The sequence below is a fragment of the Delphinapterus leucas genome, chromosome 11 (assembly GCF_059928025.1).
Source record: "Delphinapterus leucas isolate spDelLeu-1000000601 "Yukka" chromosome 11, BTC_Dleu_Yukka2, whole genome shotgun sequence".
Classification (NCBI taxonomy): domain Eukaryota; kingdom Metazoa; phylum Chordata; class Mammalia; order Artiodactyla; family Monodontidae; genus Delphinapterus; species Delphinapterus leucas.
The window spans coordinates 6,900,200-7,004,668 of record NC_143139.1 but is presented as its reverse complement, the minus strand read 5'-3'; the positions used below and the strand labels follow the sequence as shown (position 1 = coordinate 7,004,668).

General features: G+C 56.0%; 10 protein-coding genes across 19 annotated transcripts; 2 read left to right on the top strand and 8 right to left on the bottom strand.

Annotated features, from left to right (window-relative positions):
• The first annotated feature begins 2,138 nt into the window (after positions 1–2,138).
• On the top strand, positions 2,139–6,821 carry SPSB2 (splA/ryanodine receptor domain and SOCS box containing 2). 6 transcript variants are annotated; one of them, XM_022577461.3, is made up of 3 exons: positions 3,885–4,216; positions 4,378–5,128; positions 5,570–6,187. In XM_022577461.3, the coding sequence occupies exons 2-3, from the start codon at positions 4,462–4,464 to the stop codon at positions 5,641–5,643; spliced, it is 741 nt and encodes a 246-aa protein (XP_022433169.1). In that variant the 5' UTR covers positions 3,885–4,216; positions 4,378–4,461; the 3' UTR covers positions 5,644–6,187. The 6 variants fall into 6 exon arrangements, 5 of the variants coding, with proteins under 5 accessions (XP_022433165.1, XP_022433166.1, XP_022433169.1 ...); XR_002645120.3 differs by having other exon boundaries at positions 3,950–4,216; positions 4,378–5,954; positions 6,070–6,183; XM_022577460.3 differs by having other exon boundaries at positions 3,993–4,216; positions 6,070–6,821.
• Positions 6,560–10,217, bottom strand: TPI1 (triosephosphate isomerase 1). The gene is made up of 7 exons (XM_022577456.2): positions 9,977–10,217; positions 8,723–8,846; positions 8,535–8,619; positions 8,328–8,460; positions 7,956–8,041; positions 7,290–7,377; positions 6,560–7,159 (listed from the first exon to the last, which is right to left on the bottom strand). The coding sequence occupies exons 1-7, from the start codon at positions 10,200–10,202 to the stop codon at positions 7,041–7,043; spliced, it is 861 nt and encodes a 286-aa protein (XP_022433164.1). The 5' UTR covers positions 10,203–10,217; the 3' UTR covers positions 6,560–7,040.
• Positions 10,218–11,484: 1,267 nt separating this feature from the next.
• USP5 (ubiquitin specific peptidase 5) lies at positions 11,485–24,502 on the bottom strand. 2 transcript variants are annotated; one of them, XM_022577447.3, is made up of 20 exons: positions 24,295–24,502; positions 21,185–21,310; positions 20,878–20,944; positions 20,547–20,680; positions 20,245–20,390; positions 19,816–20,000; positions 19,244–19,338; positions 18,497–18,690; positions 17,695–17,766; positions 17,291–17,378; positions 17,037–17,162; positions 16,409–16,562; positions 15,899–16,073; positions 15,202–15,290; positions 14,192–14,383; positions 13,547–13,690; positions 13,316–13,461; positions 12,943–13,096; positions 12,735–12,819; positions 11,485–12,108 (listed from the first exon to the last, which is right to left on the bottom strand). In XM_022577447.3, the coding sequence occupies exons 1-20, from the start codon at positions 24,403–24,405 to the stop codon at positions 12,015–12,017; spliced, it is 2,577 nt and encodes an 858-aa protein (XP_022433155.1). In that variant the 5' UTR covers positions 24,406–24,502; the 3' UTR covers positions 11,485–12,014. The 2 variants fall into 2 exon arrangements, with proteins under 2 accessions (XP_022433155.1, XP_022433156.1); XM_022577448.3 differs by having other exon boundaries at positions 14,261–14,383; positions 24,295–24,500.
• Positions 24,503–24,640: 138 nt separating this feature from the next.
• On the top strand, positions 24,641–27,576 carry CDCA3 (cell division cycle associated 3). 2 transcript variants are annotated; one of them, XM_022577445.3, is made up of 6 exons: positions 24,641–25,349; positions 25,564–25,738; positions 25,957–26,083; positions 26,638–26,856; positions 26,994–27,097; positions 27,224–27,576. In XM_022577445.3, exons 2-6 carry the CDS (start codon positions 25,619–25,621, stop codon positions 27,377–27,379), a joined length of 726 nt encoding a protein of 241 aa, XP_022433153.1. In that variant the 5' UTR covers positions 24,641–25,349; positions 25,564–25,618; the 3' UTR covers positions 27,380–27,576. The 2 variants fall into 2 exon arrangements, with proteins under 2 accessions (XP_022433153.1, XP_022433152.1); XM_022577444.3 differs by having other exon boundaries at positions 24,642–25,349; positions 26,563–26,856.
• Positions 27,217–34,915, bottom strand: GNB3 (G protein subunit beta 3). The gene is made up of 9 exons (XM_022577450.3): positions 34,798–34,915; positions 34,483–34,521; positions 33,078–33,184; positions 32,926–32,989; positions 32,646–32,808; positions 32,491–32,557; positions 32,193–32,394; positions 30,559–30,775; positions 27,217–29,864 (listed from the first exon to the last, which is right to left on the bottom strand). The coding sequence occupies exons 1-9, from the start codon at positions 34,852–34,854 to the stop codon at positions 29,758–29,760; spliced, it is 1,023 nt and encodes a 340-aa protein (XP_022433158.1). The 5' UTR covers positions 34,855–34,915; the 3' UTR covers positions 27,217–29,757.
• A 101-nt stretch (positions 34,916–35,016) lies between these two features.
• P3H3 (prolyl 3-hydroxylase 3) lies at positions 35,017–46,516 on the bottom strand. 3 transcript variants are annotated; one of them, XM_089920231.1, is made up of 15 exons: positions 45,931–46,516; positions 44,809–44,961; positions 44,256–44,460; positions 44,039–44,170; positions 43,495–43,631; positions 43,000–43,089; positions 41,890–41,942; positions 41,703–41,770; positions 41,466–41,590; positions 38,788–38,889; positions 38,362–38,512; positions 38,021–38,138; positions 37,869–37,944; positions 36,996–37,136; positions 35,017–36,854 (listed from the first exon to the last, which is right to left on the bottom strand). In XM_089920231.1, the coding sequence occupies exons 1-15, from the start codon at positions 46,414–46,416 to the stop codon at positions 36,699–36,701; spliced, it is 2,193 nt and encodes a 730-aa protein (XP_089776357.1). In that variant the 5' UTR covers positions 46,417–46,516; the 3' UTR covers positions 35,017–36,698. The 3 variants fall into 3 exon arrangements, with proteins under 3 accessions (XP_089776357.1, XP_022433143.1, XP_089776358.1); XM_022577435.3 differs by having other exon boundaries at positions 44,256–44,457; XM_089920232.1 differs by lacking the exon at positions 36,996–37,136.
• A 42-nt stretch (positions 46,517–46,558) lies between these two features.
• On the bottom strand, positions 46,559–51,786 carry GPR162 (G protein-coupled receptor 162). Its single transcript, XM_089920234.1, is given in 5 exon segments — positions 46,559–48,077; positions 48,382–48,539; positions 49,114–49,303; positions 49,451–49,454; positions 49,905–51,786. Coding segments are annotated over 5 exon segments (1,875 nt in total). The 5' UTR covers positions 50,882–51,786; the 3' UTR covers positions 46,559–47,531.
• Positions 51,787–53,868: 2,082 nt separating this feature from the next.
• On the bottom strand, positions 53,869–76,001 carry CD4 (CD4 molecule). Its single transcript, XM_022577434.3, has 10 exons — positions 75,876–76,001; positions 68,832–68,937; positions 68,531–68,695; positions 59,892–60,050; positions 59,247–59,480; positions 57,929–58,267; positions 56,981–57,181; positions 56,286–56,407; positions 55,900–55,967; positions 53,869–55,601 (listed from the first exon to the last, which is right to left on the bottom strand). The coding sequence occupies exons 2-10, from the start codon at positions 68,878–68,880 to the stop codon at positions 55,571–55,573; spliced, it is 1,368 nt and encodes a 455-aa protein (XP_022433142.1). The 5' UTR covers positions 68,881–68,937; positions 75,876–76,001; the 3' UTR covers positions 53,869–55,570.
• Positions 76,002–84,676: 8,675 nt separating this feature from the next.
• On the bottom strand, positions 84,677–91,802 carry LAG3 (lymphocyte activating 3). The gene is made up of 8 exons (XM_022577420.3): positions 90,099–91,802; positions 89,647–89,794; positions 88,998–89,257; positions 88,078–88,341; positions 87,405–87,680; positions 85,652–85,894; positions 85,243–85,370; positions 84,677–84,970 (listed from the first exon to the last, which is right to left on the bottom strand). The coding sequence occupies exons 1-8, from the start codon at positions 90,154–90,156 to the stop codon at positions 84,866–84,868; spliced, it is 1,482 nt and encodes a 493-aa protein (XP_022433128.1). The 5' UTR covers positions 90,157–91,802; the 3' UTR covers positions 84,677–84,865.
• An 89-nt stretch (positions 91,803–91,891) lies between these two features.
• On the bottom strand, positions 91,892–98,263 carry PTMS (parathymosin). The gene is made up of 6 exons (XM_022577433.3): positions 98,228–98,263; positions 96,077–96,649; positions 93,060–93,131; positions 92,818–92,893; positions 92,616–92,677; positions 91,892–92,445 (listed from the first exon to the last, which is right to left on the bottom strand). The coding sequence occupies exons 1-6, from the start codon at positions 98,261–98,263 to the stop codon at positions 92,395–92,397; spliced, it is 870 nt and encodes a 289-aa protein (XP_022433141.2). The 3' UTR covers positions 91,892–92,394.
• Between the last annotated feature and the right edge of the window lie 6,206 nt (positions 98,264–104,469).

Below are 104,469 nucleotides of genomic sequence, written 5' to 3'. Positions count from 1 at the left end.
AAGAATGTGTTTAGTATTTTAAGGGTTTTTTTTTTTAATTTTTAAAAATACATTTATTTTTGGCTGCATTGGGTCTTCGTTGCTGCGCGCAGGCTTTCTCTAGTTGCGGTGAGCGGGGCTACTGTTTGTTGTGGTGCGCCGGCTTCTCACTGCGGTGCCTTCTCGTTGCGGAGTACGGGCTCTCGGCGCGCGGGCTTCAGTAGTTGTGGCGCACGGGCTTACTTGTTCCGCGGCATGTGGAGTCTTCCCGCACCAGGGCTCGAACCCGTGTTCCCTGCATTAGCAGGCGGATTCCTAACCACTGGGCCACCAGGGAAGTCCTGTAAGGGTTTTCTATTGACAAAGAAGTGAAACTCACTGTTTGGCCTAACAAGTGGATCATTATGGCTTTGTGGAAGAAATTAAAGAACTTGAGAGCCACAGAGAAACACTAATAAAAAGCTGAGGAGCTGATGAAATCATCCCCAGAAGATAAAGATAGGAAGAACAGGAAGAGAAGAACAGTTCAAATCTTCATAAACTTGTTGAAGTGTTCCACGCTGTAAATACCTGAATGATTTAATTTCTGAATAAAATCCCTTCATGGAGAGAAACCTGAAAATTACATTTGGTTAAATCTATGCATTGTAATTCCCTGTAACCCGGCAATTCTGCACAGTAAGTACGCACCCAACAAAAATGAGTGCCTAGGTCCATCAAAAGAATCTGCAATACTGTACATCTCTATAATAGCTGAAAATGGAAACAACTCACATGTCCATCAACAGTAGAATAGGTAAACTGTGGTATATCCATACAACGGAATACTGTAAAATGATGGAAGTAATGAGCTACCTTTTCATGCAACAACATGGATGTAAAAGTTAAAGTTGCTCGTAGCATTGTGGAACATCTGAGCTATTACCAACAAATGTTTGAGCAGTCCAAGATTCGGTGGCAACAATTGGTGAAGAAACGTTTTAAACCACCAGCAGCTGAGCAGCTGCAACTTCTCAAGCTGAACTGGAGGTGGCCGTGGATTAGGCTTGGTATCTGACCCCCAAGACATGATGTCTTTATTTTTGTTGTCACACTGGCAAGAATATCCAGGTTGGGTGGATGACAAGTGTTCAGGTTCTTTTTTTTTTTTTTTGCCACACCTTGCAGCACGTGGAACCTTAGTTCCTGGATCAGGGATTGAACCCGTGCCCCCTGCAGTGGAAGCGTGGAGTCTTAACCGCTGGACTGCCAGGGAAGTCCCCACATCCTTTTTAATATGCTTTCTTCTTTCTCTTTAACTAAAACAATGTAAAATGTTATTCTGTACATCATCATATGTGTACTGCCATCTATTGTATTTTACCTGAAACTAACGTATGCTGTACCTAATAGATGGGGTAAGTAAGGTATTTGCAAGGGTAATTTTAACTCTGAGACAAATCTGTCACCTTACCTCTGCCGACTCTCTATCCCCTAAAAATGTGAAGCGTGTAGCACAGTGCCTGACACACAGGAGGTGCCAGTTGAGCACCTTCAGCCTGGATACCCACTTGCCACAATCCACACGCACTCTCTCACTAAAATTGCCGATGACCCAAAAAATCATGTAGGTAAGCCAACCTGAATTGTCTGCTGTGCTGTGTCCTCCTCGACCCTCTCCTCACTCTACACATTCTCTCCAGGGCTCCTCTTGTTCTCATAGTTCAGCTCCTGGCTAAAGGCTGATACACCTCCCAAATTTATATCTCCAGTCCAGGCCTCTCACTGCCCGTCCAGCCCTGCCATTTTCTTTTTCTTTTCCAGACCTGCCACTGTCAAGCGTGTTCTGGATGGTTCCATTGGGTTGTTGCTCAGGCACCTCAAGAACACGTCCTAAAGTGAACTCACCATCTCTCTCTCCCACCCTCCTGCCCCTGCCCCCATCGGCTCCTCTTTCTGTCATCTCCGTCTTCTCGTGGCACCACCTTCCAAAAAAGTCTTCCAGTCTAGAAAACGTCCCTTTCTCTCTCTCCTTTCCCTGGCCTCAGCATCTAATCAGTCACCAGGTCTTGCAGTTTCATCAGTGTTTCTTGAATTCTTTTCATCCTTATTTTGACTGCCCTATTCCAGGCTCTCAACACGTCACCTGGGCCGCTCCACTGCTGGCGGGATGCTTTTTCTAAAAGAAGTTTCTAACCATGTTCCTCTCCCTCCTCTCTCCTACGTGGCTCCCCCATTACCCATCTGTCCTACAGGGTAACATTTGCATTCTTAACTTGGCCTGCAAGCCCTCCTGATCTCACACCGACTTCCCTAGGCTTGCGTCTCACGCTGCAGCAACCCTGAAATCTTCCAACTTCCCCAAACCCAGCTATCGCTTCTGTTTTATTTTCATGTTGACCTCTCAGTCTGAATGTCTTATTCGTGCAGCAACTCTAATCCAACCTCCAGTCCTGCAAAACCACCTCTCAGGCAAATTCCTTGTCATTCTTAAAGGTTCAGCCCAGGGATTTCCTAGTGGTCCAGTGGGTAAGACTTCGTGCTCCCAATACAGGGGGCCTAGGTTCGATCCCTGGTGGGGGAACTAGATCCCGCATGCATGCCGCAACTAAGAAGTCCACATGCCGCAACTAAGATCCAGTGTGCCACAACTAAGACCCCAGGCAGCCTAAATAGATAAAAAATAAATACTAAAGAAAAAAAAAAGATTCAGCCCAGTGTCATCTCCTCCAGGACACTTTCCTTTCTGAACTGCTTGATCTCTGGTTAGGAGTCCCATCCTTTTTACTCCTATAGTACTTTCTGGATATCCAGAATTTTATCTACCGCACGATAAACCGTTTCATAAATGTCCTTGTAACTTCCTTGAAGATTCCCTGCTTAATCCTCAGTGCTCAGCACAAATGATTAAATTTGAACCAGAAACTGAGTGCTTTACATGTATATAACCTCACTGAATCCTCACTAGAGCCTATGCAGTAGATACCAATAGTATCTCCATTTTACAGAGGGAGAAACAGGCATGAGGAGGTTAATAAATTTGCCCAAGGACCCCGCATACGGGCCTTCAGGTGTTCACACCCAGTCAGCCTGGCTCCACAGCTGACATCATTTACCACTAATATTAGATTGCCTCTCTATGAAGTGGGCACTTAGTAAATGTTAAGAAACAGGAATAGCTATGCTTAGTGAGTACAAACTATCTAGCAGACTCTGCTAAGTGCTTCCCCTGGATTATCTCAACTCCACAACAACCCTGTGAGGTAAGTACCATCATTATTCCCATTTTACGTAAGAGAAAACAGGTTTAGAGAAGTCTGGCAACCTCTCCAATGTCAGAGAACTAATTAGCGGTATAGCTTCACTCACAGCCAAGGTCTTATCCACACACTCTACCAGATGTGGCTGACAGCTCAGGGATGGATTGACGGGTAGGATGAAGGCTAGAACAGCACGCAGACCCATGACGCCTACCGTTCAGAGCCAGAAACTCAGGAGTTCAGAACCTCAGGCACAGAGCAGGCTGACTCACAACCCGAGTCAGAAAAAGATCAGCCCAGTGACAGTGACCCAGAATCACCAGGACTCGGAAATAGATGTCACCACAATGGAAGCCCTTCCTTGACCTCCTGTCCCATATCCCTAGGGGCTCAGGAGCCGCTGGCCCAGGAAGCTCAAAGTTCTTGACGGTGGAGAACAGACCTCCAAAGCGATGATACCATGAAAGGGTTAACTCCGAGCCTGGGCGGCCAGGGGCGGACTCCATAGAAGCCAGGTAAGATTTAAGCGCCCGGCCCCCCTCCTCGCGGGGGCGGGGCCTCGGGGCGAGGAGCGGCCTGGGACTGTGACCTGAGGTTTACCGCCCGGGAATGGGCTCTACGCGCTACGTGCCCCCAGCGGCCCAGGCCGGAGCCGAGTGTTAACCGCCACCCGAGGGGCCCCGCGGGGGCGCGGTCTCGGGGCGGGGCGCGACCTGAGACGGTGACAAGAGAGTTAACCGCCCGGAGGGGCCGTGGGGGCGGGACCGTGGGGCGGGGCGAGGCCTGGGGGAGGTGCTGGCGGCGGAAGAGGCCGGCGGGCTGCGCCCGGCGCGCTTCGGCCACTTTAGGCTGGGCTGCTCCGGAGGGCCGGCGACCTCCCGGCACGGGAAGCCCTGCGAGGTTCGAGGGCGGTGACAGGGGTGCGGGGCGCGCGAGGGGAAAGGACTCTCGACAGGCCGAAAGGCGGCGAACTCGCGAGTCTCGAGAGACAGGGACAGGTGGGTGAGGGCAAGGTAATGATGGGCCTGGGAGCTTTGGGGGAGCAAAGAGGGAGGAGCGGGGCGGTGAGCAAACCTGGGGAAAGGATGGGGCGCCTGGGTGAGGAGTCCCCTCCAGGATCCCTCGCGTCACACACTCTTCTCTCCCAACTCCTCTCTAGGTCGATCCCGACCGGGAGCTCGACTTTCAGAAGAGAGACGCCCCAGCAAGCCTCTTTAGGGGAGTTCTCCAGCTCCTCACCTCCATGGGCCAGACAGCCTCGGCAGGGGGCGGCGGCAGCAGCACCCACACCCCGCAGGCCCTGTACCCTGACCTGTCTTGTCCCGAGGGCTTGGAGGAGCTGCTCTCGGCTCCCCCTCCTGACCTGGGGGCCCAACGGCGCCACGGCTGGAACCCCAAGGACTGCTCAGAGAACATCGAGGTCACGGAAGGGGGGTTGTGCTTTGAACGGCGGCCCGTGGCCCAGAGCACTGATGGGGCCCGGGGTAAGAGGGGCTACTCGAGGGGCTTGCACGCCTGGGAGATCAGCTGGCCCCGGGAGCAGAGGGGCACCCACGCTGTGGTGGGCGTGGCCACGGCCCTCGCGCCGCTGCAGGCTGACCACTATGCGGCGCTGCTGGGCAGCAACAGCGAGTCGTGGGGCTGGGACCTTGGGCGCGGGAAGCTGTACCATCAGAGCAAGGGGCCCGAGGCCCCCCGGTATCCAGCCGGACCTCAGGGTGAGCAGCTGGAGGTGCCGGAGAGGCTGCTGGTGGTTCTGGATATGGAGGAGGGAACTCTGGGCTACGCTATTGGGGGCACCTACTTGGGGCCGGCCTTCCGCGGACTGAAGGGCAGGACCCTTTATCCAGCAGTAAGCGCTGTCTGGGGCCAGTGCCAGGTCCGCATCAGCTACCTGGGCGAAAGGAGAGGTGAGGCCTGGGGCACGTGTGGGGAGAGTAAGTTCTGTCACTGGGGTCTGTGGTTTTGGGTTGGAAGCTCAACGCCTTACAAGAGCAGAGGGAACTGGCCTTCATCTGACCCGTCTCCTACCTCTATTCAGTGCCAGGAATGGCTAAGAGTCTTCACAGCTGTTACCTAACTCAATCTTTCTAACAGCCATAGAGGTAAAAGTAAGGCTTGGGAAAGCAACTTGCTAGTGAGAGGTGAACCCTCAGAATGAAGTGAAGCACTGTGGGGATTAGGGCTTCACAGGAGAGATCAGCCCCTGGAGCCAGAGGTGCAAAGGGTTAGATTTGTCCTGGGCTAGGTGTACAAGTCCCAGAGGAAGAGGACTGGTGGTGCCAGGCGCCCGGAGTGTGTACCCGGCTCACTGGGCTCTGACTCTGACACATACCTACTTCCTTCCTCAGTCAAACCCCAGGAAGGAGCCGTTGAGGTCCAGGCACCTGGAAGAGCAGTGAAGGAGGCAGGGCCTTGGGGCTGAGCGGACTTAACTGTTCTGCAGTTGCCAAGTCTGCAGCAGAAGGTGGCCGCCCCTCCCCTGTAGCCCATGGGAGCTGTTGTAGAGTGGAGGAGGGCCACCCTTCCTTTCACCTCCTCAGCCCCAGCTCTGGGGCCTCTCTGGATTCAAAGCCTGGGCCAGCTCCACGGTCACAGCCGCCTCGGCCTGTTGCTTAGAGGGCCTTACTTAGAGCTTCACCCCAACTCCGACCGGGGACGTGTGAGATCCATGATGCGTCCACCACAAGAGCAGATGCAGAACTTCAGAGCACCTTAGACCTCCCCTGAACCGAGGTGGGAGCAGACTTGCAGCAGGAAAACGGAAGGGACTCTGGGCAGGACCCCGTGGTTTGATGATGTCTGGCTGGTGGCTGCACCCGTACTTACTTTCCCTCATTCTCTCTCCCAGCTGAGCCACACTCCCTTCTGCACCTGAGCCGCCTGTGTGTGCGCCACGCCCTGGGGGATACGCGGCTAGGCCACGTTTCTGCTCTGCCCTTGCCCCCCGCCATGAAGCGCTACCTGCTCTACCGGTGACCCCTGTGATACCAGATTGCGCTGGGGCCTTGACCCACCCCTCGGGGGGAGGCAGCACTGCTGGCCTAGACCAGCTGCCTGAAGCCGGTGAGGCTGGGTCTCACCCCACCCCAAGCTCTGGGGAGCACCACAGCCCCAGGGCCACCCAGAGGGTGGAAGGGAGGGAGCTGTTACTCAAGGCTGGGGCAGCCTGGTACACAAGACATTTCTGCAAGTAAAAGTTGGAAGAGATGTGCTGCTGTAGAAACCTGTTTGTGGGTTTTTTGTTTGTTTGTTTGTTTTTGCACAAGGGTCCCGTGGCTGCCTCAAAAGGGAAAAAGATGATCTGGACAAGTTCAGTGAAGAAGGACACACCCCAAGGCTTAGTGCCAGGTGTTTATTTCCCCGCACACGCGGGACTGCTCACAGACACAACACACACAGGCATCGGCACCGTGGGAGGGGGCAGCAGCCCGGCCGCAGCAGAGGACAGGACTTTCTCTCAGCCCCTGACCTCATGGCATGAGATGGGACAGGACGGGTTCTTGCTCCTGCCTTCACTGGGGACTGAGGGGACCCATAAGCAAACACCCCTCCCACCTCTCAGCCAAGCTAAAGCCACCTTGGTGACAGGTTGAGTTCCAACTGATACAGTAAGTGGAAGCAGGAGCGGCCTGGTCCCAACCATTACAGGGTAGGGTGTAAACGGCAAAGGAAGAGGTACATTTTGGATTAGGCCACAAGAGGCAGCAGGTGACACCATCAGAAGCACGTGTGAAGGTTGTGGGGGGGCAGTACAGTTACTGGGCTTCTGAGCTACCTAGTCCCTGTCTCAGCAGGAAGGGTAGCAGAGACGGGCAGGGCTTATTGTTTGGCATTGATGATGTCCACGAATTCAGGCTTGAGGGAAGCGCCCCCCACAAGGAAGCCATCCACGTCAGGCTGGCTTGCCAGCTCCTTGCAGGTTGCTCCAGTCACAGAACCTGGGAAGGGAGAAGAGAGGGGGAGAGGTCAGGGATGGGAGGGGGTACTCCAGCCCTACCTCCACGTTGAAGAAGGACTCAATCGGGTTCTCAGCCCACTCCACCTCCGGCTGGAACCAAACCCACTTACCCCCATAAATTATGCGGGTGCTCTGAGCCACTGCATCAGAGATGTTGGACTTAAGCCATCCCCGGAGCTTTTCGTGTACTTCCTGGGCCTAGAACAAGAAGCTAGACTAAGACTTTCACTCAAAGGGGCAAAAAACGTGGGCATCAGTGGAGATAGGCAGTGTGGTTTTGGGACAAGAACCCTGGGATCTGAGATAGAACACCGGGGCTTCGATCCCACCCAGGTCCTGGAATGGATGTCCTTTGACATGTCACTCTCTTTTCTCCTTTTATTTTTATTTATTTATTTATTTTTAACACCTTTATTGGAGTATAATTGCTTTACAATGGTGTGTTGGTTTCTGCTTTATAACAAAATGAATCAGCTATATGTATACATATATCCCCATATCTCTTCCCTCTTGCGTCTCCCTCCCTATCCCACCCCTCCAGGTGGTCACAAAGCATGGAGCTGATCTCCTTGTGCTGTGCAGCTGCTTCCCACTAGCTATCGATTTTACATTTGGTAGTGTATATATGTCCATGCCACTCTCTCACTTCGTCCCAGCTTACCCTTCCCCCTCCCCTCTCCTGTCTTTTAAATGAGGGGTTGGCCCCGGTGGTCTCTGTGACTGTCCAGTTCTACCAAGGCAGGGGAGATGAGGGTAGGGCTCCTGGGCTTGGTTACCTGTTGAGGTGTCGCAGTCTTGCCAGTACCAATGGCCCACACAGGCTCATAGGCCAGGACAACCTTGCCCCAGTCCTTCACATTATCTGTGGGACAGAGATCACAGGTGGAAGGGTGAACAGGAAGGAGATAGCCAGCTGTTTCCCCAGGGAATGAGTGACGGTGGCCTACTGACCCCTGGCGGCCGTTAAAGGAACTCCAAGTGGCATCTATACCATGGGGCAGGAGCAGAAGCGATAAGGATACAAGGGTTCTCACCCTCCCGTTTCCTGCATCAGCGTGGGGATCAAGTCAGGCTGCAGGGCATATGACCCCACCCTCTGTGCCTCCGTAGCCCTGGCTAGGCTCAAAGGTCCCTTTCTCCAGAGATACCTGCGATGACCTTGGTTTGCTCGAAAACGACCTTCTCAGTGATGCCAGCCTCCCTCTCATCTAGCTTCTCCCCAATGCAGGCGATTACTCCAAGTCCCTCTGCCAGGGCGTGAGCCACCTTCTGCCCAATCAGCTGTTGAGGAACAGACTTGGTGAGACATCTGTCTTGGGATAAGCCATCTCTTATCTCCTCTCCTGGTTACTAACCTCATCTGACTCCCCAAAGACGTGCCTTCTCTCCGAGTGCCCCAGGACCACCCACGTGGCTCCACAGTCTTTGATCATGCCAGGGCTAAAGGAAGAGAACAAGCCACGGTTCAGCAGGGAGCCCACCCTGTCGCTTTCCCCTTCATGAGAATAATGAGGGCTGCGTCCACCACCCACCCACATGTCACCTGATCTCCCCCGTAAAGGCCCCGTTAGCCACTTTGTAGCAGTTCTGCGCAGCCACTGCAATCTTGTGATCTAGCTTCTGCCGGGCGAAGTCAATGTAGGCGGTGGGGGGTGCGCAAACCACCTCTGAGGATAAGACGGTGACAGAGGGGATGAGGTCACAGGAAGCCTTCATTCCCCAGACCCCATCCAGTGCTCGGGAGCCCCCTAGCCTTCACCACTTTCTTAGTTCTGCTTTTGCCCTTTTTCACACCAGCACGATAATCTCTGTCCACTCTGCAGCTCAGGCTGGGCCTGGACCCAACTCTTTGAGCCTTCCAGGTACCCCTGAGAGGCGATGGCCCTTGCCCTGCCCTCTGCTCTTTTAACAGCTGTGGCTCCGATTTCCCCAGGCTATTCTGGGCCTGGGCGCCTCCTAGACTCAGCATTCTCTGAGGGCCGACCCCGCCTCCCTTCTAAAATAGCCCATCCCCACCTTCGGAACCGGGCCAGGCAAGGGTTTTTAGCAAAAGCAGAAGCGGCCAACTCCTGGGGTTTGTACTGGCGTCTTTGGGGTTAATAAACCAGAAGGGGATGCCTCTTGATAAGACCCGGGGTTCTGTGCCTTAGGTGCGTGGGAGGGGAAGGGCTGAGGACTGCACTCTGCCGAGGGTGGCAGCGAGTCGACTGGCTCATAGAGGCCTTGCGCTTTCCCGTTTCCAGGCTGGAGAAAGCGGTAGGATCGCTCTTCACTCCCAAATGGCTCAGCCCCTTCCGCGTAAGGCAGGAGTCATGCAGGCCGCCGAGGGGAAAGGGTCAGAGCGGTAGCTCAGGAGGCCAAAGCCACTCGGCCGCCCAGGCAAGGCGCGGGGAGGAGTCTCGGGCTACGTGCGGCAGCGCACGAAGCCCGCGCCTAGGGGGCAGCTTAAGCCCGTACTCAGCCTCCTACCACACACACCGGGCTGCCGCCGGCCTCTCCCGATCGCCCGCAGGGGCTGGGCTCCGCTTCCATCCCCCGCTCTCGGCGGGTGCAGCCCCCGTCCGCGCCCCGGGGCAACCATCCTCCCGACGACCCACAGCCGGAGGGCACCGTGAGATGCGGCCCCGCCTTTCCGCGTCAACACACCCCGGGTCCTGGGGCCGCGGGGCCAAGGCCCGGACCCCGACAGCCCTGGTCCCCAGCCGTGCACGACCACGCGGACACCAGCTAAGAGCACTCTGGAGAGGGCGCCGCCACGCCGGCCCTCCCACCCCGGCCCTCCCTGGCCAAGGCTCACCGGTGTCGGCCGGCACCTTGGCCGCGTTCAGAGTGTTGATGAGCTCCCCCAGATTGTTCTTCCGCCCGTTCATCTTCCAGTTCCCCCCCACGAAGAACTTCCTGGAGGGCGCCATTGCGCTGAATCCGGCACACTGAAGGTCACGAGCAGCGCGCAGCCGCTGCCACTGGCCGCTTATATAGAGCGCGGAGAGGCAGAACTCCGCCCCCACCGCGTCCTCTGCCATGACTGGCCCGGCCCCAGGAAGCCCTGCCCCAGGCCCCGCCCTCCGCCCGCGTAGGCCCTGCCCCCGGCCCCGCCCGCCGCCCGCGTTGCGAGGTTCTGACGTTATCACCGTTCTTGTAGCAACGTTCCTGGGCTGTCGGGGGCTCACAGTCGCTTCAGCCGCAGTTGCCAGACTTTGGGGAGAAGGCGAGAACTGTGCGCCCGGCAGGCACTCACAGGAGCCCCCGCTTCACGGCTGCAGCCCCCCAGAGGGCCAGAGGGATCCCGAGGGGGGAGCTGGCTGCAGGCCCGGCCACTCCACTCCCAGGCTTGGCCTCAGAGCCCTGAGGGGCATCTCTCCCAACTCTGGGAAAATGAACCCCCTTCCCCTATCGGAGCGGCCACATCCCTGACTGCTGAGCAGGCACCTTTGACCTAGCAGGGCGAGCCCAGCCCAACAGAAACTGGGCAAGTAACAGGGTTCAGAGGCGGAGGGACGGCCCACGTTGGGTGGAGACGGTGCAGCTAAGAAAGAGGCAGTTCAGAGGTCTGCCCTGACCTCAGGAGTACCGCACTTTTTAAAAACACTTTATTTTATTATATATTTATTTATTTATGGCTGCGTTGGGTCTTCACTGCTTCGCGCGGGCTTTCTCTAGCTGCGATGAGCGGGGGCTACTCTTCGTTGCGGTGCGTGGTCTTCTCGTTGCAGTGGCTTCTCTTGTTGTGGAGCACGGGGTTCAGTAGTTGTGGCTTGCGTACTCTAGAGCGCAGGCTCAGTAGTAGTTGTGGCACACGGGCTTAGTTGCTCCGCGGCATGTGGGATCTTCCCGGACCAGGGCTCGAACCCGTGTCCCCTGCATTGGCAGATTCTTAACCACTGCACCACCAGGGAAGTCCATGGAGTACCCCACTTTTTACTCCAGCGGGCCAAGGCCTGACAAGAGACTGCAGGGCCTGGGGCCCAGGGCTCCCTAGCCACTGGGGACATTTGGGAGGTACCCATTTGGGCCCCCTCTCCTGTGATGGCTGGAAGGAAGGACTCTTCACCCCATCCGTGCTCTGTCGCCCCACGCCACTTTTCTTCATCTGACAGCCCGCACCCCTCAGCTTTCCTCTACTCCCCCAGTGCTCACCTCACTCACCCCCCAATCTCCCAAGAGCGCTAGAATGGTAAAAAGCACAGAACTGCCTACGAGGGGGCACGAGGGTCAAAGGGCTGGGGCCGGGAGTTTTCAGAAACTGGCCCTCCTGCTAACCCCAGGGGGTTAACAGTTTCCCCCAAGTTATCAAACAGGACACGATTGAACCATTGTACTTTTATTCACATCCTGTATTTTGGCATTTTCCAGAGGACAGGGGAGAGACAGGGTGGGGAAAAGACTGAGGCAGGAGGGCGAGGGGGGGTCCCCATTTCCCTTATGTCCCTCCTTGCCTGACCACACGGGGAGCAAACACAAAGTGGGGAGGGGAGGCACAGAAGCCCCCTCCTGTGGAAGAGGCTGCACAAAGCTACACCCACACCACACACACAAACAAGCCCGCTCCACGCCAGGCCGGCAGGATCACAGAGAAGCAGAGCACTATGGGGTCAAGGGCAGGAAAGCTACAGTCTCCTCACAGACAGGCAGCCGGCCCCTCCTGTCCCCTTCCTGCTCTGTCCCCAAAGTCTCCCGAGCGCCCCCCGCTTTGCTTGGCCATTCTCCCATGGCCACTAGCTTCTTCCCTGCTGCCGGGGACGAAAAGAAAAAGGGTAACAGAGCAGGGGGGCACCCAACCCTCATGCTGGGTGGTCTGTCCCCCGCCCTCAGTGGTAAGGGCTCAGGGCAGGCTCTTAGCTGGCCACTCTCTGGTAGAAGTAGATGTAGCCCAGGTCCTTGGGCGGCTTCTCAGAGGCACACACTTTCTGGTCATTGTAGATCACCCATCTGGGGAAGGGGGTGGGGGAAAAGGATGAACAACCCGGGCATTCTCAACTCAGTCTCTCTGACGTGGCCCCTGGAGTTGACCCTGGTGACTCTGGGGCAAAGGCTCGCCCCAACATTCTCTGCCTCGGTCCCCAAACCTACAGTCCAGCTGCCACCTGTCTCAAGGGAACGTCCTAATCTCACAGGGTCATTCCTACTCTACTCGGTGTCTTCAGACCCTGTGGTATCTTTGCAGCCACCTGCACCCATTCCTTTTAGGTAGGGATCAGCAAGCTTTGTCTGTCAAGGGCCAGACAGGAAATGTTTCAGGTTTTGCAGGCCATCCGGTCTGACACAACTACTCAGCCTGCATGTTGCAGCGTGAAAAGAGCCACAGGCAATACATAAACGAGTAAGTGTGGCCATGCTTGTAAAAACTTTATTTATAAAAGCAAGTGGCGGGATTCAGCCCTTGGGCCCTAGGTTTGCCCATCTCTGCCGTCAGGCTTTCTGCCAATTTCTGGTGAATTTGCGCCACCACCAGGCAATGCCTTATTGTCCCTCACAAATATTCTAGGACTTCCAGGATGCCCCTCCCCATCCCCAGAAACACTGTCCCATTCAAAAGGCACGTGCTGTCCCCTCACCTGCCTTCCTTCTTGACGTGGCATACGTAGTGACCACACATGGTTGAGGTGCCCATGTGACTAATGAAGGCGAAGAGCTGATACTCTAGGGAGGGAGGGGGAGGGGAGGAGACAGTGAGGGCGGATGCATCCAGCAGCTCACACCCAGGACGGGATTTCAGGGAGTGTGGATCAGCCCCCACCCGTCCTGTTTCCCCGGGACACTCACTTCCAGGACCGTCCCGGACTTTAGGTCCCACCGGTATGGACTCGGAGATGGAGTCGGCAGCTGAGCGGCCCTCGGAGATGTCCATGGCGGCTTCCGCGTCCAGGTCGTCTATGTGACTGAAGATCCAGTCCACAGCCCGTTCTAAACTATTACTCTGGGAGAGGAGGGAAGCGTTACTTTTTATTTTTTAGCAAAGTCAGGGTCAAGAAAGCCCCCAGTGAAGGCCTCTGCTCCCTTATCACAGCCACTAAAGGGCAGAGCCCCAGACTGGCCGTACCACACAGGTCATCCTCGGTCTTGCTCACGAGGGATGGAACCTCGCTCCCACCCGCTTCTTCCCACAGGTCCCGCCCTCATCTGGGGGCGCCCATACCGTGGCCCGCAGGGCTTTCAGGGCCTGGTCCCGGGAGAAGCCCATGGAGACGATGGTGGTCACACAGTCCTCTGGCGGGGGGTCAGCTGCTGCGCTTGTGGAGCCGGGCCCACTGGAGCCAGGCAGGATAAGGGGGTTTGCAAAATCTGCGGATGTGAAGGGGTTGAAGTGTTTGCGGGAGGGTGCTGGCCCTGCCTGCTCACCACCCCCCAGCTCCCCAGCTCTGCTTACCTGGATCATCCATGTGCGACATGACCCAGTTCATGGCGGCCTCGGCCCCGCTGTTGCCCGTGTAGTAGACGGCTTTGCGGCAGGCGTCCATCGGGAAGCCCATCTCCACCAGCTGGATGATGACCGATTCATCCAACATGGGCGCTGTTGGCGGAGAAGCGTGGGCACAGGGGCCTGACTCCTCGGGCCACTCCGTGCCCCTCCTCGCTCCCACAGTCCACCCGCAGCCCTCTTCCAGCCACCCGTTCCATGTGTTTTTCCTCCATGGCCTGGCACCTTATTCCAGAACTAAAATGACAAAACGACATCACGTGTGGCCAGCAGTATCCTCAAGGTACAGAACTGAGGCTAGAGGTCCCCCGGGGAGCCCCTTCCTTGCCCATTCTCTCAGAACGGCTGTTTCTGGAGTATGATAACCTGCCCCCGCCCCCTACCCAACTCGAGGTGAACGAGGGCAGAGGCCATTAGCCAGCCACACAGAGGATGTGGCTGGGGGTGCTCTATTGGTCCTCACGTCCATCAAGAGGGCAGAGGAAATTTGAAAAGGAGGACAGGAGAAACACAATGGACAGGGACAAGGGGAGGCAGGCAGAGAAGACCCCCATCAGCAAGGGAAAGAGACAGGCAGGAAGAAGAGTCACTAACATGTCGGAGAGGAGAAGTGAGGGGAGCAGAAGGAGTCTTCGTCTTCGTTGCCATAGAAACCAAGGCTACCTTTGGGCTCATCCGGAGTGACCAGGGGTGGGGCAATGTCGGGCAGCTCCTCCTCTCCAGGCTGCAGCCCTGTGCCCCTCAGCTGGGAGATGTCTAGCTCCTCTGGCATCTCGATGGATACATCTGCAAGTGGAACAACAGGACAGAGGTCCCCTCAGCAGCTCCCCGAGGCCCTCTGGGTATAAGCACTCCGGGGATCTCAAGCCCCTGCCCCCATCCTGCTCTGTAGTAAGATGCTGCTCAGAGCAGGACCCATTGCAGGGTTCTCAGTGTAATAAAAATCATCACGGGCCAGGGTTCAGGAGACCAGGATTCCAGTCCTGGATCTACCACCAACGAGCCGCGAGCCAGGAAGGGGCCTCCAAATGCGCCGCAGAATGATTCTAGACTTCCGTGGGGCTCGACTTATCTAGGAAATGAAGTCAATTCTGCAGTTCGCAAAGTCATCAGGGGCCTGTAAGGCCCGTGAAAAACCGTTTCAAGATTATCAAAATGAAAGCATCTTACCAATTACATAAAACTATGAAGATGACTTTCGCTTTTAGGTCATAACTATAAAATCGAAGAAGTGTTCAGCAACAAGATCCTACCGGGCAGCACAGCAAGCTGTATTCAATATCTTACGATAAACCATAATGGAAAAGAGTCTGAGAACAAAGGCATGTGTGTATGTAACTGAATCACCTCGCTGTACAGCAGTAATTAACACAACGTTGTAAATCCACTACACTTCAACTAAAAACTGTAGGGAAAAAAGCAAAAAATCAAAGAAGTCTTAATATTCTTAGTCAGCGCTTTTCAAACTAGACACATTTTGAAACAGCTAAGGTAATGTTTCCCCTTTCGGAGGGAAGTTGGAGAAGCATTAGTTTACGTGTTAAGGCCCCTTCTTTTTCTAGCACTTTCTGCGTAGCCTCCCTCGCTCGTCCCAGCCACCATACCCAGTTTCTTGGGCACCCAGTCTAAGCCGAAGGTGAACTTCTTGATCTGGATGACCAGGTAGTCAGGGAATGAGGCAAACCGCGTGGTCCTAGGGAAGAGAGAACGTCCTGGTACCCAGAGAACCTCTCCTGAAAGCCCCACCCCGGGTTCAGCCTGTCATGGATAGAAGCCCTAACAGCCCAGAAGACACTCCATATTCTTTTCTTGCCCTGGTCAGGCATGAAGAGCATCTGTAGCCACGGAGAAGCAGAAGCCGGGGAAGTGAGGGGGGGGCGGGGGGCGTCTCACGGGCATGGATTTCATGGCTGAAATCCCGGCAACCAGAGACTCTTTCACATCTCAAGTTCATGCCCAATGATGGGTTAGCAAAGAGTAAGATCATATACTGGAAGTTTCAATTCTGTCCACGACTGTCACTGAGTGCCTGTGCTTTGCCGGGATCGGGGAAGTGAGCGGAGAGAGGCTGCCCTGGAAACTGATTCCATCCCAAGAGAGACGAGGGACTGGTAGGGGCAGGTCAAGGTAGCGTGTCGCAATTATCCGAGTCCCCTCCTGCTGGGGCCTCCTGGACCGGGGCACCAGCCTCAACTGACACAAGTCTGAGATTCTGACCACAGAGGGACTCGAGAATGCAAAAAAAAGGCTGACAGCATCTTTGGGTTTACGCTGACACGGGCCCGGACCCACAGGACTTACTTTACGGCTACTGATTTGGCCTGCAGGGCCGTGCTCCAGAAGTCATCTACCTGCTCGGGGGCCCCATAGGCCTCCAGGCAGGAACTGAAGGGCACCTGGGCCCGAACAAGTTCTGGCAGTGGCAGCTTCTCCTCTTCGGCTTGCCGCTTCTTCTCCTCATACTCCAGGAGCTCCTCTGGTGACAGAATCAGTGGGTGGGTCCTTCAGAGGGGGCTGCCTCTTTCCCCCCTGAGCCTCTCCCTACTGGCGCTGCGTCCACGACAACCTCAGCTCCTCCACCTCTCCAAACCTACCGGACACACGTCCGTCTGTGATCTTGCCTCTTTCTCAACACAGCTCTGCTGACCAGCTGCAGGCAAGGTTAATCCCACCTGCCCCCAACAGCCCCGCCTCGGCCCTCTGGCTGCGGAGCAGGGCGGACCACGGGCTCTGCTTCTGTAAGGCACCCAAGCACTGCTCCCAGGCCTCAGCCTCCGCCTCCAGGCCCCGCTGGGAGAGCAGAGTGCCCACCTTTGTTCAGGGCCGCGTCCATGGGCACAGGCAGCTGCATGATGTAGTCCACTCGCTGGGTGTACTTCACCTTCTCTGTTGCCAGGCACTTGATCTTTTCCTCCACCAGGAAGCGGAACACTTCATTAGGATTTTCAGAGCTCCGGCAATTCCTCTATGGGGAAGAGGCAGGGTGGGGAGGTCTGGGCAGCCAGGCACTGGGATGGGAGCCTAGAAGAGTCACTGGGGGGTCAGGGAGAGAGGGGAGTGGAAGAGAGACGACCACGAAGAGGGGCAGGGATGCCAGAGCAGAGCAGAAGCCTTCCCTAATCAACCCCGCCAGTTCTGGCCCATCCGGGCACGGTGGAACTGCGTGGCGAAGTGTCTGTACTTTCTAAGTGCTAAGCAACCGCCTATCGTTTTCTTTGGGTGCATCCTTCGTTAGGCTGCAAGCCCAGCGACTGTAAGGGTCGCTCCTTTGCTGCGCTCCTCAGGTGCAGCCGCTCCTCGCAGGGAAAGCTCAGGGAGCGAAGGCTGTGGGGTCCCAGGGCTGGGAGTGGGTTAGGGCTGACAGGAAAGAATGGGCAGCAAGGAGAAGGGAGGGACCTGAATCACAGGCAGACAGCAGGTGTGTGAAGAGCGCCCTCACCTCCACCATGTTGATAAGGTGAAGGAAGAATTCTTGGGCATCCTGCTGCCGGTTGGTGGAGAACTCGGGGTGACCCTTGCCAATGAGGGCCTTGAACATCCGAGGGGCGATGCCATCTTGGACGTCCTAGGCAGAGCCAGGGCGGCGATTCAGCTGGGGCCCGAGAGGCCACCAAGTGGCCTTCTTTAGACACCTCCCGGATCTCAGTTTGCCCACAATTCCAGAGCCTGAAAGGGATGGAGGCCCAGACTCACCTTCTGTTCCGGCACCTGCTCCCCGTCGCTCGACTCTGGTGCTGGCTTGGAATACTCTCCCGAGAGAAGGCCATGGCCCAGCTTGGCCCTGCGTTGACATCCAAGAGAACCACTCAGCTTCCATCTGACACCCATCTACATCTCATCCTCCCCAACTCAACCCCTGCTCAAAGCCCCCTTAGACAACTCTCTTAAATGTGAAAAACCTTAGATTCCATGGGAACCCAACTCAAGGCAGACAGCGTGCCCAGCAGGCAGTCATCTGAGAGCCTCTAGCTGGCCGGGGGTTAAACAGCCTCTAGCTGGCCGGGGGCTAAACTGCCTCTAGCTGGCCGGGGGCTGAACTGCTGTCCACTCCAGGGGGTCATGGAGGAGCGAGAAGGCGCACAGGACTGGCTACATACACCTGGGTGCTGAAGTCCTGGGTCGGGTCTGTCGGGGCGTTCTGGAAGATCTTCTCCAGCTTATCCACGTATCTGACAGCAAAGGGAAGGGTCATTGGAGGGGCTTTGGCCCAGCCCCAGAGGAAAAGGGAAGGGACTAATTATCTACCAGCTCAGGGAACAGGTTCCCTCCAGAGCGGGGAGGCACGCAGTTGACCCTTGGGGTCCACTTCTTTCCAGCAACCTGCCCTCCCTCCCATTTCCAACTCAGTCGGCATGCAGGGCACTCCAGCCTCCTCCCTGACAGAGAGTTGGGGGAAGGGAGAAGACAGACCAGGAGAAGGATAAATACGGTTCATATTTTTTGAACAGAACGTGTCAATGTGCTCTAAGTTTTCACGTGTGTACCAGGCCTTCCCAATTAGACAGTAAACTCACTTATGCTGAGAACCTGCCTTTCTTCTATCGTCACGTCCCTAGCCCTCCCCTATCCCCAAATGCTCCATGTATCTGTTAGGTGCTCACCTGATGTCACTGGCCTAAAATAGAGACCACCTGCTCGCCCTTGAGTCAGTCAGGAGGGCTCGGGGGGGCCCTGGGGTTGGGCGTCTGGCCCCACCAGTGGGTTTGTATGTGGCCGGGTTAATGGTGATGCAGCCCTAGAACCTGCTCCCCTCGCAGTGTACCAGGAACTAAGACTGAGCTAGAACAGAGGTCCTGAGAGCAGCCAAAGGAGGGTGCCTGGAGGCCAGCCGTCAGGGGAGGAGCGGGCGTCAGGGGCGCAGAGCCCAGGGGCCGGCCTGGGGGAGAGGGCAGCACTCACTTCCTCTGGAAGTCGGGGATGCTGAAGAGCACCTGGACCACCGAGTTGAGGTAGCAGCTGTTGCCCAAGTTGCGGATGCCTGTGTAGCCGGGCCCGAACAGGGGCTTGAGCGGCACCCCCGACTCCTGGATCAGCTCCCACTCGCCGATGCGCTGGTTCATGTCTATCTCCAACTCCGTCATCGTCTTGTCCGTCTGCACGGGAAGGGGCACCTCAGACAGGCTAAGGAACGCAGCCCTGCGTCTTTTCCGTTCTCTCGCTTGGTCTAGGATGAGAGCCAGCTGGAGCCTGGAATGTGCTGAATTACGGGCTCTGACACGGGAGGCCCATTGGGTATCCTCCAGTGCAAGTTCCGGAAGGCCACAGACAACTGTCCCAGGGGCCCGTTAGGCAGCAGGCCTCTGCCCAAATGAGGGGATGAAACGAACTCAACTCCCCCGAGCTAAAGCGTTCATCCGTGCTGAAGCCACCCCTTCTCACCCTCAGATCACCCAAGCATCACTTCCTCAGGGCCATTTCCTCCATCCCCTGGACGAGGCGGCCCCCTGGAAACTCCTGCACACCCTCCACAGTCTGCAGTTACTCCCGTATCTGCGTGAGCATCTGATCAATGCCTGCCTCTCATCCGGAATATAAGCCTATGAGAGCGAGGACCACCCCGTCTCATGTGCAGTGAGCAGCACAGAGTAGGGGCTCAGGAGTAGTCAGCGAATGATGAAACGATCCTAGAAGCTGAAGGGGCCTCACCTTCTGCATTTTCAGCATGTCGATACCGAAGTGGGACAGGTGCTCGGCCAGGTTGGGGTCCAGGACCATGTCGTCCTCGTCATATGAGTACACGTCTAGCATAGGAGGAAGCAGCAGTGTCAGAGGGGGCGGCTCAGGCCCAGCCTGACCACCAACCCCACCCCCTGCCCTGAGAAGCCTCGGTGGGACAGAAGGACGAGCCGTGAGGGTAACGCTCTTGGCTCCCTCGAGCATCGGTGAGGCCGTAAGCCCTTCTGGGACTGGCTGTCTGGGAAGATGGGGTGACACAGGACAAGGGTTGGAATTCATTGTGCCTCCACCCTACAGGTAAGGTTCTAGAGTGAGATGGGTTTGAAAGAATACTCACTAAGAGACAACGATGGTGACCCCCAGGAAGGGGACTGAGATTTGGGGGTTAACTGAAAATTCAGTTTTACTGCAATATTTTCATCGTTTATCAAGAGAACAAACTGGCATCTTGTTCGTGTCACGTGAGATGAGTTAAGGGTTAAGACCCAGCGATTTCTGCGTGGAGGCGGTCAGCGGTGGGGGTGGGGGTGGGGGGGTAGTACCAGCTCCGTCAGGTGTGATGGTGCCCAGCTTGACGGCTAGCGGGTAGCCCGTCTCCCTGTAGTGCTCCACGGCATGGTTGTTGCCCCCGCTGCCGTCAAAGTAGCGCCGGCCACAGAGGATGGAGCCATCGGTCAGGTTGAGCCACAGGTTCTCCCTCATGTCGCACTTGGAACACTTCCAGCCACTGATCCCGGGAGAAGAAAATTAGCCGAAATATGGGTCAGGGGTTTATGGAAGAGGTGGGTCCCCCGCTGGTCCAAGACCTCTCTCTTCTCCTCTCCTCTGGAGGTGCCCTCACTTAGCTCAGCTCCCCCAGGTCTCCCTCCTTAGCCTGCTCCCGACCCTCTCTCCCAGCAGACCCCCAGGAGGGTGGCCTCTTGGCCCCAGCTCTGGGGGCTGCACCCCGAGGTGGAGGGGCCGGGCCTCACCAGGGAGGGACTCGAGCAGGGCTGTCCAGCTGCTTGACGTCGAAGGCATGCTTAGACACCTGCCGTACTTCCCCATCCCAGGCCTGCACCTCCTGCTTGCGGGAGGCTGAGTCGGCCGACAGTAGGGCCTCCACCGCACTGGTCACCTGGGGGAAGCAGAGGGTGAGAGACAGGACCCAGCCCACAGCCCCACGTGCCCCTCTAGCCCCGTGGTCTTCAGCTTTCTCAGGCCTTGCCCACGACATCACTGCTCTGGCCCCGCCTGCCCTAGAATCTTCGGTAGGGCAGGAAGGTATTCATACCCGATCTCTGACAATGTCAGGCAGTCCCCCCAACCCATCCCGGGCTATCTCCAGGTAATCCGGCAAAATGACGATTTTTACATCCTCATCGTATTCATACTTCTCCTCGTTGAGCTCAAACCCGCCTTCGACACCTGGTAAGACAGGGAAGAAGAGCGGGGGTAGGACCACCACCACAGGTCAACACCCCTTCTCTGAGACAGCACTTCACCTTGTCCCCTCCAGGGCTTCAGGGCCACGGATCAGGCCCATCCTTCGGGGGCTTTCCTAGTACCTCTGAGAGCAGGAATGGCTAGCTCAGGGAGGAGAACAGGACGGCCGTGATGCTCACCAATAGCCAGACGGGTGGGCTTCTTGCGGGGAGGGTCTCCAGTGCCTGCAGTTGTGTCTTCCTCTTTCTGCAACGAGGCAGGAAGGGCAGCGTCAGCCATGAGCACCAAGGAAGGTACAAATGAGGAGGATGGAGTGGGCTAATCTCGGAAGAGAAAGGAACTAAAAAACACACGTGCTGGGTTTTAATGACACCGACAGAAATAGGTGAGGGGGAAACTGAGGCCTGCGGGAGGTCAGGATGGAACAGACAGATTCAATACGGGGGCCCAGTGGGATGTGCCCGAATGTCCTCAGGCCTTGCCTACCGGGCGCCGGGTCCGCCGGAGGTGCAGGTAGACTCGCTGTCCGGTCTTGTTGAAATGTCTCTCCACATACTGTTTCCCAAAACCCAGGAATGTGTTCATGCAGATGTAGAGGCCACCCTCAGACTCCTGCAGGACAAGAGGCAGGGGAGGGAACACAGGCAGGATGAAGCCTGGCCAGGGGAGACCAAGGCCTGGAGTCAGAAACTGCTGGTTTCCGGAAGAAAGATCTGTCCTCAAACACCGTTTGGCTTTTGGCGAGTCACTTAGCCCTTTAGGACCTGGCACCTGGCTAAGAGTCTCCCCATCCTCCTGTAACTTTGATAACGACCCACAAGGACACGGGGGCTGAGCAACACCTATCAGTCACCATTCCTCTTCCTTCTTGCTTCTTCTTGGGAGTCCTCTGGTATACTGCAGAGAACTCCCTTTACCTCTTTCCTGGAGCCCAGAGATCCGCAGAGTGAACGGGGATCAACTACCATAGACTTGGAAAGACCTCCATGTCAGACACTGAACCTAATCTAGGGACACCATGACCAACCCCACCCGACCTCCAAGATTCAGCAAACCTTCCAGACCGGAGAAGCACAGATGCCAGCACCTGAACAAGACACCTAAGCCCGAGCTTGCCAGCAAGGCCAGATCTTTCCCTTCCCTCACTCTACTAGGCAGTCGATTCCTGGTCTACACTGGTCTCCTCCTTCCTTGCCTGCTGAGGTCTGGCTCCAGGGGAACAATGCCTTGCTTGGGGCTCACAGCTGAACTGGGACCCAGTCTGGCAAGGACATGAAGTCCAGCATTCTCCAGTCACCGCCCTGATGCTTCGCCCTTCCCGCCCCCGCCCAATAACCAAATCCCCACTGAAGTCCCATCAACCTCCAACCTCAAAGCCATCCTCTTTCTAGAACCATCTATCAACACCTTCTGAGACAAGAACACATATGACCCAGGAAGAAAACAGGGAAAGACAAGTGTCCACTGTAAATCACAGCTGAGGAGGGAAGATGGGCTTTCCCCAAACTGAGCAAGTCCACCCGTGCCCTTGTGAAGAGAGCGATGGAGAAGGAGGAAACTGGACAAGAGTCTTCCCTCAGATCCAAGCAACAACAGGCATCTTCTTCCTGGAATTAAAGCCTCAGTGGCCTTGAAAAATTCTCTGCTGTGAGTTAAAAATAGGGCACCGGGGGCTTCCCTGGTGGCGCAGTGGTTGAGAGTCCACCTGCCGATGCAGGGGACACGGGTTCGTGCCCCGGTCCGGGAAGATCCCACATGCTGCGGAGCGGCTGGGCCCGTGAGCCGTGGCCGCTGAGCCTGCGCGTCCGGAGCCTGTGCTCCGCAACGGGAGAGGCCACAACAGTGAGAGGCCCGCGTACCGCAAAAAAAAAAAAAAAAAAAAAGGGCACCGCACCGCAGTTCTCAGTCCCATAGATTGCTCTGTACCACTCCCTAGAGCAGTGTGGGTTATAACGTTCATGAACAAATAGAGCATTTCTCATCACGGAGGTCATATAAGCTCTTTCTACCATGAACCCAATTTGAAGATAATCAAATATGCCAGAAGTTGGTTAGCAAAGCCAACCAATGGAGATCTCCTGACTTGGGGTGAGAGAAGGAAAGTGTAATGAGATTACAAAAACCCCTTTTGGATTGTTCAAACCATTACTAAGGAGAGGGGACAGGAGTGTAGCGAAGGAGCCACTGTAGGTAATTGAAAGAAGGGAGACTTCTACCATCTGTTGATAATTAAGGAAAAAACCTTTCCCTCCTGAGAAAGACAGTGCTTCACCAATGCATGCACTTGATAAAACTGGGAGGCCTGTGGGAGCTCTGCAGTGATTAAACTCCTATGTTGCAAAGAGAAGACGCTGACTCCACCAAAGATTGGGAACCCTGGAGCTCTGTTCTGAGCAGCCGTCCTCTTTTAGCTCTGCCAAAGCCAGACTTCAGAGAAGCAGCACATTGTCTGGGGCCCAGATCAAAGCCTAGCAAACCAAGCAACCTACAAATCACAGTGATGATCCTGAACTGGGCCTCAGATCACGCTGCTATCCTCAGCACTGGCGATGCATTAATGAAGCCTTTCCACTCTGACTTGCAGTTCTCCCGGCCATGAGCTGGTCTGGCTGAACACCCTGGGCAGGGCCCAGCAGCGGCTTGAGGGAGGGGTGGTGAGGGGGGCGGATCCCAGCCAGGCTGCTGCCCTCTCAGTTCAGGCTCTGGCCTAGCTGGAGGCTTGTGTCTGCCTGAGGGTGTCACAGGAAGGCAGAACTGCAGGAAGGGAGGGAGGTACCGGGTGGAGCCTGCAAAACGTGAAGCACGGTGTGGGTGGCGGCTTTGCCTAACTAGTCAAGAGTGGGAGCGGGATGGGAAAGGGGCCTCAGTACCCAACACGAAAGAAACCACCTCTCTGGGAATACTTTCAAAAGGGTTCCCTCTGCTCTCTGTGATGGGCGGGAGAAAGAGAGAGGGCTGCGGCCATAATTCACCTCAAAGGAGAAACGACTAGGGCTTTCCTCTCCTCTTTCCTCCTCTCCCTACCACCAATGACCCCACCTCCCCGGCCCCTGTCCATATTAACCATGGGTGGAGGCTCTCTAACTCTGCCTTTTTCAGAACCGGGTTTCTTCAAGGCCACTTCCAGACTACTAGTCGCCTGGGAACTGCAGTCCCCACCCTCCTACCCCAACCCGGGCCCAGAACTGTGTGGGGGGGGTTGCACCATCCCTCCCACACGAGACTACAAAACCCGGAGAGCTATGCGCGATAGGCAAGGCCAACTCCCAGGCTTTCGCAGGGGTCCACATGGGAGATGTAGTCTGGCAACCGGGTTGCGCCTCTGGCTTAAAACGGTAACGAAGGGAGTGAGCGACTACAATCCCCACAGTGCTCCACGAGACCGGGTGCGGGTGAGGCGGGCGCGGTGGCTTCCGGGGGCGGTAGTCACACGACAGCTCCCGAGAATTCGAAGCAACGGCGGGGGTAGCGTGGGAGACTACAAGTCCCATGGTGCACCGCAGGGAGGCGGTGGCCCAAGACTTGCAGGCCCCGGCGGAATGACCAGGGCGATGGAAGGAAGTCGTGCTCGCTGCGGCCGTGGGGAATGGGCTTACCGGTGTGTCGAAGGAGAAGGCGCACTCGTCTTTGTGGACCCGGTCTCCAGCCTTGGGGACCCGGATAGTCGGTAATACTGACAGCAGCGCCTCCTCACTCAGCTCCGCCATGACACCGGCAGCAGCTCCTCGACACACAGCGGCTCCCACCGCTTCTAGTCCCCCACCCCCTGCCCTTTAGTCCAATGAGCGCCACTCGTTAGGCGCACGCGCTGAAGGAAAGACGGGCGAGAATGGCAGTTGGACGGAGCCTGCCCGCTAGTGCTCCGCCCTCTGCCCGGCTCTTGCCTATCGCCAATGAAAAGCGCTTCTAATGCAATCGATGCTCGGAAGAGCCAATCCCACTCCTCCAGGTTAGAGCGCACGTAGAGCAGTGAGACGGGTCCCGGAGTTTTGGCTGCTGGGACTCCGGTACCCTACAATCCATTAGTGTGCTGTCTATTGAAGAGCAGAAACTGACGGTGGCTTAAACCGGTCAATCCCAGAAACTTTCCTGGGGACCTGTCCAATGGGAAAATAGAAGGGCAGTTGTAGTATTGATATTTGAAAAGGGGCTGTCCAGTGAGGCGGGGTTTGAGAGTTAGTGTCGAGTGATTGCTAACTCCGTCGACCAATAAAGATTACGATCTCTTTGGCCTCAGAAAAATCTTCGTAACTCCGTCTCCAGCTGGATATGTACATAATAATTCATGATTCTATTTTTTAATAAAATCATTTGATTTCGAAACTGAAGGTCTCAAAAGCGAAAACTGGCATTCTGCAAAGTCTTACGACAGACAGCTCGCAGCCCTATACTGAACAAAAGTCCCTCTATCGAGGAGGCGTCACCCCTGGCAAGTCAAGCCGTCGTCCATTGGCCCCACGGTCCCCATGATAGACGTCCTCCCAACCCAATGGCTTCCTGCGCTGGAGGCGGGTCTCACATAGCGGACCTATAGGAACCAGGGTCGACTCAGCCAATAGGGTCAAGCCAGGGGCGTGGCGGGAAGTTTGAAACTTAGCTTCGGGAGTTGAGGATCGAGCTGTTTTGCATCCAAAGCTGGAACTGGGGCCCGGTAAGTGATTTGAATAAATTAGTGAATAAGTTAGAGGGCCCCGGAGGCCCAGAAGGAGCTGCCTTGTTGTCTGTATCAGTCATCATCCCCTCTGAGACCTCTGGCCCGGCGGCCAGGCGCTTCCTCAGCGGGGAACTGGGGAAGTTCGGGTGGTCTGGAGGCAGAGGGCGAACGTGGTCGCGGTAAGGACTGAGACCTGAGTCACTTCTCACAGGCATCCCTTCCTCGCCCGGGCCGGGCCCTGCCCCATCCTATTTCTCCTGGTTGAGATGGGCTCAGCCAAGAGCGTCCCAGTCACTCCAGCGCGGCCTCCGCCTCACAACAAGCTTCTGGCCCGAGTGGCGGACCCCCGTTCACCCAGCGCCGGCATCCTGCGCACTCCCATCCAGGTACCCAGGATCGGGGTGGGGGAGGCAGCGAAACTGTCTGAATTTGGGGGCCTCTGCCTAACCTGATTCTGAGAGAGCTCACTCCCCGCCACCACCACCCGCCTTAGGCTGAGTGTCTGAGGGCCTTGGCAATTCTCGTCTGGAGTGTGGACCTGAGGCTAGAGACCTGGCGGGGAAGAGTGAGGGCCCAGACTTGTTCTAGCCTTTGGTCCTGACAGGTAGAGAGCTCTCCTCAGCCAAACCTGCCAGCAGGGGAGCAGCTGGAGGGCCCTAAGCAGTCCCAGGACTCAGATCCCCGCTCTCCTACCCTTGGCATTGCACGGACACCTATGAAGACCAGCGGAGGTAAGTGTTGGGCCCAGGGAATTCTGGTAACGCTGTCACCTGGCATCCTTGGGTGACAGCATTATCAGAAGGGGCCTCCATCCTCCTGCTTTGAACCCATGTCACTTTTTTTTTTTTTTTTTTGCGGTACGCGGGCCTCTCGCTGTCGTGGCCTCTCCGGTTGCGGAGCACAGGCTCCGGACGCGCAGGCTCAGCGGCCATGGCTCACGGGGCCCAGCCGCTCCGCGGCATGTGGGATCCTCCCGGACCGGGGCACGAACCGGTGTCCCCTGCATCGGCAGGCGGACTCTCAACCACTGCGCCACCACGGAAGCCCCCATGTCACTCTTTTCTCAACACTTTGCTCCCTCTCACCAACTTCTCTCTTCCCAGTCCCTCAGCCACCAGGGCGTGACTCCTAAGGCTCATGTATCTTGTCCTCCTTGCTGAATGCTTTGTAACAGAGGGTCACTATCTCACCTCACTTCTCCCCCCCATAGAGCCCCCAAGCCCACTGGTGAAACAGCTGAGTGATGTATTTGAGACCGAAGACCCCACATTAAATCTTCCCCCAGAGCCTGTTCTGCCCCTAGAGACACCTTCATCTTCTCCACTGGACTTGCCTCTGGGCACCCGATTTTCCCTTGAGGATCAGATGTCACCTTGGAGCCAGACTGAGCTCCCCTCCAGGCAGGTGTTTTCCAAGGAGGAAATAGGACATGCCTCAGAAACCGCTATGGCCAGCCAGGACTCAGACAAGCCCTTGAGAGACCCCGAGACCCCTTGGTCTTCAGGTACAGAATCTAAGGGCAAGGTATGGGGTAGAGAAATTGGGAGAACACTCTGGGATAATGTCCATGAATGGATGGAGGAGAAATAAACTGTAAACCCCTAATCTTGGCTCCTTGTTTTAACTCCTTACCGACTCTAGGTTCTAAGTGCAGCAGATGGAAAGCAAATAGCAAGGTGCTAGGGAGATCTCCTCTCACCATCCTGCAGGATGACAACTACCCTGGGACTCTGACACCACGACAGGTAAAGGGAGAAAGGGTGAAAGCTATTACTAGGAAATCCAACGTAAAGATGGGAGCCCTTTTCCCCGATCTTCTCTCCCCTGAACAACCTCCCGCCCTCCCTCACCTTGCCCACTGCCTTTTGCAGGGAAAGCGGCCTTCTCCCCTGAGTGAAAATGTTAGGGAACTAAAGGAAGGGGCCGTTCTGGGAACTGGACGACTTCTGAAAACTGGAGGACAAGCATGGGAGCAAGGCCAGGGCCACGACAAGGAAAATCAGCACTTTCCTTTGGTAGAGAACTAGGGCATGCACGGCCCCAGCACTGGGACTCACCAGGGGCCTAGTGATATTCTGTGTCCTCTCACCCCTCCTTTCCCTGGGAGACTGGAAAGGCTCGTTTTCTTCAACTGCCCCTACACTACCAACTCGGACTGAGAGCTTCCTTGGCTTTCTTTGTGTCTCATGTGTTTCTGTATATTAAAGCAAGTGATTTTAAATGATTTTTTTTAATCGGAGTATAGTTGCTTTACAATGTTGTGTTAGTTTCTACTGTACAGCAAAGTGAATCAGCTGTACGTATACATATATCCCCTCTTTTTTGGATTTCCTTCCCATTTAAGTCACCACAGAGCACTGAGTAGGGTTCCCTGTGCTCTACAGGAGGTTCTCAGTTGTCTATTTTATGCATAGTAGTGTATATATGTCAATCACAATCTCCCAATTCATCCCAGCCCCCGTCTGTGTCCATACATTTGTTCTCTATGTCTGCGTCTCTGTTTCTGCTTTGCAAATAGGTTCATCTGTACCATTTTTCTAGATTCCACATATATGCGTTAATATACGATTTTTGTTTTTCTCTTTCTGACTTACTTCACTCTGTATGACAGTCTCTAGGTCCATCCACGTCTCTACAAATGACCCAGTTTCGTTCCTTTTTATGTCTGAGTAATATTCCACTGTGTATATGTGCCACAGCTTCTCTATCCATTCCTCTGTTGATGGACACTTAGGTTGCTTCCAAGTCCTGGCTATTGTAAATAGTGCTGCACTGAACATTGGGGTGCATGTATCTTTTGGAACTATGGTTTTCTCAGGGTACATGCCCAGGAGTGGGATTGCTGGGTCATATGGTAGTTGTATTTGTAGTTTTTTAAGGAACCTCCATACTGTTCTCCATAGTGGCTGTATCAATTTACATTCCCACTTAAATGATGTTTTTAAGTGTTATACCTAAACCTTGCACTGGGTCTTCTGTATGCAGCCTGGGGCGGGGTGAGGGGTGGGGGGGCTTGTGTTCCACGGCCTGAGTGTCCCGCGCTGACACCTCCAAGCCTCACGCACCTCCCTTAAATCCTGGTGTTCCCCAGGGCACTGTCCGTGGCCCTTTCCTCTTGCTGTCCCTGGGTGTCACTTCTAGGGCTTCATCTGTTACTCACCTGTATTCTGGTGACATCCAGGTCTCTCTACCTAACCCTGATCTTCACCCAGCTGCCCCAGAGGAACTTCAGAGCTTGTCTAAAGTTGAATTTGTGATCTCCCCCCCAAAGTTATTCGTCCTCCCCTATCCTCTCTCCGAGTGAATGGCAGCACCATCCACCCAGTTGCCAAACCCTAACGCTGGCCATTACCTTGAATCCTTCCCTTTGAATAGCCCATAGCCTAGGCGCTGGTCACTTCCTCCTGGAGAGTCTGCATCTTTAATCCCTTCCCCACCCCTTCCCATCCCCCTCTGTCCTGTCGCTCTTGCATTTCTTACCACCTACCTCCTACCTTGTTTCCCTCCATTTCCTCCAGGCTCCCCTTCCTCCATTTCCTCAACCGACATTGCCGCCAGGGCCATCTTCCCGAGGAGCATCGCTGATCACGTTACTACTCCACTCAAAACTCTTCAATCGTCCCGCATTGCCTGTAGGGTAAAGTCTAGACTTTTTAGCTTTTTTAGGCCTCTTACAATCTGATTCCTTCTCAACACAGCCCTCCTGTACAAACACACACATATGCACCAAAGGCAGGCGGTGGGGAACCGTTGTGCACAACCCCCCTCCCAGCCTCCTCCTCCTGCCCCAGCTCAGGCCTTGCCAATGAGGCTTGGGCTCCTGCCTCAACCTTCCTTTCTGCCCACAGCTCTCTGGTACCCAGCCTTTATCATTGCACATGTAATACGTTATTACTTAAGTGGGACCTGCATCTGTTTGGAACAGAAGTGGGGTGGGAGGCAAACATCACAGACATACCAGGGCACTACTTTATTGCCAGTGCTTTAGGAGAGGCAAGAAGGTAGACAAAGGAGGAAGTACGAAGGAAAAGGGGGCCAGGACCCTAGTGGTGCCAGAGCTGAGGGCCCTGCGCCACTCGGGTCTAGACAAAGGTGGTGGCTCTGGGGGCAGGGGAATCCTAGGGCCTGTGGCCTCAGATGGGAAGCCTGCTAGGCCTGCCAAGGGTGGAGAAGCTGTCAGGACCATGGAGAAGGGGAGGCCGTGGGAGGAGATGGGGCAGTTCCCCACCCATGTCCCTGGTGTTGCCTCCCAAAGGCACTCTCCCCGTACTCCCCACGCCCTCAAAGGGGAAAGCTGGGCGGGAAGGGCGGCTGCAGGGTAGAAGAGAAAATCTTAAAGAAATCGGGCAGGGGAGAGGGCAGCCGAGTGTCTTCGTGGCCTTTTACCTCCCCTCCTCCAGCCTCCTCAGTTCCAGATTTTGAGGAAGCTGTCCCAGGAACCAGTGGCCACAGCCATCCCATCAGCTGTGACCCCCAGGCAGCTGACCCTGTTGTCGTGGCCAGAGAGGATGCCTGAAGAAAAGGGAGAGGAGTTAGCCTGGCAGGGAGTGTGTGCACACAGGGCCCCTAGGTTAGCCAGGCGACACAGCTGACTAGAAGAGGAAAGAGGATTAGCCCTAAGGGGCGGGCCTTCTATTGAGGCCAATCTCTCTGTGCAGAACCTGGGGTGGGTGAGGGGAGGGGAGGGACCTGGGAGGGCTGGACATGTCAACGTGCAACGCGCCGGGAGAAAAGCAAGGGCACTAGAAAATGGGGAGGGCTTCCAAATGGAGATTTAGGCCCCGAGAGAAGTGACTTGCCCAAGGCCACTCAGAAAGTAAGCAGTGGAATTAAGATTTGGATCCTGACTCTCTGGCCCAGTGTTATCTTCACTGGGCACCTGGCCTCTCCCAAGAGAAGAAGCCACACTATCTGATTCGGCTTCAGAGCAGGCCGGTCCTAGAGAAGCACCCAGCACTGACTGGACATTCAAGGCCCACAGGTCTGGGGGTGGCCAGGAGGAGCTCTTCCGGTGGGAAGCAGCCGTGGCAGGCGCAGTGGAGAAGGGCCCGTTAGAGCAACTTCGCTTTGAGAGAAGGTTGTCCTAGACTGGGAAGCAAGGGGGGCTGGCTTCTAGGGGTAGAGCTCAGTTACCGAATAATTAGGGAGCAGTGGTAAGAGGGTCCCCACAAGGGGAGCGAGGTGGCCGTGGTGGGCAGGCTCTTACCCACTCGCTCGCACTTCATGGAGTCCCAGACATTGCAGTTGAAGTCGTCGTAGCCCGCAAAGAGCAGGCGGCCGCTGAGGGAGAAGGCCACGGATGTGATGCCGCAGACGATGCTCTCGTGGGAGTAGGTGGTCAGCTCCTGGTCTGCCCGCAGGTCAAACAGGCGGCAGGAGGCGTCGTCCGAGCCCGTGCAGATGGCCTCTCCGTTGGGGAAGAACTGCGGGTACAGGTGACCAGGGGTCAGGACTCAGACCTGGGTAGCCCGCTGCCTTTCCTGCCCTCTCCCTGCTCCTGCCCTGGTGACTCCAGGCCCAGCTGTTTCCCTCAGCCTCTCTGGCCCCCGCCCCCGTCCCTTCCACCGCCAGCACGGTCGCTCTTCACCGCTGACGTTTGTCACATGCCAGCTGCAGCCGGGCTCCCTACCCCCTTCCCTGCTCCACAGTATTTCCACGTTGCAGGGGAGAGCACGGGGCTGAGGGAGGGTGGGCAGCGTGCCCAGGGTCACATGGTCAGAAGGGCGGAGGCTGTCCCAGACGCCAACGACTACAGTCGGCTGGATCAGTGTGTAAGCACAGGGCCAGTACAAATGCATATCCTGAATCTCATCATGAGGAAATGTCACATAACCCGATGGAGGGAAAGTCTACAGAAAACTGGCTTGTACTCTTCAAAAATGTCAATGTCACGAAAGACAGAGAAAGGGCGCAAACGGTTCCAGTTTAAAAGAAACATGTATATGTATAACTGATTCACTTTGTTATAAAGCAGAAACTAACACACCATTGTAAAGCAATTATACTCCAATAAAGATGTTAAAAAAAAAAAAAAAAAGAAACTGAAAAGACAAGGCAAGGGAACACGATACGTGTTCCTGGACAGAAAAAAAATGGCTATTTTTCAGATAATTGGTGAGATTTGAATATAGACTATAGTACTGCGTCAATTTAAATTTCCTTATTTTAAGAATTAGACTGTGACTACGAAAGAGAACGGCCTTGATTTTAGGAAGTAGACACTGAAGTATTTAATGGGTAAAGAGGCATGAGGTCTGCAACTTACTTTCAAAGAACCCAGAGAAAAAGCTAATGACAAAGCGTGTCTATACCTACATCTAGGTGTGTATGTGTCTGTGTCCGTCTGTCCATCTATCCCTCCCTCACTCTACAGAGAGGGAATGATGAAGCAAATGTGGCAGAAAGGTAACAGTGAATATGGGTGAAGGGTAGATGGGAGCTCTTCTTGTTACTCTTGCAACTTTTCTGTGAGGGAAAATTATTTCAAAGTGGCAAGTTGAAAGGGGCAGGGGCTTCCCTGGTGGCGCAGTAGATCAGAATCCGCCTGCCAATGCGGGGGACACGGGTTTGAGCCCTGGTCCGGGAAGATCCCACACGCCGCGGAGCAACTAAGCCCGTGCACCACAGCTACTGCACCTGCGCTCTACAGCCCGCGAGCCACAACTAGAGGAAAGCCTGCACGCAGCAACGAAGACCCAACGCAGCCAAAAATTAATAAATTAAAAAAAAAAGAAAGGGTCAGAGGGCTGCAGGAGGGGATGAAGGCTGTGTGTGTTGGAGGTGGAGAGGTGTTCCCGGGAGTCAAAGAACAGAGGGGGCGGGGGTGAGGGGGCTGCTCACGCAGATAGCATTGATGTCCGACTCGTGGCCCGTGAACGTCTGCCGGCAGGTCCCCTCCCGCACATCCCAGAGCTTGGCGCTGGCATCACAGGCCCCCGAAATGAAGAGTTTGAAGTCAGGGGACACGGCCAGGCTCATGCAGTCCCCCGTGTGTCCCACAAACACAGTCTTCTGCTGCCCGGTCTCGATGTCCCACAGAGCACTGCGGGGTGGGGGGAGGGGAGGGGAGGGGGTCACAGAGAAAGGCCAGCACAGAGGTGCCTCCCAAGCCCCAGCACCCACAGCGCTCTGTCCTCACCACGTGGTGTCCCCGGAGCTGGTCACAATGTTGTTGTCGTCCAGGAAGCGGCAGCAGGAGAGATAACCTGGGGGTAGTTAGGACAGTGCCCTGGCTGCCCGCCGCCCCCCGCAGGGCCGGGGCTTCCTGGGACCCTCAGTCTCTCACTCACTCACCTGTGTGAGCAGAGAGCTCCCGGCTGACCTTGACATTGCCCTCCCGGGATTTGAGGCTGTAGATGGAGCACATGTTGTCCAGCCCCCCACATGCCACGAAGTTCCCCGACGGGGCGTAGGCACAGGTCATGACCCAGGAGGAGCGCAGCGGGATGGCGTGCACCTGCGGGGGGCGGGGCAGCGGGGGCCTGCGCTGAGCTCCCAGGTGGAGAGCAGAGAAGGGGAGCAGGAGGCCCCCAGGAAGGAGGGCGTTAGAGGGGCCGGGAGACAGGGCTGATACCTTGTTGGTGGTGTAGGTGTCCCACACAATCAGCTTCCCGTCTTGCGAGGCACTTACCAGCAGCCTGGGGAGAGAACACTCGTGCCACCCAACTCTCCTTCCTGTGTCCCCCTAACACCCACCCCCGGCCGCCCACGCCTCTTAAGCCTCACTTGGAGTCGGTGGCCCAGTGCATGGCGTAGATCTTGGCCAGGTGTCCCCTTAGCGTCCGCCGCGTCCGCATCTGCACTCGTCCCACGACCTCTAGGCCAGACACCAGCTGCAGGAAAGGGAGCATTAAAAATCAGGGTGAGGACTTCCCTGGCAGTCCAGTGGTTAAGGCTCCATGCTCCCAATACAGGGGGTACGGGTTCGATCCGTGGTGGTCGGGGAACTGAGATCCCACAAAAAAAAAAACAAAACAGGAAATCAGGGGGTGAGCAGGGCGCGTGCCCACGTGTCAGTGTCACAGCCACTGATCTGTACAAGTTTCTGTTACGTGCCAGGCTCAGGGTCAGGGCCCCAGCCTCAGAGTTATCAGGCCCTGCCCCGCAGTGGCTTAGACTGATGCGGGAGACAGACACAGGCACGTTGCTAAGGGTTTAACCACCACCTCTCCTGCGTGGGCTGGGGGAGGGGGGGAAGGGGGAGGGGGATTTCCATCCTATAAATAATACCACCTTGACCAATTCAAGCTGCCAATGTGAGACCACCACACACAGACTTGGGAAGAGATGCACACATCTGGCTGAACCCAGCTGCTAGGAGCCTGCCCTCGCCCACCACTGCTGCACGGCCAGCTCTCACTGGGTACCCAGAGCAGCTGCATGGCCCTGAAACTCCTTTGACCTTCTAGACTTAGGCTGGGGCTCCAGGGTCAAAAGACTTGACTTGCCATTTACTTGCTTTGTTATCTCAGGCCAGTTACTTAACCTCTCTGAGCCTGTTTTCCTCTGAGCCTGTAAAGTGAGGTTTACAGCACCTACCTTATGGGGTTGTCATGAAAACGCGATGAAATTATGTATTTAAGCAACTTAGTCCAGTGCCTGGCTCATGCTCAGTAAATGTTTACTCTTATTATTAACATTTAATCCAATCTAAGATGCCACCGACTCTGAGAAGCACGATTCTCCCATGGATCACTACGAAGGAAAAACTCTGCGAATTATAACTGTAAGGCATCGATTGTTGGATGCATCTCAACTTCCGAGACGTCAAAATGTGAAAACATGCATCTTAGGACTGACGACTTCAGTATTAGACAGCTAGTACCTAGAGTCGCGAAGGACTTCTGACTGACAAAGCCCTACCCCTCTTCATCCTTGCCACCCCGCGAGGGGGGGTAATCACTCTCGTTTTATGGACGAGGACAGGACAGTCTGCCTCCTTAGTCTCCGACTCGGTGCCTGGCCCAGAGCAGACCGACCTCGCAAAATGTTTGTTGAATGAATGAATTCATGTCATTCCTCACTCCAAGGACACGCTGTACTAGAGCTTGGACACCAGGCTGTGGCTGGTCAGGGGGCTCCCCTCCCCACTCCTCCCCTCCGGCCCTGTCAGGCGGACAGGAGCTCTCACCTCTGCCAGAGTAATGTCAGCACAGGCCTTCCTGGCATCCTGGGGGGGAAGCAGACATCAGGGGATGGTAAGGGCAGGGTGTCGGGGGGGGGTGGTGCATGGGCGTCTGATGCGGGTGGGTTTGGGGCTCTAGGGTTTGGGGGCGCCTCTCAAATATGAGATCCAAATTCAGGAGGTCTCTGGCGACTTCCAGGTCAGGGGTCTCTCGGGCGTCACTCAAGGGGGAACCCAGCCCTCTTCCCCCGCAGGCCCCACTCCCGCACGGCCCGGTTCCTTGTTTTCTGGGGTTCCCTGGTGGGAGGGTTCTGGGGTTACTGCAATCTGCTTCTTGAGCTGCTCTGCTTCCTGCCGCAGCTGCTCCATCTCCCCCATGGCGGGCAGCGGGAGGGGTGGCTCGGGCTCCTGCCAGGAACACAGGGTGGGTGTAGGTGGATCCCCATGTCTCTGTCCCTCACACCTCACACCGGACCCCTCACGAAGGCTGGAGCCCACTCCCCAGACAGGGAACTGACTGGGTGGTCTGCACCACTTTCCCCGCCCGCCCCTCCCAGGGTGGAGTCCTGTGCAGCCGGGCCCGGCGCTGGCCCAGCCCTGCCTGCAGCCCCCAGCCCCAGAGGGCACAGCCAGCCCAGCTCCCTCTTACTTGGGCTCTGACTGGACCTCTTTAGGCTTCCAGCTCCGGTTCCCAGGCGTCTCCTCGCTCCCTCAGCTGCGACGCCCGCCTGTCACCTGCCCCGGCTCTGCTGCCAGGGGAGCTGGCCTGGCCTGGCCCCGACTGGGGGCGGGGGGCGGGGGGGCACTGACAGGGAAGGGTAGGGCCAACGACGTCAGGCAAATGAAGTCAGCTGGCCGGGGTGGGGGGAGAGGACAGGGCGGGAGGCGTGTGGCTTCCGAGAGGCTTGGGCCCAGCCCAGGTTGGGGGGTGGGTGGGTGGCAGCAGGAGCTCGGGACTCCACGGAGAAGCAGCCCCCGTGACGAGCCCCGGAGGGAGGAAGGGGTGCGGGTGCTTCCCCGGCCAGTCTCCAGGCAGAGAGCAGAGCATCAGGCCCCATGGGATTAGAGCAAAGCTGTGAGGATTAAGGGCTGGGTTTGGGAGGGGTGCAAAGGAGCAGCACGACCACAGCTCCGGGGGGGCCCCCAGGCCCTGGCCCCCACCAGTGGCGATGATCTTGGCAGTCAGGGCCTGGCTAGGAACCAGTCCAGGAGCCAGAGAATGAGGGTGAGAGACGGCCCACTGTCAATACCCAAAACTGTGCGCCTTAGCTCCGGTGGGGCGCGGAGAGGGCTCCGGTGAGCACGGGGAGGGTGCGGGCCGGGGCTGAGATTACAAGGGACTGATCTGGATAATCCTTCTTCTGGACAAGCCCCAGCCAGCTGCCCCCAGGGTCTGATCCCGGGGTAGAGGGGGAAGGTCCGGGGGCTCCAGAGAGGAGGATGGACAGGCCTGGCCCAGCTCTGGGTGGAGAAAAGAACGGCAAGTGGAGGGCAGCCCCGTCCCCTGCTCCCATCCGGGGCTGGGCCCACTGCTGGCCCCCAGGACTCACAGGGTCCTGCTGGGGCTGAGAAGGCAAGAACCAGAGGGATGAGGCTGCCCGGAGTCCCAGGCAAAATGCTCAGAGAGGGAAGACAGGGCTTAGAGTAGGAGGCCCAAGGAGCAGCTGTCAGGGTTAGGGTTCATCTGCACGAGGGGAGCAGGTGGCCGAGATTTCCCTGACAAATCACAGGCTGGAGAGGCCCTGCCTCTGGGAGGCCCACGATACCTGTCCTCCCTGGCTGGTCACAGCCTCTCCACCCTCCAGCCGCCAGGGAAACTGCCGCAACACACTTGACTGGGCCCCGGCTGAGGGATCTTCAGGCTCTTTATTGACGGGCGGGGAGCGGGCAGTGGGGTGACCCTCCCTCTCATCCTCCTCATTTAAAGCAGTCGGGCCCTACCCCCTGCCGTTTCCCTCCACGGCGGCAGCATCGCGTCTTCTGTCTGTCCTAGGGCTGCAGGTCCGTCAGCTGGGCCCAGGCCTGGCTCCCCAGGCTAGTCTGTGCAGTGTCCTCTGAGTCCAGGGCTGCACGGCCCTTGTGATCCCCAGGCTGGTGGGCGTGCAGGGATGGAGAGCTCGCTGTTCTGCTCCTGTCACATGGGGACTTCTCGGGGGTCTTGGCATCAAGGCAGACCCCCCACAAGTCAAGAGGCCACATCCCCAAGGAGCTGGCTCAGCCCCTCACAGCTCCTCTCGGACCCGAGGCGGCTTCCCAGCCTTGTCCTGGACCCGCTGAAGCCTGTGGCTGGGGGGTTCTGGGGCGGGGTCTCTGCTGGGCATTCCTTCTCCCTCCTCCTTCTCTGGCTCCTGCAGTAGCTCTTTGGCTTCTGTCCACTCCTGGGAGGCGTGGAGAGGAGGGTCTGGCCTGATCTCCTGCATCCACCCTGCCCCAAGGCCCCTCCCCGGCTCAGCTCAGCCCCTGCGCCTTACCCGTCAGCCTGCCCGCCCCTCACACGGCTACTGCCGCTCGCTCCTCACCTGCTCCCCGTGCTCAGGGGCCCACGTGTGCCACAGCGCCAGGCTGCAGCGCCGCCCCCGCGTCACGGCCCACACACCGTGGGGATTCTCCACGCCGGAGCTGAAGGCCACGAGGCGCCCGCAGCGAGGACGGACCTGCGCCTGGCGGGCCATGGCGGATTCAGCTCCAGGGAGGGGCCCTCGGAAAACCTGGCCCTGAGTCCCTGGAGTAGGACTGGGGTAGGGGGCCCAGAGAAGGCAGCTCTCTTGCCTACCACTTCCCCTCCATAATTCAGGGGCTGTCTGGGGGCAAGTGGGAAATGGGCCTCCACTTGGGGAGCCCAAGTGCCAGACTGAGGCTAGAGGAGTTGGAGCCAAAGGGAGAAGGGACCTCCATCCGCCCCAGTGCCCTGACTTTTCCTGGCCAACTCTTTGTACCAGGTGTGAAGCCACCTGAAGGCACGAGCGCAGTACCAGACTCCGGGTTCTGGGCATAAGGATCTTGAGGACACTTTTCCACCCCAAAGAGAGCTTGGATTACCGGTGGTGAGCAAAGAAGGAAGTAATTGGACAAGGCAGAGCAACACACAATGAAGAAGCACTGCTCCGCCTTCCACCGGTCCCAGCCCCGAGCTTGTACCTGGAATAGGGGCTTGGGGTCCTGTGCTTCACCCGCCCTCCTTTACAAGGGCCTGGAGGGGCCCCTTGGAGGTCTCCTGGGAGGGGCTAGGAGAGCCCCTGAACACACAAGTGGTGGGAGGCGCTGGGGAGGCCAGGGAAGGAGAGGGCTAAGGCGGCCCCAGCCACTTCCCTGCATTTGCCTCTGGGAACCTTCTGTTTTGAATCCTGAGCCCACAGCTGGGTTCCCTGTCCCCCGCCCCAGTCCCCATTTACCGTGACGGTGAGGGCGTTGGGCTCTGTGAAGAACAGGTGCCCGCCCTGGAAGTCATCGTTGAGGTAGAGGAGTCCGCTGGGGAGGGAGGAAGACAGGAGGCGGTGAGACCCCCGCCCAGGCCCCCCTGCCTGACCCCTGGAGGGCCGCCCACCTGTAGTCTCGGTAGGTGTAGGCCGGGGGCTCCCGCCAGCACTCCCCGGTGTCAGGGTCCAGGACGCAGTTGTCTGCATGCACCGGGTGGCTCAGGTCCATGCGCTGTGCCTGCTCTCCTGGGAAGCGAAGGGGCCTGGTGGGCGCCCCGCTGCCCGGTGCCCGCCCACCGACACCCACCCTGCAGCGCCGGGGTCACAGCCGGGCCGGCCTGGGAAGGGGAGTCAGTCCTCGTGCAGTGAAGACTGAGACGCACGTGGCTGGGGCTGCGGAAGGTGTGCGGTGCACCGGCCCCGAGGGGCCCCGAGGCTGGGGCGGAGCGGCAGGGTCCCTGGCGGTTACCTTCTATGGCACTACGGCACACCAGGTGGGTGAAGGAGAGGTGCAGGGGCCGGTCCGGGGAGAAGTAGGCCTGTGTCAGGCTCCGCACGCGCTCGCTCACCTCCAGAAGCAGCTGGGCGCCCTGACTGCCCACGACCCCAGCCCGGGCCAGCTGCCAGCAGAGAAGGAAGGGCCAGGAAGGGGGAGGCACTGGAAGGGTGGCCCCTGCCCCCGCCCCACTTCCACTGCCCTCCACCCACGGTTTGGGGGCGCCCATCCGCCCAACTGCTCCATGACGGCAACCCGGGACCCTCGGTCTGGAAGCCCCTCCTCAACCCTGGGCCGAGGACTCGGCTACTCTCGGTCCCGGAAGAACCCTCCGCAGGAGATGCCCGGCCCTCTTCTCCAGTTCTGGCATCAGGCCAGGGCCTGGGGGCCTCCTCTCACCTGGGCGGCCTTGAGCACCGTGAGCCCCTCGAAGCGTTCGTGGGGAGTGTGTGGGGAGCGGCGGCCCTGATAGCCAGACCTGGCTCCAGACTCAGCCGCGTCCTAAGCAGGGAGGGGGTTGGCTGGGGGAGTCACCCTCCCGGGCCCCGGGCTATCGCCCACCTCACTGCCCACAGGGCCACATGGCCTTCCCTCCAACCCTCCCAACTCCCTGGAAGAGGCTAGAAGCTCCCGGAGTTCTCTGAGCTGCTGCCCTTTCCCAGAGAACGACTATCTCCGCGTCTGTGTTGTCACTCCTGGTAAAGATCTGGAACCCCGCTCATGGAAGGGACTGTGCACAGAACTCTGGAGAGCTTCCTACAGTGGGGAAGGGGCCTTGAGAGGTAAGGACAGCTGGGGAAGGGGACAGGAGGGGCTTGATCACTCATCCCGATGGGCCGAGAATAGCGGAGTTTCTCTGGAAAAGGACGCTGGCAGGAGGTTCGACAGTCGGGACAGGTCCTGGCTGACTCGAGGTAGGGACATGGCATCAGCAAAGGTGTCTCTCTTCCATCCCTTCTCACCTTACATGCTCTTGGAGAACTTGAGTACCCTTGATGCTAAGTCCCAGTTACCCAACTGCCTACATGACTCTTATCAACTGGGGGTCTCCTAGTATCTGAGTGTCCCTTTCCTGATACCTACTGTCTGCTTTTTCTTTCCTTTTTCTATTCTGTCTGCTTTCTGAAACTCAAGGTACCACTATCTAATTACCCCGTATTTAAGCCTCATCTCTGAGAGGTTTATATAGAGGCTACCTGGCCACTGAAGCCATCTAACACTCTATTCTTTTATTCATTCATTCATTCAGTAGGCATTGAGCACCTACTATGTGCCAGGCACTGTTCTAGGCACTGCAGACTCAGCTGTGAACATGAAAAGTTCCAGCAGGGTTTATATTTTGAGATAATAAACAAACAAACCAGATCAATTCAGATGGTGATAAGTGTTACATGGAAAATTAAAGCAGGGTTACAACCCCGAGAGTGCCCCGGCAGGGATCAGGGGACAGCTAGGTGATGAGGTGACACCTACATTGAAACCAAATGATATGAAGGAATAGCTGAGAGAAAAAATGTTCCAGGCAGCAGAAATAGCAAATGCAAAGGTCCTGGGGCCAGAATGAGTTTAGTGTAATCAAGGAACAGAAAGCTCTGATACTTGGGAGTTATCCTTGACTCCATTCTTTCTTCATCTTCCACATAGATTTAGTCCTCAAATTCTCTTTCTTTGATTTTCTAAATATTTCTCATCTGTCCCCATCTTCATTCCCTTGAAATGAGAACCTAACCTAGGGCGGCGGCCCTCTTGCAATCATCCCAGAGGCTCCCGCTCACTTCCCTCTCCCGCTGCATTCTCCACACTGCCACTAGAGGGAGCTCCCAGTCCTACAGGATGAGGGCTCCAGACCCTGCCCTTGGAGGTTCTGCAGGAAGACAAAAGTCCACCCCTCCTTAAATCCTTCAGTAAGCCGTCCACAAATAAAGTCCAAACTCCTTGGTAGGGTACAGAGGCCCTTCCCCATCTCTCCTGGGCCTCCACCCCTACACCGCCTCTGGATAACATATGGCCTGATGTTAATAGCGATAGATCATGCTATTTCCACATTCTTCCCAGAGCTTTACCATGTACTAACTCATTTAATCCTCACAGCCACCACAGCAACCCTACAACATAACCGCTGCATTTAGCCCTGTTTCATAGAGAGGAAACTAGGCTCACAGATGTTAAAATACATTGCCCAAGGTCACACAGGTAATCCCTGCTGGGACTGGCCCATGTCCTTAACTCCTGTGCTCCACTGCAGTTCCCAGAACCCCCCTGTTCTCCCTTGCAGCCTGACTTTCCTTCCCTCTCTGTTTGGTTAACTCATCCTTAAGACTGAGCTCAAATGCCAGCCCCTCCGGCAAGCCTTCCGTGACTTCGCATCTCGGCGTGGGATCCTAGCTCCCTGACCAGGGATCGAACCCATGCCCCCTGCAGTGGAAGTTTGGAGTCTTAACCACTGGATGGCCAGGGAAGTCCCTGGATGAGTACCCTGTACAGACTTCTTTCATCAAACTCACCACCCACTCTGATTATGTCTCCATGCCTGATTCCTTCTCTATACACTGAGCTCCCAAATGCACGGTCTGTGTTCATCTACCTCTCCCTGGAACCTAGGCATTTCCAGTATACAGCAGGGTCTCAAAGAGCGTGTGTCGAAGAAACGCTAGCCCAGAGTGAGGCTGAAGCTTCATAAAATGGCAGACTCGACCTGGTGAATACAGATCATCTCACCCAATCTAGGAGGGGATGGGATGATGGAGAAACAGCCTGCATGTCTGCCGAGCCAATAACTGAGCTCTCGGCCAACCAAGGAATCTTCACCTGCGCACTCACCCTTTCTGATGCATTTATGCTTTGTATTTTGTTCTTCATATCAGTTTCTCGCAAAATCCTTCTGTAAAATGACCAGCCCATGTCAGCTAAGTTAAGAGGAAAAGCAACTTGCCCCCAGCAGGGAGGCACTGGCAAGCACAGTCCCCGCTGGAGAGTCAGGGAGGGCAGGACAGGGGGCAGGCCAAGAGCAAGGGGGCAGACAGCTGTGCCAGAGGGTCCCCAAGTAGCGGCAGTGCCCCCCCCACAGGTCTTCTCACCTTGGCCAGCTGCAGGAGCACCCCGCACTCGGCTGGGGTGAGCAGCCCGTCTAGCACCGCTCGCTCCGACCCATTCAGCTGCCTCGCGTCCTGGGTCAGGGTTACCCCCTCCAGGAGGAGGACATCTGCCGGGGAGGGACAGGAGCGGGGCTGAGGGTCCCCTGAGAGCAGGCCCAGCAGTAGCTGGCAGCCCCCAGCCCCTCCAGGCTCCTGTCTCCTGCTATCCCAGGAACTCACCCTTCCAGTGAGTCAAGGGCTTCGGCTGTGGAGGCTCATGGTCCCACGGCGTCTTCTCCCGATCCTCTCTCAGGGGTGAGAGACACGCTCAGCGGACGCACAGGCCAGTCCAGACCCATCTTCCCCAGGACCCATCCCTCCCCTTCCAGCTCAGGCCACGCCCCTCCCACCACAAGGCACCTCCTACCTGAGTTTTTCTCTAAGGGCCTCAGGGATGAAAGCTGCTGGGGTCCAGGGATCCTGGGACAGTCAGGAAAAGCGCCATCACCCATCCAGTCCACCCCTGAATCCCTGACGGTAGACCCTGAGCTACCACATTAAGGTCCTCCTGCTTCCAGAGGGGAAGGTGGAGGTGGAGAAAGCCCTGGACTCATTGTCGGGAGCCCCGGGCACTGGGCCAAACTCTGCAATCAGAATGATAATAATAACGACAACAACAGCTTACGCAGCACCATTTGCCAGGCGCTATTCTAAGAGCTTTATACGTGGACGTGGAATTTATCATTTAAAGTTCACAACAGTCTGATCAAACAGGTTGCAGTAATGTGCCCGTTTTGCAGTTGAGAGGACTCTGAGACACAGAGACGTAAAGCAACATGCCCAAGACCACACAGCTGCTAAGGGACAGAGGTGGGATTTAACCAACGGTTTCCAAACAGGGAGATTTGCCCGTTAGGGGACGTTGCAATGTCTGCAAACAGTTTTGATTGTCATGACTCAGGGAGTGCTAGCGACACCTACTGGGCAGAGGCCGGCCTACAGGGAAGGTGGCCTATACGGTCCTACGTTGCCTGGACAGCCCCTTCTCCCAGTTAGGAAGTATCTGGTCCAAAATGGCAATAGCGGCAAGAAGGTTGAGGAAGCCTGCCTTATGCTGTAGCACTAGTGAAGATAACCTCTGCCCTTTAGTCCCCTCCACAACTACAACAAAGAGTAAGGAAAGCAGCCGCAACAGAGCTTTCTGTACTTCGGAGCAAGCGACGTGGCTTCAACAGGCCTATGAGATAAGTGTGATGTTCCCATTTTACAGGTAAGGAAATTGAGGCTGAGGCAAGTGAAGGTCCAGAGCTTGTTCGTGGCAGAGAGACCAACATTTAGGCCTGCATGATCCCAAAGCCGCCCTTAACTGCAGGCGCCTGCCTCTGTCCCTGCGACGCTGGGACACAGAGTCCTCTCCAACCCTCGAAGGGTTATGGAGAAATGGGAAACGCTGTTGGGAATGGATGTGGCACATCCACATAGGGCATTACTGCTGTCCCCCTCCTGGGGGCGGGTGGGGAGCAGTGGGGTCACTCACGGGATCCTTGAAGCTGGCCCCCAGGTGCTCCACAGCATAGTAGAGCTGTCTCTTCTCCCCCAGGGATCGAAGGACGAAGCGCTGGATGTCCTGGAGAAGGGGGACAGCGGGGGGGGGGGTGGCAGGGAAGTTAAGGCTGGAGGAGAGCAGGGGAGCCCGCAGGCTCCCTAACCTTGGCTGTGCTCCTTGGCTCAACCCTCCTCCTTCAGCAGCTTCAGGGTGTCGGGGCTCAGACTGGGGGTAGTGTGTGTGTGTGCTGTGCACATGTGCACTTGTGCAGAGGTGGGGGCAGGCAGGGGTGAGGTTAATGGAAGGGGGCTGGGCTGGTGCTTGGACTCAGAAGTAGAGCCTGCAGTGGGGAGCAGGGAGTGGAGACCGAGCAGATGCTGGACTTGGGGTCGCCTTTGGCCAGAATGGGGGGCTGGATCCAGGTGACTTCTCCAGTATATCTGTTTGATTTCGGGCTACCTCACAGGGTGAGTGCGAAGGGGCTACCTCTCTTGGCCCGAGGCCAGGTCTCGGCTCTCCTAGCTGGGCCTGGTACTGGTCCAGAGCCTTTCTGGCAGCCTCATCCTCCGGGTAGAAGAGGAGAACGCTCAGCACATTTTCCACAGCCTGGGACAGATTCCCTACTGGAGACAGAGAATAGCGTGGGGCGGGACCCAGAGACTGGGCACCGCTGTGAACCCTGGGCAGAGGCAAGAAGCCAGGGGGACAGAGGCAGAGCCGGAGAAGGTGGCCTCCCAGGGCCCCATCCCAGGCTCATCCACTGCTTCTTTCCAAAGCTTACTAGAACATACCTGAGCTGTGTGGGCAGAGCTCAGAGGGGAGGAAGAGAGGAGAAAATAAAGGAAGGTGAGAAACAGCAAGAAGCAAGCGTCCTCCTGAGGTGGTGGTCCCCATGGAGCCCTGACCAACTACAGACGCAGACACAGACGGAGGGAGGGAGGGATGGGGCTCAGGATACCATCAGAGACAAACCTTCACTCTCCCCGTTACAACCTCAGTCACCCCCAGGGCTCACCCTTGCCCCACTGACCCTGAGCATGGGCCTCGTGCAGCCGCCTCAGCTGGCTGGGAAGGAAGTCTGGGACAGGCAAGCTGCGACCAGGACGTGTGGCCGTGTCCCCCACACAGCGCTGCCGGCACCGCAGGACCCCTATCCAGTGCCCTGCGGGGGACACACGTGCGCCGCTCAGCTTGCTTCGCACCTCCCTGGGCACCGTGAGGCCCCGCGCAGCACGTCAGCTCCTCACCTGCGATGGCCTCGTACAGGCCTCCGGGGCTCCCGGTCCCCTCCGCCTCCTCTTCCGCCTTCTGCTGCTCCTCAGGCCCCTCGCAGCCGGCCCGGCAGCTCTCCACCTGGGCCAGGCTCTCCTGCAGGGCCTCCTCCAGCCAGGGCAGTGCCAATGCTGCTTCCTGGTGCCCCAGCAGCTCCAGGCCGGTGTCATAGGCTGCCTGCTGGGGAGGGGAGTGGTCAGTCACCTGAAATCCTGGGGCAAGGGTTGCCAGACTAGATCGGGAGGGGGAAAGAAGGGGAGGGGTGTAGGTCTCATTTGGGGCCTGGACTCCAGGTCCCAGTTCACCTTGGGGAATACAGGATGGGCCTCGGAATCCAAATGTTAGAACGTGGGACTTTGTGAATCTCAGGAAGAAAACTAAGTCACAGAGAGGGACTTCCCATCAGGGTCACAGAGGACGGTACCCAGATTTCCTGATGCCCAGCGGACAATGCACAGTCCGGCGAGGCCTGTGTATCCAGCCAGTCAAAGACTGGGGGCGGGATAGGGGTCGTGTTGAGGGTCTCACCCAGTATGGGGGCGTCTCCAGGTCCCGGAAGCTCTGGGGCCGAACCCCGGACATCCGTCTGTACTTAGCCATGTCCTCTCGCATCTGAAGGTGCGTCGGGTTGGCCACAAAGAAGGTGTGCGCTGTGGCTGCTGCCAGGTCCAACTTCTTCAGCTGAGAAGCGGGGAGGATGAGGGAGTCAGCCCTGGGGTAGGGGTGTCAGACTCTGCCTCCTCCCCAGCCTCCGCACCCCAGGCACACCTGGCACTGCCCCAGAGCCTTCTGGAAGACCGGTAGGTGAGAACTGCCCACCACCCAACCTCCAGACCCCCAGTATGTTGGGGCTCTCAGGAGTCTGGTAGCTACGGAAGCGGAAGCAGGGTCTGAAGACTGGAGTGGGTGGGGTATGGGCAGAGGGACCTCGCTGGAGAGACGAAGTGGAAGTGATGGAGTGGGTGGGGTATGGGCAGAGGGACCTCGCTGGAGAGACGAAGTGGAAGTGATGGCTAAGTGCGGTGCGAAAGTAGAGGTGACCCGAGCGACCAGCAAAAGCCGCTGGGCTCTAGGACCCTGAGCTGAGGTGTGTGTGACCAGCGCCCCCCTTCCCCGGCCACGTAGGCATTATTAGGCAACAAGGACCGCACCAGTAGCGCGCAGCGTCCATTGCCCCTGCCCCGGGACACCGGGCCCCTCAGCCCTGGCCCGCTCCTCATCTTTCTTTCCCGAAGCTCCCTCCTGCCCCAAGCGAAGGCTCACACTCACCCCCTTACCCGCCCCCATGCTCTCTCTCCAGCGGCGGATCTCAACCCTAATCCTCCCCCTTCATTCCTGGGAAGAGGCGGCTGTCACTCCACGTAGGTCTCAGTAAGACTTTCTAAAACTCCAGGCCCCTGCCCTCCATCTCCGACCTACTTCCACCCCGCCGCATGACACCCATTCCAACTTCGCTCCCACTCTCCCAAGGCTGTCCCTCGGCGGCCTCGATGGGCGTTTGTCGCGGTTTGATAGGACGGACTCCAAAGGCGAGGTCCTATCCACACAGCCCCACCCGGGTCCGGGCGCTGGCCCGCCGCCGCTCCCGGGAGCTGGAGGAGGACAGCGGCGGGGCCGGGGAGGACCCCCGGGGCCCGGGCCGCCGCGCACCTGGTAGTAGGCCCTCTGCAGGTAGTTGTAGGGCTCCCGGCGGCGGAAGGCGTCCTGGAGCGCGCTCCCCACTCGGAGCCGCGCCGCGCCCCCCGGACCCAGCCTCCGCGCCCCGCACTGGGTCAGGCACTCGGCGCGCCGGAGCGCGGCGCGGAGGAGCAGCGGCTCCCAAGCGCCCCGCGCCGCTCCCGGCCCGGAGTCGGGCCCCGGGGAGGCGGGGAGCGCGGCCCCCGGCTCGGCCGCGCAGCGCGCCCCGCAGTCCAGCCGCGCGCGGCCCAGCGCCGCCCGGCTCCGCAGCGCCTCCCGCAGCAGAGCCACCGCCGGCGCCCAGGCCCCCGCCGCGTAGGCGCGCAGCCCGTCGGCGTAGAGCAAGTCGGGGGCCTGGGGGGGCGCCCCCGCGGACAGCGGGGCCAGGCCGGGGGGCTCGGGGGACCCCGGGGGAGGCAGCAGCAGCAAGAGCGGCAGCCACTGGAGGAGCCGGAACATCGTGCGAGAGCCGCCGGCCGGCTGCAGGAGGGAACTGCGGGAGCCGCGAGGAAGAGGGAGGAAACGGGGAAGGAAGAGGGAGGGGAAAGGAAGGCGAGATAGAGAGGAGGGAGGAGAGGAAGAGAGGAGGAATGAGTGGCGCCGACGGGAGCTGATGGGGCCGAGCCCCAACCCTGGGAGAGGCCGGGGTGAGAGCGAGCCGGGAGTCAGAGGACGCCTGGCAGAAGGTGGAGAACGCGGGCTTTAGTACCAGCGGGGTGGTGTGGACCAAGAAACAGACCGCGGGGAGAGCGGGGCAGACGGCCGGCGGTGGAGCAGGCCTGGTGCTCTGAAGACAGCCTGAGGAGCCTCGTAGGACCCCTGACTCCAGCCGCCGAGGCCCAGCGGGTGGGAAGAGCTACTGCGGCTGCGTTCTCCTCCACTCTTGGGGTCCAGGAAAAGGAGCGTGGATGCCTCCCACAAACCCGCACACACGCGCTTTTGGACAAAGAACTTTCGAATGCGGCAGGGAGGGGGGTAAACTCCAGGTCTGTGACACCAGGTCTGATCAAATCCTTTCCTGCCCGGAAAGTGTGCACATACAGATTTGGGAAAAGGAGGAGCGCTGAGGCATGGGAGATAGAGACATCCTCTAAAACCACCTCCACAGATCTCAACGAAGATCCTTCAAACCCCAAACCAGCTAACTCAAGTGTCTCCCTATGTCCTCCCCCCTCCACACCGCCCTCCCGCCCAGCCCAGCCCGAGGTGCTCTCATAAGGCCGTCCCTGTGAATGTCTGCATGTTTGTCTTTCTCCGTGTATACTTCTGTGCCTCTGTCCAGTGTGCCTGCTCCAGTTTGTCTTCTATGAGCCATTCCACCCCCCCGAGCCTCTGACCATCCCCTTTGCCACCACAGCACATTGGACACACAGGTTTCCATGGTGACACTTCAGACTTTAATACATTTTGCTAGGGATGATGGAAGGTGAGTCAGGCATCTGGTCACTTGGATGGGAGACAGCAGGGGTTCCATCTCCCCAGAGTCTGGAGGCAGCTGCCTCAGGGTCAGGGACAGAACGAGGCGTTACGCACCCAGGACCCCCCACCCCCGAGTCCAGCAGGCCCACCTGGGCTCACAGGGTCAGCTGGGAGAAGATGGGGGTACCTGGGTCCCAAGATCCTCCCCAAGCTCTTGCACTCCCCTCACCTCCTGTCAGGGAGCAGCGTCGCCCTGCACTTAGCCCCAAAGGAAGTCTAACGACTCTGCTATCAGGGGACCCAAGGGAGAGTCGGCGGGGTGAGACTCCCAGCGGCCTGGGCCGGCGAGGAGAGGGCCCCGGCGAGGCCGTCGGAGAAGGCAAAGGTGTCTCATCAATGAAGGTGGTGATCTCCTCTCGGAAGAAGCCTGGACCCCGTGGGGGTCCCCCACCTGACCCCAGAACCCCGCCCTCCAGGAATTGGCGAAGGCTGGCCAGCCCCCCACCTTCAGCCTCCTCCTCCTCCTCCTCCAGCCTTTGTCTCGGTCCCAGGTACTCAGGAGGGCCCCCTAGGGCCCGGCTCTGGGCTGGGAGGACCCGGATGTCATCAGAGGATGACCACTTGTGCAGGAAAGAGCCAGGTGCCCGAGGAGTAGAGAAGATGTTGGTCTCATCGTGGGACAGACGGCGGGACAGAGGGACCTGGGGAGAGGAGCAAGTAGACCCGGGGGTGCTGCCGGGACAAAGGGGGTAGAGGCAGGAACCAAAGTGGGGACTCTGCAAGATGGCTCCACCCCCTTACACTTCTGCAAAACATCCTCTGATGGGCAAACCTGGTTCTGAGCGGTCTGAAGGGGAGCCTCCCTTGCCATGCCTTCCTTTCACCTACTCCTCTTGTGCCCTGCAGGCTGGGGCTAGGGAATTGGGGGTCAGGATGGATAACAGAGACTGGAGAAAAGTAGTGAGGGGATACCCAGAATAGGAGGTGTGCTGCCTAGTCCCATACCTGTAAGTAGTGGACCCTCTCAAGAGGGGGAAAGAGCATGTGCCTTCCAGGAAGCAGCTTCACTTGGGTAGGGTCCCTACCCCCTGGTCCTGTGGCCCCGTTGGCATCAAAGCGAACTTTGCACACTCGGCCATCTGCATAATCATCACAGCCCCCATCTAGGAGAAAAAAGGGGCAGAGTGGTTACAGGCAGGGAATACCCACTTCCCCACCCCCTTATAAGCTCCCCAGAGAATCCTGTTTCCATTAGTCTGTAAGCTCCAAGAGGAAAACAAGAGTGGCCAACGTCTGTTGCATTCGGTGCTGAATCCCTAGCGATTCATACATATAGACACACTTATCTGGAACAGTTACCCCTGGCCCCCCAATCCCACGCCAGGAGCTGTCCCTGTAGCTGGGGAGTCTCTCTCAGGAAGCTTAGCTTTCCCTTGGTTCCACAGCCTTCCTTTATGGTTGTGTTAGTTCTCTGGACTGTTTCTTAGGCTCGGCGGAGGCAGAGCTGGCTAGTGTGGCCTTCGAGGGGGAACAGACACCGAGAGGAGGAAGCAGTGGGTGTGCATCGGGGTGATGATTGGGGAGAGGGGAGCCACGAGTCAACCCAGGGGCGCTGCAGGTTCTGTCCAGTAGGGGGCACTCCAGGGCAGCCCGTCCCCGCAAGAAAAAGGGCTGGTAGAAAAGGGCAGGAAAGGGAGCCGACGCCTAGGAAAGCGAAAACCCAGCCCCTCCTCTGACCGTCGTCGCCATCCTCCTCGGACATGATAGCCACGCACTGCTCCCACACCGTGCGCACGTCGGCGCGGTAGCGCTCGCAGGACCAGATGAAGGAAGGCAGCAGCAGCGTCTGTGCCATGGAGCACCACAGCACGGCCAGCACCATCCAGGGGGGAGCCGAGTCCGACTTCAGGGAGAAGAAGCTCACCACCTGGCAGGAGGATGGAGAGTGGCCCCGGGTCAGGGCCCAGAGCCGAGGGGGCCCACTCGACCCCAGATCCGACATCCTAGTGCAGCCGGGGGCGGGGCAAGAAGTCAGGAGCGGATGGTCCGGATCACGTAGGATCGGGACAGAGGCAAAGCTGGAGGTGAAGAAGGTTGAACAGAGGGGAAGGGATTGACTCAGAGGACGATCAGGACAGAGTACTGGAGAGAAAGCCCAGGGGTGCAGAGGGAGAGGAGCAGACGCCGTACAGTAAACTTGAAGACAGACTGAAATTCAGAAAGAGGGACTAGATGGGGATGCAGAAAGCTGGGGGTGGGGGGGGCGGTGAGCTCTCTGGGGTTGCCACCCAGGGGTGCTCAAGACCCTGTTGTATCCAGAGGGAGTTCGGGAGTGGAGTGTGGAGCTTAGCAGCTGGGTGATGGGTCTTGGGGGCTGAATAGTGGAGCTGCAGGATAGGTGACGGAGCCAGAGGACAGGGAGTGGGACGGAAGGATGGATGATGGAGTTGAGTACTGGTCACTGGCGAACAGGCTAAGGAGCTGGGCTAGTGGGAACTAGGAGATGGATGATAGAGATGGGGGTTCACAAGTGGGGCTGGGTAGAGGAGAGGAAGATGGATGATGGAGTTAGAGGTCAGGTGATCATGCTGGGGTCTGGGTATTGGAGAGAGCAGGTGGGGGGGAGTCCCAATCTCACCAAGATGGGCACCCCTGTGAGTGAGTCATAGAGAAAGACGATGGCGCTGACCAAGTTGGTGACCTGCAGGGATGTCTTGGCCGACTCGGACCCATCCAGCGAGGACCGCCGCTTCCCTCGGGCATCCTCCACCACAATGGCCGGCACCTCAAAGGCTGGCCGGGTGCCCAACCCCCCTGGCCCACCCCCCTTGGCCCCGCCCCCAGCCCCCGCTCTCCGGGCCTGTTGAGCCCTCCGGGGCCGGGCCCACAGCGTCTGGTAGAAGGTGATGGCCACACAGACCAGCCCCATGACAATGCCCCCAAGTAGCAAGAGGCTGAAGCAGACGCCAAAGCCGAGGCCAATCTTGGAGACTATGAACTGGCAGCCGCGGGCGTAGTAGCGCTCGCCGTTGTTGTGCCAGCCAATGGAGGGCAGCGTGGAGAGGATGAAGCTGACCATCCAGATGCCCACGACGGCGTGCAGCGCCTGCTTCTTGGCGTTGCTGAGGCGGTAGTTGACGGGCCAACGCACCATCCACATGCGGTGGTAGGAGAGCGAGGCGACGGTGAAGCAGGTGGCCAGGGCCAGCGTGTAGTAGGTGGACACAAAGACCTTGCAAATGCTTTCGTTCCAGTCATAGTCGGAGGAGGCCTGGCGCCGGAGCTGCACCACAGCGAAGGTGGTGAGGGGCACGGCTGCCATGAGGATGTGCGTGCCTGCCAGGAAGCAGAGCAGCAGCTCCAGCGGCTTGTGCTTCTGCTGCTTGGCCGAGATGCTGAGGATGATCCAGGCGTTGGCCAGCAGTGCCAGGAGCCCGCAGGCCAGCCAGGACAATGCGTTTGAGCGGAGGGAGGCCTCCTCTGCCCCCGCCCCACCCCGAGCCATCCTTTGTCGGTCCCCCCACCCCCCTTGAACTCTTGGGGGTGGGGGCTAGGTCTCACCCAGGAGCCCCACTCACACGCACCCCCATGATGCCCACAGTTCTTGCCCTGGAGTGAGGCAGGCCGCCCCTAGGCCTACCCTAGCGCTCAGCATTGCACGACTGACCCAGCTAAGGTCAGGTGTGGAGGGCAGGGGAGGAGACTGAGGGTCAGCAGAGGTGGTCCTCCGCCTCCATGCTGGGTGGGACCCTTCCAGAAGTATCCCTGTAGTTGATGGGGGAGGCAAGCTGACCGCTTTCCCAACTAGGAGGCTGGCTGGGAAGCCCTGGTCCCCATGTCAGGACTTCCAGCTGTCTTCTGCCTCTGGTGCTTGGCCAGTCAGGGGTCCTCCGGATGCCTCAAGGGGCATGGGGGCGGGGCTCAGCCACCTGGACACCCTGCAAGGGAGAGATGAGGTGTGGAAGGGGCGGAGCAAAGGTGGGGTCTAGGCTGGTCTCCAGCTGGTACCCAAGGCTCCCTTCTCTTGAAATGATAGAAATGACTGGTTACTAGGGGTCATGGGGTCATCCAGAACATTCTCCTGCCTTAAAGCAGACCGTCACTCTAACACCCCACACGGATGAGAGCCCTGCTTTCCAGACGTCCAGGAGAGAAGGTATTCTGACCTCCTGCCTCCCATCCTTCGTCAGCCATTTTTCCTGCTTCTGGCCCTCCCGGGTCCCTCTTTCTGTCCCCTGCTCAGCACTCCTCAACCACTATCTTCACATCCCTGAATCTCTCCTCAGAGCTACCATGGCAGAGGCAAGGCTTGTTTCTTCTTGAGGGCTCACTGGAAACTGGGATATGGTATTACAGTCATTCCCCAACCTTCCAGGCTCCTGGGTCCAGGGGTCCAGGTGCTCAGTTCCATCTCCCCAAGCCTGCATGATCACCCGCCCACTCACCGGGTATCTAGGAAGATGGGAGAAAGGAGGCTGGGACCGCGGCGGGGGTGGGGTGGGGTGGGGTGGGGGGTGGCAGGGAACCCGAAGACAGGGGAACCACTGACATCAGAAGCATCCAGAAAAGGAAAGAGGGGGCACTAGGGGAAGGAGGAGAGTTTGAACAGAAGAGAAGGAGAGAGGGGGCAAAGTGACAGTATTTGAAAATAGAAGGAAAAGCCAAGAGACCCCTGGAGAGGAGGCTTTGGGGGGAGGTGAGGGGGGGATGGAGGGAGGGAGCAGGGAATAGGGAGGCTGAGAAGAAAAGCCCAGTGTTCAATAAGGTTCAGACTCCCTCCACTTCATAGACCCCCACTCTTTCCTCCCCTGCCCTGAGCCTCAGTTTCCCTCTGATGGGAAGGAGGATGTTCTGAATTTGGTGACTCTGAGCTTCATCGAGCCCTGGGGAGGGGGTTCTGAGGAACTCGGGTGAAAGCCTGAAGAGAGTGGAGGCAGGAAGGATGGGCATAATGGCTTTGGGGTAAGCGAGGTAAAAATGGGGCACATCAGTGGTAGGGTCTGTTTCCTGTAGCAGACCCTTAGACCCTTGCCCTCCCCAAGAGGTCCTAGTCCATCCCCCACCTTTGTCTTCCCTCGGAGCCCAGTACACCCTAGTTGCCATGGCAATGGCCAGCTAGAGGGAGATGGAGGGAATCGGTCAGGAGCGCCCCCCATCTCCCCTCCAGCCTTGGACCCCTTCCCATCCACACCCACCCAGGCCCAGAGGGTGGGCTCAGGAAGAAAGAGCTGGGGACTCGGAGAGGGAGGGAGGCAGGAAGGATGTGAAGGACAGAGAGAGGAGGTGAAGGACGGAGAGAGATCAGAGGAAGGTGGGAGGGGGTCCGGGGGACTCCAGGGCGGAAAGGGGTCCCTCGCCCTTCGGGGTAAAGGGGTAAAAGGTCAGGCGGCTCCTCCCTCCTGCGGGCCACCCACCGCGGTCTCCAGGGCAGAAACAGCAGGTGGCTGGGGAGGAGGGGCCGGCCCGAGGGGGAGAGGAGGCGGCGGGGGGAGAGGGGAGGGGACCACGGGGGACAGGGCCGGGGTCGCCTTACCTCGGGCTGCGCCCAGCACTGCCATGGAGACAGCACTCCCGACGCGGCTCTCCCCGGCTCCCGCCGCCTGCCGGCTCCAGCTCGCCGCCCTCCTCCCTCCTCCCTCCTCCCTCCGGGCCTCCCTCCTCCCGCCCGTCCCAGCCTCTCCGTTCGGCCCCCTACGTCCCTCCGAGCCCCTCTCTCCCGGGGTCCTGCCGCCGCAGCCCCGGGTCGGGACGGAGGCGAACCTTGAGGGGCGGGGGCGAGCGCGGGGCGGGGGACCGGACGGTGGGGACTTGGAGGGGGAGGGGCGAAGAAGGCGCCAGGAGGGAGGGAGCGAGGAGGACGGCGGGGAACCGGCTTCATTGGAGAACTGGATCGTGTCCTGCCCCCACCCCACCCGGTTTTCAACACGAACTCAAGCTCGATGAGGCAGCTGGTGTTGCTCGGGGAGCTGGACACGTGTGTCACTGTGTGTATCTGTAAGGGCTGTGCCCGGGTGTAGCTCACGCGGGCATGTGCTGGAGGCTGCCGAGTGAGGGGCGCTGGTGAGGACGCTGGGGCTGCTTGCGGGATGCGGGGTACACAGGCTGAAAGAAAGCATCCCACCAATACACACCGCTTCCCCCTCCTGGAGCACAAATTCACACTTGCGTGGGTGACACACACAATTCTCCCGCACGCATCACAGTTTTTCACGTGCAGGGCACACACAGCCCCTGCAGTCTCTCCCCTTCAGTGTATCACACACCCGCACACTCAGGGCCCTCTGGGGTGGGGAGGTGGGTAATCGGCCTCCAGAGGATTTTTCCCTCCCCAGGGAAACTTCACCTTCCTGGGGCAAGCCTGGCAACTTCTCCTCTGGGTCTGACCCCACAGATCAGAAGATTCCAGGTCCCCAGAAAAGAGCCATCTCTCTCTCTCTCTCTCTCTCTCTCTCTCTCTCTCTCTCTCTCACACACACACACACACACACACAAATGAAGAAGAGCACTTCCTTAAAGTCAGTCTCTTGGATTTTTCTGTCAGCTCAGGGAGGCAGGGGTGGGGAGTGGGCAGGAATACAAAGCAAGCCATGGGGAGTCCTGGAGACAACCGGGTGTTCTTCCTGGAAGAGGCGGCAAGCTGGAGGGAAAGGAAAAGGGGGAAAGGGTAGGGACTGCGGGACGTGGTGAGAAAGGGAAGGGAGGAGAGAGAGGCAGAGGAGGCTGGGGATCCTGAGAGAAATGGATCAAGAAGAGGAGGAAGGGGTTTCCCTGGTGGTGCAGTGGTTGAGAGTCCGCCTGCCGATGCAGGGGACACGGGTTCGTGCCCCGGTCCGGGAAGATCCCACATGCCGCAGAGCGGCTGGGCCCGTGAGCCATGGCTGCTGAGCCTGCGCGTCCGGAGCCTGTGCTCCGCAATGGGAGAGGCCACAACAGTGAGAGGCCCGTGTAACACAAAAAAAAAAAAAAAAAAAAGAAGAAGAGGAGGAAGAAGAAAACTTGTAAACCCAATTTTCTTGTCTCCTGAATCATTTGGGGGAGGGATGAAGGGGGGTATGGGGCAGGGAGACTGAGGCCCAGTGGGTATCTCTGAGGCCCAGAGGTACCCTCAGAGGGTTCACTCTCTGGCCAGCTCTCCACCCTGTCCCCCTGGCAAAGTTCACCTTCTAGAAGGTTCTGACAGGGTGAGTGGCGGGTCACTGTGCTCGCAGCCTGTGCCCTGATTAGGAGAACTACAGGTTTTGTCCTCTGGTAATAGGATTCTGCTGTGATGGAGGAGGGATCCTCGGCAGGGAGGCCCTGAACTCTCTGAGGCAACCTCCCTGTGGTGAAGGGAATCCAAGGTAGTACCGGGCATCTATGACCAGCCAACTGCAGAGATCTGTGTGGTATTTGTCCCTGTGTTCAAGAGATAGCAGTGGACCTAGAGGTCAAGAGACCTGGGCTAGCCCACGTACTAGCCGTGTGAACCTAGGCCATCACCTGACCTCTCTGCATTCCATTTCTGGTCTAGAAGCTGGAGATGGTAATCTTGGTCCTGTCACTACCAGTCTTGTAGGATCTTCATGAGGTTCAAATGGACTAAGGATGTGAAACTGACTTGTAGACAGCACCACGCTGCTTGGGTGGTAAGGAACTGTATCTGCGCACGAATGTGTCCAGGGTGCTGGTCTGTGCTCAGGTCAGGATGTAAGTCTGTGGTTCTGCTAACACAGGGTAAGATGCAGGCAGAATGGAGCAGCACAGGCTGGCAGTCAGGAAGGAGCCTTTGGATCTGGATCCGTCCTTGATGGGCTGTGTGACCTTGGGCTAGTCCCTGCCTTCTCTGGTCCCAGGGTCCTCTCCCGAACAGTGACAGCCCTGTGCTTCGTGCTTCAGACACCCAGCCTCACCCTCCAGGGCAGGCAGGGCCGGTCCCACGTGCTCCCCTGAGATGCAAGTGAGCAGTGAGGGAGAGGGTGGAGAAGAAATCATCAAAGAAGGGCTAGGGTTTGAGTGAAAAGGAAATGGGGAAGAGGGGGTGTGAGTGAGCCTCTGAAGAGCGGACCCAAGGCCCACTGGACGGGGAGGGCAGGAGGTGGACAGAGGCGCTATGCCGGCTACATTCATCTGGTCCGCAGGCCCAGGAGACCAACAGGAAATGCAGGGGGAGCCAGCTGGGGAGGCTGCAGATGGGAAGCTCCTCCTGGCTGGGGCCTCAGGTGAGACTACATGTCTTCTGGAGCCGGCTGGAGGGACAAAGAATAAGAGGAGCGCGTCTGTTCCCCCCCAGCTCCTTGCTTTCCAGGCCCTCCCTGGCTCCCAGACCCTGCTTTTCTCTTCCAGCTCAGTGATGGCCTCCGGACACATCGCAGGCCCCCTGCCCCTCACCTCGCCGTCCTCCACCTCCCGCCAGCTACCTACCTCCTGGGCCATCCCTGCCTGCTTCTGTCCTCTCCACCACCTCCCTCTAGCCCCCATCTCCTCTTCTCTTCCTCCCCTCCCTTCCCTCTCTTCTCCCCCCTTCCCTCTCTGCCCCCTAGTTACTGCGAGCAGTGGCAGGTCTTCTTCTCACTGAGGAGTCTCTTGATCTGAGATGTCCGCTCTGCCCGGCGCTGTCCAGGGAGAAAGAGAGGAGTCGTGAGGGTCCCAGGCCTCTGAAAGGGAGCTGCCCCTTGGAGGGGGGCGTGGGAGGGGAGAGGCAGTGACTGTGGCTGAGGCCATCTGTCCCAGAATTAACTCTGCGCCTTCCTGTCTCTCCCTCCGCGTGGGATCTGGGACGGGGCCCAGCTGGCAGTGAGGTTGCTGAGCAGTGGGCCGAGGGAGCCAGAGCAGAAGCAGGTCACCGACACAGGGTATCCTTGTTGCCGTACAGGCCTCAGGTGCGCAAGTGCCCTGCGGGGGGACGAGGGCGTCTGGGGAGGCTCACTCACCCTGCGGTGCCAGCATTTAGCAGAGAAGATGCAAAATCCAGCGAGAAGCAGAAGACTGGTGATGCCCCCCAGCACCACAGCCAGAAGCTTCGGCCAGGCGTGGGCGAGCACCGGGGGCAAAACTGCAAGATAGAGAGCTGTGCTCAGCTCCCTGCCTGCTGCACTCAGGCACAGGGCACGCAGCAGGGGGGCCCGAGGAGGGAGGGCCTCATTGCCCTGCCACGCTTGGGTCTGGTCCTTGGGCTGGGAGAGCGGGGCAGGGTGCACGGGGCCCTCAGGGGCCCCCAGGGCTGGAAGGGAAAGGCTGGGGAAGGGGTTTTAAGGTTTAGACACTGCACTGTACCCTGGGGAGCTAGAAGCGGCGGTCCACGCCATGTGCCGTGTGCATGAATGTGTGTATGTGTGTGTCTGTCTCTCTGTCTGGGTTTGAAGAGGAGCCAGGGAGGGGGGCTCTTGGTCAGGTGGACCCCATTCCTGGGCTGTAGACCTTAGGGAGATGGGAACTTGAGGGACTACAAAAGCCCAGGACCACACCCCACTTCACCTCATCACCCCTGTGTCCAGGCACCATACCTATAACCCACCCATCTCAGAGCAACTGGGAGGCTGGGTGGTCTCCACCAGCCTTGGGAGGGTCCCACGGTGGAGGAGGTCGGGGCTCGGGGTTAGGCCACGGAATCTGGACTCTCACTCACTCTTGACCTTGGATTCCAGCAGGACTTTGCCCTTGTCGCTCAGTAGACACTGCCACATCCCTGCTTCAGGGCCCAGCACGGTCACCAGCTTCTGCTGATCTGAGACCCTCATACTCTGGTTCTCCTTCTTCAAGCTCAGTATCAGCCTGGGGGACGTGGGTCCCAGCACCTCACAGGTCAAACTGTTTGGGGACTTAGTCACTGCAGAGGGACAAGAGCCTGAGACTGGGAGCCTGGACCTCTGGGTTCCCAGCACCTCCATGCTCTAAGGCGATTCGTAGGACAATGAAAATGATACTTTACATTGGCATCCCTCTTTTAGCCTCTCAGAGCACATTTTCATGCAGTTATAATGGAGGAAACAGTGTTTTTGAGGTCCAACAGTCTTAGATTTGAACCCCAGCCCCACTGCTTACTATCTGTGAGTCTCTGAACAAGTTACTTACCCACCTGAGCCCCAGACAAAAATTAAATGGAGAAATACATGTAGAGCGCTTGACTGGGGCCTGGCAGGCACAGAGCATCAAATATTAGCCGTTATTATTTGTGAAGTTGTTACGATGATTAAGGAGATAAGGATGGGGAGAACTCAGTGTGGCGCCTGACCTTGTCACCATCACTGTCGTACTGTTATCCTCCTTAGGAGAAAGCCGACCCACAGAGGGGACGGGCTTAGTTGGGGTCACAGAGGGTCGGGCAGAGGCAGAACTAGAGCCTGGTTCTCAGGAAGGACCCCTGGGAATTCTAGTGGAGGCCACCTTAGGCCGGCTCTTGGATGTCAGGGACGGACAGAGGATTGCAACCTCCGTTCCAAACCAGCCCTTGATTGGCTCCATCAGGCAGCCAGGGCCTAGGCATCCCTCTGGGGGCCTGTCCTGCCTTGGAGGGTCCCAGGGCCAGGTCCCTCCAGCCCCACCCCGCCCTCACCTTCTCAGCCTATCTCCTCACCTCTCATCACCACGAGGTTCACTTCCTGATACAACTTCCCCTTGGTGAGATTCAGGGTCAGGTTTCCAGAACCTGCGTACTGAGGCAAAGCCTGGGGCAGAGTCAGGTGGAGGGGGAGCGCCTTACTCATGCGGAGCTTGAGGTCCTTGCGAGCCTTTCCCACAGTCACCTTCCCATTGTTCAATTTGAAGGTGATCCAGGACTCGGGGGAGGAATTCCCCTTTGCCTGCAGCCAACTCAGCTCCCCGCTCAGATTTTCATCTCCGAATGTGAGTGGGAAGGAAAAGTTCATCTGCTCCCCCTCCTTTGCATAGACTGTGCTGGAGACCTCCTGGAAGGCTGGAGGGGGACGGGAGAGAACCCGGGTCCATACGCAGGCACGCGGCGGGTAGGCACGTAGTGGGGGGAGACGGGAGGAGACCAGGTGAGTCCAAACACCCAGGCTGCCATTCAGGTGCTTAAACTCCCGTCTACCTCTCCTCTCCTCTCTCAGCTCTGCATGCCAGGGAGGTCCCACGGCAGCACCCCCTCCCCCTAGAAGCCCTCCTAGAACAGCCCAGCCACAAGGGGCCTCTCCCTCCTCAGGATCCTAGAGCACAGAGGCCATTTGGCCTGCACCACTTGGGTACATAAGTTATCACCCTTCACAAGATAAGAGCAAATACTGGCTGACTACGTGCCAGGTGCTGTTCTAAGTGCATTCCGTACGTTACTTCTGCCCATAACACGACAAGGTAGGCTAGACCATCCCTGTTTTACAGATGCGGAAACCAAGGCACAGAGAGGTTCAGTAACTTGCCCAAGGCCACACGGTTAAGCCAGAGCCAGGATTTCAACCAGAGTCCACACACTTCACCACCGCACACCCTACCGTGTGTCCCGTAAGCACCTGGAGGACAGGATCTGGGGTAGTGCCTGCCTTCTGGGCTCTTTTTTCCCTCCCGAAGCCTAGCTCAGGAGGCATCAAATTTGCAACGTCAAATTTCATCAGGGCTGGCTTGCTGCTGTGAGTGTCCCTGAATTAGTGGCTTTGCCAACTTGGTGGGAGGGGGGAGCTGAGGCAACGGAGAACATAGACGCCCTTGACAGCCCTCCTTTGGGGCTTCCTCCTGGGTCTCTGGGGTCCCTCACGTCCTCACATCCCCTGTCCCTTCCTTCCCCCATGTCCACTACCCTGAGGCGTGGCTGTAAATGAGAAGCTTGAGGAAGAGAGGGCCCAGTATGTCTCCCAGGGCAGACCCAGAACTGGAGCAGCAGCGAGAGCAGAGGGACCGTCTGTCAGGCCAGGGGGCCTGCGGAGGAGGGGAGCGCCTCTTACCCAGCACCAGGATGTGCTTGTTGAACACCAGCGTCTGCTGGGCCTGGGAGACGGTACATGTCCAGGTGCCACTGTCCTGCAGCCCCACCTGGGGCAGTGACAGACTCTTGGCCTCATTCTTCCTTTTATTGCCTGGACCTTTCCATTGCACTGAAGGGTTACTACCAGAGGGGCCTTCCAAGGTCAGGGTCAGGCTCTGTCCCAGCAGCAAGCGGGTGTCCGAGCTGGCAGTCACTGTGGGGGTAGCAGGCCAGTTGTGTCACGCACACGCACCATCTCCAAGGAGAAGGGAAGAAGCCAGGAGACCAAGGGTGTCTCTCCGTTACCCCCATCCCAGCATCTCCCTTCTGCCCATCCACAGCCCAAGGCAGCGTTTCCCTCTCCCCTCCCCCTCTCCTTGTCTCTCTCAGTCCTCCCTCTGTCTCCTGCCTTTCCATCCCCCTCACCCCCACCCCTAGGTCTCTTCGACTCCCCCTGCCTGACCCAAGGCCTGAGGAGGGGCTGAGGAGATGCGGCGGCCTGTCTGACCGGTCTCTGGACTGTTGAAATGCCACCAGCTCAGGTCCTGGTTTGGGTACAGGGATGGGAGTCAAGGAGGAAGGGAGATTGGCTGGAGGTGTCCTCATCCCAGGCTGCCCCACTCACATCTGAACACCTGCAATTCCACCTCGATCTTCTTGTCCTCCACTTCGCAGATGTAAGTCCCCGAGTCAGGTACTTCAAGATCCTTGATGACCAGAGGAAAGGATCCTTGGTCCCACAGGTTTATTTTTGATTCGACTCGAGAGTGCAGGTTGGAGGCACCTGGGAGTAGAATGCCACCGTATTGAGGAGGTTGGGGTACCCTGGAGGCACGGCACCCCCTGGCGAGGGCGGTGCCCACAACTCTGCTGATCTGAGTTGCTCATTTCCAGCAGAATCTGCCTCGGGTCCTAATCTGAGAACCCCAGACTGGCGAGGAGGTCCCAACACATTCTTTTACCAGGCCAGGACAACATCTCACTAACCCGAAATATAAAATCTTATCCTCATTTAGAGAGCACCAACTCCTACATGCCAAACACTTTACATGCATCGTCTCAAGTAATCTTCACAACAGTTCTGAGAAATAGGTACTGTTTTACTTATCTTGCAAATAAGGAAAGTGAGGCTCAGAGAAATTAAGTAGTTGCCCAAACTCTTGCTAACACATTATCGGCAGAAACATAAACCAGTACAATTTCTTTGGAAGGTAATTTGTTTTGTTTTCGTTTTCGTTTTTAAAATTCTTATTGGAGTATAGTTGATTTTAAATGTGTTAGTTTCTGCAGTACAGCAAAGTGAATCAGTTCTACATATACATACATCCACTCTTTTTAAAATTCTTATTCCATATAGGTCATTACAGAGAATTGAGAAGAGTTCCCTGTGCTATACAGTAGGTCCTTATTAGTTATCTATTTTATATACAGTAGTGTGTATATGTTAGTCTTAATCTCCCAATTTATCCCTTCCCCTGGAAGGTAATTTGTAATATCTACCAGAATTACAAATGCACATACAGAACTAAATGTTCACCAAGAAAGGAGAGGTTAAATACATTAGAGTTCACCCATTCAGTGGAATGCTATAAGAGAAGAAGGAGAAGGCTCTTTCTATTCTGAGATGGAATAATATCTAAGAAACATCATTAACTGAATAAAGCAAGATATTAAGCAGGCTACCATTGCTTGAAAAGGAGGGGGAAAGTTATTTAACATCTATCTATCTATATCTATCTATCCATCTATCTACCTGTCTCTCTATCTATCTATCCTGCCTGGTATATGAACAAATATTTCTAGAGGTGAACGTAAGGAAATGGTCGCCTTGGTAGTCCCTAGGGAGAGGAAGTGCATCCCCATGAGACAGGTGTGGGAGGGCTTTTCACTTTATGCCCTTTTCTACCTTTTGAATTTATTTTATTTTATTTTATTTTTTTGTGGTACACGGGCCTCTCACTGTTGTGGCCTCTCCCGTTGTGGAGCACAGGCTCCAGACGCGCAGGCTCAGCGGCCATGGCTCATGGGCCCAGCCGCTCCGCGGCATGTGGGATCCTCCCGGACCGGGGCACGAACCCGCGTCCCCTGCATCGGCAGGTGGACTCTCAACCACTGCGCCACCAGGGAAGCCCTACCTTTTGAATTTTGACATCAGTAAGTGGTGGAGCCAGGATTAAGATTCAGGCTGTTGGGTACGCTGTGCAATACTGTCTCTGGAAAGTTCTGCAAGCACGGACATGCGGCCTCCTCCAGCCTCCTCATCAGAACTAACAACCAGCACCCAGAGGAAGCTCTTCTCTTTAGCTAGCCATTTTCTGGGTGCAGCAGCAGCCCCAGAACTTCATTACAATGAAGGGATTTAGCAGCTAAATTTGCATAGCAAAGACACAGGCTTTTACTTAGAATGCATATTTGCAGGGATGGGGTGAAGGCGGCTGAGATAAAGCTCCCACCCTCAACCCCCTGGCCCTCTCCCCATTTTGGCCTTGGTGCGGGAGACGTACTGTCAAGTCGGCCGTCATTCTCCCTTCTTGCCTCTTCCAGACCTCACAGCCCCTTCCCGCTGCTCAGGGCCACCCTCTCCAGGAGACCTTTCCAGATAACCTGTAGCCCTGGGCTCACACCCACCCCCGATTTTCCTCCAGCTCTGCCCACCTCCCCTTTCATTTGTCCTGCAGGAGTCCCTACCCTACCTGCTCTCTCCCCTGGATCTGTGTGCTGGTTAGCTCCCCAATTTTTCTGAAATCCTACTACATTCCTTTTACAATCTACCAAACTTCTTGAAGGGGTAGCCTCCTCTGGTTCTGCCCCCGTGTCACTTCTTTCGATTCTCTCCTCCACATCTGAGCACCCTTCCCTTTTCTTCACCTTGGACTCCTATTCTGCTATCTACATTTAGGTGCTACTCCGGACTCTCTCCTGGATCCTCTTCCCCGTTTCTGTAGACATTCTCAATTCCACCGCATCCCCTGTCAGCTCTGCAGATGACCCCCAGCCCCAGCCTCTCGCCTACATCCTGGGCCCACGTTTCCAGTGGCCCAAGGGATGACTTTATCTGGATGTCCTGCCATCACCCAAAACTCAATTGGTTCCAAATGAAATGTAACACCCTTTCCCTAAAATAACTTTTCCTCCTTGCTTCCCTTTTAAAACGTCTTCCGAGCCTCGTCATGACCCCCTTGTCCAGACTGTTCCATACCTTGTAAAAGTGATTCTACTTTGTGAAAGGTCAAAGATTATCAATGCATCTGGGATCAATTCATGGAGGAGACCAGTACTGAACCAAGCCTTAAAAGAAGTACAGGCGGTGAGCTAGAGGAAAGGGTTGCAGCAAGGACATCTAGGAAGGGGGAAAATCTCCAGGAAAGCTGCACAGGCAACCACCTCAAAGCAGTGAGGAAGGGGCTTCCCTGGTGACGCAGTGGTTGGGAGTCCGCCTGCCGATTCAGGGGACACGGGTTCGTGCCCCGGTCCGGGAAGATCCCACATGCCGCGGAGCGGCTGGGCCCGTGAGCCATGGCCGCTGAGCCTGCGCATCGGGAGCCTGTGCTCCACAACGGGAGAGGCCACAGCAGTGAGAAGCCCGCGTACCGCAAAAAAAAAAAAAAAAAAAAAAAAGCAGTGAGGAAAACACCTGGGTGTGAGGTTTCCGGCTGGGGAGCTACAGCAAGCGATGCTGAGGGGAAGAATGTCAGGCAGAGGCTTCCAGGCTTAGCCTAATGGACTAGGGAGTGACACACGCAAAGCATTGCTTTGGGAGCCGGTACTGCTGCAGGAGGAAGAGAATTGAAGTAGGAGAGACTGGTAGCAGAGAGAATTGCCAGGAAGCTTCCACTGTAATCCAGGGGAGGGGTATGTGGCCTTGGCTAATGAGGGTGGAGTTCCCATGAGAACAAAGAAGATGAAACAGAAAAACACTTCCACGGGAAGGAATGGCCATAAGCAGTGACGGATGGGAAATCAGGGACTGAAGTAGGGGAAAAAAAAAAAAATTGGCTCTATGGTTCAGAAACTGGGGGAGTCAGGAGAGTGATGCTGCCGTGGTCAGAGATCAGGAAGCCGGGAAGGGGAGCTGTTCTGAAGGAAATTCAAATCATAGGAACAGAACAAAAACGTCAACACAAAAGAGGTAAGAATGTTTAGAAGGGAGTACATATGTTTCAATCTCACAGGCGATCATAGAAATGCAAATTAAACCAACAATGCTATATTTTTCAACCATCAAATTAGCCAAAAAAAAAAAGTTTTAAATATTACTATTCAGTGTCAGCAAGGGTGCTGGTGAGATAGGCACACAGTGACATTATTATCTAGACTTATTGTAAATGGCTAGAACCTTTCTAGAAGTGATCTTGCAGTATATACCAACTTTTTTTTTTTTTTTTTTTTTGCGGTACGCGGGCCTCTCACTGTTGTGGCCTCTCCCATTGCGGAGCACAGGCTCCGGATGCACAGGCTCAGTGGCCATGGCTCACAGGCCCAGCCACTCTGCGGCATGTGGGATCCTCCCAGACCGGGGCACGAACCCGTGTCCCCTGCATCGGCAGGCGGACTCTCAACCACTGCGCCACCAGGGAAGCCCTGTCTTTAGTTTTTAGAAGTTTAATTATGATGTCTTTTTTTAAAATTTATTTTATTTTTTAATTTTATTTTTGGCTGCATTGGGTCTTTGTTGCTGTGTGTGGGCTTTCTCTAGTTGCGGTGACCAGGGCTACTCTTCGTTGCAGTGCGTGGGCTTCTCATTGCGGTGGCTTCTCTTTGTTGCAGAGCATGGGCTCTAGGCACACGGGCTTCAGTAGTTGTGGCACGCAGGCTCAGTAGTTGTGGCTCACGGGTTCTAGAGCACAGGCTCAGTAGTTGTGGCATACAGGCTTAGTTGCTCCGCGGCATGTGGGATCCTCCTGGACCAGGGCTCGAACCTGTGTCCCCTGCACTGGCAGGAGGATTCTTAACCACTGAGCCACCCGGGAAGCCCTAAGAAGTGTCTTGATGTGGATTTCTTTAGGTTCATCCTGCTTAGGCTTTGCTCAACTTCTTGAATCTATAGGTTAATATCTCTTGCCAAATTTGCAAATTTTTCAGCCACTATTTTTTCCAGTACTTTTTCAGTTCAATTTTCTTTCCCTTCTCCTTCACTCATTGACACAAATATTACATCTTTTGTTAGAGTCCCACAAGTCCCTATGGCTTTGTTCATTTCTTCCACTCTATTTTCTCTCTGTTGTTCAGATTGTGTAATTTCTATTGTTCTATCTTGCAGTTCACTGATTCTTTCCTCTGTCCCCCCCACCCCAATGTGCTGTTGGGCTCATTCATTGATCCCTTGTATTTTGGTTATATTTTTCCATTCTAAAATTTCCATTTGGTTCTTTTTATGTTACCCTTTTTTTTTTTTTTTTTTTTTTTTTTGGCCAGGCTGTGCAGCTTGTGGAATTTTAGTTCCCCAACTAGGGATCAAACCTGGGCCCCAGCAGTGAAAGCACCAAGTTCTAACCACTGGACCACCAGGAAATTTCCAACATCCTCTGTTTCTTTGCTGAAGCTTTCTGGTTTTCATTTGTTTCAAGCATGTTTGTAATTGTTTGCTGAGGAACTTTTTATCATGGCTGCTTTAAAGTATTTGTCAGATAATTCTAACCTCTCTTCCATCTCAGTGTGGGCATCTGTTGGTTCTTTTTTTCATCCAGTTTGAGATGTTTCTGGTTCTTAGTATCAAGAGTGATTTTCACTTGGAACCTGGACATCTGAGTGTTATGTTATGAGATTCTGGATCTTATTTAAACCTTCTTTTTTAACTGGCTTTCTTTTATACCGTTCTTATTACTGCCAGGTAGAGGAAGAAATCTAGGTTCTCCTCTCACTCTCCACTGTGCTAGAGGGGGATGCTCCTCATAACTGGTCAGGGGTGGAAGTTCCAATTCCCCACGTGGGGAAGTTCCAGTTCCCCATGTGGTCTCCATAGATCCTGGTTACTACAGGGTGATGGTAAAGGTCTTGACTCTCCACTAGACCTCTTCTGACACCACCCCAGCAGGGTGGGGTGCCTCCTGACTGCTGGGTGGGGTGGAAGTCCAGGATCTTCCTGTGATCTCCACTGACTTTACAGGGGGTGGAGGAGCCTTCTCACTGGCTGGTGGGGATGCACAGCCCCATTCTCTACTTTGCATTCTCTGATCCCATCTCAGTGGAGGTGTTGGGTGCCTATACAGCCTGGGTGGGGGTGTGTGGAAGTTTAAGCTCCCATTCAGCCTTTGTTGGCATGGGAGGGTGTGGGGTCACAATTTTCCTCTGGTGTTTGGCTGAAGTAGAGCAGTCGTTATATTGAAGTTTTTTGTCTTGCTGGGTTGCTCCTTTCCTGGTCCTTTGACTAAAGAGAGCAGGCTTCTGTGAGGCTTATTTTCGTCTGTGCCCATCAGAGCTTCCAGGTTGCCGGCTTCTTCAGCTCCAAGACTGGGGTATTCGAGGCAAAAAGAAAACTCGCCAACCTGTTGTTCTTCAGGCCCTGAGGTCCCTACCAGTCTGCTCTCTTCTCAACACCTTTCAGAATCTTCTTATGTTAGTTCTATATGCAATGTCTAGGTTTTCATTTGTATTTCGTGAGAGGAAGAGTGAAAAGTATGTTACTATGGACTGAATTGTGTTCCCCCAAAATTCATATGTAGAAGCCCTAACACTCAATGTGATGATATTTGGAGATAGGGAGGTAATTAGATTTATATGAGGCCATGAGGGTGGGTCCTTCCTGGAGGGATTAGCGCCCTCATAAGAAGAGACCCCAGAGAGCCCTCTCTCTCTCTGCCATGTGAGGGCACAGCAAATAGGTGGCTGTCTGCAAGCCAGGAAGAGAGCGCTCTTAAGAACCCGACCATGGGGCTTCCCTGGTGGCGCAGTGGTTAAAAATCTGCCTGCCAATGCAGGGGACACGGGTTTGAGCCCTAGTCCAGGAAGATCCCACATGCGGCAGAGCAACTAAGCCCGTGTGGCACAACTACTAAGCCTGCACTCTAGAACCCGTGAGCCACAACTACTGAAGCCTGCACTCTAGAGCCCATGCTCCACAACAAGAGAAGCTACTGCAATGAGAAGCCTGCACACCACAATGAAGCATAGCCCCCACTCGCTGCAACTAGAGAAAGTCTGCACGTAGCAATGAAGACCCAATGCAGCTAAAAATGATAAATAAATAAATAAATAAATAAATAAAAGAACCCAACCGTGCTGGCACCCTGATCTCAGGACATCCAGCCTCCAGAACTGTGAGAATATGTGTTTCTCTTGTTTGAGTCACCCAGACCATGGTATTTTGTTATGGCAGCCCAAGCAGACTAATATGTATGTCTACTCAATTTTCCGGAAAGCCCTTGTTTTTTATTATCTGCATAGTTTTCCACAGTTGCACCATAGTTTAACCCTTTCATCATTGATGGGTTTTCAGTTTGAATTCTGTGCTTTCATATTATAAGCAATGCTTATAACAACATCCTTGCACAGGTTTCATGCAATATTCCTAATTTTATTTCTGTCAAATAGATTTTCCAGGGAATTCCCTGGCGGTCCAGTGGATAGGACTCCGCACTTTCACTGCCAAGGGTGGGGATTCAAACCCTGGTTGGGGAACTAAGATCCCGCAAGCCGCGTGGCATGGCCAAATAAATAAATAAAATAAAACTATTTAAAAAATAGATTTTCCAGAATAGCTATTACTAGGTAAAAAGATTTTAGAACTTTGTATTTAGTAAACATTGACAGATTACTTTAAAAAATTAGCCTAATAATTGATTGTCCCATCATGATATAATGTTCTGAGGGAGTAGGATAAAAAGTATGTATAGTATGATATCATCTATGTAAATAATATATATTTTCCACACTAAACAAAGATCAGAAGGAAGTAAATGAAAATGTTAACAACAGATATCTCTGAGTGGTAGAATTATGTGTGCATTTGATTTTCTTCCTTATTCTTTTCTGCATTTGCCAAATATTCTATAATGAGCATGTAATACTTTAAAAATCTGGAGAAAAAAACAGTTAACATCAATAAAATTTACATAAAGGAAGTAACATATTGAAAAGTGCACATTGATATACAGTTGCATCTTACTATAGCAGATGCCATTTCAGCAAAATTTGTATAATAAAAAGATATCTAAAGAGCAAGCTGACCTGGCCCACAGATTTCACTTCTAGGAATTCATCCTACAGAGACATTTGTACATGTTTCCAAAGATACCAGGTTTGACTCACTGAAGAATTCTTTTTTGTGAGAGCAATAAAATGAAAATAGCCTAAGTGTCGAACAATATGGGAATAGTCAAATAAATCATGGTATAATTATACAAAAGAACTATGCAGTCACAGAAAAGAAATGAGGCAGAAATATATAGAGAGGGACAGATATATGCAGATATAGATAGATGCACACACATATTGAATACAGAACAATCTTCAAAATACCTGCATAAGTTTAAGAAAAAAAAAATAACCCAAGGTTAGAACCAGGTGCATTGTTATGGTGTGCTCATTGCCTGAATGTCTCTTTTGTTCTTTACTATATTATGTCACCAGCACCTAGAACATTATCTAATTAATTAACATATAGCCTCTCTCTCTCTCTCTCTCTCTCTCTCCCTTTCTCTCTCCATATATATATATACATATAATATACACCCATATATGATAAATTGATTTTATGTAAGAAGAGAGGGGAACCTATATATATATGCTTCTACATGCATAGTTCCTCTCTTTTTTTTTTTTTTTTTTTTTGCGGTACGCGGGCCTCTCACTGTTGTGGCCTCTCCCGTTGCGGAGCACAGGCTCCGGACGCGCAGGCTCAGCGGCCATGGCTCACGGGCCCAGCCGCTCCGCGGCATGTGGGATCTTCCCGGACCGGGGCATGAACCCGTGTCCCCTGCATCGGCAGGCGGACTCTCAACCACTGCGCCACCAGGGAAGCCCCCATTCTATTGCTTTTAATGAAAGTAAACCAAGTATGGTCATGGATCTGTAGCAACAATATTCGTGAAATCATGGGTTTTATATGATAATTATTTTTCTAATATCCATTAATATAATGAAATTATAATAGACATTCCCCAGCCCACCAGCAGCTGGCAGAGGGAGGCTCTGGACTTGGAGAGTCCCTGAGACCCTCAGCTGGAACTTCCAGGATCCCAGAGTTTACTAGGAGCTGGGCTCTGACACCAGGGGTGTTCAATCCCTGGGGCTTTCCTGTCTGAACGGGGAGTGGGGCCAGCCTACCTTTGTGCCAGAAGTAGCCATGACGCCCCAGAATCTTGGTCTGGTAAGAATTTTTCCAGCTGAAGAACAGGCTCTTATTCTGGGAAGCTTTGCAGGGCAGCTCTGCGAGTTCTCCTGCCTTACCCAGCACCACTTTCTTCCCCTGAGTGCCGGCTGGGAGCATCACTAGGTGGAAAAACAGGGGGTCAGGCTTCGAGGGTGTGGCTGCTCTGCCTCCGCCTTATCCCCCCGCACACTGCATTTCCCAATCAGCCCCTCCTCCCAGGCCACCTGCACCCAGACTCCAAGTCTGAGCACTCACCCAGTTGCAGCACCAGGAACAGGTGCCTAAGAGAGGTTCTGGGGTCCATTGTGGCTTTGCTGAGGCAGGCAGGGACCTGGGCCTTCCCCCAAAGGAAAGGCAGGGCCTGGGGAGACACCAGTCATCAGTCAGCAGGCGTTCACCTGGTCTGGGACCCCTTCAGGACCTGGACAGCCATGCCAGGACCTAGACGTGCAGATCTCTAAACAAGACACCCACTGGACGTGCCACACATGCTGTACCCAGACCGGGGGTGGGTTCTCTGCCAGGTGGGACCAGAAACGGATTCTCGGAGCAGGTGGTAAATTGGGACTAGGACCAGGGAGCCAAGCCAGGTCATGAAGGTCCTTGAGTGCCATACTGGGAGGCTGGGACTCGACCCTGGGCGCTAGGGAGATTTACTTAGAGAAGGACAGGAGTAGATTTACAAGATAGATGCCTTCAGCTGTTGAGCAAACAATGAGCTGGAGGAGGTCAAACACTGGAGGCAGGATTTCAAGAATCCTGGTGAGAAAACTCCAACTAGAACTACCATATGACCCAGCAATCCCACTCCTGGGCATGTACCCTGAGAAAACCGTAAATCAAACAGACACATGCACCCCAGTGTTCACTGTAGCTCTATTTACAATAGCCCGGAGATGGAAGCAACCTAAGTGTCCATCATCGGATGAATGGATAAAGAAGATGTGGCACATATACACAATGGAATATTACTCAGCCATAAAAAGAAACGAAATTGAGCTATTTGTAATGAGGTGGATGGACCTAGAGTCTGTCATACAGAGTGAAGTAAGTCAGAAAGAGAAAGACAAATACCGTATGCTAACATATATATATGGAATTTAAGAAAAAAAAATGTCATGAAGAACCTAGGGGTAAGACAAGAGTAAAGACACAGACCTACTAGACAATGGACTTGAGGATATGGGGAGGGGGAAGGGTAAGCTGTGACAAAGCGAGAGAGAGGCATGGACATATATACACTACCAAACGTAAGGTAGATAGCTAGTGGGAAGCAGCCTCATAGCACAGGGAGATCAGCTCGGTGCTTTGTGACCACCTAGAGGGGTGGGATAGGGAGGGTGGGAGGGAGGGAGATGCAAGAGGGAAGAGATGCGGGAACATATGTATATGTATAACAGATCCACTTTGTTATAAAGCAGAAACTAACACGTCATCGTAAAGCATCATTTAACTCCAATAAAGATGTTAAAAAAAAAAAAAAGAATCCTGATGAGACAAGATGAGGCCTGAACTCAGAGAGACGGACTTGAGGGAGGAGCTCTGAATTAAAACTCCCAGGACTGGGACTCCCCTGGTGGTCCAGTGGGTAAGACTCCACGCTCCCAATGCAGGGGGCCCAGGTTTGATCCCTGGTCTGGGAACTAGATCCTGCATGCATGCCACAACTAAGAAGTCTGCATGCCGCAACTAAAGATCCACATGCCACAACTAAGACCAGGCACAGCCAAAATAAATAAATAAATAAATATTTAAAAAATAAAATAAAACTGCCAGGACTTGGGGCCTGATTCAGTGTGAGTGATGCGGCCAGAGAAAGAGCAGAGGGCGATTCCCTGCTCACTGTCAGACCGACCCTATGAGGCCTCTGAGTGGGACAAGGAGAAAGATGATGTTTCAGAGTTTCTGTGGGCTTGGAAGACAGACAAGGCTGTGGAGGAGGGGGTCGCAGAAAGGCTCTGAACAGGCCTCAAGGAATGGGCGGCACTGGGTTGGAGCAGTGATTCTCAGCGTGTGGTCAGAGGTCATCAGCAACGGCTGATACCTGAGAACATGTGAGAAAGGCAAACTCTCGGGTCCACCCCAGAACTGCTGAATCAGAAGCTGGGGGTGTGTCCAGCTGCCTGTGTTTTCACAAACCTCTGGGCGACTGTTGGACGCTCAAGTCTGAAAGCCCTGAGCTAGCTGGAAAAGAAAGGGGAGGGGCATCCCACTGCCACGTGCAAGGTCAGGGGGCTGTGGAGGGAAGTAGTGGGGGGTGACATGGGAGGGGGCGTGGAACCTGACCTTGAATCTTCAGAGGCAGGCTAGAGGGTGAGGGCTCAGCTCTGCAGGCCACTGGGAGTCGCTGCTGTTTTTCTGAGCAGAGATGTGAGTGGTCTTTGTAGAGCTTTAGGAGGCTTGATGTGGTAACGGGACAAGACAGATGACATGGAGGAAGTAGAGACTAAAGGAAGGCCACCAGACAGTGCCTCGAAGGCAGGCAGGGGCAGGCTCGAGTGCCTTCGAGCGAGCCGGGTGGAGGAGGGTTGGACTGGGAGTTTGGGATTAGCATATGCAAACTATTATATACAGAATGGAAAAACAACAAGGTCCTATTGTGTAAGATCCTGTAATTAACCATAATGGAAAAGAATATGAAAAAGAATGTATATGTATATATATACACGTACCTGACTCACTTTGCTGTGCAGGAGACGCTAACACAACGTTGTAAATCAACTGTCCTACAGTTTAAAGAAGTGTCTTTGAACTCCAGGCCCAGGCTGTAAGCGGGCCTCAGAGCATAGACGGCTTTGGGGGCAGTGTCGGCGTGCACCTGGCCCAGAGTTTGTGCATCCAGACCTACTTTTCTCTCCTGCTCTGCCTCGTCTTTCTCTCCCCCGAGACCACCTTTGCAATGATCTGCCCCTCTGAACTCCCACAGCCTCCCACTCTGAACTTGACACCCCCTTGGGCACATCCCACCTTCTACCTTCGGGTACAATGACTTGGGTTCCCACCTCTCCTCCACCACCCTGATCTCCTCTGGGTTAGAGGTGATGGTCCAGCCAGCAATGCTGCCACTGGCACCAGCTGGAGCACAGGGAAAGGTCTCAGGTTGTGTTTGGGTAACTTAAACCAAATTGAATTGAACAGAAGAGGGGAAATCACTGATTACTTTTTTCTGTACTCAATATGTTAATTCTGTTACTAAAATGGGTCATTGAAGGGTCTGTACCCACCCAAGCCTGGCCTGGACGAAGCCCAATCATCGCGTCCACGCTGCCTTTCTTGTGCGCATCCCCCCAGGCATGCTCCTTCCTCTCTGCCCTGCTTTCCACAAGGAGGCTGACTGCTACACACCCTACACAGCGCGTCACCCCGGCTCCCTCATGCTCCAGCTCCTGGTTGGGGTTGGCCACTGGGAAGCACCCACAAGAGATGGGAGGGCCGGGGAGAGAGGCTGGGGTATTTGATCCTTACTCTCTCCCGGCTCTGGGCATATTTTCTGGCAATGGCTGTATTCCCTCTCTCCCTGCTCCCTCCCCTGGCAACTGCAGCTCCTGTCAGATGGCCCCCTAACCACAGCTCAAACCCTCACTGGGTTCTAGAAACAACTGGTTGGCCCTTCAAGACTCTGCCTCTTCCTACTGGTATCTGGTTCCTCAACATGCTGGTTGGGCCCCTGTCCACACCTCTTTCTGCAGATGGTCTTGAACCATCTGAGACGCATTCTGTTTCCTGTTGGGCACTGATCCATGATTAGGATGTAGCACTCAGATGGGTGCTGAGGGCTTGGTCCTCCTCGTGAGGTTTGGGGGGCAGGGGGAAAGCCCCCTCCTGTTGCTCCATCTGCCTGAAAGAGGAACTATCCCGGGCCTAACTCATGGTGGGAACTGGATAGAATTCTTTTAAACCAGGGAAATAGGAAGAGAAGAGGTCATGAAGAAGGTTTCCAGGAAAGGAAGAGGGAGGCTAGTCACGGGCGAAGTTGTTTTGCAAGTTGGCCCAGGTCGTGGAGGCACAGAGGGGAAGGCTGGGGTCCCACTGAGATCTGAGAGCGGGTCCCACTGCCGCCACCCCAGACCCACCGTGTCCTTGGTGAGGGGAGAGTGAAGGAGTCTGCATGTGGGATAGCCCTTCCCTGGGGTCCAAAGTCAGCCTAGACGCCTGGGCAAGGCTGGGGACATTCTTGCCTCTCCCCAAGTGGTGGTCATTCTTTCTTCCCCACTCGGTGATCCTGGGGTCTGCGCAAGGGCCACCTCTCGCCACCAGCTCCCTGCGCTGCCCCAAACCACCGCAGGCCTCAGCTTGATGGGGGAGGTTCTGGGTTTCCAGCCGCTGTTTGCTTTGGTGTCTGGGGCCTCCGCTGCTGCCTCAGAGAGCTGGCCTTTGATTTCCACATCCTCAGCCTCCCTAGAGGCGCTCTGCCCCGGTACAGTAGCATCCTGTACACCACAGCCCCTGAGAGCGGCTGGGAGGGCCCGCTGGTCCCCGAGGCCCTGGCTCCTCTCTCCCCCCGTTTCTCTGCTCACATCTGTGCATTCCTGCACCTATGCTTCCCCACACTGATGCCCCCACCTTCGACTCCCTGCATCCGTGTCCCCCTTCCTCTGTGCCTCAGACACCAGGAGGTGAGTCTGGCTCTCCTGGGCTCACCTTAAGAGCCCCTTGCCTCTTCTCCTTTAGCATTCCTCCTCTCTCCAGCTGCCACTACTCTCTAGGCCCTTCTGGCCTGGAAACCGGCATCCAGACCTCTGGCAGGGATGCGGGCTTCCACAAGCCTCTATGTGAAGGGAGCCTGCAGAACACAGCCTGGAGCCCAGGGGCGGATGCCAGGGAGATGGCTGCAGGCTGGACAAAGGGAAAAGGACAAGGACTTCCCTGGCGGTCCAGTGGGTAAGACTCCGCATTCCCAACGCAGGGGGCCTGGGTTCGATCCCTGGTCAGGGAACTAGATCCCACGCGCATGCCACAACGAAGATCCAGTGCAGCCAAAATAAATTAATTAATTAAATTAATAAATATTTTTTTAAAAAGAGAGAAGGGAAAGGACAGATTCAGAGAAACACACAGAAGCCCCAAGGGAGGATGACGGGAGGATGGGTAGGAAAGAGGGCGGCAGGGAGAGGACCCAGAGCAGCTGCACTTCACACAGTCCACGATCACACACAAAGCCCAGGGGCGTACAAACAAGGTAGGGGCAGAGGTTAAGCGAAGGAAATTCTGAGAGGCCAGGCCCACGCCCGGAGCAGGACACCCAAAGAGAGGCGAGGAGAGGCCAGAGTGGCGAGGCCCCGCACACCTTTGGCGCCCGGAGCCTCCCCGCCCCGGGCTGCGCTGAGGAGCGAGGCTGGGGGGGAGGAGGCGGGCGCATCCCCACCGCAGCGCCGGTCTGTGGTCCCACAGGCGCTTTCATCTCCTCCCCACGGCCCCCATCAGCCTCCTCCAGCCCTGCCGCGGGATGCGGCCTCCACCGCACGCGCCCGGGTGCTACTGCTCCCCGGCTTCACAGGAACTAACTTCCTAGAGACATGGTCCCTCTAAGGGACCCTTGTGGTTCCCTGGCTGCAACCTCCGCCATCCTCTCCTTTGCCTCTGACGCCCACGTGGGGAGAGCGGAGCCCCCCTCCTACCACAATCCCCCGAAAGGTGCAGAACAGTCCTCAGCCTCAGAGCCCACAAACCCAGGCCCCCGCCTGCTCCTACCTGACACCCACCCTCATCAGAGGTGGTTCATTCAACCAGCGCTCACTGAGGGTCTACAGTGCGCCGGGCCCTTGGTCTCCAACTGCGTGGCGGACATCGCCGTGGCCAGGATCAGGGCCTGAGGGCTGAGGGGCTTCTGCCCCAAACCGGTCGGTAGGGGGAGTTTTTATCCCAGGGGGGCCTCTTCTACCTAAGGGGCCCCACGCTGAGAGAGGGAAACAGCCCGGGGTTCTCTCTGACCTGGTCCTCTGGGAACCCTTTCATCTGAGGTGAGGAGGGCGGCCATTTTGTTCGAGCCCAGAGCCTACACAGCGCAAGAAATTGTTTGTCAGAACATGAGGTGCGTGACCTCCCCCATCAGGTTCTACCCTCAGCCTCGCAGCCCGAAAAAGTCACGCCACAAGAGCAGGACGTTCAGGAAGAGCTCTCCCACCCAGAGTGAAATCTTTGAATTAGCGAGAATGGGGCCTTTCTATTTTGAGGGATCTGACCGTGGGGAGGGAGGCCCTTCGCCCAGAATCCAGCCAGGAAGGGAGGACAGAGGACACCCAGGGAACAGGGCTGGAGGCCAGGGAGGCCTCAGGAAAGAGGAAAGGACCCAGGGCATGGAAGTGGAAGGCTGGGGTCCTCAGGGCATCCCACTTGAGGGGTATCACCTCCTGCGTGCCTCCCCCACACACACACGCACACCAAGCCCAGGGAGGGTCTGCAAATCTTTTTCTAATCCCCACTAGCCTCCTTTTGCAGAGCAGCTGAGACACCTAAAACCAATTCCTTAGAACCAATTTTTCTAACGATGTCGTGGCCTAAAAATACGTGTCTGTCACTCTTACAGCGTGCCATACCGAAGAGCTCGGTTTCAACCCTTTCTGGGAATGTTACCTTTCAACTGCTTCATTAATCATTTTGAAGCTAATTAAAGTGGAAGTGCCTTTAGACATATTGTTCAAAAATCCTAAAAATGTACAAAAAGTCAACAAAAGTGTAGAAACCCATAAACAGGGAGTCGATGGCGGCTACATCAATCACACAGCTCACGAAACGCTGCAAGTATGAGTTCTGGTGTGCGTTTTTGGTGATTGGGTCATTGGGAAAATTAATTTTGGGGTAGAGTTGTCTCTAGACCAGATTCTACTTCTCTTTCTCTTTTTCTTGCTTTTGTTTTGTTTTCTCTTTTCCTTTCTTTTTTCTAGGCCTCCTCCCTCCTTAATATTTGTTGATTATTTTTATGTCTTTCCCATCCCTCCTTCCCTCTTGTCTTCTTTTCCCCTCTCCCTGTCTTCATCTCCTCCACTCCCCATGACTAGTGGCTCTTTCTCAGCCCGGGGCACCCATTCCTTCTCTGCTCTCGGAGTCACCCTTCCAAGTCAACACCCTTCCGCTCCGGGAACCGAGCTGTGCGCCGTGGGACTGCGGAGAGAAGCGTGGCGTAATCCCCAGCCTCTGCAAGCTCCCATTTCCAAGGGGAGATCAATGCTCATGAAATGCAAGAGAAGGTGGTGGTCAGAGCTGTGGGCAGAGACCTGGAAATCCAACACATCTTCTGTGACATTCCTCTCCCCTTCCCCGACCCTCGGGAAGGAACAAAGCCCTGTCTGTTCCTCTTACCTCTGGGCCTGGATCTGTCTTCCCCTCTGCTTCTTGCACAGGTGTGTCTATGTGAGCGTTGGGAGCGAGAGCCCACGGGGGAGAGCGCCTGTTACTTCTGCAGAGATGTGCTCAAACGGAAAGACAGGAAGCCTGGTAGTGAGGCTCCTCCACGCCCCAGGCCTGGGCCAGCCCCCAGCGTCACCACCTGGGGCTGGGGTCCCCACCCCCTGCTTCTTGGGGAAGTTGTCAAAATGAAAATGGCAAAGTCAAGGGAAAAACATCTGTAGAACCCAGCCAGAGCCCAGAGCGTCACTGCGCTTCTCATTGAGTAGCGAGAAAAAGGGTCACTGTGCTTTTCGTTGGGTGGCAAGAAAAAGATTGTATCAGTGATGCTACAATCTGGCCTGGGCTTCAGGGAAAGCAGACGTGGGAGGCGGGGAGATAGAGGGTCTACGATAGCCGTTGTGGTCAGCCCCACACAGCCCCTGGCTCCAGGGCCCTGAGGACATTTGTTCAGGGGGGCTTCTGGGGCTCCCTCCCCATTATAGTTGGGCCCATGTAGCAGAAAGGGCCTGGGCTGAGGCATTTCAGACACCCAGAGTGACCATGGACCAGGCTCCTTTCCTCTGGGCCTTCGTCTCTGGCCAACCCTCAAATGTTTCTCTCTGGTCCAGATCTCTCATGAGCACCAAATGGGGGTATCCGTCTGCCCATTGGGTTTCTCCGTTTGCATGCTCATCAGACATAGCAAACTCAATGCATCCCAAACCAAATTCATCCCCTGAATACTACTACCCTCCAAGCCTACTTCTTTTTTTTTTTTTTTTTTTTTTTTTTGTGGTACGCGGGCCTCTCACTGTTGTGGCCTCTCCCGTTGCGGAGCACAGGCTCCGGACGCGCAGGCTCAGCGGCCATGGCTCACGGGCCCAGCCACTCCATGGCATGTGGGATCTTCCTGGACCGAGGCATGAACCCGTGTCCCCTGCATCGGCAGGCGGACTCTCAACCACTGCGCCAGCAGGGAAGCCCCCAAACCTACTTCTTGTTCAAGTTTCCCACTCAGTGAGGGCTCCACCATCCACCAAGCTGCTCAAGCCCAAGGAACTGGGTGTAATCTCTGACTCCTTCCTCACCCACCCCCTCCCATGTATTTATTTACCAATTCCCCTGGACGTTACCTAAGCAGCTCTGAAGTCTGTCCAAGTCACTCTGCCCACCACCACCACTCCAATCCACGGTGCCATGATCATCCTTCACCTGGACCACAGCTCCTGCCTCCTCATTGGCCTCCTGGCCTCTCCATTCTACCTTCCTCCAGGCCATCCTCTGCACAGCAGCCTGAGTGGTCCTTCCAATATGCGCGTGTCATCACGGCATTCCCTTACTATGAACAAAAGTGGCTAGTTCAGCTTGCAAGTGCAGCTATTAATACAAGTGTTTCTATTGATACAACCATTGTGCTTTATTTGCAGCCAAAGCACTTCCTGCTACTTCTCATTTCATAACACAGTGTACCCAAGGGTTGAGAGTTAATACAAGTAATATTTATTTACTGCTTCATCAAGTGCATTCTAAAGTGAAACTGGCATTCATTTTTTCTTCTTTTTTTACTGCAAGTGCCTGGCGGTGGAGAGCACGATGACCATAGCATGGTTTGACACCATGACCTTGATTTGTGCTAAGGCAGCAGTCTAACCCAGATTTTGCAACATAACTGTAATGTCAACATAGTGACAAAGGTAAATAATGTCCTATTATTTTTATGAAAATGGTTTGACCTGGCAACCCCCCCTCCCCAAAAGGGTCTCAGGGACCCCCATGGGCCACACGTTGAGAATCACCAAACTGGAAAACTTGTATCCACTCTTCAGATCTTAGCTCTCTCTCTGCACAGACCTTCAGTTGTCCCCCAAATCTGTTTTCTCCTTCTTCCTTGGTAATAGAACCCTCGATTTTTAGCTGAGCTCATTGTTGCCCAGATTTCAGTTATATTTCCCAGCCTCCCTTGCAGCTGGGTATGGCTAAATGACTCGGGTTTGGTTAATGGAAATAAGAGCAAGTGTTAGGTGCAACCTCTAAGGCTGTCCTTCAAGGGAGAGGGTGTGTCCTCCTTCAGGCAGGAATGCAAACATCCTTCCTGTGTACCGCCTGCCTGCTTTTCTCATTTACATGACTGAGCAGGCTCCTGTAGGCATTGAAGATTATAACCCCTGACCTGGCCCAGTTCTCTCCATTCATTGGTATATTCAACAAGTGTGCAGTGTTTAACAGCCCAAGGCACTCTGCTGGGGCCCGGGGGTGTGACGTTCAGTAAGCTAGACGTGATGACATGGACACTAAACATTTAATAATTCCATCACCACTGGATAAGTGCCAGAAAGGGAGAAGCACAGAATGTTGGGACAGCTTATCATAGGGAACCTTATTGCAACTGGGAGGTTGAGAAAGGCTTCCACGGGAAGCCTAGATCAGTAACCACTGGGCTCTGCTCTCAGTGAAAGAAAATTCCACATAACAGAGGCTGGAATGAGACTGAAGTTGATTTCTCCCTTGAAAGAAGCCTGGAGGCGGGTGGTCCAGAGGTGAGGGTTGTGGGGTGAGGAACAGCACACCCTCATCCTCCGTGTGACCCCTCCTCCTAGTCTGAGAAGGCTGCTCAGGCGCCCCAGTTGAATGACGGTTCCCTTGTGGTAAGACCTCCCAGTACCCTGTGCGGCTTCTCCCTTGGAAGCACTTATCCAAGTGAAACAATTATGAAATTGTCGTTTAGTGTCTGTCTCACGGGCCACAGTGGTGACCACATCTGTCTTACTTAGCACCCAGCAGAGAGCCTGGGGCCTGGTAGACTCTTAATACTTGTCGAATACTTTTTAAAATATTAAGTTGTATTGATATTGATTGATTTTAAATATATGGTGGTAATAGATACATCCCATAAAATTTACCATTTTAACCATTTTTAAGTGTTCAGTTCTATGCCATTAAGTACGTTCATGTTATTGTACAACCTTCACCACCATCCATCTCCAGAACTTTTTCATCTTCCCCCACTGAAACTCTGTCCCTCTTAAACGCAAACTCTCTGTTCCCCCCTCCCCCCAGCGCCTGGCTGTTGAATACTTTCTGAATGAATGAATGCAGAGGGGCTATAGAAAGGCTCACAGACTTAAATGCCTATAGGAGCCTGCTAGGCACTATAACTGAGAAAAGCTGGTAGTAAACAATAGGGAGGGGTGAAGACTGAGATAAACAGAGGCACTGCCTCAGCTAATGAGGGCAGCTACTAACCACACAGCTCCAGCTGAGCTGACAGTAGAGGTTGTACCAGAACGTGAACCCAGAGTCGCCAGCTCTGCCAACATTTCAACAGAAGGTGGAAAACCAGACATTTATGTAATATCTCCTAATTTTAATGTTGGCAACTAATTTTGTGTTTTGTTCTAACACTGAATAAATCACACAAAGCATTCCAAGGGCTGGATCTAGCTCAGGGCCCACCAGTTTGCAACTGATGTACCAGATGGACGGTGTGATGCCACCCAGCTCTTGGGGGTCTGTGGCCTGTGAAGATGGGTTCCCAAGAACCAATGCCTCCCTCTGGGGTTTTCAAGCAGGAAAAGAAAAGGGGAAGAGACAGCAAGTTTATATTGAACATTTAGAACTGCTGTGTGCTTTATATGGTTGTGTATTTTATTTAATCCTTACAGCAATGATCAGGCATAAGTATTATTTTCCAGACCATACAGATGAGGAAACTGAGGCTCGAAAAGTTTAAGAGAATCACCAACAGTCACAAAGCTAGTAACTACACCTGATGGCACTAGGATTTGAACTTACCTGCTTGGCCCCTAATCCCTGGATGGTCCCCCTCACCCTACTGCCTCTCCTCTGCAGTAAGAAAGGCCAGGAGGACTTCCCTGGTGGCACAGTGGTTAAGAATCTGCCTGCCAATGCAGGGGACACGGGTTGGAGCCCTGGTCCGTGAAGATCCCACATGCCGTGGAGCAACTAAGCCCGTGCGCCACAATTACTGAGCCTATGCTCTAGAGCCCAAGAGACACAACTACTGAGCCCATGTGCCACAACTACTGAAGCCATGTGCCTAGAGCCCGTGCTCCACAACAAGAGAAGCCACCGCAGTGAGAAGCCCGTGCACCGCAACAAAGAGTAACCCCAGCTCGCAGCAATTAGAGAAAGCCAGCGCGCAGCAACGAAGACCCAACTCAGCCAAAAATAAATAAATTAAATAAATTAAAAAAGAAAGGCCAGGATGAAGGGGGAAGGGCAAGATAGGGGTAGGTGGTTAAGAGATACAAACTACTATGTATAAAATAAATAAGCACGGGGAAATATAGCTATCATTTTGTAATAACTTTAAATGGAGTATAATCTATAAAAATATTGAATCACTATGCTGTACACCTGAGACTAATATAATATTGTAAATCAACTATACTTCAATTTAAAAAAAAAAAGAAAGGCCAGGATGAGGCGGCGGGAAGTCGTCTCCCACAGCAATGGAGGGGGTAGGAGGCCAGTGACCTCATCTGGGGCTTCTGAGGCTTGGCATCACCAGGATCCCTCACATCTATAGAGAGATTTTCCATTTTCAAAGCACTGTCACATACATTAGCATATGCCAGACCTTTTCAGCACGTATTACTATTCTCATTTCACAGAAGAAGAAACCGAAGTTAAGCTCTCTGCCCCATTATATGACGGTAGGCACGGAGCATGGGGGTTTCCAGAAGTCTCCTGGTTCCTGAAACAAAGCTATTTTTGCCGCGTGTATTTTGTCTCCAGGCTGGAGGTGCGGGGGTAGACCAAGGGGGGAGCAAGAGATGGAGGCAGAGGGTAGCCAGCACCCAGGCTGTGGGAGGAGGGGTGGGGCCGCCTGTGGAGCAGGGAGGTTGGAAGCCCCAGGTGCAATCCTGTGGTGGCCTCCTCACCAGAGCAGCTGCAGTGGCACCCTCCACAGCCTCGGCAAAGCGAGTGCGAGTGGGGCTTGGGGAGGGGGGAGGGGGAGGGGAGGGGAGGGGAGGGGGAGGGGAGGGGAGGGGAGGGGAGGGGAGGGGAGGGGAGGGGGAGGGGAGGGGAGGGGAGGGGGAGGGGAGGGGGGAGGGGGAGGGGAGGGGGAGGGGGAGGGGAGGGGGAGGGGGAGGGGAGGGGGAGGGGGAGGGGAGGGGAGGGGAGGGGGAGGGGGAGGGAGGGGGGGAGGGGAGGGGGAGGGGAGGGGAGGGGAGGGGAGGGGAGGGGGAGGGGAGGGGAGGGGGAGGGGAGGGGAGGGGAGGGGAGGGGGAGGGGAGGGGAGGGGAGGGGAGGGGGAGGGGAGGGGAGGGGAGGGGAGGGGAGGGGAGGGGAGGGGAGGGGGAGGGGAGGGGAGGGGAGGGGGAGGGGAGGGGAGGGGAGGGGAGGGGAGGGGGAGGGGAGGGGAGAGGGGCACAGAGGTTGTTCTCTGGGAAGCAGAGTTCTGCAGGGCTGAGTCACCTCCACATTCCACAGGCCACATCCCCCCCCCCCCCCCCGGTTCCACGACCACTTTCTACAACTCTCAGAGGGTGGTTCCAAGGCCTCCCGCCCCATGGGAGGTATGAGCAGGCAAATTTCAGAGCCCAGCCTGGGCTCAGCCAGCTAGCACCTGCAGGCCCTGGAGAAACTGTCAGCCACAGAGTGGAGCAGAAAGAACCCATCCCCACCCGAATCTCATTCCCTTCAAAGGCCGAACCCCACCTTGGGGTGGGCCCGAGCAGGGAAAGCTAAGCGCACCTCCTTTGGGGGAGGGGTAACAGCAGGGGCCCAGGCCTAGTACCCTGGCTGCTGGGGGAGGGGAGGCCGGGACCTTTGTGGGGCTGCCCTGCCCCGTGGAGATGAGAAGACCAGATCAGGGGTGGGGGACACACCGGCAACGGTGACCACAGGCCTGAAGGAGCACAGTATGGCCTCTTGCCTGACTCGCTGGACTGGGCAAAGCTCTGGACCTCGTTTGGCCTCCAGAACTTCTGGAGGAGGCCGTCAGGTCCCTGGCAGGGCTGGGAGTGGAGGTCCTCAGAGAGGCCTCTTCCCCCTCTTGGCCTATGTCTCTTTCGGGCACTGTTCCCCACCATGATAGCGGGGTGCAACATGGCCCCCGCGATTGCTGCTTCCTTCACCTCACACCCTCATGCTGTCCCCGACACTGTACGAGCATGGGCTCTGTGGCCAACAGAAAACGGCAGAAGGGATGGCATGTCACTCTCCAGATTAGGTTGTAAAGGCATGGTAGTGTTCGTCTTGCTAGGTCATGAGCAGCCCTGTGAAAAGGCCCACGTGGGGAGAGACCAACGCCCCTGGCCGGCAGCCACCTGAGGGAACCTTTTCACCACCAGATCCTCCAGCCCAGCCCAGCCTTCAGATGCCTACAGCCCTGGCCCAAATCGTGGCAGAAACCCCCGTAAGAGACCCGCACCAGAACTACTCAGCCAGGCTGCTTCCGGATTCCTGAACTTGTGAGATAATATCTTTACTCTCTTAAATTACTGAGTTTGGGGGTGATTTGTTACGTGGCAGTAAACAACTAATACACCCCCTTCCCTTTTTTTTTGGCTGTACCGCGCAGCTTATGGGATCTCAGTTCCCCTACCAGGACTTGAACCCAGGCCACAGGGGGGAAAACCCGGAATCCTAACCACTAGGCCACCAGGGTGCTCCCCTCCCTTCCTTTTTAACGAGGACCTAAGACAATTCCCCCTCCCCACAACCCCCATGAGCTCCCTGCCTCCTTGCTGCCCTTTCCCCTCCAGGACCCCAACCTGGAATGTCAGTTTACAGATAAACTTGGTGAAACAGGGTGGATTAATCTCACTCCCTGGACCCTAAGAGGACACGGAAAGGGCTGGAGGTTCTCTTGCTGGATGGGGAGTGCAGGGCCAGAGAGGCAGGAGCAGGAAAGTGACCCTGCCCCCAGGAGAGATCCCACAGAGACAGGCCGAGAATTAATCAAAGGAGCACCATATACATAAGCCCCCTGCCCCCACTTCCTTCCGCTCTCTGCTCTTCTCTTCCTCAGTGGGTGGAGGAACAGGTGGCCTCTGTCCCCTCCCTGTCCCCTTTGTGCAGGAGCGCGGGGACATCCCTGCACAGAGCCTGTGAATCCTCAGTGACTCCTCTCAGAAGCCCAAAGGGCAGAGGGTGTCACCTCGTAGAGAGGAAGAATGTCACCCACAGAACTTTCCAGGAAACCCCTGCTCCATTAAAGCCTGGTGGCTTTCACCACGGCCGTGGAGAGCAGGTTGTGGGCAGAGCTAAGGAGTCTCCTTGGCAGCGCCCCTAGCCCACAGCAAAGGGGGTAGATGGTGCTTTGAATGCCGCTCAGAGGGGCTTCAGGCCTCCCCTCACAGTGCGACCGTCTCTGGCGAGCCCCAGAGCCTCCTTTCTGTGCCCCTGTGTCCCTGCCTGTGACGAGACAAGGGTCACCACCATCCTAAGGCTGGGAACCTCAGATGGCCTCAAATGGGTCATTATTCAGGCCCCTCCCTGCCAGGGCTCTGCACGGAACGAAGGTGCTCCTCTCCCCATTCTGTCCCCAAGTCTCTGGCCATTGTGTCTCCACGGGGCAGGTCTTCAGCTTCATGTTTCGTGTCTGTGTCACTGCACACAACACACAGGCTCGGGGGACAGTGGCAGGGCCTTTGCCACATCCTGTGTCTGTGCACCCCCCCATTGGCGCCTGTAGACCAGCTCCCACCCACTTGCAGTGTGTTCTCCCTCCAGTCCAGGGTGACAGCTCCCTCAGCCCAAGTCCAGAGCCCTGCAAACACTGCAGGCGGAGGGCTGGGTCCGTGTGTGTGTGTGTGTGTGTGTGTGTGTGTGTGTGTGTGTGTGTGCTCTGCTAAAGCACTGTCTGCCCCGCCCAGAGAAATGTTCCCTCCTAGAGAGACAGACAGACAGAGCAAGGAGGCAATCAGGCTCGTGGGTCTTCTCCTCCTTCACGAATGGATGCTCAGCACACCCACAGTTTTCAAAGCCCTTGTATTATCCAATATCGGCACAACCCCTCTGGGTGCATTATCCTCCTTGTCCCATTTCATAGATGAGGAAACTGAGGCTCAAGGAGACGAGCTCTGGTCACATCAGCACAGCCAGGATCAGAAGCCAGGGTTCCGGACTCCTGAGGCTTTAGCAGCAGCCAGGGTCTGGGTGTCTGTTCTCTTCCCCACGTGGGGCACTTTGTCCCCAGGACTCCCCTGTGTCAGACTTGGATCATAACTTTGCCAGGGCCAGGGTGATCTGTCCTGAGGGTGTACAGGGCGGGAGACAGCTGCTGGGTGCGCTCTCATGCGCGGACCACGGAGAGTGGAGTCACAAAGGTAGAGCCAGCCCACGGGGCATCGGAGCTGCCTGGTCCCCGGTCCCCACACTGCTAATCTACCTCAGCCTGCCCTGTGACCTCCGGTGATGTGTGACAGACAGAGACCACTGGGTGGCAGTGTGCGCTCGCCCAGGGCTGCGGAACATAGGGGTGAGGCGGAGGCTGCCACCCAGAAAGGTTGCGAGACCCCATCTCGGGAGGACTCGACCCGGCAGGGCTGAGTGTGTGTGCGCGCGCCCGCGCTGCCGCCAGAGGGCCAAGGACAGTGCTGAGGTATGGCGTGCGTGGGGCGGGCCTGAGGGGCAAAATATAAAGGAAACTGGGCAGCCAGAGCAGCGTGAGCATAAGGACGGAGGAGACGGCTGGAGGGGTGAGGGGTGAGGGCTGCCCGGACCTTCAGGGAAACGACTCCCCAGGAGAAAGAAAGAGCAAGACAGACACCAGGAAGAAAGAATCACGAAGAAACCAGGAACGGAAAAGGGGAAGATGCACGACTGCCTGGGGAAAGTAGGTCAGAAGGCCAGGGTGTGAGAAGGGAGCCCCAGAGGCTGGGGAGAGGCAGAACCTTCCCTGGGCAAGAAGGGGCCAGACTCAGGCTTGCTGCTGACGGGGAGTTTATTTGCACTGAAGTGCGGAGATGCAGGGGCTGCCCGGCTCCAGCTCAGGGCTGCTTCAGCTGCGGCTGCGGCTCCGGATCCTCTGTCTTGCCCTGAGGCTGAGGTGGGTGAGTCCCATGCTCTAAGGCAGAGAATCTTCTTGGTCGCCGCTGTGGGAAGACAGACACGGAGGGTAGGAGGAAGAGGAGGGGGAAGGGAAAGGGAATAAGCTATTCCTTCCCAGGCCCCTCCCTGCCCATATGGTCCCAGGCCTTCCCTCAGCCCCTCCTTTGGTTCCTTCAGGCACAAGGGGTCCCTGGAGTGCAGAGGCTCATGGAGAGTGGGCTCTGAGGGCAAGTTCAGGGGTCAACCTTGCTCATCTACCTGAGGAAGGGGTGCCAGACAGCACACCGAGGACTGGGGAGGGGGGCTCCCGGCTCACCCGTCTTCTCCAAAGGTGAAAGCTAAAGGCTCCAGTCACCAACACGAGGAGGAAGAGGATCCCAAGGATGAGGAGAGGAAGGTGGCCTGTTTCCCAGGCCCCCGGGGCTCTCTCGGAACGTTGGGCACCTACAGAGAGAGGTCAGGATTGCAAGAGCCATAGGGTCATGGCCGGAAGGACACCTTGCCATACCCCCACATGTTACCGACAATGAGACCCAGAGAGTTTAAGGGACTCGTCCAGGGTCACTCAGCTAATTATTGGCAGAAGTGGGTCAGGCCTAGACAGGAGCTGGAGGTCAGCTCCCTGACTGGAGAGAAAGAGCGAGCGTGGTGTGGGGAGGAGGTCTGGAAGTGGGATGGAGGTGACTGGTCTGGAGTTGGGGCTATGGCGCTGTGGGGTCTCGGACCTGGGCGGGACAGCTCAGCGAGATATACGGCGGTCCTGAGAAGCCTCTGCCCCTGGTACAGACGGCACTGCCAGGGCTGAGAAAGGAGCCTGGCCTCCGGCATCAGCAGCCAGGGGCCTGCGGAGGTCCTGCGAGACCGCTCGTCCAGGGGGCTCCACACAAAGTGTTCTTGTCCAGATGCCGGAGTCACCTCACAAAGCAGTTTTCTCAGGTTGCCAGGTGATCCATGGGATTTGGGAGTCACTGAAAAAATTAAAGGGAAGAGATCTTTTGGGGCCCCGACCCCCTTACATGAAAGCCTAGGCCCGACTCCCAAGTCTCAATTGCCTTGACTCACCTGGGCTCTGATTGGGTGAGGTGGAGGGGAGGAGATCAGGGTCATGGCCACATTAATCTTATCAAGACAAAGCTCTGGTCAGATCACTCTGCTGCCCCCAAACTTTCCAGGCTCCCTACTGCCTTCGGGGGACGGCCCGAAGGATCACGTGACAAATATTTCAGATTCCTTTCCATGACTTTCTACTCAAACGCTCAGAACCGCCCCCCCCATCGTTCAGGTGAGTTGGCCTCCCGGAGACCTTGCACTTTTCCTGCTTCCATGCTGTGGCTCACATCTGTGTCCCCCAAATGCATTCTAGCCCCATTTCTGAATGTCTAGAGAACAGATCAACCGATCTAGGGACAGAGCATCTCGAAGCTGTGCGGTGGGGATGGGCAGGAGGAGAAAATTGATGAATGACCTGGAGCTGAGCATGGTGTACAGGCCCCTGAAGGTTTGCTGGCACAGACACCTGAGTTTAGCCCCAAGTTTAGCACTTCCCAGCTCTGTGACTTCGGGAAGGTTCCTTCTCTGTAAAACAGGGACAACAATCTCTCTCCCATTGAGGTGTCATGCAGATAGCTTGGAAAACTGACCCGACAGTTGACCCTCAAGAAGACCTTGGACAGAAAGAACTGGTAGGCTGTGGTAACTGACTGGGAAGGAGGAAGTTGAGGATGAGTGGCGCACGAGTGGCTGACGGGAAGGTGACTTAGCAAGAGGATTGGGTGCGAGGAAAAGATGGGGCTCAGAGTGAGGCTGAGGTGTGGATACCGTATCTATGTAGAGATACCTGGGAAGCAGGTGGAAATCCAGCACTGGTCTTCAGGAGATGTGTTGTTGGCAGACTCATTTATTCATTCAACCAATACACATTATTAACTGCCTACTCTGTGGTGCTATTCAGTGGCATAAGTGAGTACGGCAGACACAACCAAGCGGTGATAGTTACCGATCAATCAACACATACCTTCTGAGTTTGTTTGGTTTTTTTTTCTATGTTTGTTTTATACTGTCTTGAAAAGCCCTCGCTCAGTAAATATTTGCTGACTAAGGGACGGATTTATTAATTCCTCCCCAATCCAGGCCACTTCCTGCAACTTTAACCCAGGCCCTGGCTCCAAAGTGGACACGGATTCTTGAACTATATTCCACTTCTCTTGAACCATTCAAATTTTGCCACCTCTCCTTCTAACTTCTCTGACCCTCCCCCCAATTCAGAGCAGGGGAGTCCCTTACGGAAGAGTGGAACATTCATCCAGTGACTCAGGGGAGGTTTTCAGTTTCTGTTCGTTATATGGGGGCGAGAAAACAGGAGGCCACAAGGGGCATCCCCCTGCAACTTGTGCCCAGTGGCCTGGCATCATGAGGCGGACTTGCCCAGTCTTTGCCCAGCTAGCCTTCCCTTCCTGTCCTTTCCCACATGGGGCTGACCTGTGATGACTGCCAAAGTGACAGTGGCACTGAGCTGCTGCCCCTGCAGGTGGATGCCACAGGTGTAGGTCCCAGCCTGGGCCTGGCCCACAGCCTCTAGTAGAAGGGTAAAATTGCCATGGTCTCCAGCCACCAGGAGGTCGGGGCCTCCCCCAGGAGGGGTCCATGTGGCAGTGAGGGAAGACTGGGTCTCCACACCCGGAGGCAGGTGGCAGGGCAGCTCCACCCTGGAACCAGCTCCAGCGTATACTGTCAGAGGGACTGGGGGCTCCAGGCCTGCAAAGAAAAGGGAACCCCAAGTTACAAAGGGGCTGGAGCGCTAGGTCTGCAGGGAAGGGAGGAGGAAGGGTGAAGGAGGTGGTCCAGCTCTGAAGAGTGCTAAGGAGCAGAATAAGGTGGATGAACTGTGGATGCTCAGAACCCCCGAATGTGCGTGGGCCAATAGGAGACCAAAGGGTGGCAAGTTAGGCTGGATGACCAAGGGAAAAGCTAGAAGGGAAAAGCCACTGAAAGACTGCAAAGAGAAAGAGAAAGGACTGGGACAGTGAGGCCCAGAGCAATCACAGGTGCCATCAGCTTGGTTTGGGGGCTCATAAGCCCAGGGGAGGTGACGGGGGGAAGGGGGGGCAGGAAGGGATTGTGGTCAAGTGTGAACGCAGACTGGAGGAGTTACCCAGAACAGTGAGGCTGTACGTGGTGGAGACGTTGAAGCCATCTCTGTAGGTGAGGGTGCAGCCCCAGGTCCCGGAGTCCAAGGGGCTGACATGGGGCAGGAAGAGGAAGTTTCCGGCTAAGAGGTGATGGGGGGACTCCTGAATGGGGACTCTGCCTGGGTCCCGGAACCAGTGCACAGAGGCCGGGAGATCAGGGCGGCTGAAGGAACAGTTCAAAATGACGGAACTGGAGGTCCACAGAGACCCGAGGGGGCTGGCAGTCACTGCGCAAGGACAGAGAAGGTTGATCAGGCCCACTTTCCCAACACATCGGGCCAGCTAAGCTGGAAGCTCCTGGAAACAGGCACCTGGCTGTAGATCTCTTTGTCTTCTCTCTCCCAACCGTCCTCCCACCCACCCAGCCCAGGGCCTGGCCCCTGGAGGTGCTTCAAATGCATACCCAAGAGTCCCCTGCCTACTTCCCCTGCCCCCTGCCTCCAGTTCACTGGGCTTGGTCTACGCTTCCCCTTCTCCAGGCCTTGCTTTAGGATCCCCACTAAGGCCACCCTGAGCTACAGACTACAGATATCTCAACGGAGTCACTCCAGCCCCGCGCTCCCCCATCGAAGGGGTGCATCCCCTCCTCCACCCTGGCACTCCCGCTGTGGGTCGGGGAAGGGGAGCTCGAGGGGTGATACGATCTGTCCACCGGGCCCTCCCTACACACACGTGCTTCTCCGGGGGCACCTTCCACCCCGCAGGCAGGCTCGCCGGCCCCTTCCGCCCCTCTGTTCGGGGCTCTCCGGCAGGGCCTGGGGCGCATCCTTAGAAGCACAGCCAGCCTCTGCGCAGCCCTTCCTGCCTCCGGGGCGGCGGGATATGGGGCGCCCTCCTCCTAGCCCCGCTCCCCCCTCCGTCCCCCCCGCCCCGCCACACCTACCCGCCGCCTGGCCCACGCGCAGACGGAGGCGGCAGGCGAGAGCGCGGTCCCCGAGGCGCAGAGCGGCGTGGTACTCGCCGGCGTCGGCGCGTCGGGCCGGGCGCAGCCACAGCGAGAAGTCCCCGCGCTGGAGGCCGCGCTCATCCAGCTGCACGCGGGGCTGCAGGGGCGGCCTCCCGACGCGCAGGCCTCCGGGAGCCAGCCTAAGCACCGTGTAGCGGCGGGGCCCCGGGCCCCGCGGGGAGAGCGCCGCGGGCTCACTGGGCGGGAGAGAGATGGGACTGAGAAATGCGAGGGGAAGAAACCCCGGGGAAGAGGCCGTCCAACCACACTTTGAGGATGAGGAAGCCCACCCAAAGGGAAGATCTCTGGACTGCTAACCGTCCCGTCCCCCGCTCCGGTTGGCCAGCACCATCCACTACCGGAGAGAGGCAGGCGTGCTGGGGGACGCAGGTGTGAGGGGGGCAGGCTGCGGAGGAAGGGCGGGGAGGGGGGCGGTGGGCGGCAGGGGAGGCTGAGCCACTGGCTTCAGAGGGACTGACAGCTCGGGGGGGAAAACACAGAGGGCTGGCTTGGGCCCGGGACTGGAAGTCTGCACGCCTTTACTGCTGGAGCTGGGGGTCTTGTTGCTGCAGTCTGGGGTGCCTACCTGTCTGGTAGATGCTGCCAAGTGACTTGTCTTGTTCGCAGAAGGCTGAGCTCCTGGAGGGGGATTGTGGGGCTGCAGGGGAGCTGGGCAGTAGCCCCCTCCTGGGCCCACACCACTGGGACCTCTGCCCCAGGGTCTGGAGCCTCCACTGGGGAGGAAAAGAGAGGCCAAGGGGAGGGGCCATGAGCCAAAAGACTTCAAAGCAGAGAAGGAGCCTCAGTGTTTTCTGAGGGAGAAACAGGGCTGAGGGAGACCTTGGGTTTCTGCCCCTTCCCTGCCAAGCGGGAGACCTAAGAGAGGCTTTGGGGGCTGAAGGACTGCCCCAAGAAAGGCGTTAGAAGAATCCACCCAATCTAAGGGCCTTGGCATCTGTGTGGTCATCGAGAAATCCCTCCTCACCCCCTACTGTGGGTCTGGAGGTCAACCCTCCCAGAGGGTGGTCCCCACCTTACCTGCAGCTGCCCACAGCAGTTGCAGAAGCAGCCAGACCGGGAACCGAGCCTCCCGCATCTCCTCTGAGCCCTGGGCCACACAGCCCTCCAAAGGGAAGAGGTCAGAAAGTGGGGAAGGACTGATGTTCAAAAGAGGGGTTCTGCAAAGAGGGTGTTGGAGAAAGAGAATCTAGAAAAAGAGGAATGGAGGCCTGGAGAGAGAGGGAGGAACCAACGACCAGGGGCTGGAATCTAGAGGAAAGCCCAGCAGATCGGGCAGCCGGAGGGTGCGGTCAGGGATGGGGTGGGGGTCCCGGGGGATGGGGCAGGGTGCTGGCAGAGAGCAGAGTGGAGGTAAGGTGGCTGTCTTGAGCTAGAGGCCCTTCTGCTGCTCCCAGGGCCCTGGCCCCTGTCCTTCTGTCTTCCCTCCACCTTTCGCACTTCCCCTCCCCGTTGCCCCCCCCCCAGCACCCCAGGGCTCACGGTTTCGCTTCGCAGTGGAAAGTCTGAGGGGGCTGATTCCCAGCAGCATTACCTCCACCCCTGTGATGGCGCTCCCCTTGTTTATTTCCTCAGTCCTGGGTGTCCCCACCACCCTCTCCACTCCTCCCCCACCCTCCTGACTGTTCTCTTTCCTGAGGAACTTCTGCCCTTCTCTTCTGCCTTGAACTACCCACTTGCCCATCTCTGAGCTGCCTCCCGAGGCCCCAGTCATACTTTCTTGGCAAGTTCTTTCCTTGGTACTCATCCCCTCCCTTATTCCCTTACCTTCCCAGAACTTCATTACCCTCGTCTACCTGTCTCCCCACCCATCCAATGACTCCCAGAAGCTCTGTTGTACCCTAAGAGATGGTAGGTCTGAAGAGGGGCACCCCACACACAGGGAGAAGAATAGCTACACTGTATTGTACCTTCATTATGTGCTGGGCATCGTAGTGGGCACTTTGTGTACAGTAACCCATGAAATCTAATATTATCCCCCATTGCACACATGAGGAAACTGAGGCAGGCTCAGAGATTAAAGGTCAGGTAGGGAGTGTGAAGACAAAAGCTGTGTGTGTGTGTGTGTGTGTGTGTGACCCTGACCCCGGGTGAGTTACAGGTGTCTTCTCATCTTTGGGGATGAATGGTATCAATGAATCACACACACCCCCTACAGCTCAGACCTCTGTGTAATCACCAGGCTCTCCCAATCCAGAGGCTCTGAACCAGGAGAGGGCAAGGGTGATACGGAAAAATGCAGACATCTTGCAGCAGGGATCCTGCCTCGGGAAAACCTGAGGCAGGACTAGGGAAGGAAGGCTGAGGCCAGAGGGGAACTCCTCCCCACGCCACCCAGCCTGCGGAGCCAGAACTTGCATTAGGCCTGGAGCCGCAAGAGGTCCTGGAGTTCTCCCTGCTTGATCAGGAAGGAGCTCACTGCTCAGTGCCAGGCAACTCTCACTCCATCCAAAGAGGCTGAGACCCAGGTCTCCTGCCCTCTCCCGCTTCAGGGGCGGGACTTCCTGTTTCGGAGGCTGTTTCTTTGCCTGGTTCAGCACAGTAGGGCTGGTAGCTCTCCACCGGGCTCAGCAGGGAAGGGTGTGTGTATGGCTGGGAGGAACATCCCCAAGAATCCAAAACCAAGACGCGAGTCAGCTCTCAAAGACACCGCCCCCCCCCACCCCGTCCACCCGGAGCGCTGCTGCTCTTGTCTTCTCCCGGGGTGGGTGGTAGGAGGGTGCCGCTGGCCCATTTTTTATAGAGGGGAGGGGTCCTGATAGAATGTGCCATTGGCCACCCTCCTCGCTCTGCCCGGGTAAGCAGGAGACAGGTTAAAAACAGAAGCGCGACCGTTTCTTTATTAAATTATACAAAAAGGGGAGGGGAGGGGGGCAGCTGTGGGGCTCGGCCCCAACCCTGTTCCCACCCCGGCCTGGCGCTGTCTGAGAGAAGGGGATCTGAGGGAGACCCAGGGATCAGGCAGGGTAGGGATGGGCAGGATGTGAGGCTGGGATGCAGAGGTTAGGAAGGAGAGGCTCCCAGAGGAGGGTGGGGTTGGCTGCGGGGATGGAGGAAAAGGAGGGAGAGGGAGGGGGCCACTGGGGACCAGCTGGGGAGCTCAGAGGGAGCAGGTCAGGAGGTGGAAGACGGCAGTGAGGATGGAGGGGGCAGCGTGTGGAGGGGCGGCATGAGAAGGCTGGGGAGAGGGAGGGCGGCAGCTCTGGCGCGGGGCCCAGAGCAGGGAACCAGGTGAAGAGCGGCTGTGCTCGGCTGTCCCTACCCTCACCTCCAGGCCCCCGAGGGGCCTCCCACCCCCAGCCCACTGGCGCGGGGCTCATGCCGACGCCCCATTTTCTGTCTTCTGCCGCTTGGGATCCGCTTCATCCTGTGGAGAGGGAAAGAGCTGCGGTAGCCGTCACCTGGGAGAGGGACCGCCCTCTGTGCTGCTCCAGCTCCAGCCCCCGCCCTGCACCACCGGGATCTAGGTCCAAATCCAAAGGGCTCCCGGCCCTGCTGCATCCCTGACAGCCCCTCAGCCCACAACCCAGCCCAAACCTCCTCTTCGGCAGCTCTCTTCAGCGCGGGCCCTTCGTCCTCATCTTCTTCTTCTTCCTCATCTGAGGAGCCAGAAATGGGTCATTGGGGAAGGGCTGGAAGCTCCAGCAGAGACCCCCTGTGGCGGCCCTCAGCCCTGCTTCAGCTCTTCAAACCCACCCTGACGGTTCCTCTGAGCCCAGCCTTCCCTGCCCCTCCCCACCTTCCTCGTCTCCTTCATCCTCCTCCTCGCCGTCCTCGGCGGTCTCTTCTTCCTCCTCAGCTCCGTTCTCCTCCTCCTGCGGACAGGAGAGGGAGGTGTCAGGATGGCCCTGTGCCTCCACCCACCGTCCCCGCCAAGGGTAAGGGGCCTGAGGGCGGGGTGGCGAGGATGGGAGGGGTCGGGGAAAGGCGGGGCCCCAGGAAGGGAGCTGGGGGCACGGTGGGCAGGTGACCCCTCCGCACCTCCACCACTTCTTTCTTTCGCTCTTTCCGGCTTGCCTTCTCCTCCACCTTCTCTTTCTTCTCCTTTAGGTCCTGCAAGAGAGAGACAGGTCACCTTCCTCTCACCACAAACGATCTGCAGCCCTTAAGTCCCTCCAGGCCCGGTTCTCCCTCTGCAGTGACTTTAGAGGAGTGGGAGATGGAGAAAGTGGGCGGTGCAGCTTAGAGACTGAACAGAGGTCCTAGGGTCCTCACAGCCACAGAGGGGCTGAGACCAGACACCTTCCCCAAGACTCGAGGGAGGAGAAAAGTGATGAAGCCCGGGAAGAGGCAGCCAAGGTAAGCGCTCATCACCCCCACCAAGTTCTGCCCAACCTCACCGGCTGAAGAGTTCAGCTCAGCAAAGCAAATCCCCTCCATCTGCTCGCAGCCCTGATGCCCCACCCCCTCTGGAGGTCCCTCCTTCGCCTGCCCCCTCCCTCTGCCGGCCCTGCTCTGCCTTTTGTCTACCTCTGGGGCCTTTTCCTGAGTACTCTCTCCTGGGCATCCCTCCCAGCTTCCCTCTCAGCTGCGAAAGCCTTTGTTTCTGCCTTTGTGCCCCCCTAATCCTCAGGCTCGTACCTGGCCCAACGCTACAGGAATAGGAAGAGACCCTTTAGCACGACTCCCGGTGCCCCCTCTCACTTCTGCCCACTCCTGCCCCCAGGCAGTGCAGGTGGCTTCCTCCTCCTGACCACCCATGGTGCGTGCACCAGCACGGTGTGGGCCCTGGTGTGGTGTGTGCACTGGTGTGGCAGAAGGGTAGGAGTCACCGTTGCCAGGGGGGATGTAGGGGAAGTAGGGTAAGGGAAACGTGGAAGGGAAAGACTCTGGGACCTGGCAGACGAAGAGACAGACAAGGTCTGTGTGGGCGGGATGGGAAAGTAGAGGGGAAGGTCCCTGTGTAGAGTCCCCTCCCTCCACACGGCCCCTCTGTCCTTCCCAAGACTCCAGCAGGCACACCTTTGATGTCTTGTCCTGATGTGATGTGGCCCAGGGAGGTGCTCACAAGAGTCCCCTCTCTCGGGACACCACACCGGCCCTTCCAATTGAGATTCCAGTCCTCTCTCTACCCCACCCCTTGGCAGGCACTGTGGTGTCTCTGTGTGATCGGATCGGATCTGGTGTTGGTGTGCAACTCTGTGTATCCGATTCCATGGGGATGGAAGTTTTCTGGGTGAGTAGATCACCCTGGGAGGGTGTGTCCTTTCTGGAACAGGGTTGGGACAGGAGAGAGGTTTGGTGCTGGGTGGTTGGCCTGGAGGGACGCTCAATTCCCTTCTCCCTTTATGGGGAGCGCAAAACGCTTGCCCCTCTCACTCCAGCTAGGTTTCTTCATGCCACTTCGCTGTCCTCATTTCTCTGCCACATGGTCGGTATGGCATTTCTACTACCTGGTGGGCTTTCCCCTACATCCTGGGCCTGGAGAGCCAGGGGATCGTCAGCTTCTCTCTGGGGGCCCCAGCACCAGGTCTGCACGGCCCTGGCCTGAGTTTCTCATCGGGGCTGATGGAGGAAAGGAGAGTGAGTGCCAGGGAGGGAGGGAGTCTACCAGAGGCCAAAGTCCAAGGGGCCGGGCCCTCTCCTCCCCTGTCTGGTCCTGTCCTTCTGGTCACTGTCCTTCCATGATCCCTTTTCCAGGAGGGTATGTGACCTAGGTCTTGTGCTAGGCAGCTCTCTGGCCTCATTTACTCAACATGGGCACACACACTGACACAGGCTGACACTGATTCACACGCACAGCTACAGAGGGGCGCCCACGCGATCCGGAGACACATGGCCCGGTGTTTGGGCATGCTGGCATACACTCTTGAGACAGCACAAGTGCCGAGCCACTCGGCACTCACAAAGCAGCCACACGGTTCCAGAACAGCTACGTCTCCACACGCACACATGTAACTGACACGGGCAGTCCCACACACTCGCTGGATTTCAGACATACAAAGACACCTACTCAGTGAAGTCACATGCCACCGCACAGCCCACCGGAGGGCCGCTCAGCACACCTTGTCAGATCTCACACGGAGTCCCTGTCTCCCACTGCCTCGAATCCCATTGGTTCCCCCTTTCACTTCACCGGCCTCCAGGAGACCTCTGTGACCTCCTCAGCAATCACCCCCCCACCCAAGGTCGGGCTCCCAGCCCCCAAACCCTGGCCGAATTAATTTCCCCAAGCGACACTCAGCAGGTTCCCTAGGGAAATTAGAGAAAGGCTGGAAGAGAGGCAAGGCCGAAGGGATGGGGCCAGGGAGGGAGCTGACGGGAGCAAGGGCAGCGCGATGCAATGCCATGCAATGCTGGGCCCCAGGTTTTTCGAAGGCTGTTCCCGACCCCCTTCTGGTTTTTAGGAATTCAAGATTCTTTAAGCGTGGGGGGAGACGCTGGAGAAGGGCTATGCAGACTAAGAGAGCTGAAGGCCAGTGGACGAAGGAGTGGATTCAGATGGAAGGAAAGGAGGGAAGGAGAAAACAGACAGAGGCAGTAGCTGTCGGAGGAGAGAAGCAAGAGTCGGTTGGGCCTCGAGGGGAGGGGCCGAGAGGAACAGCCTCCCTGGAGAGTCCTGTTTACACCGGAGGCTCTCAAACCGCTTAGCGGAGGAAAGGTGAGGTCAGACTGGAAGGGAAGACAGGGGACGGGGCGCCGGAGAGGGGCGCGGGGGAGGGGGCAGGGTAGATAAGACGCGCAGAGCTCCGACGGTCACCGGCCGGGGTGGAGGCGCGCGAGCCGGGGCCGGAGAGGGGTGGGGACGGCGCGGGGCCGGAGCGGCCAGGCCGGGAGCCGGGCGCACGGCTCTCGGGAAGCTAGAGGGCGCTGGCGCGAGCCGCGCGGAGCGGGGCAGGCAGCGCCAGGCTGGGGCGCGGGGGGAGGGCGGAGCGGGGTCCACCGGGACCCTGCACCCGGGCAAGCAGTTTGCGGCCGTCGGGGGCGACCTGGGGCGCACGACTGCGCGGAGCCCGGGGGGCGTGCGGAGGCCGGGCCGCCGCCGGCCCCGCCCGTACCTTGGCGCTCAACTCGGCCGCTGCCTCCACGCTCTTCTCCGACATGGTGCCGGGGCCGGGGCCGGGGCTGGCGGGGAGTCGGGGTCCCGGGGCCGGGACGGAAGGGCCCTGGACGGCGGAGGGTGGCCGCGGCCGGAACCTGGCGCGGTGGCGGCGGCGGCGGCGACAGCGGCAGCGGCGGCCGCTCGGCAAGCTGGGGCTCAGGAAGAGGCGGCAGAGGCGCGCGGGGTGGGGCGGGGGTGGGTCTGGAGCGGAGACCCGCAGGGCTGCGGCCGTCCGGAGGGCGGGCGGAAGGGCGGTGCGGGCGGTGGCCGGCGCGCTCCGGCCGCGGTCGCTCGGTCCTCGGCTCGCCGCCCCCACACCCGCAGAGCTGCCGCCGACCAGCCGCTGCCGCCCCCGGCCAGGGAACCCGCTTATAAAGCGGCGCTGCCCGACGGGAGGGGCTTCCCAGGGGTGGGGCAGGCGGGAGCGGGGAGGAGAAGAGAGGGGAGGAGGATGAAAGCGGAGGTTGGAGAGGTGGGGATAGGAGGATGAAAGCGAGGGGAGGGAGCGCGCGAGAGGCGAGAGGGAGGACTACACCAGGAGGGGGAAATGGAGAGACTACGGTCGCGGCGAGAGGAGTGGGGCGAGGAGGTGGGAAGGGGTGGGGTTCCTGCGGGGAGGTACCTCTCCGAATCCCGACCTACTGCCGGCGAATGTGGAGTGTGTCTTTTGGGGGCGGGCTGGAGGGATGGCCTGGATCCTACAGACACCCCACCAATAGCCTCGAGATTTTTGCCAAGGGGTGGGGTGGGGGGGAAGCAGATGGAAAGGCCGGGCAGGTATTAGAGAAACCAAAAGCTTAAAGAGGAGGAAGAGGGCGGAAGCTACTTCCACATCTCGCTGGATTTCCCCTCTCCTGCGGCATCTACGTTCCCTGGGTGGCCTTGGGAGGGGTTGAGAGAGCAGAAAGGGCCGCCCACCCTTCGTCCTGCCCTAGGCTGACTTTTGTGACCCCTGCTGGGTTCCTCCCTTCCGGGCTCTCGCTTGTGATCTGAGGGGAGTCAGAGGCCTTCCAATCTCCTTTCCCCTTTTCCATCTTCGACCCTTCTTCTTTGCCCATCCCACCTCACTTTTCTTTGCCTGGTCCTTCTATCTTCACCCCTCCTCATCCATTTCTGTCTCACAACTCTCTTCTTCTGTCGCCCCTTCTCCACTTCTCACTTGCCCTCTTCTACCTTCCATCTCTCCACTTCTCACTTGCCCTCTTCTACCGTCCATCTCTGCCTTCCCTCTCTCTCCAGACAACACTGTTCTTGTCTCATCTGAGTCTGTCACCCGGCCCTATATCCTTAGCTGATTTTCCTCAACTCCTCTTCATGTCCTTATTACCCACATTTTCCCTCTCTTGGTCTTTCTCTTTCCTCTGCTGCCATCTTCCCCAGCCTTCCTGGATGATATCTGCTTCCTTTGCAGGGGGTTCCAGCCCACACTGTTCCACACACCCTCAGCTCCTCTCCTTCAGTCTCAGTATCTTTGGGTCATTTTGAGAAGCTTGGGGTTTCAGGAGGGGACAAGAGGCCTGGGGTGTGTAGCAAAGGTCAGGAAGGTGGATGGGATGGAAGGCTAGGGTTTGGAAAAATGTATCTTTGGTGTATGTGCACTCCTGTATTTGTCTATCATTAGTCTTCATCTTTTTATCATTTTCATTTTCTTTATAAAAAAAAGACATAACTGACCAATCATCACCATTTAGTCTTTCAGTGCTTAAATACCCCATCTTTTGGTCCCTTGGTGTCCACACCTCCTAATTTCTCTTTCGACTCTTCTATCAGTTTCTCAGTCTCTGTCTCCTCAGAAATCTTGGAGCCCCACCCAGGTTTCTCCTTGCCGACTTCTGTCCATCTTTCTCTGAGATCTTTCCATCTCTGTCTCTGTTTCTCTTGACATACTCGCTGATGTCTTTAGCGATCTCTGACCCTCTCTATCTCTGTACTCTCTTGCTTCATTTATCTCCCTCTCCCCCCTCCTCCCCCTTCCCCCCCCCCAGTCTCCCTGTCTCGCTCCCTCCCCGTCAGTCTCTTTCCTCTCCCTCCCACCCTCCTTTCCTCTTCCCCCCTTCTCCACCTAGCAGCCCCGCCTGCTGTCTCGGACACCCTGCTGGGCTCTTACCCTGTTGCCCTGGTAACCGCCCCCCACTCCGGTCATCTCCACTCCCCTCCCCCCCTCCAATCACCGCCACCAACAACCTCCATCCACCTTCCTCCTATTTTTCCTGAGAGCCAATAGAAACTCTGTTGCCAGGTGGAATGCTCATTTGAATCAGCCAATCCAGGAGCCTAACTGCTTGCCCTGCCTTATATGGGGATTTGAGGAGGGCCACTCCCCCCACTCCAGCCCCACAGGGGACCAGCCCCTCCACTGTCCTTTATCCCCGCCCTGGAGAGAGCCTAGGACCCTCCCTCTCACCCTTTTATAAGGGTCTGGCTTCCCATTTCCCTAACTGGGACCACCGGGGTTAGTGTGGGCTGTGGGTTGGACTGTGGGCTGGGCCTGAGGGCCGGGGGTGGGAATGAGGTGTGATTAGGGAAGGGGAGGCGGAGGGAGCCGGGAATTTTGCCCAGGGAGGGGTGTCTGGGAGCGGAGGCAGCTGCAGTGGAAAATTCCAGGGAGATGGAGAGGCAGAGAATGGGAATCCTGCCCCAAGGCCCAAGGGAGAGCCTTGAGAATCTAAGAGTTTGGACACTAGGGTCCGCAGGGACCAAAGGAAAAAGTGGGAAGCAGGAGGCCTGGATCTAATTCCTTCCTGCATGGGAGAAGCACCCCTTAGCCCTCGCTCTCTGGTTGGACAACACATGTCTCCTGAAGTCTTGGCTTCCTAAGAAGAAAGCTACACACTTAGGATGAATTTGGAAGGAGTGGGATGCTGAAAGCCCACCCCCTATTCCTTGGGGTTGGTCTCTGGGCCTCTGGGGCCAAGAGTGTTAAATGATGCCAGCCTGTGTTTACTACTTTCCAAAGAATGATTTCTGAGGCCTTGTGGAAGCTTGCCTATTCCTAGAGTTCTTTTAGTTCGCAATTCAACGGAGAATTTTCCACTGGTTGAATGGGGAAACCTGTGCCTTCTTACACATTTTCTGGAGGTGGGAAAAGGAAGGCCAGGTGAGAATAGGGGAGGCCCGAGCCCCCTGGAAACTTCTGACATCCCAGCAATTCCCTCACTACTCTGTAGAAGGTGTTCAACTCTATAACCATTTCCATCTCATTCTAAAGTGAATTCTTCCCCCTCTTCAGCTTCCTGGGTTTTTTCAGTTTGCCTCTTTATCTGATAGGTTAAGTGCTAAGGAAGGCGTTGTTAGCTATCATTCAAGGATGGGAGGACAGAAACCTGAAAGTTGGGCCTCTCCACTCCTCACTGTATTCTTCATCCCATTCCACTCCCAATGACCTCGTTTGCTATTCCTCATTTTTCCTTTGCTTTAAAAAAAAAAAATCCTTTCAAAACTCAAGACAGTAGAGAGTTGAGAGGAGATGGATTCCTAGACTTAGTTAGGCTGGACTCTGTCCAACAAAATTTTCTGTGATGACGGGAATGGTCTATACCTGCAGTTTCCAATACAGTGGCCACAAGCCACGTGTAGTCACTGAATACTTGAAATGTGGCTAGTGCAACTGAGGAACTGTGTTTTTTACTTTAATTTTAATGAAATTTATTTATTTATTTTTTGGCTGCGTTGGGTCTTCGTTGCTGGGTGCGGGCTACTCTTCCTTACGGTGTGTGGGCTTCTTATGGCGGTGGCTTCTCTTGTAGAGCATGGGCTCTAGGCACGCGGGCTTCAGTAGTTGTGGCGCATGGGCTCAGTAGCTCATGGCATGTGGGATCTTCCAGGACCAGGGATCAAACCTTTGTCCCCTGCATTGGCAGGTGGATTCTGTGCCACCTGTGCCACCAGGGAAGTCCCTTATTTATTTATTTTAAATAGAAGTCTACCTCATCCTTTTTTATTTTATTTTTTTTCTGTCATGCTGCACGGCCTGTGGGATCTTAGTTCCCTGACCAGGGATTGAACCCAAGCCACAGCAGTGAGAACGCTGAGTCCTAACCACTGGACTGCCAGGGAATTCCCAATTTTAATTCAATTTAAATAACCCTAGTGGCTACCATATTGGACGGCACCACTTCAGACCTTGGCCCTAAACTGCCTTTTCTTTTTCTATCTCGTCTCTTGTCTCCATCCCCAGTGTTCTGTACATGGAAAGTCAAAAGCAATTCTGGCTGCCGTGTTGGAAGGTCACCTGGGCCACTGTTGTCATGTACTTTACCACAGGTGCATGATTGCTCAGGATTTCCACATTTTCACAGATGAAACAGACAATGTGGCTGACCCAGAGTAGAGGAAAGTGAAAGTGAAAAGGCTAGGGGAGATGGTACCAGGAGTGACAGCTAGAGGCTTATTCTGCCCAGAAGGTAAAAGGCCGAGGGAGGACTTAATAATCTGGAGGAGGTTATTCAGTCAACGGTGCCAACTGAACCCATGCAGGTGGCTCAGGTCTCAGGGGTCCTGTTCTCACTCAGTCTCCCTAAGCGACTCCATCACGCACCTCCAATGGTACAAGTCCCACTGCCAACGCATACCTCAAACGCTGATGACTCTCAAACCCATATCTCCAGCGCCAGCTTCTCTCCTGAGTGCGAGTCATGACTCCAATTCCCTTCTGTCTTCTCTCCCTGGATCCTCCACAGCGCCTCAACCCGATGCCTTCCAACTGCACTCCCCCATTTTTCTATTTCAGTTAAAGATCCCGTCCCCCACCCATTTATTCATGCCAAGGGGTCATCCGAGACGCCGCCTCTTCCTTTCTTCCCTAGATCCTTCACATTTCACTTTCTAAAGGTTCCTTGAGCACCCCCTCTTCTCTCCAAGCCCGGTCCTGCCCCTGCTCCAAGGGTCAACATCACTCACTGACTTTAAGCTTAATTAATTTGGGTTTTCAATCATGATTTAAGAGTTTTTGTATCTTCAGCACCTACTGCTGTACCTGGCATATTGTAGAAGCTCAAAAATGTTTGCTGAAATGCACAAACTGCTTTTCTACCTAAAATCTCACCTTCCGCTTGAAATGCTCTCCTGGCTGCCCTACCCCACCCCCCGAGCCACTCACTCCCTCTTCTGAACCACTTTTGCCCTTCTAATATACATCTTCCTATGGCGGCCTTCATCCCAGGATTATCATGGATTCCATGTTGGCAACCCTCACTGGACTGTGAACCCGGTTGGGCAGAGACCGTGTCTTACTTGTCTTTTCATCTCCAGCACCTTGCACCGTGCCTGGCGTGTAGTAGGAGCTCCATAAATGTTTACTGACAGGAACTACCACACAGGCAGCGCACACTTCAATCCTTAAAGCCCACGTTAATCACGAGACATGCTGCCTCCTTGGGGAGGCCTTCTTGAAATGATCAACAGACAACAGGAAGTTCTTAAAACTCCACTGCTAATGCCAACCATTAACATTAGCATACCTGCCCAAGGTAGTCTAACATCTAATATCTTATGGTCGAACTAGGCATGGGATTCACGTATTCCTGTTGTGCTCCTCCTGCTTTGGGTGGCTAGCTTCTAAAGGGAAGACTGACCACTCAGTTATCTGGTGTAGCCTTGTGGTTAGGATCACAATTTCAGCCAGACACAATTTCCATATGTTTTCAAGCTAATCCTATATGCACACAGTACAGTGTGGCAAGCAGAATGGTCATTTATTTCTCATTCGGTTGCCCAGGTCAGAAAACCCTGGGGTTATTCTTTTTTTTTCTTCTTTTCCAGCCATGCCTTGCGGCTCTCAGAGATCTTACTTCCCTGACCAGGGATTGAACCCAGGGCCACAGCAGTGAAGGCACCAAATCCTAACCACTGGACCACCAGGGAACTCCCTCTGGAGTCATTCTTGACTCTTCTCCCTTGTACTGCATCCAACCATCAGCAAATTGTTAACTCCATCTTCAAAACATACCTAGAATCTGACCATTTCTCGCCTCCACTGTTTCTAACCTACTCTAAGCCATCTGGATATGGCTACAGCATGCTAATAGGTCCTCCTGTTTCTGCTGTGGTCCCCCCAATGGTCTATTCTCCGTACAACAGCCAGAGTGGTCCTTTGTAGGTCTTACAAAGTCCCACGGGATCTGGCTTCCTTCTTGCTCTGTGCCTTGTTTCTCACTACGGCTCTTCCTTTCATTCACATCAGTCTAGGCACATTGGCTTCTTTGTTCCGTGAACACACTAAGCATACTTCTGCCTCAGGGCCTTTGCACTTGCTTTTTCCTCTGCCCAGAATGCCTTAACCCCAGTCTGCTTAAGAGTCACCTTATCAATGAGGCCATCCCTAGTCACCCTAACAAGCAACTACCACCTCCCAGCTGCTTGCCTGTCCCTCTACCCAACTTCCAACCTGCTTTATTTTTCTGTGTATCACTATATCTCCAGAGCCAGAAACAGTGCCTGACACAGTAGGCATTCAATAAATATTTGTTGAATGGATGTGAATATAAAACAAACTGAAAAGCTGGTTTTTAAAAACATGTTCCTGAGTCATTTTTCAATCTCACTCTGATCTGGTGTCCACTATACAACTCAGTCTCTCTACCTGGGGCAACTTAGTGCTAATTGTCAGGGTTTATCTCCCCCCCCCCCATACACATGCACATACACATACACAAATCACACCCATTCACGTTGGCTCAGGCTGGAATCCAGTCTCCCCTAACTCCATCATCGCCCCATCCTCGCTCTGCTCCAATAGCCAACTGCCCTGGGATTGCTCCAGATGCGTGAGCTCACATCTAACAAGGGCCCCTTTTCTGTCCCAGCTCTACTCTCTCAAGGACTTCCTGACTTTGGCTCCATCAGATAAAGCAGTGAAGAGAAACCACTGTTTCTCTTCCTTCCCAACAATGCTTATCCCCTTTTGAGCTCAGCCTCACCCCTGGCAGGGCCCACCCTCCCTCCTACATCTTATCATCTACAGGAAACTCTGATGACTGAGGAATTTCTGTTCATCAGAATTCACTGGACAGAGACGTGAGAAAGGAAGGAAGGAGGGATAGAGGGAAGGAAGGAAGGAAGAAGGGGGGAGGGAGGGGGAAGGAAGGGATGGGAAGGTGACGGAGAAGGAAGACAGACACAAACTGTGTCTGGGTGACAGAAAGGTTACTTGTAAAATTACATTCCTTCAATTCCTGGAGTGGATGGCTGCCTATATGGTCCACCGCTGGGCACTCTGAAAATGAGCTCTGCATTTCCTCCTTCATCCCCATCTGTTCAAGGATCTCTTTTTTAAAAACAATTTATTTATTTATTTATTTTGGGTGCACTGGGTCTTCGATGCTGCACGCGGGTTTCTCTAGTTGTGGCGAGCGGGGGCTACTCTTCCTTGTGGTGAGCGGGCTTCTCATTGCGGTGGCTTCTCCCGTTGCGGAGCACGGGCTCTAGACGTGCGGGCTTCAGTAGCTATCGCACGTGGGCTCAGTAGTTGTGGCATGTGGGCTCAGTAGTTGTGGCTCACGGGGCTCTAGAGCACAGGCTCAGTAGTTGTGGCACATGGGCTTAGTTGCTCCGCGACATGTGGGATCTTCTCGGACCAGGGCTCGAACCCGTGTCCCCTGCATTGGCAGGCAGATTCTTAACCACTGCGCCACCAGGGAAGTCCCAAGGATCTCTTTTTAACCTGAGACAAAGCCCAGGTCATAGTTAGATGCTAAACTGTAATTTGTAAATATTTCTAGGAGAGGTAATTGATTTAAAATCATGCAAAGGTAAAAATGACTGATAAACCAGATTTTTTTCTTTAATTTCATTTTCTTGGCCACACCGTGTGGCATGCAGGATCTTAGTTCCCTGACAAGGGATCAAACCCGTGCCCCCTGCAGTGGAAGTGCAAAGTCTTAACCACTGGACCACCAAGGAAGTCCCTGATATCAGATTCTTAAGTCTTGGAAGGAAAAAGAGAAAGAGCTCTAGACACCTAAAGGCAGTAGGTAGAGGATACAAGGTAATGGAAAAAGACCAAAGGAGGAGGCTAGAAGCTAAGCTGCATCTCCTAGGCATCTCTGCGGAAGGCTGGACATGAAATGAGGAGGGAGAGGCTGGAAGGTAAGGCCCACTCTTCCTTAAGTCTGGGCTGCAGAACTCTCCTGGGACAACTCTTGATCACGTGTCAAAATGCTTTTGTTTGGGAGCAAGAGGAAAAGGGGCACTTGCATGGCGGCATGTTTAGAGATAGAGCATCTGGAAGATAAAAGATTTTACTAAGTCTCTTCCCCAGAAGTATCAATGGAAAATACATTTTCTTATTTTTCTGTCTTTGGCTTTAACTTTGCCAGTCTGCCAGCTTCTAATTTCTCTCTGTTCCCCTCT

Excerpts from the sequence above, each read along its gene's own strand:
- TPI1 (XM_022577456.2), bottom strand. The coding sequence starts at position 10,202 with ATGGCAGAGGACGCGGTGGGGGCGGAGTTCTGCCTCTCCGCGCTCTAT. Across the intron at positions 8,847-9,976 it reads CAAGGTGCCGGCCGACACCG|AGGTGGTTTGCGCACCCCCC; the intron begins GTGAGCCTTGGC and ends TCTTATCCTCAG. Across the intron at positions 8,620-8,722 it reads GCCTTTACGGGGGAGATCAG|CCCTGGCATGATCAAAGACT; the intron begins GTGACATGTGGG and ends CTCTTCCTTTAG.
- USP5 (XM_022577447.3), bottom strand. The coding sequence starts at position 24,405 with ATGGCGGAGCTGAGTGAGGAGGCGCTGCTGTCAGTATTACCGACTATC. Across the intron at positions 20,945-21,184 it reads TCCGGCGGACCCGGCGCCCG|AAAGAGGAAGACACAACTGC; the intron begins GTAGGCAAGGCC and ends GCCTCGTTGCAG. Across the intron at positions 13,462-13,546 it reads GTCGCACATGGATGATCCAG|ATTTTGCAAACCCCCTTATC; the intron begins GTAAGCAGAGCT and ends TCACATCCGCAG.
- CDCA3 (XM_022577444.3), top strand. The coding sequence starts at position 25,619 with ATGGGCTCAGCCAAGAGCGTCCCAGTCACTCCAGCGCGGCCTCCGCCT. Across the intron at positions 26,084-26,562 it reads ACCTATGAAGACCAGCGGAG|AGCCCCCAAGCCCACTGGTG; the intron begins GTAAGTGTTGGG and ends TCCCCCCCATAG. Across the intron at positions 27,098-27,223 it reads GGACTCTGACACCACGACAG|GGAAAGCGGCCTTCTCCCCT; the intron begins GTAAAGGGAGAA and ends TGCCTTTTGCAG.
- SPSB2 (XM_022577457.3), top strand. The coding sequence starts at position 4,462 with ATGGGCCAGACAGCCTCGGCAGGGGGCGGCGGCAGCAGCACCCACACC.
- PTMS (XM_022577433.3), bottom strand. The coding sequence starts at position 98,263 with ATGACCGGAGTGGGGGGCGGTTACCAGGGCAACAGG. Across the intron at positions 96,650-98,227 it reads GCGGTTACCAGGGCAACAGG|TCCTCCCTCTCGCCTCTCGC; the intron begins GTAAGAGCCCAG and ends CTCCTGGTGTAG. Across the intron at positions 93,132-96,076 it reads CGGCCGAGTTGAGCGCCAAG|GACCTAAAGGAGAAGAAAGA; the intron begins GTACGGGCGGGG and ends TCTCTCTTGCAG.
- LAG3 (XM_022577420.3), bottom strand. The coding sequence starts at position 90,156 with ATGCGGGAGGCTCGGTTCCCGGTCTGGCTGCTTCTGCAACTGCTGTGG. Across the intron at positions 88,342-88,997 it reads GCGCGTGGGCCAGGCGGCGG|TGACTGCCAGCCCCCTCGGG; the intron begins GTAGGTGTGGCG and ends GTCCTTGCGCAG. Across the intron at positions 85,371-85,651 it reads CGCTGAGCTGTCCCGCCCAG|GTGCCCAACGTTCCGAGAGA; the intron begins GTCCGAGACCCC and ends CTCTCTCTGTAG.
- P3H3 (XM_089920231.1), bottom strand. The coding sequence starts at position 46,416 with ATGTTCCGGCTCCTCCAGTGGCTGCCGCTCTTGCTGCTGCTGCCTCCC. Across the intron at positions 41,591-41,702 it reads GCCCTTGACTCACTGGAAGG|ATGTCCTCCTCCTGGAGGGG; the intron begins GTGAGTTCCTGG and ends CCTCCCCGGCAG. Across the intron at positions 38,890-41,465 it reads TGCTCCTGCAGCTGGCCAAG|GACGCGGCTGAGTCTGGAGC; the intron begins GTGAGAAGACCT and ends CTCCCTGCTTAG.
- CD4 (XM_022577434.3), bottom strand. The coding sequence starts at position 68,880 with ATGGACCCCAGAACCTCTCTTAGGCACCTGTTCCTGGTGCTGCAACTG. Across the intron at positions 57,182-57,928 it reads GAACCTCGTGGTGATGAGAG|TGACTAAGTCCCCAAACAGT; the intron begins GTGAGGAGATAG and ends GTCCCTCTGCAG. Across the intron at positions 55,602-55,899 it reads AAGACCTGCCACTGCTCGCA|CCGGCTCCAGAAGACATGTA; the intron begins GTAACTAGGGGG and ends TTGTCCCTCCAG.
- GNB3 (XM_022577450.3), bottom strand. The coding sequence starts at position 34,854 with ATGGGGGAGATGGAGCAGCTGCGGCAGGAAGCAGAGCAGCTCAAGAAG. Across the intron at positions 32,558-32,645 it reads GGAGCTCTCTGCTCACACAG|GTTATCTCTCCTGCTGCCGC; the intron begins GTGAGTGAGTGA and ends AACTACCCCCAG. Across the intron at positions 29,865-30,558 it reads CATGAAGTGCGAGCGAGTGG|GCATCCTCTCTGGCCACGAC; the intron begins GTAAGAGCCTGC and ends CCTTTTCTTCAG.